Source organism: Varanus komodoensis, unplaced genomic scaffold, assembly GCF_004798865.1.
Source record: "Varanus komodoensis strain SLA01 unplaced genomic scaffold, ASM479886v1 scaffold4, whole genome shotgun sequence".
Lineage (NCBI taxonomy): Eukaryota > Metazoa > Chordata > Lepidosauria > Squamata > Varanidae > Varanus > Varanus komodoensis.
Window position 1 is genome coordinate 31,943,209 of NW_025335941.1, and position 144,179 is coordinate 32,087,387.

General features: G+C 39.9%; 1 protein-coding gene across 4 annotated transcripts; it reads right to left on the reverse strand.

Annotated features, from left to right (window-relative positions):
• Positions 1–10,938: 10,938 nt before the first annotated feature.
• On the reverse strand, positions 10,939–89,545 carry NECTIN3 (nectin cell adhesion molecule 3). 4 transcript variants are annotated; one of them, XR_006415835.1, is made up of 9 exons: positions 89,309–89,545; positions 67,351–67,689; positions 49,897–50,193; positions 36,443–36,560; positions 33,847–33,998; positions 16,677–16,815; positions 15,309–15,393; positions 12,475–12,862; positions 11,325–11,433 (listed from the first exon to the last, which is right to left on the reverse strand). XR_006415835.1 is itself a non-coding variant. In XM_044441588.1 (8 exons), the coding sequence occupies exons 1-8, from the start codon at positions 89,466–89,468 to the stop codon at positions 11,260–11,262; spliced, it is 1,464 nt and encodes a 487-aa protein (XP_044297523.1). In that variant the 5' UTR covers positions 89,469–89,545; the 3' UTR covers positions 10,939–11,259. The 4 variants fall into 4 exon arrangements, 3 of the variants coding, with proteins under 3 accessions (XP_044297523.1, XP_044297524.1, XP_044297522.1); XM_044441588.1 differs by lacking the exon at positions 12,475–12,862 and having other exon boundaries at positions 10,939–11,433; XM_044441589.1 differs by lacking the exon at positions 11,325–11,433 and having other exon boundaries at positions 11,450–12,862.
• Between the last annotated feature and the right edge of the window lie 54,634 nt (positions 89,546–144,179).

Consider the following 144,179-nt stretch of genomic DNA (forward strand, 5'->3'; position numbering starts at 1 on the left):
ACTCTGCACCTATCCTGAAATTTTGCAGGGTTTCTTATCTAGGGCCACCTCTGTGATACATTTTTGTCATTTTGTCCATAGAACACATAGTGGTTAAAAGTATCCTCTTTTGGAACTCTCCAAAAGGCAAAATACATTCTTGCATAAATCTCCCTTGCATAAATCTATTTACCTGTAACCTGGCAGCTTGCTCCTCTTAGAAGGGTCAATTCTAAGCAGATTTTGTCCAATTCTGTTAAGGTTTTGTCAGTTCCCTTAAAAGAAAATTAAATTTTTAAGATGCATCACACACACACACACACACACGTCACGTAATTGCCTGGAAATGGCCAGCATAATCCTCTCTTAAGAAAATCTCATCTAATTGCTACAACTGTTCCTTAATTTCTAATGATAGTTAATTGGAGCAGGAAGAGCTGGATTTCCATTCTTGGTGTTTGGACCCAAGTCAAAGCAGGTGGCCTTCGAATTGGTCTTAGCTAAATTAGTCCTTTTCTTGAATCAAAAAAGTGGGACTTAAACCAAATCTGGTACAGTGGGTATCCTTACTGTAGGTCTACTTAATTCTGTCTACTTACTGGCCTAGTTTTCTATAACTTTAAATCTGTAACTGTAAATCTAACAATGGAATGAATCTCTTGCTTTCGATGTTAGCAGCAGTACTTCAGTTTAACAAAACTAAAATGAACCAGCAGGTTTATTGCAATTTGATAAAAGCTTTGGAGGTGACCAAAGATTAAACAGACATCAATGAACTCAACTGAAGCTACAACTCCATTAATTATCAGATCTGCATATGATTTATTACACAGGCAGTGAAGGATGTACAGGACAACTGTACTATGATAGAACAGTCACTAATAGAACAACAAAATCTAACTCTGATTAAGAACCTGGAGTTCCAAGTTTATCATGGAATCAATTTAGGTTTAACACAAGGTCAGTTTTGGCATCACCAGCATCCAGTTAGCATCCATAATCCTATTGCCTTACCAGGCGTTCTACATGGGGTACTTCATATAAAGCAAATATATTCATATTTTTTCTAGAATGGGGAGGAATCTCTTCCTAACATTGTTTCTTGACTGTTACTGGATCAAAAAGCTTCAGAAACAAGCCAGAGAAATAGCTATATGAACAGCTACTGTAAGTTAATGAAGAGGAAGGCAAATAATATTAACTATCTTTGCATCTTTTTGTTTTAATATAGGTAGCTTCTCCACTGAGTTTAGTAATTAAATGAGCAGTAAGTGCCAAATATTCTTGAAATGCACAGCTCTATTAGATGTACATACTTTGATAATCATATGGATTCTTGAACCATTCCTGAACTGTCTACTGACAGAGTTCCAAATGCAAAAAATATTTCACTTTTTTGACAATCCTAAAAAGTCACAAAGTTAAACCATTTACATTATAATGCATCCATTATTCATCTTATTATATTCACACTAGCTTTCAAAGCTTAAGCTGACCAACATTCCAGCTAATTTCCTACTTGGTCTTCAGTATTGTTTGAGTTCCTATCCCAGAGAAATAGTAGGTGCCATGTTTTCATAAAATCTTGTTTTCTCTTCTATATAGTATACTCCAATTAGTCAGTTTCTCCGTCAATGGAAGATGGCCGTAATCTTGGTTGCCACCCAATGTGGAGTTCGCGACCCAAGTCAAAATTTTTATGAAATTTTTGTTCATGATCCGATTTGGTTGTGAACCATGGCATTCGTGAGCTAAGGCACCACTGTACTAATGTTTAAATTAATCTCCCAAACTTCCTTAATTCCCATATTACTACCATATTTTTTATCAATGTTTTTATAAACAGATGAAATTAATCATTTTTTCTTATCCTTTTCTATGCAATAGCTTTCTAATTCTGTTAATGGTCTATTTGGGCCTGATCCCTTATACAAATGAATTGCACAATTTCTTATCTGAAATAATTGGAGCCAATTAGTTGCTATTTGTAACATTTTTCCTTGTAGCTGTTCTACTGCAATTGGTTTCCCTTGTACAAAAAAGTCCCTTATTCTTATTCTGTAGATCCCTATTCCTTTCCAGTACTTAAAATTTATGTCTCTTGAGGTTTAAAATTCAGGGTGCTGTTATAGGGCATAAGGGGGATATAGGGGGAGTAAAGATTTTCATATGTCTACACCATATTCGTAGTGATTCCATGGTAAAAAGATCATGTACTCAAATCCTATTTCTTACCAGTACTTTTAAATTACAAAATAATTGGGTCTATTTTCCTCTCCATTTCCAGTGTCCTGTATAAATTTATTTGGAAAGCCTCATAATGTGTCAATAAATATGGTATTGCTAATTCATCCTTTATACTGGGTCCATATTTTACTACATTTATAAATCTTAAGGTTTTAGTCTTTCCTGCAATTTTTTTTTTTTGCGCCAGTTTTATCTTTTTCATTTCTGGTAGTAAAGGTCTATTTTGCAAAAATACATCACAAATTCTAATTTTAGAGCAGAATATACAGTAGCCATCATACATAAATTTAAATGGTTTAAAAATGCTACTGTGAAATGCAGCCACCATAGACTATTAAAGTCTCAGTTGGTGGGTTAAAACCACATTTCCCACTGGAAGTCAGGGATATGGGAATGGGGGAAGATAGAACTGAACTAAACTCTTAGACAATGTTTTTGTCTGGGGAAAATGAAGGAACTCTTTTCATTATAGAAGCAAACATTAAAACCTCTAAAGTGATAAAGTCTCTTTACCAAGCCAGTCAGTGAAGTTCTGAATGGTGTGGCACAGAAACAGCCCGTGTTGGCTGGCACTGCTCCACCACTGTGCAGAAACCAGTAGCAAATCCAATCCAGAGTCACATGGAGTAACCACCTGGCTTCCCTGCTCAGATAATGGCTCCTAGATGCAAAGCATGTGGCAATTAGTTGTTCAGTTACTCTAGAAAGTCAGGACAGCAGCAATGTTGAAAACTGTTTTGTTCTAGATTTGGGTATGGGAAGCCCACTGGTATGTTAGGGGGAACAAATCAATTTCTACTTGGCTTGAAGAAACTATGCTGGGATTGCAGTGTAGGATTTTTTTCTTCTCTGCTTAAGCTGGTAAGTAGTTTTCTAACTTAGCAAAATCAAATTACTCAGATTTTGGTAAATAGCATCTTTAACCAAGTCTCCACTTAAATCTATGGACATGAGTTGGTTATGAAATCATCTAGCATTTTAACAGCATGTTCTTCCAATTTTACAAGTAACGTACTAGTTCCCACATGCCTTTTAAGAAAATAGTTTGCTGTATTCTACTAGAATAAATTTGAGAGCTAGTGTAGTGAAGTGATTTGAGTACCAGACTGGGACCTAGGAGAGTTGGGCTTTGAGGAACCTCACTGGATGACTTTGAACTAGTCAGACTCTGGGCTTAACTTACCTCACAAGCTGGTTATGTGCATACAATGCAGAGGAGGCCAGTGTAAGCTGCCTTAGATTCTTTGCTAGTGGGAAGGTGGAGTGGGGGAGGGGAAGATAGATGGGATATAAATCTAGCAGCCACTGTAACAGGGATTTAGACTGATGAATGAACCATAGCTGTATGCACCTTTGAGTTGATCCTGAATTTACTGTTGCCAGAAATACTACATGTTAACTACATCTTTGGTAGGTGGTTCCACAGTCACAGCAGGTAGAGCTGAGGCAGAAGTCCACTGCATACAAATGAGAAATTCAGGCATTTTAACTTGGTCTCAGTACAAGCAGAAAGTAAGTAGTTACATCTCAATTGCAGAAGAGACAAGTAGCACAGCTTGTCCACAGCAGCTTGAGGATGATTATGCTGAAGTAACTGTTCTGTTACCTAATCTCAAATGAACAACACAAATGTTGTTTGACTTTAAATTGGTGAGAATGGGAAAAAGAAAAGCCTTGATACTCTTTTGAAAAGCTCCAAGTATATCATGATAAATTACAAAATAACAATCTTGGCTTTTAAAGTAGTCATAAGCCTCTAGACTTTGCTAATCCACTTTGGTGTAATAGTAAAGAATGCAGGGCTGAGATTCAGGCAATCTAGATATATGTCCCATTCATACACATGAAGCCCACCGGGTGACTCTGAGCCAGTTGCTGCCTCTCAGCCTAAACCATCTCACAGGGTTCTTATTGTGAGGATATAATGGAGGAGAATCTTGTAAACCACCTTGGGTTCCTTGCTAGAGGAAGAAAATGCAACATTAATGCAATGTAATAGTAATGTATTGCTTCAGCTGTGGTGTGGTATAAATAAATAATAAACCTCTAAACATAATACAAAATATTTTGCATAACTGCTAGATGTTTGCAAGTTCACTAAAATGTGTTGAACATCAAATTTTTTAGTTTGGTTTGTTTTTTTGGTAAGGCATGGTTGAAAGACAAGCTGTCTGCATTTTTATCTACTGTTTGTCAGCTTATCCTTTTACTAGCCACTGTGATGCAAGCTCTGAAATTTCTTCATATTAGCATGTTGCTAGACAACTCATCTGATAAGGTGTAAAACCAATCCAAAACCTGGAAGAAACAGGAGAAATGCCTAGTATTTAGAGACATAGCCTTGTTCATGTAAACATGCCACAGTCTATACTTCATTGCAAGGTAACCAATGGAATCCAAATAATCTGCTAGTGGGAGCAACTTCTTTATGATGAACGGCTAATTCAGTGCTTTTTGGTTTAAAAAGGAGGTAAGCATGCATAGGAGTGGATACAAGCTTTCTCCATCTCATAGTACTAGAAACTTGGAATCATCCAATGACATTTACAAGTAAAATATATTCCTTCATGTATCACACAATTTATTGAGTACATTGCCACATGAACAGATGGCCACTAATGTGATGGCTTTACAGAAGGAATTAGATTAATTCATTTAATCATTATTAGTAAAGATGGATAAATGAAACTTCAGTATTTAGAGAAGGTTTGTCACTGAATCATCTTTGATGGGCAGCATTAACAGAAAAAGGCTATTGCCTTCAAGCCCCACTTCAGCCTACCTGGAGTCATCTGGTTGGCTAATATGGAAAGCAAGATACTACACTAGGTGGACTTTTGGCTCGGATATATCTGAACATATCAGAAATCAAACCTTTCAGTAGCACAAAGAAAAATACCTATTTTTCCACAGAAGTAATCAGGTAACTGTAATGCATTATTCTCATGATGATTAGCAAGTGATATTATGGAAACATCAATGTACCATAGTATTTCCCACCTTCAAAACATGGTATGAGAGGCTTGTCAAGTAATGAGGAAGTTTTCATTCACCACATTAAATCAAGCCACAGAATCAAAAACGAGCCAAATGATCAGCAATGTATTCTGAATGATGCTCTTAATTAAATCCAGGGTGGTGTAGTGGTTAAGAGCATGGGACTGGGACTCTGATGACCTGGGTTCTAGTCCCCGCTCAGCCATGGAACCAACTGGGTGACTTTGGGCCAGTCACAGACTCTCAGCCCAACCTACCTCACAGGGTTGTTGTTGTGGGGATAAGATGGAGGAGAAGAATGATGTAAGCTGCCTTGAGCCCTTTGTAGGAAAAAGGCAGGCTATAAATCCAAAAATACATAAAAATACATAAATACATAAATATGCATTTTAAACATATCTGTTCAATTGCACAAGAGTTCTATCAACTGAAGTATCAGAAATCTAGTTTGCATATTAACAGAACTTTTATAAGAGCAGAAAGCTGAAACAAGTATTGGCAGGAGACTAACAACCTTTACTTTTCCAGTGGATAAATGTATTTTGAAATCACTTTTGAACTGGTAATAACAAATGGCCTTAGCTGAGTGTTATACTTTCAAACTTGCTGTGAAAAAAACATAACTCAAGAGCAGCCTTTCATTAATACTAAATATACTGAGTTAGGTCCAGACTTAAAGGAAATTAACTGAACCTATTGGAACAAAGGGGAGAATCCTATGGCCTTCCAACATTCGCTGGAAAGGGTGTAGGATTATTGGGAATTCCAGCTCCAAGGTCCTTTGACTGCGGAGCTGGGACTTTGAATGTGCACCCCCTCAACCACTCCAGCTGGCCTGCATCTCCAAGTTGGAAATCACCATATCTAAAGCCTCTCAGCCAGTTTCCTCCCGCTCTATGGCATTTAATCTAGATGTTGAAAATGTTCACCTAAATGAAATACAGGTTAAAAGGTGAGGACTGAACCCTGCAATAGATGTATATAAGCTTCCATACATCCAATGCAGGGTGTGCCACTGAGAACAGATGACATAGGATTATCCTCAGACTTAGTTATGACTAATTATGACTAAGTCTGAATCTAATCCACTGACTCCCAAGTTTACCCCAAATTCTGGTAAAACCAAGTTGAGGAGGTGATACTTTTTTCATTGCATTCCAACTGACCAGTCCTCAGTTTCATTTATAAATCTGCAAATTACAGTGCTGAGGCCAATGACTTTCTGCAAAACATTCCAAACAATGCATAATTCCTACGCAATCAACAATATGTAATGTTTCCCATTTTTGTATGATGTGGTTCATGAGGCAATGACATAGTTTTTAAAAATCCACTCTATCAATCTCTTTCCCCTAAAGAAATGAACCGTATATAAGATGCATTGAGTAATACAATGTAATTCACATAGTACGTAACACACTCCTACTGCTAGATACCAGCTGGGAGAATTATTTAGAAGATGCATATCCTTTCTTCATGCTTTGCAACAGGCTTTCAAGGTAGCTTGCAATAAAAGAAAATTAAATACAATAATTTATAAATAGAAAATTAAAAGGGAGTAATGACCAAAAAAGGTGGTGTTCCTCAATTGCTTTGATTCTTATCTCCTATAAAAATGGTGGCGGCACTTAATTTCAAACAAAAGGAAGCAAAACAAATTAGTTAAGTTTACCATCATGCTATGTTACCATGGCTAAGTGGGTTCAAAACAGAGGGGAAATTTAGGGATGGCAGAAAGCAGGCAGCAGTCATAATTACAAAGTTGATGAACAGATAAAATTTCACTGCAGGATCTTGTAAAATTTGAAAACAAACAAACAAAGCAATGATAATTTCTCCTAGGCCATACCCTTTTATTTCTTTTTCAGTGTTCATAATTAGTATAGGTTTTGAAATACACCTAATTTGAATACATTTTAAATGTGAATTTCTGTCAGAGGTATGATTGACTCGAGTGTATATTTAGAATTTTTCTCATTTGTAATATTCTTTGTACAGGTACAGAACAGTCATTTGTTAAGAGTTAACACAGAAATACATAATAAGGTGGAGGGGGGAACACCAAGGAAACCTTTGACATGTACAAGTCAAAGACAAGCAGTATTTTAAGTAGCATTTCTTACAAGTTAGATCTACACTGAAAAATAATCTTGCAACAAAGCTTTAAAATATAATTTCACATCCTTTTAAGAAATGCTGTTTCAGGGTGCCAGCCAGCCATTCCTTTCACTGGGAAACTATAGTGCTATAACAGCTCAGGCAAAACAACCTGTTCATTCCCTCCTACACTTTCCCAATATAACTGATACAACATTGTGCAGCTCTCATTATCCACCGAGGAGATGCAGTCCTATTTAAGGTGGACTTTGGTGGTGGGGGAAAGCTCTATCTTTTTGCACTTCTTCAAAACTTGAACATGCTGGTTTCTCAGTGACTCTGTCATTCACTATTAAAAGTATGGTGGGATATTAGAAGGCTTCCTAAACAAAAACAGAACATTTTGGGGGGGGGGGGGGGGGGGGGGGTCTTTACTGCCTCTGAAACAAGCAGGTATGATTAGTCTGACCATATTTTTTTTTAAGTTTCATGCCTTGAAGTATCTCAAACAACTTGAGAGTTCAAAGAGGGACACACAATTTCTATCTTGCATGATATATTATCTTGTTATGAAATAACAAATATGTAGCAACAACCATCACTTCTAAGAACAATTGACAAAAATTGTTAACTACAAATGAAGCAAGGTAATACAGAGATGCACACAACCGAATTAAAAACAATTAACTTCTCTCCAATGGAATTTGAGTTTGCCTCTGTGCAGACATACAGATGTGTGTTGAATATTGACTCTCCTTTGCCAAGAAATGTTCAGTAACATATGGCAAACAACTGATGATGAATCTTAGCTTTACATATGTACTAAAGGCAATTAAAATCAACATGCTGAACAGTGGTTATATCCATGAAAGTGTTGTTTTCCATTAGGAAAAGTACTTTAAAATACAGACTTTTAAACTGCTATATTTGACTTAGAAATTGGATGATAAAATATTCATTATATAAAAATGAGAATTATAACTTCAGATGTTGTCAATGTACCTCACTGCTTGCCACAAAATGATGGTTACGGAGTGTGAAAAATAGATCTGCTGTTACTGGAAATCTCATAATGAGCTGTGCAATCCTAATCTTTTGCTTAACCTTGGGACAACTACAGCTTTTTAGCAATATAATCCATAACTTGGACTCAGTAAGGGCTGGCCTAATACAGAGGTGCCATTTTTTCATTTTTCCAAACTTACCTAGTGAAAGCCAGGGCAAGTGGCAGTGACTGCTACACTCCATTCCAGAGGGATCTATGCCATATTTTAAGCTTATCAGTGTATGGAAGAAGCTTCTTGAAAAACCAGGCATGAACTCCTTCTTTCCTGTTTTGTGCCGTATTAGTTTTCAATACAATACATACATATGAAAGTAATAACAACTATTTAGAATAAAAATTACTACTTCAGTGTTACTTACACCTTTCTGTTTTGTACAGAATCCGTGACTATCCTCTTCATTAAAAGCTAGAGATTACACCTTAATTTGGTGTTCAAATTATTTGCAATTTACCTCTACTTACCTTGAGTGATATACTTGAAATGCTGTTCAAAGACCTATTTGCCTTTCTATAAACCCCATTTTAAGAGAGGCACACATATAATGAAAAAAAAAACACAATGAAATGTAGGCTTGTAGCTTGACAATTCTCCCACTTCCCCATTATTGGCAGCAGGAAAGAATTCTCTCTCATTTATGTTTGGCGATCTAAAAAAGAAAACTTACCAGGTGAAGTTAACTTTAAACTATACTCTAGAAGCAAAGACACACACACAATAACTGGTTGATACATCTTGCATGGATATATAAGCCCTGAATGTGGGAGCGCCTTATGGCTGTGGAGTCACATACAATTGGACTAAAGGAATTAACAAAAACCTGGTTTCAGGGGGAAAACCGAATCCAACAATGTTGCCCGTTACGTTTTCCATCCTCATTTGGACCTCAGAATATAAACAGAAACAGTTTAAATTACCATTATTCATTATTCTTGCTACTATGCTATTTTTATTCATTTTTTCTGTAGTACATGAAGTCATTCCATCCCTTTTCAATTGTCCAGTTATTATTTCTAGCATAACTAATTAAGCAAACAGCTGAGGAAATCTGATTTAAAGAATAACCATTCATATGACTATGAATCCCAAAAATTGTTGATTTGAATGTTCCTATTGCATTACTGAACCAATGAGAAGATGCTACCTACTGGCCAATATCAGTCCCAAACATCAAAGCAGTATACTTTGCCCATTTATGAAGTGGACAACACATTCAGTATTTTGCAAGAGGTAACAACAAACAAAGCAGTTGATGAGCACTTTTTTACACTGAAACTAGTCATTATGAGATGTATAGCTGCTACCAAAAGCAGAAACTCCTGAGTTCTACTCTTCTCACCCTCAGTAGCATTTACTATTACGTGAAGTATGTTTGCACATCACACCAACCTATGCTAGTAATAAGAGAAGGTGGGTTGGTTGTGGTGTGAACATCCAACACATAAGGCTCATCATGGATTCTTTGCCCTTCTTTCCTCCTTGGTCTGCCTGTGGGTATTTGTAAACAATAAAAAACATAGGAAAAGGTGCAATGAGGATACCTGTAGGGTACAAGCCCACCCTCCCAAAAAATGAGGATCTTGCCACAAAAGGGGTAAATGAGTCCCTACCGCAGTTATGTGAACTAACAGCACTTGCACTTTTGATTACATTGCTTGCCTTTGCACACCCTGCAGATGTAGCCCAAGGAAAAAATAAGCTCACTTGCAGCCTCAGTAGGGCATTGTCAAAGAGGGCACCTATTAGACTTTGCTAGTAGCTCCCCTACATGTTTCCTATATGAGATGCCCTGGTTCCCATACCCATGCAATCGTAGATGCCCTGTACAAGTGCAGGTCAACATCTAAAAAAATATATTTTTGCAAGCATTTCCAAATATTGGGGTGTATGGGGATACATTTGTTAACCACAAGCAGCTGTTCTTGCATGGCATTGGGGCACTTTGAAGAGACTACACAGCTGTCAACATGTGGACTGCAAAATCCAGCTTTAGCACTGAGTTATGCAATATACGGGGGGGGGGAGAGCAAAAAAGCTCTGGTGAGCCTGAAAAGCTTGCATTCATTTGGGGGAGAACAATGCAGACTGCCTCCAAATGCTGCTTCAACTTTTTGAGAGGCTGGCACTGGAATGTACAAGGGTGCACTTGGTAAGTGAGGCAAGGGGGTGCCACACTTACTAAGTGAATGACAGATCAAGTTTGGAGAGCATGACAACCTATCATGAATACAAAAGCTTCTATTAAAATTACTGGGTTTTCAGTGGCATACTGCTCTCAAATAAGCCACCTTGCAGAAATCAGTTCCGGTTTACATAACTTTTTGTAGGTAGCAACACATGGTGAGTTGACATTTGGAAGAACCTATTCATGATGTTAATATCATTACATTGCAACTTCCTCTATCCACTACAAGCAGTAGCCAATGAAGTTATGGAGACAGAGAGGAAAACTGGCAATAGTATACATTATAAGGGAAAAGGACGACATTTCCCCTAGTCATGCATTCTTATTAAGCACATTATGTTTCAGAAAGAAAGAATTAAGATGAACAACTACAGAAGCATTCACATTTCATTTTTATATGTACATGTGAACTGCAAATGAAATTATTAACTCACAGATCTTAAAATACATTAGCATACTGCAGCTGAAACATTTATAACAGTAACATAATAGTACTCAAGTATCAAGAAACACTGGTTTCTCAAATGTACTTTATTTTTGCTACTATTGCTACTTATTTTGCTCCTTGCAAGTGAAAAAGCAAAGCATTCACTGAGTCTATAAAACATATCTAGAAATGCATAGTATATAAAACAGTTATTATATGAAGTCATATTCTTTTCAACACCAATTCAGAAGTAAGAAGTCAAATCACACATAATGTTCCCTAGGATTGATATACACGCTTCCATTGCCTGGATGTGGATGTTTCTTGTTCCAGTCTTTGCAATTTGATTGTTTGAAAGCTGGATACATTTGCTGATGGCTGTGTTGAGCCAAGGGATTTTCATCTTCATAGCTAAATTGCCTGCAGTTTATCATCTTCTAAAAGAAATAATAATTGCATCATACATTAGTAATCTATTTGGCTTCTCGAGACTGCTTTCATCTTAAAAGATGTGTGCTCCTGCATTTTAATACTAACTAGAAGCCTAAATGATTTTAATATAATCACAGAAATATGGGCATATACAATATATATGCTGTTCCATGGATATATTTGTCAAAATGCCATTGAAGACATCATTAAAATACATCAATGCAATAAAACAAGTAGATGGCCTATTAATGTTTAGTATTCTTCGAAATTCAGTATTATGAATGATAGAAAAGCTGCCACCTTCCCTGAAAAGCAATTATTAAACAGAGAAGTTGCAACTAGAAAAAAGGTGAACACCTCATTCCTTCCAGTAGTATCTTCATTTCACATGACCTCCTCTTTCCTTGAAAACTTTTGTGGGAAAGGAACATCAACAGCAAGATACACATATTTATGTGTAACATCTTGTTTGCCTTTATGTCTTGTTTTTTTGCAGAGAATAAAGGTATTGTAAGATGACAGCTTCATGGCTCTTTGGGGGACTGTGCAGATGGCTTTCAGTGAGGATAACTCTATGAAGAATTCTGTTCCCATGAGAAGCCGGAGTAGAAGGGTCCTGAGAGTGGTGCAGGGGACCAGTAGGATCCTCAACCCATTTGGTGAGGGGACCTGGGCCTTTCCATTGACTCATGGGAAGCGCTGGATGACAGAGCTGATGAGATGGGTATGTACATTGGCACAGCAGCCAGGTACAGAGGCTCTTGATCGGTTTGGTGTGAAGAATTGCCTGATCCAAGTGATGGAGGCAGTGGGCTCACTTGGTCATGAGGTGATGTGTCCCATATCTCAGTGCCAGAAAATGAGTGGAACACTCATGAGTGGGACACCTGTACCATCGGGCCCATTGGAGATCTTGGAGTCAGGACATGCAGTGGTGATGGTGTCAAAATGGTTTGCAAGGACAGCACAGATGTGGTAGCCAGGGCTGTTGATGGAACAGATGATAAAACTTGCAACAACAGAGCCAATGGTGAACAATGTCTGACCTGTTTTGCGTGTTTTTCCTTGCCCATATTGGGTGCCATCTTGCAGTTGTCCATCATTTTGTGGGACTACTTAGGTTATTTCTTGACCTTCTCCTGCTTGCCTGAGTGCTTGGCTTTAGTGGAGGAAATGGCCGGTGGAGCCCCAGCAGCTGCAGATGTCTGAAGGTCAATGGGAGATCCTGGGACTTTGAAAAGGCTGACTGTACAGGCATGAGAGCGGACCACATCTTGCTCTTCAACCACCCTGCCCAATTTTTGAGGACTTGAGAAATGAAGGCCTGGCAGTGGAGAAAAAGTTCATGTGGTGGTCTTCCACAAGACAGAAGAGGCAAAGTGAATGCCTGTCTGTTGATGGCACTTGAGTGCCACAATGGATACACTTCAAAAACTTAGAGCACCATCAGAGGGAAAAAGGAAGAGAGAGAGAAAAAGTAGTGAGGGTGAGAGGTAATGAAAAAAAGGTCTTTTTTTATTTGTTGGAGGGGAATAAGGTTAAGTAGTGAAGATGAAAAGGCAAAAAATGGAAAACAGTAGGCAAAAATAGAAAGATTGGAAAATTCTAGGAGGTAATCAAGAGCTGAGGTAAACATGAAAGAAGTTAGCAACCCAAGGCACTCTAAATTGCTGGTTGGAAGGGAACTGGGAAACATGGCAAGAGCCCCACCTGTTTATACTAGAAGGGACGAGGCTCCTGTAAGAACTGAGCTTAACTAGGAAAATCTTCCTGACTACAGGCACCGCGCAGGTGCAGAGCCCATATGTGTGATGCACAAAGAACACGAAGAATGAGTTTATTAATTTCTAAAAACTGCAAGTCTAAGCGGTCTTGATCAGAAAAGCTCATCCTCTGTGGAAGAGGCAACTGAAATGTCTATTATGATGGTAGTTCCTTTGGAAAAAGTGTGGAGCTTCTCATTATTTTTTTAAGTAAAGAAAAATGCCTACCAAGATTAGATTCATCTTTTGGGGAGAGAGATTAGAAGGATTTTTGGTTTTGGAGTGGGTGCTGAGCTTACCATAAAGAAGAAATGGCCAAGGTTCTTTCCTCCTTTTTAATAACAGCAGCAGCAGGAGGAAAAACAAAAAAAACAACAACATCCTTTGCTGTCTGCTGTGTTTTCACAGAGAATCTTGGAAAGAAGACAGTTCTGTTCACCATTCCTTTTTCAGTTACTACTTCCAAGTATTTTAAAGGATCATGAATTCCAACTAGACAAGAGTCACATTGATTTTGCATTCTATTATCTGGCACTCCCGAAGGAGCTGTAGCCTACCACCTGAACCATGGTGGAGGTGAAGGTGGGACTTCCAGCCCAGATGCCATCCTGCAGCCTACTCAGAGGCCCCCTACGGGGTGTCTGTACTGCTCCTGCTTGGATGTTGCCACCTCATCACCACAGACCAACCAACAGACAGGACTGGGCAGGCCTGCCTGCCTCGGTCTGCTGTAACTTGCTCTTCCATACACCATTTTGCTGGCCCTTGCTGGTGGCAGCAGCAGGGGTCAAGCTCTCAGGAAGAGCTGCACTGCACCTGCAGTGCAGAGGAAACGGCAGTGGGGATGGGACATGTAGGCTGAGATGTCATCAGTATGCTGATGACACTCAGGTTTTTTTAATCTGAGGCAGGTGTCCCGAATCGGGCTTTGTCATTGATAATGGATTGGATGAGAGGCAATAAACTGAAACTTAATCCAGGCAAGACAGAGATATTGTTGGTAGGGGGAGCTTGTGTTCAGATGGGGTTGTAATCCCCCCAAAGAAAGGGTTTGTAGCTTGGGGATGCTCCTGGATCCTGAATTATTGCTGGAATTCCAGGTAGATTTGGTGGCCAGGATCATCTTTTATCAGCTAAATAAAGTTGATATATCAGCTGCAGCCCTACTGGACAGAGAGGTCCTAGCAACAGTTACTCGTGTACTGGTAATCTCTTCCCTGGATTGTAATGTGCTTTACAAGGGGCTTCCCTTGAAGACCGTCTGGAAATTTCAATTAGTCCAGACAGGGTGATTGCTGATGAAGACTGGCAGATATGACCCGTCTGCTACCATCTCCACTGGTTGCCAATTAAGATCCGGGCCCAATTCAAGGTGTTAACATTAATGTTTAAAGCCCTAAGTTTGGGGCCAGGGTATCTAAAGGAGCACGTCTTCACATATGAACATACCCGGTCCCTTAGATCAGCATCTGAAGTCCTTCTGAAGGAACCTCCTCAGGAAATAAGGAGGGCCTTTTTGGGAGTGACACCCTGACTTTGGAATAAGCTCTCCAGAGAAGTTTGTCTGGCACCCTCTCTGTGTTCTTTTTGGTGGGAGGTGAAGAGTTTTTTATTTTAGCAGTATAATTGTCAATCTGGTTTTAATGGTGTGTACTTAATATAGAATGTGATATGCCTTTTATGTAATCACAGGTTCTGTTGTGTTAGGGTGTGCTTTTTATTATTATTTGATCAAGTATTTGCATTGTGTTTTTAATATTTTATGTTGGTTTTTATATACTTTTATTGTCTGTGTGCCTAATGGGTGGGCTAGAAATCAAATAATAAATAAGTGAAGTCTGCACCTGAACACATAATACAAAATGAAGACTAGCCATTAAAATAGCTTGGGAAAAGCACATGTCAGGCTTTTTCAGGCTAGTTACAGGGAGCTGAAACATTGCGTGGTGCCTTAACAAAGACCAGTAATTTTACTGGTAGGAATATATTTAAATCAACTAAAGCGGTCAAATGACCACATAATGCCCATGTATATATATATAAAACGAAATCATTCCTTTCAGTGGACATTCTGAAGCTATATATCTTTGAAACAACAAGCTTGATCAATAACTTACTGGAAGAATTATTTCTTTCTGAGACAGTGAGTGAGTTCTTTCCTCAAATAAAGATGGAGGCTTGTGTGTTGGTGGAAGATCAATCCTGCATTAGAAAATTTACAGTTTAGTAACCACCAATAGTAAGATGAATGAATCAAATTTAGAATATTAGAGTCTGTAAAGATGTTTATTTGATATCTCCTCTGTTGTAGTAGTGCAATTTCACACTAACTTGTTTATAGAAACATCCCACTGTGCCAAAATTATTCTCAAATGGTATAACTAAAGAAAAAAAACTCAACAGATATGTCATATAAAAAAATCTGAAGAACATCAGACAACATGCATCATATAAATGGAACAATTCATGAAATCTGGGACACTTTTACTCCATTCACATCAGAGATAAAGTGAACAGGCTCAGTTTTTTAAGCTTTTAAACAACTCAAAATATAAACTTGATTGTATTAAATATTTCCCTAGTCCAACCAAGTCTGGACAGGAGTCCACATAGCAAGGTATTTCAGTAGTAGCCAGTGGTGCTTATAGTTGTTTTAACTGCACACTGAGATCCCCCTTTCATCTTTCTCAGTAATCATACTTTGGCTCAGTTGCTTATCTTCCTTAGTCTTTGTTCTATGAGATGATATGCTGCACAGCAGGAGTGAACCAACAGTAATGAATCCCATAATAGTTTCCTATAGGTGGTTGTACCAGCTGTTGGACTTGCTTACTGCTTATACACACCTGGAAGCTTCTCATTATGTGAAACCTTTGTCACAAGGTGACAAAGATATGGGTCTAGATATCATGTAATCTAGACCCATGATTATCAATCAATTAATCTTCTGCTTCGACTGCAGAAAAGTCATAATACAGTAAGACTGAGTAAAACTTTGACCCACACAGCATGTATAATCATCACTAGTTATGATGTGATAGTCAAGACAAAATGGTAGATTTAGAAAACTATTAGAGAATTAAGAGAAGTGCTATGGTTTGTTAAATTTACCCATCTGTTTATTGTACATGAATACTATCATGAGGTGAGAGTTTTTTCCAGTTGCAATCAACATTTGCACCAGACAATTAGTTTTTACTACTAGTGTTATAATTGCACTGCTTAGGGAGATATATATTCTTTGAATTCTGATGAAAGCAACATTCTTAGATATATATTTTATAATAACCTATGTTGACACATCTTATTACTAGTTCAGGAACTGTGTCTCGAAACACAGCAGAACAGCAGAAATTTAGGAGAAAATGAAAGGAAAATGAATACTAGAGTTGAGCTTTACAAAGCAAAGATTTCATTCAATTTAAGGCAAAAACAAAAAACAAACAAACAAACAAACAAACAAAAAACCCAAAAGCACAACTTACATTTTATCCAGGTAAGAAGACCTTTTCTTTCTGGGAGTTAGCAGTACTGTCACAAAGATGGTAATGATAAAGAGAGCAAGTACAGCTCCTATTACAGCTCCAGCTACAGCTACTGATGATGACTGTTTAAATGGAACATCTGCAATTTAATTCAGCATGCATTATAATTTCAAGCAATGTTATTAAAACTCTTTTCAGATTTTGGAAACAAAACTCTTGTTGACTCCTAATTGACTCCTAATAAGAATATATTTTGTGGAATCTACAGTTTAGTATCTCCTCTGTGCTTGTGTTGTTGACACCTACAAAACTCTAGAAATGATTATATGAGGTACTATTTGAATATGTAGTTGTACGCTTCTAGAAAGGAAGACAACATATGATGACAAGAAAATGCTTTTCGTTTCCTGATTCACAAGATACTGACAGTTTGAGATAATTGCTGTTAAACTTTTCTGGAAAAGTATTTTTTTAAAAAGCAAGAGTTTGTATTTTGATCTCTAACCAGAACAACTTTTAAGACTGCATAAGGAAAATGAATGCAAGTTTCACTGAAAGTTTTCTTTTAGAAGTTATCCAAAGTTTTAAGAAAGCAAGTTATTTAAGCGGTACTTACCAAAACACAATTTCTTTATTCAGCATCCCTGAGACATATCACTAGGTTATGTTTACTGAATATATCTAGTTATTTTAACATATATGCAAGCTGTATCTTTTATACCAAGTGCAGACATGTCTCTGTCCCACATCTGCCTGCCCTCTCTATATATATGAACTAAACTTCTGTATATCTTTGAAGAGCTGCTGAGAAAAGCTGGAAATTATATGGAGTTGCAACTTTCTTTGCTTCATTGTGGTACAACTAGTTGATGTGACAGGGAAGTAAGAGTTACCATTTTATAGGAAAACTATCCACATGATGATCTAAATTAGAATGACTTACACATTGCTTTCAGAACTCCTTTAGGGCACCTTTAGTATTCTTTAGTTTCCTTTTCCCTCTCTTACTATACCTCATAACATTCTGGTGGATGCAAAACTGTTTTACTGAAACAGAAAATTGCCAAATAAAAAGCTTTAGACCATACTGAGAGCAGCAAGGAACAACATCCAAGTACTTTGAAAGGGTAAGACTTTTGGGAGAATTTCTAAGGGCAGATATCCAAAGCTTTAGAAAATTTCAGACCAAGGTCCCAGTACAATTAAAAGGCTAGTCATGTATAAGGGCTAAACGAAACATAATAGCTGTGTTCCAGTTGTGTTCCTGAAATTCATCAACAAAATCTGACTGAGGCCTACATATTCATACAACTGAATTTCTCTGGAAAACCCCAAGTGGTTTCCATATTTATATTTATTTTATGTTTTATTAAACTTCTATACATTCTAGATTTATATAACGTTTATATAGGAATGTGAAATGACTTATATCATTCTCTTTCTGCTGCTCTCAATTTTGGCACAGCAAACATCCTGGCAGGTAGATTAGGCTGAGACTCTGCGACTGTCCCAAAGTCACCCAGTTGACTCCATGGGGCTAGAATCCAGATTGCCTGAGTCCCAGTCCAGTGCTCTTAATCACTATGCCACACTGGATTTCATATTATGAATTAAGTATGGCCTGCCCTTGTTGGTTATGTGGATGTCTTTTCCAATACATTTATCTACTGATCACTCAGCACATCATGCCTGATATAAGTATTGAAAAAAGACTGTACTTTATTATACTTTGGGTACAATTTGCCTCTTCCAAAATCGAGAATGCTATTCCTTAGCTGCTCAGTTTAGCAGCCTATAATATGAATGCATCAATGGTCCAAAAGGTACATGAAGCAAATATACCACTACAATAAACCCAACCAGCCCAGGAAACCGACTGAATGGTAGTCTGCTTGAATTATCATTTGCATGCTCAGTTCTTTTGAAGAAAAATGGGGAACAAATGTAGTCAAGCATTACTAATAAAGAATCATTGTCTGGAGTTTATGTCCGAATAACGGCATTCAAGCCATCAGTTGAACAAGATTTCCTATAAGCAGGTCCAGTTCCACGTAGGAGAATCAATGGTTATACCACAACACCCAAAAATATCTATCCATTTTGCTAAACTGGTAGAACAAATAAATACACTTTGATCATGAGTACACATATGATTCTTTAGACTATAGCTAGGTATTATTTTATCCCCAGTTACTGTAGTTCTGTGAGTTCTTAGCTTCACCCGGTAGTCTGGGGCAGGTGTTTTATGTTATGTTTACTATCTATTTTATTCATGTATGTGAATTAAACTAGTGTTAACTGACAAAGTCTTAAAGAATACATACTTCCAAGTAAGCTATTGATGCTACAGAGGAAATTTTAAACAATGTCTAACTGGTGATTAGACAAACAATGCTTCAAATGTAAACTAATGGATAATTTATACAATTCAACCCATGTATTTTCTTGCATTCCAATTGGTACATATTCAGTAGAATGAATTATCATTTCTCATTCTTCTAATGACAAGTTAATAGTAGGCTCTGATTGAAGTGTTCCAGAATTATGTCTACTAAAATATACAGTCAACAAACATATTTTGTGAACAGTTTACCTCCATACCTTTTACAAAGCAAGGTCAATACTGTTGCCCAAATTTCAAGAAATTTGATGATCAGAAGTAGCATCCTTAATGGTAAGACATACTGTTCAAGTATCCACTTCATTAACGCTAAAGATATACTGTGACAAAGGATTTACACAAGCATTTAGGAATGTCACTGTGAAAGTCTTGGAAGTGGTACTATCCATTTTTGCCCTACACCTGGATTCTATTTGTTGAAGAACTTTAACATCCTATTTGTAGGCCTAGTTATTTGAAAGTTAGACCAACGAACAGTATGCTTCCACAGGGTAACTCATGACTGCCAAATCAGATGTCTTTAAAATGAGTTTATATAAACTCACTGGCTATATCTCATGATGGCTATATATTAACTTGAGTATAGGAGGCTGTATCTCTCAATACCTTTGCTAGGAAAACATGAGAATGCTGTAGCAGTCATGGATTGCTTTTGGGTTTCTTAAGTTTGTGGCAACAAAATGTTGGACTAGAAAGGCCTTTCATTTGATCCAGTAGGGCTTTTCTTACGCTACTAATTTTTCTTGACTTGTAATTATACAATTTATTAATTTTTGTCTATGGCTTACAGACAAATATGGACACTTCAAGAAAGATGAAACAAAGCTTAGTATAGTGGTACCTTGGTTCACAAACGCCTCAGTTCACAACCAAATCGGTTCAAGAAAAAAATTCAGAAAAAATTTGCCTCTGTTCACGAACTCTGCATCAGCTGACGAGCACGATTGTGGCAATGTTCCCACATGAACATGATCGCGGCCATGTTCCCTGCACAAACACGATCGCAGCCATCTTCCCCACACGAGCACGATTGCGCCCATCTTCTCTGCTTGCGTTGCAGACAAACTTGTGGTCACTTGCTGTGAAGCTTTTTTGTGTGCTTTATAGCACATACAGTACTGTAAAGTATTATTCAATAATAATATTGAATAATGGCTCCAAAGAAAATGCAGACCAAGCATGGTGGCAAAAAGAATGTGCAGAGCGGTAGGGAAGGTGACCAGAATGTGGAGATTTTTCACCAAAATTGACCCTGCAGCTAAGAGACAACGAAGAGAGGAAACCCCTGAAAGAGATCTCCCCAGTGTCCTTATGCCCTTATGGAGGGGGACTCTCCCTCCAAACAATAACCTGCCCCACACCTAGGCCAGTGTTCCCTACTGTACTGTGTTACTTTGTTTCAAATTGTTGTGATTAAAAAAGTATTTACAGAACAGATTAACCTTATTTACATTGTACCTTATGGGCAAATCTGACTTGGTTCGTGGCCAAAATCAGTTCACAACCATGCTCGTAGGGGTCAGAACGGATTAACCTTATTTACATTGAACCTTATGGGGGAATTTGACTTGGTTCGCGACTAATTCAGGTCGCAACCAAAATCGTGGAATGAATTAAATTTGTGAGCCAAGGTACCACTGTATAGGAAAAAAGAAGTAACCTTACCACTGAATATCTAAGTTAATATCTAAGTTGTCTAGTTTAATGCACGGTCTTTCTTTAATGACTATCAGCCTTGTTGACCAGTAAGCCATTTGTTAAAAAATTCTGAATGCCCCAATTTAAACTCAGATACTGTACAGAAGTACTTTTTTCCATATTCAGCTGTCTTGTCTAGACTATAACTGTTAATTCAACATTAATGTAGTATTCCAATGTATATGCCTTTCAATCATTTATGCATATAACCTGCATTCAAGAAATTAATTGAACAAAAGATTTATTTCACACAACAGCTATTCATACTTACAACCAGTTCTCTATTTACACCAAGCATACATTATGTAAGAAACACTGCAACACTGAACATCTTAAACCTATTATGAACCTCTTCATATTTAACTGTAAAATCCTTGGTAAATTTAACAAACTTATAATAAGGAACACAGAATATTAGGTAACTGCTTCTAGATTTGAGTGTTACAAGAAAGTTTTTAGAGGGCTTACAGAAAGTATGCCAGTAGATTACAATGGAGATGTTCCTAAGACCACAAGCTTTTTTTTTTTTTTTAAACCTAACAAACAAACAAGGAGGGGGGAACCCAACACCACACAATTTAGTACCTGCTGTCAGCTTAGGGCCTGATCAAAAGTTAACTGAATTAAGCTCTTCAGCTAATGATGAGTCAGATCCATGAAGTAATTATAGAAACTCACTTGAGTTCACAGGCAAGCATGGTTTAATAATTTTACTTCCAAATGCCCTGAAGAGACACTTTGGTCAAGTAAAATGTTACCACCTGAATTATCAATGTGATAATGTATAGAAAATCAGTTTCATGTATTTATAAATACTAAACTGCAGTCACATTTTTGAAGACATAGCAACCAAGTCACAGTGTACCGTCAAAACTGCACCGTAATAAAGATACTGTACTCACTGAAAAGCTTTAAAATACTGTTGATCTTTTTGTAATGTGCTCATATTACTTCAAGATATATAATGGGACACAGCCAAACAGCATTACTCTTGTGTGTACTCATGCTGTCAAATTCATCTAATAGTTTATATGCATTAAACAGAAACAACCCTTCCAATTTGTTGAAACAAACACCTTCAGTTATGAACATGGAGAAAGCCTCCATGGACTTTAATAGGAAACACTTCTATGCAAGTATGCTTTAAACTACTGTTGGGGATCTTATCGGTATTCTCTGCACATGCAATCATATTCATTTTTTTAACCTAGCTATGTAATGTATTTTAAAACAGTACAGTTGCCCCATCTCTTATGTCAAGGGAATTGAAACCTTTTCTTACAATATTTTTAATCTATTCAGCTCTTTAGTATTAAGCTTTTCTGTACCACTACATTTCTTTTAAAGCAGCATACATCTCCCAAAATGCCTTAGAGGAGCTAAACCATTAGCTAGTATATTTTCAGTTTGAGTTGGTATCTACACCTGTCTTGTCACAGTTTTCAGCATTCTCTTTCAAAATAGGCATAGATTTTCAGAGTGACATAAGCTTACAAAACACAGGTTAGCATTACAAATAACGTTTATCTTGCATTTAAAGTTTCCTTCTTTCCTTGTACAGCCCACATACTACTTGATATACCACCATATTCTGTAAGAGGTCAAATATTTCTAAAAATGCATCTTTGACTCAAATATTTAAGTTGTATCTGGGTTTCAGCTCAATGCATTCCTAGCTATGTGCTTAACAAACATTCTGTAAAGTGCTTAGGGAAACCTAGCATTCTCTGAATGTTATTTTTTCCTTTTGGGTTGGGGTAAACCATATATACTGACTCAATATTTAGAAGGGACTCTTCTGAAAACCTAACTAAATCATTTGGAATCTGATATTCCAGTGCTTGGAAATAAAATGCAGTGTTAAAATATACTGTTCCTGTTACGTTGCAAGATTTGTTCATTGAAAAGTCCAATGCAGCAGGCTCAGTGCAACAAGTCACCTGTAGAAGGTACCACCCACTACAGTATCTAATTATGGCAAGGCTCAAAAATGTAGAGGTATCAAATTCTGTGCAGAATACCTAAAAATAAAGCTTTGAAAAAACTGTGCCTTCAGAATATTTCATATCACAAATATTACTTTTTGTAAACAAAATGTGCCTTAGATTAGCTCTGTTTCTGAATCAGCTTCATGTTATCTTTTAGTATAATTATAGGTCAAAAAATTTATCAAGATAATTTTTATCATAAATGTGTAGTCACAAGGAAAGACATTTGCTTAATTTCAAACTTTTTATAACAATTTCATGTTTTCCATTTAGCACTTTGTTCTTATCTTGTGCTATAGGCCATATAAAGCACTATATTAAAATTTGTATCTTGTGAAAGACAGTAGTACAGCATTGAAAAAATCATAAAGCAGCTTCAATACATTTAAATGAGGTTTTTACATTTCATTTGTCAAGTTAGAATATAAAAAGCTTGAAAATCAACTTCAAAAAGCTTATTCTTCAAGAAAAAGTATAAACAATCTGAAAGTGATCACCTAATGAAGGAGCTTTATGTATAGTCAAAACTTGAATGTGGTCATTACACATACCACTCCTTTCGGGATATTACAGAGCCATCTACATGTGAAACTAAGTCATCTTCATTTTCATCGTAACATTCCTCACCCAAGTATTTCATTCCCAGTGTTCCACCTTCATAGTAATCCATTGGTCTTTCATACCTGTCCTGGTACCTGTTAATAGTGTCTACTTTGTTCCAGTCTGTTTTTTCAGATTCTCCCAAGTAGTCTTTAGTTATGTGACTGTTCACAGGATGTTTTATTTCCTTTTTCACACTGTCAGGATAAGAATCCACATCCTCAACTTGGAGGGTATCTATTTGGGACTCCTTTTGCATATCTGATGGTGGAATGTAGTTCTTAGCGAAGTAGTCACCACGGAACGTCCTCCTTCTCCTATACCAGATAATTCCAATCAAGACACATACAAGTATCAGTAAAAGAGCCCCGCCCACTGCACTACCGATGATGGTGCCCCAATTGTCTTCCTGCATTGCTGGCCATGGTGAGGTTGGAAAAAGCCTTAGTTTTGGCTGAGTTGCTAAACCTGTGATGCCATCAGTTGAAGGAAGCCATGGAATCGTGGGTGGTGAGGTGGTAGTAGTAGGAGGATCTAATGAAAGAGCAAAGAGATACACAGACACAGAAAAGGCAGAAAATGTCAATGCAAACTAATTTAGTTAAAAGCTGATAAGAAAGCACAGTTGATGAGTAAGTAAGTGTACTTTAACATAGTTTTTCATTCTTCACTTATTTTCAAGATGATTCAGCTATTCTGGTAGAAAGAACAGACTTAACAGAAATGTACACCTTTTGGACCCCTTACTGAAGTAATAAAAAATAATTTAACAATACAACTCTTTCCATGATGTTTTAAAGCAAACATGGACTAATTCTATCAGCTGAGAAGTACAACCCTTATTTTCCAAGTTAGACTTTAGAAAAATTAAGTGAAATAAATAATGGATAATATAGTATTAGTGGCCTTGCCAAAGAATGAAAAACTATTTAATATATGCCAAAGTTAGCCAAACATGATTTAAACCTCTCCTCCCAAAATGAGGTGGTATGATTCACAGTTTTGTAGTTAAAAATAGGAGTTCATTGTACATTCACTGCTTTTGAAATTCTTCCTAATACTGGAGAAACATTTGACTCTAAAAGTTTAAAAAGACAGTGAAGCAAATCAAAGTGTGTATGTATGCATATGTGTGTGTGTAGATTCTTATTTCAAAACCTGCTTGGTTTTTGGAGATTTGTGAATAGAGCCTAGTGAGCTTTCTAATATTTGAAGCTGAAATTACAGTTCTGCCCTGTTATAGAGGATGTGTACTTTAAAAAATCAAGCAGCATATACACTCTCCTCTCAGAATCAACTCTGCCCAGGTTTGTGAGGAGCTAACCATGAGTAAAATTACACTTGAATTTTGGAAAGTAGTTGTATGTTAGAGGCATGCTACTTGTGACCCTTAAGATGTTTTGGTCTATAACATTCATTAGTCATCATCACTGGCTACACTGGCTGTGCATAGGAGCTGTAAGCAAAAACATCTGGAGTGCTACCAGCTGCTCATCCATGTCTATGTGGATGGTGCACCAGTACCCTAGATCCAAAGAACATGTACACTAGTTCTATGTACCTAGAAATAATTTTTTACTTTTACTTATCAAACTGCTCCCTTTCAGTGCCACATGACAGCTAGCCTGAAACCACGTTGAGTATCTTGTATATGATATGGCCCCGTGGGTCTGTCATTAGTCAGCCTGAAGTAGCTTTTTGCATCCTGGACATTATGAGTACATGGAAGAAATATCATGCATTATATGAAGTATCTCCAAGATTATACAAAAATGAAAAGGTTAGGAAATGCTCAGTTTAAAATAAAGAGTATCTATTTTAGTTAGCTACCGTATATACCGGCATATAAGATTCCCCTTACAACTGGAAAAGGGAGGAAAAATTGGACGGTCATCTTATATGCCAGGTGAATTTTTTCATCATATAGTAAGACTCCCATATCCATGGGGGGTAGGTTCTAAGTCCCTCAGCAGATGCCTGAAACCACAATGAAAAAACAACAAATATCTCTAGCGAAAAAACATAATTATCTGTTTGGGGACACTACACTCTTTATCTCTCTACACTAGCCAGCCTTACTCACATGTTTAGTCTCTCAGTGGAATTGAAGCCTCAAGAGATAGCTGCTTTTAAAGATTTTTTTTTCTAGAAATATATCTGTACATACAGGAGTATTAGAGGACCCTTTAAACTGGAACTAATGAAGCAAAAATGGGGAGGGGGTCATCTTATATGCCTGACATATGACAAACATCAGAAAAATGGCCCAAAAGATCAACCTCACGAGTGACCTTGTACACTGGTATATACGGTAGATTTCATCATATAGTACCTGCAATATAAAAAAACTGGAAGAAGTAGTTAATGAAAATTTAGTATAACATTTAGGCAATTCCTTCAAAGACATCATTAGCTGAGCAAGCAAGACAAAAATCTAAAACAAATTAGTTCAATTAATATGATTAAATTTGAGATGGCTACATTTTGAACATCAATTACATAGCAACTTCCATTTTATAATGGAAGATACAGAAAAATAAGGAGGAGGAGGAGGTGGCAGCAGCTGAAGAAGGGAATCTAGAAGTTTAAATTGCTTCAAAGCACTTGCAGACTACTCAAAAACACTATAATAGAGGCACAGATAATATGCATACCACAAGTGAAGAGATGTAGCACAAAGTCCAGGAAATCACCAGCAAGGTTAACACATACAGTCAAGGAAGCTATTAGGAAAAAGAAAACTTCCTTCAAAAAATGGAAGTCTTGCCCACATGGGGAAAAAAACCAGAACAAAACAACAACAGAAGGGACCACAAGCTTGGGCAACCAGATGCAAGCAGACAATCAGAAAAGCAATGAGATGGTTTGAGGGATGCATTGCTAACATCATCAGGGCCAACAATGAATTTTTTAAATATAACAGAAGAAAGCAGTTAAAGAAGCAGTTGGGCCATTGGATAATAATGAAATTAAAGGAGCATTGCGGTGGGGAGGAGGAGGAGAAGGAGGCTGCATAGAAGCTGAATGTAGATGCATAGCACCTGTTTCTATGCTTTTGTACTCTGGGGAATTATCACAGAAAGTAGTGACAAAAGATGAAGTTCTCTATCTTACCGACAAACTGAAAGGCAGCAAATCACCCAGTCCAGATAGCATCCATCCTAGAGTTCTCAAAGAACTCAAACATGAAATTGCTGACCTTTTAGTTCCTAAAATCAGCTGTTGTATCAAAGAATTGAAGAATAGCTGATGTGATTTCTTTAAAGTGATCTGGGGGGATCTAGGAAATTACAGGTCAGTTAGCTTAACATTTGTTATAGGTAAATTGCTTGAAAGCATTATTAAAGATAGAATCAGTAAGCTCATAGAGGGACAAGCCCTGTTGGAATAAAAATCAGCATAGTTTCCACAAGGGGAAAACTTGTTGCACTAACCTAGTGAAATTTGTTGAGAGTGTCAATAAGCCTTTAGACAGGGGCAATCAGGAAGGCATTGTTTACTTGGACTTCCAAAAGGCTTTTGACCAAGTTCTTAAGCAAAAGCTCCTGAACAAACTAAGTAGTCATGGAATAAAAGGTGCAGGAGAGTCCTCTTATGAATCACTAACTGGGAACAGAAGACAGATTGGGATTAAATGATAACTTCTTCCAATGGAGTGATGTCCAACAGGGTTCTGTGCTAGGACCAATGCTTTCCAATCTATTCATAAATGATCTTGCATTAAGAGTGAGTAGTGAAGTGACCAAGTTTGCTGATGACATCAAATTATTTAGGATGATTTAAACCAAAAGGGACTGTGAGGAGCTCCAAAGGAATCTTTCCAACTGGGAAAATGGGCATCAAAATGACAAATGCAGTTCAATTTAAGCAAGTGTAAAATATACATGTTGGGGCAAAAAAATCCAACTTTAAGTATATGCTGATGCGATCTGAGCTAGCAATGAATGAGCAAGAAAGGAATCTTGGGGAAGTAGTGGACAACTCGATGAAACTGTTGGCCCAGTGCACAGCTGCTGTGAAAAAGGCAAACTGCATGCTAAGCATAATTAAAAACAGAAAAGAATCTTCTAAACTTCTTACTTTCCTTATATAAATTCTTTGGTGTGACCACACTTGGAATATTATGTTCCATTCCGATTGCCTTACCGAAGAAAAGAAATTATTGAGTTGGAAGAAGTACAGAGAAAGGCAACAAAAATGGTCAGGGGGCTGGAGCAGTTCCCCTATGAGCAATGGCTACAACAACTGGGACTGTTTAGTTTAGAAAAAAGGCAAGCTAGAGAAGACATGAAAGAGTTGTTTAAAATAATGCATGGTGTGAAGAAAGTGGAGAAGGAGAAATCTCTCTCTCTCTCTTCCATAATACTAGAACCTGGGGTCATCCCATGAAACTGGTGGAAAGTTTAGGACAGATAAAAAGGATTACTTCTTCATATAATATAAGGTTATAGGATTTGCTACCATGAGAAGTGGCACTGCTGATCAATCTGGATGGCTTTAAAGGGGGATCAGACAGTTTCATGGGGTAGAAGTCCATCAGAGCTCTGATCCAGCATGGCTTTTCTTAATCTATACAGTTTTTTGTAATGTCTTGTTTGCCAATTTAAGGAATTCATTCAGTAGGTTTTACAGAACACCACTGTTAGGATTTTGTCACTTGCCATTACATGATACATTCATCCACTTCCAGGTTAAGTTCTTTATGTGTGTACTTGAGTACACTGAATGAATAAGAGAATACAGAGGAGCTTGTAAACAGAGCTACTACACAGATGTACATAGAGTACTGTTTAGTTAAAAAAAGAAATAAATGAAGCTCACTGATTCACATATAATCTTATAGTTGAAGAAGAGAATAAATCTTCTGCAATGGTTCCAAATAAAAGTATCACCGAGCAACAAAGAACCTGGGCTGTGTGCTGCTGTTGATGCCTTGAAAATTGTACCTTGTGATTAGTGTGTTTTATGTTGTCCAATTGGGAGGTCAGGCATTTTTTCCTCATAATTCACTTTGTTCTATGGGCTACCTGTCAAGACATACACCATGGGCCTTACAAGACAATTAATGGATCTTGTGCTCTAACACCTGAGAGATGTGCACTGCTGGGATAGTGGCTTTTGAGATTTTTCCCATTTCAGGCTGATATAGACAAGCTGGACTGTCTAGAGAAGTAGAAGGACTTAGCAGCTTCCTTTCCTTCCTTTACTCCCTTCTTTGATTCCTAGATCACATCAGAAAGTAGGGAAATTATGGCATCCAAACTTGGAGGGCTACTCTGCAGAAGCTCTATAAAAAGGCTGGCAATTTGAAGAGTGGAAGCTAAAACTAGCTAACACATTTCATCTTCCATCATGGCCCCAGCTTTTTTTTTTTTTCAGTGACCACGTCCAAGAAAAATTATCAGTGTTTGAAGGTACCACAATACTTTTGCTGCTAAGTTGCTGTCCTGGAAGTAGATGATGAAGTGGCTAGATGGAGTCACTGGGGCAGTGGCTGTAGGCTTGGGTGGATTGTGGGGGATGGCGGAGGACAGCAGAGCCTGGAGGAATGTTATCCATGCGGTCATGATGGGTCAGGCATGTCTTTGTGATTGACCAAAAAAACTGGACTATCACAACCCTCTGAAATTTTGTCATGGGTTTCCCTTTAAGTCTTCTTTTACTCTGTTTTCCTGTTTTTCAACAAGTTAACCCATTCCCTCACTTTGCTCCTTCAATCCCACCAATGCAAACATTTCCTTCTTCCCTGAATACTTCTAAGTCTCAACAAAATCAAATACTATGTTTTATACAGTAAGGACATATACACAATTTCGTGAACAAGCTAAAATCCCTTATAACTTTATGCTTTCCTAAATTAAACAGAAAATAACCTAATATTTCATGTAAATTTATGTTTACTGTATGAAGGATTCTGTGAGAATATACAAGGAAAAATGATAAATTTATATATATTTATATGAATATAAAAGAAATTCAGAGAAGATTAAAAGGATCCATTTCATATTGAACTGGGGTGAAGAAAGTGGAAAGAAAAAAGGCAAGGCATTCTGAGCACATCAGAAATATCTGAATTATATATATATCATATTTTGATTTATGCTTCACTTCATCCAAGAAGATAAAGGTGCCATACACATTTTTATTCTAACAATCCTGTAAGGTAGGGTAGGCAGACAATGTGGGAGTGATCCACACATCCCCATTCCCTTTCAACACTAAGCAATGTACAACTAACCAAATTTCTATACAAGTTTCAAGTTCTCTTTCTGTATCTTTATTCTTTGCCAGTACCCTCTTCAATTGCATTATGATTTGATAGTATTTATTATTTTATATTCTACTGTTCAATTCAGCAGAATTCTTCAAGCAGGTTGACCTTGCTTAACATAATATTTAATAATACATTAATGTTAGAAGATGCTTGCTACTCAGTCTAATAGATTGGTGATATAAGCAATTTAAATTGAACAGAAACTTTGATCCTAAGTTCAGAAAGTATTTTATTTCATAGTATGAATGTAATTATATAAGGATTAATAGAAATATTGTCATACGTTTATATATCTAATATAATTTTTGACGTATAAAAGACTTCTAGTCTCAATAACAGTCAGTGATTTATGATTTCACATATTAATTTATTTAGGTGGATATTTATTCCAACCTGTAAGTCAATTTTCATTACAGAAGTCAGAAACACATTATAAACAGATAATTTACTGTGAACAACAAATAAGAACAAGATTATAGTAAAAGGATTTGAGGAAAAGATTGCTGTCCAACACCTAAATAACATCAAGTTAGCGTGGCTTGTAAGCCTGTCCAGGGAGAGGATTCCAAAGTCAAAAAACCAGTACCAAAAAGGTCCTTTCTGAGTCACTATAAAAATCACAGAATCATATTACAGAAAATGAAAGAACAGAATTGGAAGGGGATGAGAAGGCCATCAGGTCTGACCCCCTGCTGTTGCAGGTCACCAAAAGTTGAAAACATGGAAGCTGAATTTAATGCTGAGCTCTGCTTTAACCTTCAGAAACAGTGAGAGGTCAAACATCTACTGTTTAATTCTCAAGTTTATTTGAAAGAATGATGACTGAATTTGCCGTTCCTACCATATAACCAATATAGCACTTTAACTATTGCCATTCACTTTCTTCCTTTATCACCAGACCTACAGTCCTAATTATGAATATAGGATCTTTCATGTTAGGAGTATGAGACTTAAGTCTATGCTTGTCACATGTTTTAAAGATGTAGCAAACATATAGCTGTGAGAAACATGATGAGGTAATTTGGCTCAGCAATATAAATGCTATCTTCTGACTTTCTAGCAAAATTTTTTTTTTAAAAAAATCATGTATTTCAGAGGCTCGCTGAAAACAAAACCCAAGAAGGTTCATCTATTTTGTGATATTTTATCTGCATTATTAAGTGATTTAGCACAGTTTCATTCAATCCACTGTAACCCTGAAATGACATTCTGGCAACTGAGAACATGCCAGGTATGACAAAAGCATATGGCACTCACCCACAGTGCCTTGGCTCAGGGTACTATTATGCCCTAGGTGCTGGCTTTCCATTTGTGGACCAACGAAAAACATGAGGAAGCATCCAGAGAAACAGAACACTATGCCTCTGAATACCAGCCACTGTGGAACAAGAGCAGGAGAGGCCTATTACCTTCATATCCTGCTTGTGGGCTTCACAGAAGCATCTAATTGACCATTTTGGGAAATAAGGTATTGGAATAGCTATGTCTTCAATATGAACCAACAGAGTTCCTCTCAGAGCTGAGAGGGTGAGAAGCTGCTATAAAAGAGCCACTATGTTAACATAGCTATTGGGAATTTTAAGAGTTGTCTCCCTGACAGAGCATTATTGTTGTTTCTGTCTCATATGCAAGGGAAGAATTCAGCATACAGTTTCTTCTTAACTATCCTTTATTATGCAGAATGATGCCAAAGGTGAAGTTACACAGGCTGGAAAACTGACGGAGGGAGCCAGGCTGTGCTGGCGGAGCATATCATCCACAGGCTTGGAACCAATATATTTACTCCTAAGAGTAAATGTTAGAATTTATATTCTATACTTTACCGTTCAATACACATTCTTTACATTGACTTGGTTCATATGACATGACAATTCAATATGGACAAAAACATTATGGGTGGTCACATTGTCCCAACCCAATGAATTTTCCACAGAATGGCTGAATTTTCTTGAATCAAACACCTTGAGAACCCACAACTTGTTGTAGCATTGTTCATACTCATAGAGGGTTGTTGTGTAACTAAACCTGGGATAGCAATTCCAATCTGGATTGTCTGAATCCACTACAGAGCATTTTGGCCAAATTGGCCAAAATCCCAGTGACATTCTTCACAACCTTATCACTGCTGCTTCCAGACTCCTTGACCAATAACTGCTCCCCTCACTAATGCCCAAATGGCACTTGGGGGGAATGTAACTTGTTGCTTCCTATTTTTTTTAAAAAAGCATTGGTGCCTTGAATTACATAAATAAAGTTTTTTATTATTTCTGTTTTGCTTTTCCTTTGCAATTGCACAAAAACACCAATTCACCTGTGTAGGTCAATTGTTTTAGCTGTCAAAGGAGCACCAAAGAAAAGTATGCAACATGCAAGGAAACTGACAAGATTGGGCTGCATATAGGGAACTTTGTGCAAAAGAATCTGGGCAGAAATAGTAGCATGAGGGAAGGAGTGACCCTGTGGTACAATTCAGAAGTTTGGATGAAAAGTGCACCAAAAAACCACTTTCACCTTTAAGGACTGAATGGACTCTGCACATTGTCTTCTCCCTGTCTCAATATTTTGCTCAATCTCCCAGGAGTTCAGAAATAGAAGCTTAACTCCCCTGCTTTTCATGGCTACTTTTCAAATGATTTACTGCTGTGCTTACTGCAATTCAGAAGATGTCTCTGACAGTTAAAACAAAAACTTCAACTCTGAGAAGCAGGTGCATGGGACAAAGTGAATGTGGCTCATGGGGTAGTGGTGTAAATAGTGCTGCCTTGACTCATTCAGTCATCCTCCAGTGTGTTTGCTTTTTGTTTTAATTTGTTGAGAATATCTGCAAAAATATAAAACCTACGGTTTAAATGGAGGGGAAATTTGCACATCTGCAGTATTTGAAAAAGGAGTTATAAAAGGGGAAAAAAAGCCAATATACTCCCCTTCATGGACTGACTGGAGGCTCAGGGAAGTGCTAAATAGGAGAACTCCCACAACTGTAAGCCCAAGCCTCAAAACCCAGTGTTAATTGGGAGATATTGTGACCCTCACATGTGGTGCACTTACTGCTCTCACATTCCCTATTTTGGTGCTTCTGGAATGCACTACTGGGACCTTATTTCTCTTATTATTATTTCTCCCCTGGTCCTTCACAATTGTGTAAAAATATGCAGTCTTTCCTTGCCAATTTCCTTTTATGTTACATTTTGGCATTCCTGTTGCCAGCTTCAACATACAAAAACATTAACCAGAGAAGGCTACACATATTGAACAGCTTAAGTGTCTCCTGCATACTTATGAAAGAATGATGGGAAAACAATAAAAATACAAACACATTTGTGTGCTCCCTAGGCATGGAGGGAAAAATGATGGTAAATGAAAAGGAGCAGTGACTGGGATGGAAAAGAGGTGGAGTGGGAAGACAAGGGAATACATGCCAAAGCCAGGAAAGGACTAAGCGGAAAAGCAGAGGGAGAACAAACTATGGCAAGTCCGATAGCCTGTTGGATAAACCATTCATTGTTTAGTCAACCCTCTGGGGCTTATTTGCAAGATGGCTTAGAGTAGCAAGCAAAATGACACTGTCGTTTATTCTTACATCAATTCTATTACAATCAAGCGCTGAAGACCTAAGGCTTACCAGTTGAATTCATGGCACAATGGATCCCTAATTCAATTCTTCAAATAGTATCTGTTTCTTAGCTATGCTACATCAGCTTCTTTACTTACTATAGAAAATTACCACAAATACCTTGAACGTTAACTATTTAGACATGGAATCACTCTTTCTCAAGGCTAAAATTAGTGTTCCAACTTCCGATTTCAATTGTAACAGTGAAATAATAACAAGTTTTAAATAACATACTAGAATCCGAGTAGGTCATACGAATCACCTACGTTTCCACATTTAGCGAGCAAATCACTGTGTTCTTAAGGGTGAACCAGTTTTATTGTATTGGCTACTACAAAATCAAAACTAGGTTTTTTTAAATCAGTTTATCAGTAAAGGCATATTGATGTAGTTTATTTTTGCTGATTCAAAGCAGATATCAGTAACAGGAAAATAGTTCCATTACACCGCGTGTATGAGAAACCTGGAACTTGATCTCTCAGGCTGATAAATTCAAAAGAAAACCATAAAGTCTATCATAGTAAAGAAGCTATCTCTAATATAATGCAATTTATAAGTTTTTCCTTTGATACTGAAAAATTAAAACCAAAACTTACCTAATATGTAGATAGTCTTTTGATCACTTCTTTGGCCAAGTGAATTGGCCACTTTGCAAACATAAGTTCCAGTATAATTGTAGGTTAATGGACTGCTGAAATGTAGAGTATTATTTAAAGGCTGCAGACCTTCAGGCCAACGTCCATCCAACCTAAATTACAAAGGTGTTAACAGATAGCTTGAATGTTTTAATACAATTTTATTTGAAATCCTAAGAGTTGTACCTCAATGGAGTGAAAATAAGGTCATTTCTACAATGTCTCAGTGGGACAAAAGTGAAATTTGCACTACTACTTTACATAAATGCTGCAGGAAATCAACAGCAATTTATCATGTAACACTGGTTAAATGCAGGATAGCAATTATTCTTTTAAAAAAGCTTCTCAATCTGTCTTGTCTCTCAGTTTCCAAAAAGAATGCTTCAGAATGGGCAACTGGTAAAGTCATAAAGATAGGGAAAGTTATAAAGGAATTCAATCCCAAATCATAACCTTTGGAAATCCTACCACATACTTCGTAAGTATAGGAGTTATAATCATAGCCAGAAGAGGTCATCATGTATTTTTAAATACAACTGGGATACACCACAAACTGAACACAGTCAAACCCCATTATAAGGAGGGATAATCACAATATGTCCCTAAATGTTTCTCAACTAGAGCAAGTTGCTAATTAAGTAAAAAAAAATTGTACTAAATCAGTCAGAATTCAATTCAGAATTCAACAGAAGTATACATGCAATTCTCCATCATGTTCAGCATGGAAATGTACATCTGTATTTGCTAGTCCAGCATACTGAGAAAATCAAGAGGGCAGAGAAAAGATGTGAAAAGTAAGTTCCATTTAACTAAGTGTACTTACCTCTGCCTGTATAGGCTTAGGACTGCATTATTACCATTTTCAATTAACAATATCCATTGCTACACTTGGCACTTGGCTTTTTATAATGTACATAAATGGAAAATAATCTTCAACACTTCCAGTAATGTAAATTATGATGCAGTAGCATGAGTGACCTCTAGTGAAACATCAGTTGTATTTGCTTGCACAGTGGGTTTTCCTGGAAATCCCAGCACACTATCAAATGTTATTGGTGTTGTGATGGACGTCAATAAAGATCATGTAACATGATTTAGGGTAGCAGTAAGTTGAACCCTAAAGCTTCAGTCTTATATCCATCTACCTGGATATAAGTCTCAGTGACTACTCAAGGGCAGTTACTTCTGAATAGCTATGTATAGGTTTGTGCTGTAAGTAATACATGTTTCAGAAAACATTTTACATTCTAATAAAAGTGCAAAGCAAGCCCACTTAGGATCAATAGATTGAGATACAGCTACATTTATTAATGGCAAATAAAATGACTTTTATATTTTAGAAGAGAATGTTAAGGTAGTTGTAACAGGCATAACAGGAAAAGAGGGTCCCCCCATTTAAAGGCTCTATTAAGCATTCTATGGTGCTATATATTTAAATAACCCACAATATTATATTATGGAAATATTATCAATTAATCAACAGCAGCATTGTGTTTAACACTTAACTTCACAATTTGCTACAGCCCCTCACTAAACTTTGAAAGCAGTGCAGATATTTAAGAGGTCATCTTTGAATCTGTTCTACAAAAACAAGATCAGTTGATCACTGTTTTTAAAAAAGCTATGATTTCTAACAAAGCTAGCTACATTTGTTGATAAATTCAGCTTGATAACTGAAAGATTCCTCATCAAAATCCATGTAATTATATTAACTTATTTATAAATTAAATTACTTATAAATCCAGGTGTTTCATTTCCAGTATCATCTTTCAGTTATGATAATAACTCTTTGTTTTTCTGGATCAGACCAAGGGAACATGTACTCCAGAATTCTTTACTGCACAGTGGCCAGCCATATATATACTGGGAGACTGAAATAGTGCTGCTTTGTTTATAATGTCTGTTTATATATATAAACACGAAGGTGACATTTTGTGTTTTTTATGCTTACTCAACCTGGTAACATTCAGGTGTTTTGGACTTCAATTTCTATCAGCTACAGTTGGCATAGCCAATAGTTAAAAATGCTAATAATGGTCATCCAGAGAACTTGGTAGACACCAGGTTGGGGATTATTGTATTCTCTTGAATTCGTCTAATCTTTTTTAAACAGACTGTATGAATTAATATCTACAGCCACATGTTTAGTTAACAAACTTCATACATTCACAAACGTTACTTAAAACAAAGCTAAGGAACCACTATCTCTCCATAACTTATTGAGTCCAACTACCATGGGCTGTAGGCTACATGATTAATGGTCATGGATGATGGAAGTGACAATTTATTTATTTATTTATTTATTAAAACATTTCTATGCCGCCCCATTTGCTGAAGCCTCGGGGCGGCTCACAACATAAATTAAAATACAAGAGATAACAATATAAAATTTAGCAACATTTGGAGGACTACAGGTACTTCCTTCCTGAATTTCATAGACTGACAGGTAAAGAATACATGAGCAGAGTTTTAAAAAGTGAGATTTTAAAAATATTTCAAGATATCTCTATAAATGAAGACCGCTTTTGAACAGCATCAAATTTCAGTAGAAACTTACCGACTCCATGTAAACTCCATTGGTAGTGGATTTGCATCAGCATTACACCTGAGTAAAACATGCTCCCTTCCAATATACCAATTTCCATCATATCCAGTTACTGTAACCTCAGGGGAATCTACAAATATACAAGTATTTAAGCTTACAATACAAGACATTATAAAAGACTACAGAGTTCTCAAACCAAGAATAAGATTTATTTATTTATTTTGATTGTGGCAGCATTAAACATGCTCCCATAAAAAGTTTCATAACTTCAAATTTTTTATACCTACTATCAGTAACTAAACCACCTAGATATAACTGTAAGGTGGAACGCATCTGGATACACTGGAGGCTGCACTGCCTCTGCTGATCCCACTGTGCTCCTGGAACTCACCACTTGTGCAACAAGGCTATAGCGCTTCTAAAAATAGTAAGAGCAGTGACCAGAAACACACAAATCAAAGGAAAACTTCTGTGAATTCTGCTGACCTGCCCTATTCCAGAAGTGTTTTTACCTGTTTGGGGTTAGTTTTGGAAGCACCAAAGTTCCACTGTACAAGCAGTGGTCTTGTGAACACAGACATCCTATTATTCAATACTATACTATTGCAGAGAAGCATAGTATAGTATATTATATAGTGTAACAGCACAGAAACAATGTTTGCTTTCACCAAGAATCAGTCTTAGAGAAATTTGTTAAATAGTGGACAGAGAAGCAAACCTTTGAGGATTCAAGCCATTTCACACTTATTAACTAAATCATTAGGTTCTCTTTATTTGCACATACGATCACATATACAAAAGAAGAATTTGTTAACATATTCCAGCAAGTAAGAATTTAGTGGGAACTATCATGTAGGTTATCAATTAAACTAATGAGCAGCTGGATCAGAACAGGGTTGCCATGCATCCCTTAAAATAGCTATATTATGCACATACAATATCCACAGAATACTTTCTATTCCAAAATAATGCACACTCCTTATTTCAGACTAAAGACATTATTCTGGAACTTTAACATACAAAAAATTAAGTTACACATAAACTTAAATGGTTATTAGCTTATTATGCATAGCATAGACCAGCCTTCCCCAACCTTGTGCCTTCCTGTCATGATTGAACTGCAACACCCAGAATTCCCATTCAATGGACCTGCTGGATAGGAATTTTGGGAGTTGTAGTCAAAATGCTTCTGAAGGCCAACAGGTTGAGGAAGGCTGGCATAGACCATGCATATAGCCAACAATGTTAAAAAGAGTTAGACATGAATAGCAGCCATTAAGTTATCTTGTGTAAGGGTCTTTAAACACTGTCACAGCTGAGTACAAGGTATTTCTAGAAAAAGCCATAATGTTACAGGATAAACACGACAAAACATTGACTCATAAGATGATTTAAGGAAGACCAGAGGCAAGTTCCTTTATGTCATTTCTGCCTTTTCAAAGGAAAGAGGACATGAGCAAAGAAAGTCCTATCAACCTTCCCACTTCTTCACAATTTTCAAGATACTGTTCTTTTTTTCAAATGGAGCTTAAGTATGCAAAACTCAGTGCTTCATCAAGCTTTTCAGTCGGGGGAAATATGCACAAATCACCAATTTCAATGTATTTCAAATTTAATTATTGATTCACATATGGAAGCCAGCTACTTTCTATCCCTTAACAAGGTTTTTTTTAAAAAAATGTTCTAGTGCATTTCAATCAGCTGTTAAGTTCTTACGAAGTGCTTTATACTAAACGGTCTTTAAAAGGTTATTTAAATAATACAAAATACACAAAAATTAGAAAACAAAAATAATATGGGAACAATAAAGCAGCCAACCTAAGAGATAAAAATGCAAGGTAATTATGTACTGCAACAATGCGTGCACTGTTTCCAAGTAATAAGCAACTGCTTTATGCCACAAAAGCAATATTAAAATAACTTAAGAGACTGCGATACCACAGTTTCATATGACTTAATAATGTGTTAAGAGATGGAGGAGACCACCAATTCCTCCATTATCTGGGCTTGAATTCTGACTTCCAGTCAGGAAACTGATCCAGGCCTACTTCTTTCCAGTGGGTTGCAGGCCAATCTGAAAATCTCCACTATGATGAGGAAATGTTTTATCTATTTCTCCTTGTTTTGGAACATGAACATTTTGTTTTTAAAAACATTTTTATAGGGGTCTGTTTCTTTGCACTGAGGTGTCTTTAAAATAAAAAGGTTAAAAAAAAGAAAAGATACACACATATGTCCTATATCTGAGGCCATGATATAAGATGGGGTAGCACTGCTAAGGAACCAAGTTAAACCCCCACCTTCATCTAAAACTTAGACTTAAGTAGATGGTAGTTTTAACTTTCAACCAAATGATCTAGTGGAGTAAAGAAACTACCCTCTGCCAGCTCCTCACTTCAGGTGCATTGGAAAGTCTCAGTCAACGTCCTGTCTAAATGCTATTTTTCTGCCTTTTTAAAAAAGGTTTTTTATGCAGCAGAAAGGGAATCCAGTACGGGGGAAGACTTTTTGCCTACATTTTTTGACTTTCAGATCTTCCAGCACATCTAGGGTTTACTAGAAGATATCACTGACACAAACAGTAGGATGGCTTTACAGTGAATTACAAAAGCCATTCTAAATTCAGTAATACACCTGAGTTTTGGACATATGTAATGGTAGTCTCAGATACAATCAGAATGAAGCCACAGTGATTATGTTCATCATTAATAATTAGGGCTTCAAGGCTGAATTGGCAGATACATTCATGGCTCCTTTAATTAGTGAAAGTCAATTTTAATCAATGAAACTAAGGGACTTTTTAAGTATATGGCTTTTAGCTTTAACAGTAAGTGGCAGTGGCTATTTCTGCTTACTACATTATTGTACATTCTTTAATATTGATATATGAGGCTTGATTTTTAAAGTATTTGTTAAAATCTTTAATTTAGTCAAAAATATTAATGTTCTTTCACTAGCTAATTATGCAACTTCTACACATACGTTACTAGTAGACATTACATATATTTTATTTATTTATTTAGAATATTTATATGTCATCCTGTCACGAAGGCCTCAGGACAGCTCACATAAATAACTAAGAATATAAAACATAATACAAATGAATTTCAGATCCACCCTGGCTGCAAATTAAAACATATATAAACCAATATTAAAAGTTATTAAAATATTGTTGGAATAAAAAGGTCTTAACCTGGCACAGAAAAACAAATAACAATGGCACCAGGCAGACCTCTCTGGGGAGCGCATTCCATAGGTGGGGCACCACCGCAGAGAAAGTCTTCCTCTGGGTACTTTGCCTCCTAATATCTTTCACGGAGGGTTCCCAGAGCATACAACCCTGCTTATAATAAGTAACAACTCTTCAGGATAAGCAAAAGCAGGTTTCTTACCTGTAACTGATGTTCTTCGAGTGGCCATCTGAGCATTCACGGGTGCTGCGCCTGCGCAGTGCCTAGGCCGGAAGATTAGAAAGCTAACGGTTTTGGCAGGAAAACTCTGCTCCCCTCTCCCGCAGTGGTATAAATAGAGCAGAGTGTCCTCCATTTTGCTCAGTCTTGAAGACCGAACGTGCACCCCCTTAAGGCTGGAATGATATTACAATAAGCATCATCACCATCGGTACCCTAAGAACTTAGACACAGTACCGATAAAGAATATTTATTTTATTTTTATTTATTAAAACATTTTTATGCCGCCCCATTCGCCGAAGCCTTGGGGTGGCTTACAACAATAAATAAAAGTAATTATAATATAAATTACAACAAATATAAACATTAAAAATCCAAAAAATACAATATAAAATAAGCCACCCTGGCCAGATAAGATCAAATAATGCTAACAGTTAAAATGCCGCTAAAATAAAAAGGTCTTCGGCTGGCGCCGAAAAGCAAATAACAACGGCGCCAGGCAGACCTCTCTGGGGAGCTCATTCCATAACTTAGGCGCCACCGCAGAGAAAGCCCTCCTCCGAGTACCCACCCTCCTAATTTCTTTTACGGAACCCTTTCACGGAGGGTTCCCGGAGAAGGGCCTCTCCCGCTCATCTCAAGGGGCGGCTGGGCATATATGGATGTAAGCACTCCTTGGATATTTCCACTCACCAACACCGAGAGGGGCTGGCGGGTGGGTTGTGTGAATGCACAGATGACCACTCGAAGAACATCAGTTACAGGTAAGCAACCTGCTTTTCTTCGTCATGGCCTCTGTGCATCACACATATGGGTGATTAGCAAGCTTACCAGACTCGGAAGAGGGAGATGTCGTCGGCGAAGAATAGACGAGAACTGCTTTGCCAAAAGAGCAGTCCTGTCTGGCATGGACATCCAGCTGATAATGCTTGGCAAAAGTACATGGAGCAGCCCATGTTGCCGCTCTGCAGTTACCTTGAAGCGGAACTCCAGCGGCAAAGGCAGATGAAGTCGCTACTACTCGCGTAGAATGACCTGTTGGAAATACAGGTAAGTCTATCTTTGCTAGCTGGTATGCCAAGACGAAAGTTTTGACGATCCATTTTGAAAGTCTCTGAGACGTGACTGGGGACCCTTTGTCATGCTATTAGAATGACAGAAGGATTCTGTACAGGATCTGTAAAAAGCCAAACAGTGTCTAATATCGAGAGTGTGCAGGGACCTCTCAATTGGATTCGAGGGTGATGGAAAAAATGCAGGCAAAACAATCTCTTGGCTCACATGGAACAGTGTAGCCACCTTAGGCAAAAACGAAGAATCCATCTGAAGAACAACCTTTTCTTTATGAAAATTTAGATATGGTTGGTCTATTTGAAGAGCACAAAGTTCACTGACTCTTCGAGCTGATGTGACTGCAATAAGGAGCGCTGTTTTCCAAGACAGTAGATGAAGGTCAACAGTGCCAAAGGTTCAAACGGGGTTTTTCTAAGTGCTTGAAGCACTACAGAAAGACTCCATGTTGGCATAACAGGATGCACAGAAGGATGCAAATTCTGTAATCCTCTAATGAAGCACCGAACCAAAGGTTGAGAAAAAACCGATGAGACTTGTACACTGCCACGATGATGTGCTATGGCAGCTGCATACACCTTAATGGATGATGGTTTAAGTCCCGAATGGTACAGTTGTAGAAGGAAACGCAATATATTCTCTATCAAAGCCATCTGAGGAGCGAATGAATGGCATTCAGCAAAGAAAGAGTATCTTTTCCATTTTGCTGCATAGGACCGACAGGTGGATGGTCTCAAAGCAGACTCAAGAATCGCCCGAATATCAGGATCTAAAGGTGTCAGGACCGAAGCAACTTCCGTCAAATTCGAAGGAGGAGTACTCTGTATTTGAGAAGACGTCGGTATCGAGTCAGCAGCAGGATTTAGGTGATGCGCCAGGCTGTCAGCTTCAACGGTCAGATCTCGATGTCGAATCAGACCGTTTTGTTGTGTTAGCCAGTGAGGAATTGCGGGAAGCCGAAGAAACATTCCTTTGGACAGTTGAAGGAGAGTGGTGAACCAAGGTTGTCTGGGCCACCACCGAGTTATTAATATTCCTGTGGCATTGTCTTGAACTATTTTCGATGCCACCCTCGTTAGTAGTGGTATTGGAGGAAAAGCGTAGAAGATCATATTGTCCCAAGGGATCGTGAGGGCATCCCCTCTCAATTCCGATCCGATACCCGCTCTTGAACAATACCGTTCGCATACCCTGTTGTTCCGGGTAGCGAACAAGTCCATGTCCGGGTATCCCCATAGGTGGAAGAGGTGTTCACAAAGTTGTCTGTCCAACTCCCACTCGTGGGTTGTTGACATCTGTCTGCTCAATGTGTCTGCTTCCATGTTGTCGGTTCCAGCCAAGTGAACCACTAGGAGTAGTATGTCCCTTGGGATGCACCAATCCCAAATTTCCTTGATAAATGCGCTAAAGCTGGTGAATTCGTCCCGCCTTGCTTGTTGATGTAGAAAACAGCAGCGATGTTGTCACAAGCAATTTGGACAACCTGATGGCATAGGACAGTCTCAAAGGATTTGAGAGCATTGAAAATCACCAGAAGCTCGAGGAAATTGATATGCTTCGTTGCTTCTAGTTGGTTCCAAGTCCCTTGAACCCAAAGTCCCACACATGCTGCACCCCATCCGACGAGGGATGCATTGGTGTACAGGGTTATCATCGGTTGAGGCGGCCGAAACAGAACGCCGGTAGCAGATTGTCCAGGATAGTCCACCAAGTCATGGTATATACAAGATATATAGCAAAAATTGTAAATGAACAGTAAGCATGAGGATCTAAGTGAGAGACAAAGAGGTACGAGGCACAGTGAATGGTGGTCGCAAAGGCTGAGCAAAATGGCAGACACTCTGCTCTATACCACTGGGGGGGAGGGGAGCAGAGTTTTCCCGCAAAAACCGTTAGCTTTCTAGTCTTCTGGCCTAGGCACTGCACAGGTGCAGCACCCATATGTGTGATGCACAGAGACCACGACGAAGAACTTTATTTTTTTAAAGTTGTTTATTTTTTGTTGCATATTCATAGTATAATATAAAACTGTTCACTTCTTTTTCCTTTGTTTAGTCTCTTATATATATTTGTTTTGCTCCTCTGTTCACTGATCTTTTGTGAGGGTTTTTCTCCTCAGTTTAAGAAAGCCAAATTCTATCAAAATTCTCTTTTGTGTCTGCTGGGGATATCTGCACGGTGTCACACAAACTTAAAATTAAAGAGATATGTCATGCTTATATGAAGCAACTAGCAGTCATATGGGGTGGGATGTAGAAAGGCAGGTTGCTTACGTGTAACTGATGTTCTTCGAGTGGCCATCTGTGCAGTCACACATATGGGGGTGCTGCACCTGCGCAGTGCCTAGGCTGGAAGATTAAAAAGCTAATGGTTTTGGCGGGAAAACTCCGCTCCCCTCCCCTGTCGTGGTATAAATAGAGCGGAGTGTCCGCCATTTTGTTCAGTCTTGAAGACCGAACGTTTGCCCTCTACAGGTTAAGAATAAAATTAGTTGCAAACAGCATTGAGCCCCAACAGTACCAATGCAAAGTATAGTACAGTACCGAGAACAATATCCACTCACCAGCATATACCATCGGTACCGATGCAAATTATAGCGTGGTACTGAGGCAGTATGTAATGATGGACACCGAGTGGGGCCGGTGGGTGGGTTGTGTGACTGCACAGATGGCCACTCGAAGAACATCAGTTACAGGTAAGCAACCTGCCTTTCCTCATCGTGGCCTCTGTGCATCACACATATGGGTGATTAGCAAGCTTACCCAACTCGGAGGAGGGAGGTGTCGTCAGCGAAGAACGGACGAAAGAACAGCTCTGCCGAAAGAGCAGTCCTGCCTGGCGCGCACATCAAGCCGATTGTGCTTGACGAAAGTGCATGGCCCTGACCACGTTGCAGCTTTACAGATATCTTGGAGCAGGACCCCAGCGGCAAAGGCGGACGAAGTCGCAACAGCTCATGTTGAGTGACCCCTGGGGGTAACAGGTAAGTCTATTTTTGATAGTTGATAGGCCAGGACAATAGTCTGGGTGATCCAGTGCGACAGCCTTTGAGGTGTGACTGGAACTCCTTTGTCATGTTCGGAGTACTTTACAAAGAGTCTGTTCGTACGATGGAGGGATTCCATACGGGAGTGATAGAAAGCCAGGCAGCGGCGAACATCAAGGGTATGTAGAGCCCGCTCTATTGGATTTGACGGCACTGGAAAGAAGGCTGGCAGAATGATATCTTGACTCAAGTGGAATGGTGTAGCCACTTTAGGAAGAAAGGAAGAATCCATATGAAGAACGACCTTTTCCTTATGGAAATTAAGATATGGAGGGTCTATGTGGAGAGCAGAAAGTTCGCTTGCTCTCCGAGCTGATGTCACCGCTATGAGGAAAGCTGTTTTCCAGGACACCAGGCGTAGGTTGACAGTCACCAGTGGCTCAAACGGAGATTTGGTAAGTGCTTGGAGTACGACCGAAAGGCTCCAGGTTGGCATAGGCGGGTGAATAGAAGGGTGTAGGTTCTGTAACGCCCGAAGGAAACGTCGAAGTAGAGGTTGAGAGAAAACTGAAATCCCTTGAAGCGCACCATGATAGTGTGAAATAGTGGCTACATAAACTTTAATGGATGACGGTTTCAGTCCCAAATGATAAATTTCCAAGAGAAATTGTAAAATATTGTCAATTGAGGCCATTCCAGGAGAAAAAGAATGGCGTTCTGCAAAGGAGGAAAATCTCTTCCATTTAGCCGCATAAGAGCGACGAGCGGATGGTCTTAGAGCAGATGTGAGAATCGCCTGAATTTCCTGGTCAACAGTCACCGGTAGCGAAGCAGTTGTCATCGAAACCGACCTAGGGGCCGTCGGTACAGTGGAGTGAATACATTCTGGTAGAGGTTCGGATGTCATCGGTACCGACGCAGCAGAATGACTCAAGTGATCCGCCATGCTGTCAACCTCAAGGCAGTCAGATCTGGATGTCGGATAGCTCCGTTTTGCTGCGTTAATAGCTGAGGAATAGATGGGAGGCGAAGAAACGTCTCGGCCACCATGGAGTTATTATTATTCCTGTGGCATTCTCTAGAGATATCTTCGCTATCACTTTCGTTAGAAGTGGAATTGGGAGAAACGCATAAAAGGCTATGTTGTCCCAGGGGATCATAAGGGCATCTCCCATTGATCCCGATTCTATGCCTGCCCTGGAACAGTATAGGGCACACACTCTGTTGTCGCAAGTGGCAAACAAGTCCAAGTCTGGACAGCCCCACAGATGGAAGAGGTCGTGGCATATTTGTCTGTCCATCTCCCATTCGTGCGTTGTTGACATATGTCTGCTCAACATGTGTGCTTCGGTGTTGTCGGTCCCTGCAAGGTGAACTGCTAGAAGCATAATGTCCCTCGGTATGCACCAGTCCCAAATGGCCATCGAGAGATGTGCTAAAGGTGGCGATTTTGTGCCACCCTGTTTGTTGATGTAGAAGACAGCCAGTATGTTGTCCGATGCAATCTGGACAACTTGTTGGCACAGGACAGTCTCGAAAGCCCTTAGGGTGTTGAAAATTGCCTGTAGTTCGAGGACGTTGATGTGCTTCCTTGCTTCCCGTTGGTTCCAAGTTCCCTGAACCCGAAGGTCCGCACATGTTGCGCCCCATCCCAGTAGCGACGCGTCTGTATACAGGGTCTTCGTTGGATGAGGTGTTCGGAATGGGACACTGACAGACAGGTTGCTTGGAATGGTCCACCAAATTAGAGTGTGGAGTATCACAGACGGAATTCGGATCAATTTGTTGGGAGAATCTCGCTGTGGGCAAAACGACGTGTTGAAAAACAGCTGCATGGTCTGCATCCGTAGTCTGGCATACAGGACAATGGCAACTGTAGCACCCATGTACCTCAATAGTCTCTGAATGGATATAGCCAGAACCGTTCCTAGCATTCGGATTCGATGGATGTGGGCACATAAGGTAGCGCGATGGTCCGGAGGGAGGAAAGCTCTTTCCCGTGTGGAGTTGAGATGTGCCCCGAGAAAGTCGATGACCTGTGTGGGAATAAGGGACAATTTTTCGTGGTTAATACATAGTCCAAGATCATCGAGCAAGGCGCAGGTCATGTGTATTGCAGACAGAAGCCCTTGTTTAGTTTGGGAGACAATTAGCCAGTTGTCCTAATATGGGTATATTTGCACTCCCCTTGTCCGTAAGTGCACACATACTGGTGCCATACACTTCGTAAAAACTCGAGGTGTGGTGGCCAGGCCAAAGGGTAGCACAGCATATTTGAACAAGTCGAGCCCAACAGTGAAACGCAGTGAAACAGTGAAACGCATGTGAAGGATGGATAGCAATATGAAAATAAGCATCCTTCAAATCTAAGGAGGCGAACCAATCCTCTCTCTTCAGTAACTGAAAAATACTCTGTAAAGCGGTCATCCAAAACTTTTTTGTTTTGATGTATTTGTTAAGATTCTGTAAGTCCAAAATCGGACGAAGACCACCGTCTCTTTTCGGGACCATGAAGTATCTGGAGTAGAATCCGTGCAATCCCTCCGAGCGGGATAGTTGTCGAATCACGCCCTTGCGAAGCAACTGAGAGACTTCTTCGCACAGTACTGATGAAGAAGATGTAAATCGAATCGGACACGGTGGAGGGACGACATCGAATTCTATCCTATATCCGAAATGAATGATAGACAACACCCACCTATCAGATGTAATGGACTCCCAAATGGGGAGTCGGCCCCCAAAAGGGAGAGGGAAGGTGGTGTGGGGAGAGAGAGAATGGTTTGCCCGGACCATCAACATGGACGTTTGTCAACGCTGAAGCGCCGCCGGCCCTGGGGGAAACGTTGCTGTGGCTGTTGTCTTCGCCGTTGCTGTCTTTGTTGGTAGTGTTTCTGAGGGTGGAATTGTGGACGGTAAGAGGAACGAGGCCCTTGACACTTACGCCTCTGTTGAGGAAGCTCCATGCGGCGTGTGGTCATACACGATTCGTATATCGCTTTTAACTTGCGGTTGGTTTTCTGATGGAATAACCTGGAACCGTCGAATGGCATTCCCTCAATCCTCCATTTCATCTCATCAGGGAAATTGCAATTATGAAGTCATGCATGTCAGCGCGAGATGACATTCACGAGAGCTCTCGAATTGGAATGAGAGCTCTCGAATTGCATAGTAAGTTGCAGGGCCAGTCCTGAAGGGGTCGGTACCGTGCCGGCGGACGGTACCGAAAAAACAGACGAACTCGAGCCCCGGTGTTTGGGGCGATCGGGTTTCTTGGTCTTGTGAGCAGGTTTATCTGCCTTCTCCTTCCTTGGAACTTTACGAGCGGAAGGCTTATCCGAACCCATGTGCTTGCGCTTCTCCTGTTTTTTGGCTGGGGAAGAAGGCGGCACCTGGGTCTCCACTGGAGTAGTGCCTTCAGCCAAAGGATGCTGAGGAGGAGCGGTGGAAGCGGGACGCTTCGGAGGAGCGCTCACAGTTGGGGTGGAGCGTGAGGAGGCGGTGCGGCTGAAGAGGAACCAGGCTGTAAGAGCAGTTGGTCCGACTGCATCAAGGCCTGGTCCCAGAGGAGCTTGGGGAGACGGTTCTCCCTGTTCTTCCATGCTTGCTTGGTAAAGGCCAAGCAATGGCAGCACTTGTCGGTTCTATGCCCCTCGCCGAGGCAGAGGAGGTATAGATCATGCGGATCCGCAGGTGACATTTTGGATATGCATGTGGTGCATTTGCAAAAGGCCGCTCGCTGCGCCATTGCGGAAAAAGAAGAAAAGATGACAGGATAGAGGGTAAGATAATATTTTTGGGTTTTTTGTTTTTTGAGAAGAAAAAGAGAGGGATAAAGGCAAAAGGAACAGTAAGGACTCAAGATCTTAGCGAGGACGTTAACAGGCACGAAGCATTGCGAACGGCAGTCGCAAAGACTGAACAAAATGGCGGACATTCTGCTCTATTTATACCACGAAGGGGGAGGGGAGCGGAGTTTTCCCGCCAAAAACCGTTAGCTTTTTCATCTTCCGGCCTAGGCACTGCACAGGTGCAGCACCCCCATATGTGTGATGCACAGAGGCCACGACGAAGAAGAGACTGAAAGCTGCAAGAGGAATTGGTCTCTGGTACAAAATTTTCATAATGTTTATAAGCGGAATGCTTGATGCAGTTGCCTCAAACATTGAACAAATCAGACAGGATCAGAGTTATGTTGTTTCCTTGCAGAAATAAATTTTAAAGTACAGGTACTCAGCATGATAAACCTTATAGTGACAAAATCAAAGGAAGGTCAAACAGTCAGGCAGCTGTGTTGTTGGGTAAGTCAGTTTCAGCAATTTTCATCTTCACCAGGAGCAGGTCTTTTGTAAAGCTAGTGGGTCTTAACTGCTCATTCAAGACCAAACCATCTCACAATATCCCCTTCATTACAACAGGGGATACTATGTTGTTAGGAAAATTCATTTCCAGTTTCTTTGAGAATTATGGCTAAACTCAGAGGGAACACGAAACAATGATGAGGGCGCTGTAGTCTGGCAAGTCCTGGCTTTGGTACACTATACCACTGCTTACTTAGAACAAGCTGGTATTTGAAAGATACAAATCAAGCTAATAGTATTCAAAACATTTGGAATGTTATTTTGAATTTACGCTCTCAAAAATCAGTCTCCATTTATAATGTTATCTGCTCAAAACAGTTCAGTATCAGTAACAGATAAAATATAAAAATACTAATTCTCACCAACAAATTGGAAAATGATTTCTCTTTATGTTGATTCAATTAAGGATGGATAAATCAGACTATTTTTAGTCTCTGACAATTTTACATATGATCATTTATAAGTCCATTCCACACTGTTTTCAAATTAATCTGTACATACACAAATTTTCTCAAAAACATTTTTCCATCTTAGAATGTATTTGTCTATGGATTTTCAAATCCTAAAACTCCAAACTGTAGCCTAAAATTCAGGGAAGTGCAGAACCAGAAGAACAGCTGTGTTCTGATCTGCACATCAGTTTGAGAGCTGTGAATCAAGTTAGTTTGCTTCTGAATGAAGAGCAACTGAAATCCTCAAACACCTCTAGCTTCAACAGAACAGCTCTAAATGACAAAGGCCTTAAACACAACATTTGTTAACTTCAGAGTTATGAGAAGAATAGTCACAGTTCCTATCACACGCCAAGCACACTTTGGAAGAAGTGGAGAGATTTACATGAAATTTGGTTGTCTGAAAGTGGGAGAGAAACCATGTCTATCTCACTGGTTTCTATGCATTCTATGGCTTTAGTAAGTTGAGTTAGTTCAGTTGTTCCATTCCTTCATGTAATAAGAATGCTGAAGAGCACATTATATGCTACATCCCTCCATATTTTTGCCTCACTGTCTGAATGTTCATGCTTAGATTTCAGATAGTTCATCCCAAGGAAAGAGGTAGTGTCATGTACCACATTGACCTCCCTGCCAAGTATTCAAAAAACTTACTTCATGTGATCTAATAATTGGAACAAGACTTTCATTTCATGAAATATTATTGATTCTATTCCACCTTTTCTAATACAGCACAAATTACTACATATATGGTCACATGTGTAAGGAAGCAAAACTGATGACTATGTATCCTCATGCTAACACTTTAGGACATAACAAGAAACATCTTATTGCCTAGCAAGGTTATTAAATTTTACAAAATATAATTTCACATAGCCAAATCCAAATGAATGCATAAAAAACCTTTACCTAAAGGTGAAGAATAGAATACCTATAGTGGAAGTATTATAAATGATATCCTTCAATGTGTAAAATACTATGAAATTACAAAGAATAACCTACCCTTTGTAATCTGAAATGTTATCTAGAGGGGAGAATTATGAGAACATAGAGCAGAAGTAGGTAATATGGTGCCCTTCCTAAAGTATCTGACCACTGGCCAAGTTGACCAGGCTATGAATACTGCCGCCCAAAACATCAAGAGGAAACCAGGTTTTCTACATTTAATATAAAGAATAAAGCAACTTACACTGAATATCAAGCACATAAAGCATCCTTATCTCCTTCTCCAAAGCTGGATGTTTCACAACACAAGTTATATGTCTTCCTCTAGCAAACCTGGTAGGAACAAGCTTATACTGGCTCTCCACTGTTACAGTTTCATTTGGATATGAAGTTGAAGTGGATTCCATTTCACCAAGGTCACCTTCCCAGAGAACCTCTGCTGCTGGTTTTCCAGTGGCGGCTGTGCAAATTGCTGCAACTGTCTGATTGGCACCATCTATTAAAGCATTTGGTCCCTTTGTTAAGCTCACAATTGGTTCAACTATAAAAAAATAAAAATATCATTAATAATTATAACATATCAATCTAAATAGCATATCCAGAAGGGCCTTTGAAGATATCAGAAGATAAACTTTTTTAATGTCAAGATAAAAGATTTTCTGAGTAATTGAAATAGTGAGGTAGGGTTATAGTTTCATAGAGTAAGACAGTCCAATGTGTAGGTAACACATCTCATTAAATTAAAGCTAAACATTATTTTTGAACAATCAACTGTATGCCTCCAGAACCAAAAATAGTTGTCAGGCAACAAGCTAGCCTGTAGTTTTGTTTTTGTTCAATTATCACACTTAATAAAAACTATCCCTGAAAGAACAAAATATGCTTGACAAGACTAATCTAGTAGACAATGGCACAGTAAGATCATAAGAATAATGATAATAATTGCTGGACCAAACCAAAAGCTCCTCATGACCAATAAACAGTTTTCAACAGCTGCCAAATATCTGATCACTATCAGATACAGTGGTACTTTGGCTCACGAACGCCTTGGTTCACAACCAAATCGGGTCACAAACAAAAATTTCATGAAAATTTTGACGTGGGTCATGAACTCCACATTGGGTAGCGACCAAGATCGCAGCCATCTCCCCACCCCCAAACCCAAGTGGGGAGATGGCCACAATCACAGTTGCATTCGTGCAGGGAAGACGTATGTGATCACGGCCCGAGTGGGGAGATGGCCGTGATCGGGCTGGGGGCGGGGGATGGCCGAGATTGCACCTGTCTCTCCCTCCCCCAGCACACCCCGTTTGCACCCATCTCTCTCTCCCCCAGTGCACCCGTGATTATGCCCGTCTCCCTCCCCCCCATGGGCGCGTACAGGGATGACAGGTGTGATCTTGGTCGTGCTGGGGGGGGGGCAGGGAGATGGCTGCGCTTGTGCTTGGGGTGGGGGGGAAGATGGCCATGATCTTTGTTGCTCTTTGTCACTTTGCTTCACATTTTTCTGATTAAAAAAAAGTTGCAGAATGGATTAACCTTATTTACATTGAACCTTATGGGGAAATTTAACTTGGCTCATGGCCATTTTGGGTCACGGCCAAGAGTCCTGGAATGGATTAAGTTTGTGAGCCAAGGTACCACTGTATTTGCCTCTGACTCTGAAAGTTCTGATTTTATTTTAGACAAGTGAGAGGCACCAAATAAACCTATCCATTCTGAATTTTGTCTGATTCTCTATGTTAGAAAGGAGTATTATTGTCAACATCACAAACTGTCATTATTGAACGTCAACAGCCTTTCAAATAAAGTGGTCATCATTACACTTTCTAGAAGGGAATTCCATAGCGTAAACTATGGAATTGGGCCAGTGTGGCACAGTCATAAGTGTGCTGGACTGGGATTCAGGACATCCGGGTTCTATTCTCTACTTACAGGGTGACTGTGGGCCAGCTGCTGACTCTCAGGCTAACCAAACCACTGGATTGTTTTGAGGATAAGATGTAGAGGTAGAAGGTTATTTAATGGCATGTCACTACCATTTTCCAGTCCCCTATAGCCCAGTTATTGATCTTAGGATACCATTACACTGTATTTGTTACAGTATAATTAATTTCATATTTAAATCATCTAAGGAGTCTTTGGTGAATACCACATGGACCTGATGTCTTGCTTTTAATTCTAAATGTTATCTTGTCAATTCCTTAACATCCCTTCCTGAAGATATCAGTTCAGGCACAGGTTTTGCCTTACATATTTATGAAGCAAACACAAAAAGTTCCTTCAAAATCTCCAGTCACCTCAACCCGTTTTAATTCTGCTAATGGTTTAACCAGCTACCTAGCTAGTTTCTTGATTCTGATGTAATCAAACAGTTTTACATTGCTTGTCTTGATGTTATTGGCAATAGTTATGTGCTGTTAAGTTGCCTCCAACCTATGATGACCCAATGGATGAAAGCCCTCCAAAATGTCTGAGTGATCACTCCATCCTTTGCCTTGAGATCAGAGGAATGGGGACGAGCAGCAGGTTGAGTACAAGAAGCTGCGATTTCATTAGGGCAACTTTGGTCAATTAAAGGCAAGACTGGGGAAAGTCTCCTAGGAAAGGGTACCGCAAGGCAAGGAAGTTCAGGAGAGGTGGATGGCACTCAAAAGGCAGTGCCTTGGAGGCACAGGCCTTGATAATACCACTAGTTAGCAAGGTCGGAGGTGAAGGAAAGCACCAGCTGTGGATGCAAAAAGAGGTGGTAAGAGTGATTAGATGTTAGAGAAACCTCTGAAGGAAAAGGGCACTGGGGCAAATAGACAAAAGGGTATACCAGGAGGAGGAGGAGGCGGCTCATTGCAGAAGGATTCTTCGCAAGGTTACGGCTGATTATGAGTGGAGACTTGCAAAGAATATCAAGAGCAACAAAAAGGGCTTCTATCAACATGTAAATAGCAAGAGGAAGGGGAGACAGGGGGTGGGACTGCTTAATAAGAAAGAAGGATATTTGATGACTGATATGAGGGAACAGGCACAGATGCCAAATGATTGTTTTGCCTCTTTGTTCTCTCCAAAGCAGGGCAGGGGATATCTACATGGGGACCGGATGAGGTCAGGGATTTAGGGGCACAGATTAGTCACCCCCAAAGAAGTCAGAAGCACCTCAGGGCACTCCAAAGGTACCAGACCCTGATGGGTTACACCGAAGGGCACTTCTGAAGTTGGTGGGTACTCTTGCACCCATTGGCCTCCATTTTTGAGGCCTATGGAGAACGGGTGAAGTTCCAGAGGACTGGATGGTAGCGTCAGTGGTCCCAATTTTCAAAAAGGGTAGTAGAAGGGACATGGGGAATTACAGACCAGTTAGCCTTATGCCCATTGTAGGAAAAACAATGCAAAGGCTCATAATAGTGAGAGATCTTGTGATGCTAGATAGGGAAGGGAGGCTGGTGACCACACAACACAGCTTCTACAAAAACAGGTCCTGCCAGATGAAACTTGTGGAATTCTATGACAAGGTTTTGAGGTGGCTAGATGGAGGGGATGCGGCAGGTATGGTTTACCTGGATTTCAGCAAGGCCTTTGACAAAGTACTTGGTTGACAAATTGAGGAGTTTTGGGATAGACTGATGTACTGTCCGATAGATAGGGCATGGCTGACAAACCAAAGGTAGAAGATGAGTATTAGTGGGGAATCATCAGATTGGAGTCCAGTGATGGGCGGGGTCCCCCCAGGGCGCTGTCATGGGACTGATCCTGTACAATCTTTTCATCAATGTCTTAGAAGAGGAGGTGACCAGTCTGCTGATCAAATTCACAGACGATACTAAAATGGGGAAGATGACCACAACTGAGAAGAAGGCATTCAGGATCCAGAGGGATCTGGACAGACTATTGAAGTGGGCCAGTGACAACAGGATGGCATTCAATGCAGATAAGTGCAATGTCTTGCACATGGAGCACAGGAATGGGTGTCATAAGTCCAGGTTAGGGGACAAGTGGCTGGAGAGCAGCACTTGTGAAAGGGATCTTGGGGAACTAGTTGACTGCAGGCTAAACATGAGTCAGGAGTGTGACGCGGTAGTCAAGAGGACAAATGCCACCCTGGGATGTATAGCCAAAACTGTGGCTTCCAGATCAAGAGAGGTACTACTGCCACTCTATACGACTCTGGTGCGCCTGCAACTGGAGTATTGTGTTCTGTTTTGGGCTCCATATTAGAGGAAAGATATAGCCAGGTTGGAATCGGTGCAGTGTTGGGGCACAAGGATGGTGCCAGATTGCAGGAAAAGCCATATGAGGTGAGACTGAGGGAGCTGGGTCTTTTCAGCCTAGAGGAGACTCCAAAGGGATCTGTTGGTGACATATAGGTAGGTAAGGGGGTGCCACATAGAGGTGGGTAGAGACCTGTTTTCCCCTACAGAGGAGGGCAGGCTCACATTTCAACAGAGCAAAACTCAGGGAATGAAGGTTCAATTTGGATGCCAAGAAGTTCTGACAGTTAGGACCCCAAGGTTATGGAATGGGCTCTCACAGGCGGCTGAAGCCCCATTGCTGAGGGTGTTGAAGGATAGGCTGGCCATGCACATGGTAAGCATATTATGAGCAGAGCTGGCTGGAGCCGGGGGTCAGACTAGATAAGGGTCAGGTACTTTCTGACTCACTCTGTTTCTATGTCCTATCTAATGACCTGCTCAGTTCTTCTAAACTCAGAATTGATCCAACACTATTTGGTCTTTCTTTGCCTTTTCAAGCTTTCAGTTTTCCTTAGCATGATGGTTTTCTCCACTGAATACTGCCTTCTCATAATGTCTCCTAAGTATGACAAGCCAATTTTTTCATTTTTCTTCTTAGACTTTATCTAAGATCCACTAGTTTGTCTCACTGTTTGTCCAAGGTATTTGCACAGTTCTCCCCACCAACTTATTTCCAACACACCCAAAGGATTTGATTGTACCAGCCATGGCTTGCTGTGACGACTTTGTCCAGCACTTTAAGGATAAAATTGCTCAAATTCGCCACAAGCTGGATTCCACAATTATTGAGACTCTAGAACAGGAAGTGTCCAGAGCACCATCTGGTCCATCTCTGTTGGATGAGTTTCAATTGTTGCGGCCTGAGGATATGGACAAGGTGCTTGGACTAGTCTGGCCTACCACTTGTTTACTCAACTCTTGTTCTCATGACTGCTTATCAGAACCAAGGATGGGATCTGTACTTGGGTCCAGGAGGTTACCAACACTTCTCTCAGGGAGGGTCGGGTCTGTGCCCCTTTGAAGGAGGCAGTGATCAGGCCTGTCCTGAAGAGTGTCCCTGGATCTAGAGATAGCAGCCAATTATAGAATGGTGGCTAGTATCCAGTTCTTCGGAAAGGTGCTCGAGTGGGTGGTAGCTAGACAGCTCCAGGCACTCCTGGAGGAACGGTTCATCTCGACCCATTTCAATCTGGCTTCAGGTCCGGCTATGGATCAAAAACTTCCTTGGCTGCCCTGTATGATGACCTGTACAAGGAGAGGGACAGGGGGAGTGCATCCCCATTGGTTCTCCTGGACATCTCAGCAGCTTTCAAGACCATCAACCACGGTATCCTTCTAAATAGGCTGGGCATGTTAGGAGTTGGAGGCACTGCTCTGGCTGATTCCAGAATATGGTGCTGGGGGATTATGGCTCTGTGCCATGGCAACTTTGCCATGGAGTTCCACAGGGTTCCACTTCATTCCCCATGCTTTTTAACATCTACATGAAACCGCTGGGAGAGGTCATCTGGAGGTTTGGGCTGCAGAGTCATCAGTACACTAATGACACCAAGCTCTACTCCCTTTTACATCTAGTCCAGGTGAGGCAGTGGCCATCCTTAACTGGTGCCTGGGCAAGGTAATGGGTTGGATAAGGGCCAATAAATTGAGGCCCAATCCAAATAAGACAGAGGTCCTGCCAGTAGGCAGTTCAGTCCTACAGGTAACTGACATCTGCCCTGTTCTGGATGGGGTTGCACTTCCCCTAAAGGACAGAGTATGCAGTTTGGGAGTGCTCCTCGATCTGGAGCTGTCCCTGGAATCCCAGGTGGCAGAGGTGGCAAGGAGTGCCTTTCTCCAGCTTCGGCTAGTCTACCAACTATGTCCTTACCTGGATGAGTGATGCCTTGCAACAATGACTCATGCTATGTAACTTCCCGACTGGATTATTGTAATGTGTTCTATGTGGGGCTGTCCTTGAAGACGGACTGGATATTTCAATTGGTTCAGAGCTGCCAGGATACTAATGGGGACTGACAGGTATTCACATATAACGCCAGTCCTCTATAACCTACACTGGCTACCAATTGAAGACCAGACACAATTTAAGGTGCTGGTGATGACCTATAAAGCCCTAAACAGCTTGGATCCTGTATACCTGAAGAAGTGCTCTCCCCAATGTGTTTTCCCGCCCCTTGAGATCTGAGTCAGATACCCTCCTCTGGGAGCCATCCTTGAAAGAGATCAAGAGAGTAACTACCCTAAGGAGGGCCTTCTCTGCAGTGACACCCCAACTGTGGAACACACTCTGCAGAGGTTCACTTGGTACCAATGCTTCTTTCCTTTCGGCATCAGGCAATAACCTTTTTATTCTTCCAGTATTTTAACTGTTAGCCTGTTTTATTTAGTGGCTTTATATTTTAGCAGATGCTGTGCAACTGTTACTCTTATTTCTATTTTTATTTTATTGTATTAATCTGTTGTAAACCATCCCGAGACGTCTGTGATTGGACAGTATAGAAAAGGTTTAAATAAATGTTTCTAGTCTGTGGGTTGTTGTTTTGCTTTCCATATTTGTTGGCAATTCATGTTAGAATATGGACCAATTCCATCTCTGCAGCTTGGAATACTTGGTATCCTGACTATTCCTGGTACTTTATTCCTTCCAAGTGATTTCTGAGGAGTTTTCACTTCACTTTCTAATACTGAAGGCTCTTTAAATGATTCCAGTTCAAGGTAGTCTGTCATCCTTTAATCTCTTCTGTATAGTTCTTCTGCATATTGTTTACATATTATCTCTATTTTCTTCTGGTCAGAACTAAAGAGCTTCTTGATGCGGGTGAAAGAGGAGAGTGCAAAAGAAAACTAAGATCATGGCATCCAGTCCTATCACTTCCTGGCAAATACATGGGGAAGAAATGAAGGCAGTAGCAGATTCTATTTTCTTGGACTCCAAGATCACCGCAGACAGTGACTGCAGCCAAGAAACTAAAAAATGCTTGCTTCTTGGGAGGAAAGCTATGGCAAATCTAGACAGCATACTAAAAAGCACAGATATCACCCTGCCAACAAAAGTGCATAAAGTCAAGGCTACAGTTTTCCCAGTTGCAATGTATGGCTGTGAAAGCTGGACCATAGGGAAGGCTGAGCGCCGAAGAATTGAGGCCTCTGAACTGTGGTCTTTGAGAAGACTCCTGCAAGTCCCTTGAACTGCAAGGAGATCAAACCAGTCAGTCCTAGAGGAGATCAACTCTTACTGCTCTTTAGAAGACTAAATACTGAAGATGAAACTCAAATACTTTGGCCACCTAATGAGAAGGAAGGACTCACTGGAGAAGACCCGAATGCTGGGAACAATTGACAGCAAAAGAAGAAGGGGACAGCAGGGAATGAGGTGGCTAGATGGAGTCACTGAAGCAGTTGGTGGGATGGTGGAGGACAGGAAGGCCTGGTGGAATGTTGTCCATGGGGTTGTGATGGGCTGGATGAACCTTTGCAACTAATAACAACATGTTAGACAAAAGCCAGCAGAAGAGGTAGTGGGAGAACCCTGGGCTTATCAGACTATTCATTCAGGGGTTCCTGGAGAGAAGATCCATTCTGTGTTTTATACAGTCAAACAAATAGTTGCTTGTGAAGAAATGTTCCCATTTTTGGTGAAATTTAAATGGACTCTTGGTGACCCTAACTAAGAAAGCCTTCAATAAAATCAATTCAAACTTTTGAATGAGGTCCCACTGACAGAAGCAATGGAATGGGGGGGGGGGGTTCCACATTCCCCTACCTCCAGACCCATTATCAAAAATATGAAAAAAATATGAAAAAACAGACTAGATGTAAAAGAATAATATTAATAAAAGAACTGAATAAAATTAAAGATAGATTAAGAATACGATCAAAAAATACTGAAAAGTTATAACATATGAAAACACAGTAGAGGTTCAAATCTTATCTTCAGTTTTAAACTGACAAATGAGAAAGAAATGCCACCAAAAGATACAGAAGAATTAAACTGGATGAGATAGAGGGAAAAACTAAAGATATACATGTTGGAATTATTTATGAAACTTTAGAGAACAAGGAAGAAATAAAGTAAGAAAGCCTAGTATAAAAAGAAAGAAAGAAAGGGATTCCCTGAAGACTGGTGCTGATTCTGAGGAAAATCTGGTCTTTGACAAGGAAAATTATTTGCTTTCTAAAAAAAAAAAAAAAAAAAATCTCGAACGTAAAAGTTTTCTGAGTTCAAAGAAATTTCAAGTTATTGTACAGAATGATAGGTAGAGTATGAACTATGTGAAAATACATGTTATAACTAGCCCATAGCAAAGCAAAGCAAAACAGAATGTTAAGTTATTTCTGGGGATACTTTCCTCTGTTAATTTGGGAGCAAAGAGACGTTGTAAATGTAAAGTAATGGTTTACAAATGTAACTGAATAAATACAAAACCAGAATGAGCTACAGTGGTTCCCAACTTTGGGAGTCTGTAATTTCAAAGTAGTGTAAAACGACACTATTACAAAATTATTGGAACATAGGCATGCCCAGTCAAAAAGTGTGTTCTCTTTCAACAGGCAACTTGTCTTCCTGCTCTACCTACCAGTCCACTATGCACAGGGAGAAAGAGGAAACAAAAAAAACCTAGATCCAGATAGGAAAGTGGGGGTGGGGTGGTGGAGATGGAAACGGGAAGGAAGAAAAGTACAATCTAGCTCTCTGACCTTTCAAAATCTGAGACTGCTACCTTTCCATTTCTAAAGCGGGGCAGACAGTGAGTGGGGAAAGAGAGCTCAAAGGTTTTGTGGGCACTGGCAGAACACACACACACACACACACACACAGTTCCCGCAGCCCATTGCTTTCAGAACTGTTTACAGATGGCCAAACATTAAAACAGCATCATTACAATAACCAAAAACATATACAAAGATACAAGCAAAACAAGTTGAACAAGTATAATAGAATAAATAACACACAGAACCAATGCAACCAAACATTATAATAAAAACACTTTTCAATCAACAATTAAAATGATTGAAGAATTAAAAGGTTTTAACCTAGTGCATCCCCAATAATTGATTCTATAAATGAGGCACCACTACCAAAAAGGACCTTCCCCTCGTACACCTTCCTTGCTTCCCTTAAGGTGGCTCTTGGAGAAAGACCCCTGTTGAAGAAGTTAGGATCCAGGTAAATATATAAGGAAATATTTCCATAAAATATCCAGGTCCTAAGCTGTTTAGTGCTTTATACATTAATAGGAGCCAGTGCAATCAATACAAATTGAAGTTTATCCAATAAAAAAGAACCAGTCAGGGCTCTGGACACCTCTATTATAGGAACTGCATCAAATGTGGAGTCCAATTCATGCTGAATCTAAGCAACTTTATCCTTCAAGTCACAGTGGGATGCCTAGGGTTCACCTTGATCGTCTTTGGTGTCAACATGTAAAAGGCCACAGACCACTCAGCACAGCTCTACTGGGGAGCACTAAGAGGATGTGATGCTGCTGGAAAAGACAGCTTTCTTTGCCACCTTCACCACCACAGAGTAAGCTCAATAGTGCACTATTACCTGTGTTCAGTCAGATTCAGCCCACGTTTTCCTCCACCTGCACCCAAGCTGCCTTCCCAGGTGCTTTATTGCCTGCAATTTTCTTGTGTACCATGATGCTGTATGGTCTCTGCCCATAGGAAGAAGTTGCTTAGGATCTACTGCGTCTACCGCCCAACACATTGTGTTCACCTCTGAATTCCATAGGGCAATCTGGATTTTGGTGGGAGCACCAGCCATCTCAGCTAGAAAGACTCCCAGGGCCCTCTGGAAATCAACTGAATCCATCAGTCTCTGGAGGTAGACCATTTGAATAGGCCCCCTACCCTTGCAGAAGGAAATAGCAGTCATAAGTCTAAATCTCACGATATAGTGATCTGACCATGACAAACATACATGTAAATATATGTTTATTTATAAAACAGATGATGACATCCAGATCACCATCTTTTTGTCCAGTCAAGAAGGCCAAATCTAGAATGTGACCCTTTCCATGTGTTGGGCCAGTGACATGGTGAGACAGCACCATGATTGTCATGGTCGCCATGAAGTCCTGCACTGCCCTTGACACAGCTGCCTCTGCATGGAAATTGAGGTCCCAGCACCACCATCCTAGGGGTCCTCAATACCAGGACTAAGACTACTTTCATCAGCTCTGGTAGGAAATCTTATGTGCAGCTGGAAGCAGTACGACAGAATCCTCAATCTGTCTTGACTGCCCAATACCAGGTAAAGACACTCAACACCTGTCCTCCATCAGACAGGGAGTCTTGAGAGAGAGATTCCTATAGATTATGGCTACTTTCCCCACCTGATGCCCAGGTGGATGTTGGTGAACTGCATACCTGGGTGGGCAAGACTGGGAGTTAATTACATCTCCTGTCTCCTCCACACAAGTTTCCACATTACATGCCAGGTTGGCACCCTCATTCAAAAAATGAGATCATGGTTCTGGGAGATTTTTATTTCAAGCTGACCTGGAATTTAGCAGCAACACCACCAAGCCTGAGGGTGTGCCACTGCACCTAGATACTCAAGAAACCCAGGGAAAATTCTGATAAGAACTATGGGAAGACTAAATGAGATGAAATGGAATGTTTAGGACAGCAGTTCCCAAACCTTTTTGGTCGTAGAACTCTCTCCCTGATTTTTTATTAAGTACTGTGAACCCCCAATTTTCTTCTTTCTTTTATCTGCTTGTATTGCCAGTCTGCTTTGCATAACATAGGTTTGGAAATAAAGAGAAAACATTTTAAATATAACAAATGAATAAGGTGATTATATGGTAATATCACAAATGAATTCTTCCAATTATTCCCAACACTATGCAATGAAGTCCTAGGAACCAAATGACATGATGCAGTTCCTTGTTTGCTGCTTGGATGCCAACTGACAATCAAATAGTTGGTCTGGTGTGGTTTCATTTTAAAATCCATTTTAAATTTGAGTTGAGATTTTTTGCAGAACGCTTACGAGGCTTTTGCAGAACCCTAGGGTTTCACAGAACAGTTTGGGAACCATGGATCTAGGAAACTGGAATTTTCTATAATTAAGAAAATTAGTCAGGGAGCAACTTTGTTTCAAATTTTTCTGTTTAATAATTAAATGTTTCCCTTTTTTGACAATTTTAAAAGATTTGTATTTTTCTCTACTAAAAGTATTTGTAAGGATTGCAACTTTTATGAAAAGTAAAAAGATGGACAGCTCTGAAAGTAGAGACAAAAATATGTGAACAGACAGGAAGGCATTGCAAGGATTCAAGAAAGTGCTGTCATATGACCACATATTGCTTCTTATCCTTGGCTAAAACTCTGGTCCATTCCCTAGCAATCCCTTGCTTAGGTTACTGCAGTGCTTTAACAACGAAGCATGACTTGGTGGTGGAGCAAATGTAGGAAATACAGGAGCAAGCAATTAGTCAAAGTCATTGTTACATGATTAGATAGTAATATTATAAATAGACATGGGAAATAGATGCAGGGAGAAGGGTTTAACAGAAAAAGTAAGAATACTAGCATTAGATATGAGTTTATATTATGTTTCAGGGTTAAGCAAGTAACATAGATTTTGGGGGGGAAATGAGTCCTGAATCTAAGGATGTGCTAATACTAAGCCCAGTTTCTTTGAACTTTAGACTTCCCACCTGCTTCTGTTCCAGTGTGTGGAAAAGAGATGAGCTAGTGGGGTTTCTCTGGACTTTGGCCCTTACTATGGGCTTCAGTTTGCACATTTCTTTTAAATGCTAAAGGGGATTCATAGAAATTGAACCATTTGAGTAAGCTGCATAAATCATGGTATTCCACATGTTATGTACAACAAGGACTTGAAAAGCATATGGTCTAAATCATATAGCACACATGCATGCATGCATGCATAAATAAATAAATAAATAAATGGTGATATGTATAAATGAAGCCAGATCTATGTGCATTTTGGGTGTTTTTGTATAAAACATGTAACATATATTGATCTACACAAATCATGTAAAATTATGCCAATTCCATAAATTGACAAAAAATAGCAAATTGTGCTATTTGTGTACATAATTTTTTACCGAACAAATTGTGACCCATGTTAAAGATGGAAGTAGACAAGATAGTTCAAGTTGTGTCAGAAGAAATCACAGGCCTGCAAACTAGTATCTAGTATGTGTGAGTGTGAGTGTGTGAGAGAGAGAGAGAGAGAGAGAGAGAGCGCACGCGCGCGCAACAAACTGTGAAAATCCAGATTCCGCCGCACGCAATCCTGTTAGGATCTTTTAAAGTGTACTGAGACAACGATGGTGTAAGGTAACATACTGTTATAAAACTGGCAATTAAAGGTTATCCATGAAAAATAAGATGTAATTTACTCTTCATGCAGCTCCCACCTAATTTGTTACATATGCTACAGATTTTAGTTTAGAGATTATCACAGAAATCCAAAAAAAAAAAAAAAAAAGGCAAAAGGACGTATTTAACCAACATGATTGACGGACTGCAAAGTAAGGCTTTATATATTTAACAAGTTATAAGTTCTGTTTTGCCTGTTTTCAGAAAGAGTCCTTAAAATTGCCTGAAAAATGCTAATTGCACTTAGATCTGTATGACAGTTAGTGATGTCTCCTGCTTCAGATACTAGATGTAGCACTTCTTTGTAATCCAATTCTCAGGAGATCATATCAATGTAGGATCAGACAGAAAGTAGGCTTAAGTAATTGTACACAGCAAATATTCTTCCTTGGAAATGGCTATTAATAATTGACATACCTAAACTTTGTGAGCTTTTTCCTTGGAAAGTAAGAACCCCTAAATCAAGGATGGACAACTTGTGGTTCTTCAGACAGTTTGGCCTACAACTCCTATCATCCCCCAACATTAAGGGATTAAGACAGACTCTAGTCAACTAAATAACTGAAAAAAACATTAAAATATCTAAGTTTCTTGTACAGAGTACTTTAAGCCTTAATACTTCTTTAAAGATTTTTATATAGTAGAGATGGATTTCAGTTTGGACAAAATCTTGAATTAAATTGGGCTCATTTGGCCAGATTCAAGAAATGTCTGAATCAAAGTGGGCCTCCTTCAAAGTGGAAAAAAATCTTAATACTTCTGCAAATACAAGATTTGGTAGACAAATACACAGCATATCATCAAAAGTTTATATACTTCTGCCTAAGCTCTTCATGTACAAAAGACACCAGTTTGTGTGTGAAGGGAAGTGCAATGGTGCAAATACTAATGCAGCTGGGCACAAAAACCTTACAATTGAATTATGCACATGATTTTTTACATGATACACTTAGACTTACAACACACATATGGTTAGACTTGAGGAATCACAGTACTTTTCTTAGTTCTCTAATAATTTCATACATGTTCTTTTCAATCTATACAGAATGCAACCACCACAGACTAACAAAGTCTCAAATATTAGTTTAAAAGTGTGTCTTTGAGATCCAAATGGGAGGAGATTATGCTATGAAAATGGGAAGAGATTATGCTATGTTAGGATATGCTGTTTTAGAAATTATTTTCTTGTTTGAGCAGAAAAAGGCACTCTTTCCCTCATAAAAGCAAACTTTAAAACCTTGAAACTGAATGAACAAAGCCTGTTGACCAAATCAAATATGAAAAGTTTGTGACACAGAAACCCCGTGCTGGCTAGCACTGTTCCACTTCCCGCATAGACAGAAGCAGAGAAGAGAATTCAGGATCACAATAGGTGACCATCTGTTTTGACACTGCAAAGCATGTATCAATCAATCCATTTTATAACTGTTAATGCAAAGAGTCAAGGAAGCAAGAATAGAGGGAAAAATCACATTTCATTTTGCTTTGAGGAAAATTGCATGCAAGCAACTTAGTCTCTCTCTTAAGTAGTAAGTACCTTTCTAACTTAGTAAAAATCAAAGCTTTGCTAGTGTTTTAACTAAAATATCAGTTTCCTCCTCTAAAAGAAGCATTTTGGGGGCTTGGAGGCTTTTTTTACAAACCAGTAACAGGAACCAGTTGCATATTAATTAATGACCTAATGTACATAATGACATACCTTTTACTTCAAGACAAAAAGACACTGCAGATACAAAGGTACACTTCTTAGTTTAACCAACAAGAAAAAAGCAGTTAAAAGCTGTCTACAGTGAACAACATTAATAGATACAGAAAGGTGATTACGAAGTTGTTTGCTAATTCGTTTTGGGGATGATGGATCTGGGAGGTTGAAAGTGAGTTATTACATAGCATAGGTACAGAAAACAGATCATGCAGCAAGAGAACTACCCCCCAAAGTAAATAAGTGAAGCAAGAATATGGACATTAGTGTACCTGCTAAAGGTAAGTGATACATGGGGGGTGGGGTGGCAATTAATCTTTTTCCTAAGGCTTCTTGAAAACATGCCACAAAATACATAATTATTTATCATCATTCATTTCTATTCTGCCTATAAATTAGGTGATTTGTAACAGTTCATAAACAGCGCTTTTTTCTCTCATCACATCTTAGTAAACCAAGCTACTGTGCTAATGCTATGGCCTCACAGACATTCAGTAATTCACAGTACAGTCAAACTGAATATTTCATTTCTAGACAAATCATGAAAATCTAACTAAATGATATAATTGAAATAAGTTATGATACAATGTTTGAAAATAAGTATTTTAGATACTATATCATCTCTATTCATTCCCTGGCAATCTTGCATTTTTCCAAGATGTCAACAAGTCATGGCAACTATGGGAAGCTCAGTGCCACTTCAAAATACAGAAGTTCACAACTCCACCACAAATAGTAATTTGTCATCAGCAAATCAGTGATTGATGGTGCCATGTTTCCATGGCGCTATAAGTTACCGATTGTTTAGTATGTTATTCAAACCTAACCTCCCCAACAGGGTGGCTTCTTTGTGAATCTGAAGTCATGGTTTGCTGTAGGATTTTGTAGTCACATCTGGGCTTGCCATTTCATTAAGTACTGAACAACCTAACAAACCCAGGGGAAGCAGGAAGGTTTGCTGCTCTTGCCATATGTCTCCAATGACCAGACACCCAAAGTGCCCAAGCAGCACCTAGGGGAGTTCTTATTCACTTCCCCAGTCTTCACTACACACAGCTGCAACAAGCACCATTAACAGCCCAGGAGACTGTCATCAGCCATTTCCTCACTTGCTGTTTTAGACCAGTAAGGGAGATGAGGGAGCTATAGCAAACTGGCTGAAGCATGTTCTTTTCCCAGCCTTCCCAAAAAAGAAGAAGTGGAGTTTAGCCAGCTAGCTGAAGCTCACTTTTTCCCACCACCATCAGCTGCACCAATGATAGCTGTTCGGGCCAGCACATAAAAGGAACTTCAGCTAGCTAGCTGAAACTCCCTCCACCCCATGTCCCTGAAATGGCAGACAGAGCGAGAGCAGGACCTAGGTTCTCTTCCCTGCCAACTGTGGGATATCACTAAGAAGAGTGAAGGGGAAGGAAGCAGAAGCCTGGGAGAAGAGTATCAATACCCCTGCTGTTCCCATCCATCTGTTAGGTACATCATAGGCCCCGAGGCAAGAAAGCAACACTGCACGGCTTTCTTCGCAGTGTGAGGTTTGAACCTCGGCAATGCCATGATTGTTTCATGTTCTCCATATCAGATGGAAATATTTATTTATGAAACTGCAAGATGATCATGAGAATCTGGCCAAATTCATCTTATTTAAAGCAGGCTGGAATTCAACCATTATCCATCACTGTGCCATGTTAACCTATAAAGACTGACAAGAACAACAGCTGCGAAATTCCTCTTGAACCTGAAAAGTGAACATCCTGGAGTAAAATAAAGAATTGTGAGATGGATGATCTGTCATCCCAACAAGTTTAACTTGACAATTAAGCAAGTTTTTTAAAAGAAAAAAGAAAAACTTGACTTTTTTTCAAATCAATTGGGAGAATTAGAAAAGTTATGCCCTCTTCTCTCAAACACACACACATTGACATCAGGAAAAGCTGCCAGGGAAAAAAAACATAGGTGGTTTTCCCTGCCTCAGATTTTGTACCAAACCTCTTTATTTCTATTATATTTAATTCCTACCTTTCTCTCTCTTAAAGAGAATTCAAGGCAGCTCACATGATCCTCCACCTCTGCATTTTATCCTCCCAATGAACCCGTAAAGAAAGATGGGCTAAGAGTCAGTGAGTGGCCTGGAGTAACCTAGTGAGCATCTGGACTGAGTAGGAACTAAAACTTTCATCCCTTATGTCAAAGTCCAACATTCTAACAATTACATCACACTGACTCTCTTTATGCCAGCCTTATTCAACAATGCAGAGTGGTCACTCCATGGGGCCAAATAAATGGGCTATAAGGAGGAGCTTTGGCAGTGAAAGATTCAGATCACTGAAGTCCACCTATGTCCATTTATATAGGTGCTAAATGAACTTATTTATTTAAAACATTTTTACCCCGTCCTTCCCGATAAAACATCTCAGGATGGCTTACAGCTTCCTTGTCTTTCATCAAGAAGGATCCCAAGGAACTTTGTAATTGGAACTGGGATTCCATGAATGGATGGGCTCCTTTTGTTAATGGACAAAATGAGATCCAGGAAAACAAGAAGACAATCTCAGCTAATTTTCCTTTCTCCCTGAAGCCCATTCCTCATTCTAGAGGGTCCTTCTGCAGCCCTCTGGAACAGATTTTCAGGATATACACTGTTACATGGTGAAGGGGAAACTTTGGAATTCACTTTCATTTATTTGTTTCATTTTTATACCACCCAATAGCTTAGGTCACTCACTCGACTCTTCCTGTCCTTCCATTAGTGGAAGATTCCCATGGGCAGAAATCTACTCAGGAGGAGATATTTCTATCAAAGGAAGAGAATTCTGGAATCCAGTGAGGGGGCATAATAACTGCAGCACAATGACTAAAACATATAAAAAACCAAGGAAATCAAGAAGTTGTTGCCATTTGAAACACACTGCGAAAGTTAACTGGTTTTATAATAAAGTGAAAAGAACTTTCTAGACACACAGTCACTAAAGTAGAACGAACTGCTATACTTGTTCTAAGAGCACACACACATTGGGCTGCATCTACAGCAGCATGGAGCAGAATTCTATGAACTAAATGCTTAAGGCAATTTTTATCAACTTTCCTCCCACTAATGCCCACAGATACCCATAAGCTGGTGAAAATCTGTTCTGGATCAAGAAACACCCTGAAAGCTGAAAGATGGTGCAAACACTAAAGGGGAAGAATTAATTGGGGAAAATCATCATTCTCTTCGTTCAGCAGGGAGGTTCCCCTTGAATGGTTTCCTCAGTGAATCTCTCAATGAATGGAAGGAGCCCCTTCATTCATGGATGGGGAAGCTTGGATCTAGCACACTGGATAACCATATTAAAACTGACAACTTTACAAACATTTAGGGTGAAATGTTAGCAAAACAAACATAAAACAAGCATACCCAATACAGCTACAGTTGTTGATGACTGTGCATTTCCTAGAGGGAATGTAGCTGCTTTGCATACATATTCTCCAGAATCCGAGAAGGTAACATTGGTTAGGATGATAGACGCATCAGTAAGAGAGGTGTTTTTGAGTGAAACTCTTCCTTGATATTCTCCTTGAACAGAAAATCCATAGTCAGGGTGATGAACAGCAACAGTGTGTGCACTCTTCCCATGTATTTTCTCCCATGTAATTTGTGTTAATGTTTCATTTATATCGATTATGCATTTCAGTGTAACGTTCTTCCCCCATACTGCTCTCACGTGTGGATCAACGATTGGTCCAGCTAAGGCAGCTGAAAAAGGGGAAAAAACAGAAAGAAAAAAATAATTACACAATATCACAAAAGTATAGTTCCTAAAGGAAAAAAAGCTTATCATTGTACAAATTTAATTTCTATTAAAACACTTCTTAGTGAACAGACTTAAGCTTATTTGCAATTTTGGTAACTATTTGTTAGAACTCTTGCAATACAAAAGTATGGAAATTTGGACATGTAACAATACTTGGTGTGTCTCCATGCATCTCTACAGGCTACCTTTTCAGGTTCAGATAAGAACCCATTCTAGATCACAAATGACTGCTGGGTGCAGGGAGGGCAAAAACAAGGCCACAGCTTTCCAGAAATTGAAATTTTATAAGAAACTATGAAGAGGTAGTTATTATTTTTTCTTTTGAGTTTCAAAATCAAAACCAAAACATAAAACAAAGGTTAAAAGGTAATAAAATATGTATTTCCTTACATAAAATTTCAGTAAATATTGAAATAGATAAACATATAAGGTTTATTCCTAGTATTTTGTTTAAAGCAAAATATACTATTAATATACGATTAACCCACTTTGTTACTGCACATAGCTGTGTGTTCTTCCATTACTGCAAAATAATTTTTTCAAGTTGTCAAAAGGACACAGTTCCAAAAAAACAGATAACTCAAGAAGATATGCATGTCCTTAAGTACTAAAGAACTTAAAGAACTTTGTTTTACCTTCTCAAAGGAGACAGTCACTGGTCATTGCCAAAACATCTGAGTAAGTGAAGTGTTATTCCAATATGCTCAAACATTCAGTTTTTCTGAATTAAATGTAAATGTAACCTAAAATGCATTGCCCCTTCTGAGACTGATGCCAATGAAGTAACCCACTGAATGGGCAAAACAGGATACTTCAATTCATTCTTCCATTCTTGCTTAATATTTTGTGCATGGTATTTATTCACAAAAAGATGGTCATAAGCATGGATTGCAGGTTGGTATATCAATAATTCCAACAACAAAGAGGGCTATGAAGTTGTAAAAACAGCACAACCAAATATAGATATTAACAAATATTTGAATTGCACATAATACCATGTGGCTGTAGTTGGCAAGTCCTATTTTGCACAAAATGCACAGAATAGTGGAAAGTTATCATTGTAGTCTACAAGCTAATCCAAACTTTAAAAAAATAGCAATAGCCTATTTGTCCAAGTCCACCAAACATTTCTTTCCAATCTTTAAACCTGCTTTTCCACAATGAGTTCATTTTACATGCATAAATAAATCAAACAATAATTGTTGTGAAACTGTGCATCACACCTTTCTTACTGCCGTTTGGAAAGAGGATCCAAGCATTAAGATTTCAAAACTGATGAGGAGAAAAGTGTAATTATGTGCAGAAACGACCAAATTTAGTAAGTCAGCAGATATGTCGAATGATACAAAGAGTGATCAGGGAAGTCAAATATACCCTCTTCAACACCATGTGGCATCCTTTTCAATCAACAGGCATCCTCGTAAACCAATTGCACAAGCTCTTAAACCAATTGCACTTAATAACTATATAGTTATTATATAGTTAAGCCTGCCTAAAAATAATAATCTTCTCTGAGCTTCATTCATTCCTGCCTTGCCTCTACAACTGCATCATAGTCAGAAACTACCAGGAAGTTCATTCTCCAGCAGGAGACTGAACAGAGTGACAACAGCTCCTGTTCTTATCCTCAAGGTTCAGAAAATTCTTAGGTGAAAACTGAATTGCCATGCAAATGTCTTTGCTGCTCTCCTTGTTTCCATAAATTTGTCAGTAGCAGCTTCCCTGAGGGCAATGGCCATGCTGATTGGAGTTACATTCCAAAATACCTAAAGGGCACAACTTTGGTAAAAGATGGCCAGTTATGTCAGAGTGCTTCTGAGTAGATTCACATCATGAACAGGAACAGAAACAGAAACCTCTCATACAGATTCTCATAATCTTTGCAGTTCATTGGGAAGTACCAGAGCATAAACAAAGCTTGCCTTTTTTGCGCTAAATATGAAATATCTAAAGGAACAGTCTAGATATATAAAGGAAGGTCTCCTTCTGTATGAACCTGCCCAGATTCTGAAAGCCCTTCTTGAAAGATGTGTGGAGGGTTGTTAGGAGAAAGGCTTTTTCTGCTATACTGCATGGATTAGAGAATTTAGTGATACAGAAATGCAAGTGGAAAGGTATGCAAAAAAATAAAGAATAATTTTGAGAATAACTATGATGAGTAGCTATAGAGAAAAAGGTATAAAGAATGTATAGGAAAAGGAAAATAAACCATGAAAAGTAGAAGAAGCTTAAAAAGAAAAAAGAAAGACTCTATTGAAGAGAACAATGTAGAGGAACCAGATGCATGACTGGAGTAAGGAAAAAACTCCACTTTAACTGATTTAAATTAAGTTTGCATTTTTATAGTTCTTCATGCACTTCTTAAACAATGGTACAAATTGGATCATTAAAGCATGATAATTTACAACTCATTTTACAAGATCAAGATAGGGTCTCCCTTATATCAAAAACCATGACAGTTTTTCTGTGAAAAAATGTAAGGATTTATAGAAACTAGAAGCTGAATCTGTATATAATGTCTGATCTTTTAACCTTCTGGTTCACTCCACTGTTACTTTCCAGTCTGCCCCCCCTTTACTGTATATCTTTCTTGCTTTGCATGACCCAACTCCTCCTCCACCACCACCCTATCTACTTTATGCCTTTGCTTATGTCACTTGAGTAGGCAAAACATACCTACATACCTTGTTGTGAGCCTCCCCGAGGCTTTGTTGCGATGGGGGCAGCATAGAAATGTTTTAAACAAACAAACAAATGGAAAAGTCATATGGTCCAGGATGACTGACACTGACTAACAATGGGTCTTAAGGCTTGATCCTTGCATAGTCCTACCTGGAGATGCTCCTTGAGACTGAGCCTGGGGCATTCTGCATGCAAAAAATTCTGCATAAAATAAGTTATGGCAAAGCCCAGAATATTTAGAAATCAAGAACTAGTAGTTAGGCTCAAAAAGGAAAAGATGACATAAAGGTCCATGTTTGACTGGAAGGTAACCCAATGAGTATGACATACCTGTACATTCTTTTCATTAAACTGTAGGTTTAGCATGCATATAGATTTAATTGTAACTATTATTTTAAAATGAGACTAAGTTATTTTTCATATAGTCCATGTTTAATTTGCAAGTTTTTTATCCACCATGCAAGGAAGTAATATGAATGTGAATGATGAACAGAAACCATTTGCATCATTTGTAGGGTTTGAGGCACAAGAGTAGGAAAAAAGACCAAGAAGAATGTTATAATTATCAGAATAGGAAATAAAGACAATGAATTAAAAGATCTGAGAGTATCTGCAGAAAAAGTGAATTTTAGATATATAAAGGGTAGGTGGGGTGAAACCATTGCTTTCAGACTTGGCAAAAGTTTTGACCTCAGGAAAATAAATGAAATTACAGCAGTATTACAAGAAATCAGCATAAAGGTCTTACCAAAGACCTTTATGCATGCAAAATATGGAGTATAGTAAGGGAGAAGGAACTAATACAAATTTCTGGGGAATGAAAAAAAATAAACAGAACCACTTTTAAAAAAACATAAAGGCATAGTAAGCAGCATGACTGAAAGCATGTTTTAATACAACAAAGATAACTAACAGAAGCAAGAAAAAGTGACACAGATCCAAAAAAGGTACAGTAAATAAATCCTTATTTTGCTCCAAGGTTACTGAAATACAAACTAGAGCACTTCCAGTTGAGTTAAAGAGTAAACATAGATTAGGAAAGGATTAAGAATTAACCTGAGAAAGAGGAAAGTATGACACAGAGCACAGATCAATAAATTTTAAAAGGTAAGATAGGAAGTAGGTTAGGTAAGAATATACAATTAAAAATCTTTTTAACTGAAGCACATTTAAAAGGTGAAAAACTGGAAGACAGAAAATAATTGTAAATGTGAAATGAAAATGGAGCAGTGAATTTTAAGGAGATGAGAAGACTAGATCTTAATACAAACAAAACCTTTTTTTTCCACATTTGCTGGATAACATGTTTCAGTTTTGTTTTTCAAGATGAAACTTAGATTTTAAATGTTCTTTTCATAGTTTTAGTTGTGAGGGATGGGCAACTGGTTGAACAGCAGGATATAATTTTCTTCTGTTGTTTAGAAAAAGAGCAACTTCCTCCCTTTCAAAAGCCACTGTTTCTCAGCATATAATTGCAGAAACTTAACTGACTGGAAGAGGAGGGACTTATGAGAAGAGCATACAAATATTCTATTTGCAACTTGAACTACTAGTCTGCATGGATTCCATTTTATGAGAGTATGATTAGAGATATGAATGGCAAACAAGTATGAAAAATGTGGAGCTACTGAATAAGATAATTTTTCTGCTTTATAAAACTATTCAGAAGATTACAAAAAAGTTTAAAAGTAAAAATGTTTAAAAGATGGAAATATACAATCCACTAAACCTCTCTATCCTTAACTGAACTAATGAGATGTCACAGAATGTCAAAACTGCCTGAGTCTTGGCTTCAGTTTACGAAAGCAAAAACATGTGAAGTCTAAAGAGTGCTTTGGAAATCCAAGGGTCAAGCTCCAAGTGACATTAAATATATGCAGGTTTTCAAAAAGGCATGCAGATATTATTGCACATGAGGGTGTTGATAATCAATTAGCTACTAAGTCATCTTCAAGTTGCTATTGCTGGTTTGTAAGGCAGTAAACAGCTTCAGGCCAGATTATTTGAGAGACTACTCTCTCCCACATAGAATAAAAAAGCTGGAACAGAAAGTACCTAGGTTTTGCCATGATGAAGAGTAGGAAATTCTCAATTGTGGCATACACCATGCAGAATGATCTCCCCACTGACATCAGGTGGGCTCCTAGGGTGGAGTGCTTCTGCATTAACTGAAAATAAACTTGTTTTGCTCAGGAGTTTCTCTGACCTCCAGCACTGTGAGCTACCTTAGTTATTTCAATAATATTTTATTGTTTTTACTATTTTTTAATATTTTCTTGTATTTTAACATATTTTATAAACTGCTTTGGTAATATTATGCATTCTTGTTACCCAGAAAACGTCAACTAAAAAGGTTAAATAATTTTGAAACTACCCAGTTTAGCAGTTATAACATCAATTTGATATGTCACTAGTTATTTATTGTTCAATGCATCCTTAGAAATGAACAATTCCAACAGAATTGCCCAAACACTTTTTCTACTATATACACTGCCTCGCACACACTTGTCCACTGACAACTGCTACTTAGACCAGGCAAACAATTAAATTGAACACTTGCCTTAGGCTGCAATTTTATATCCCCCTTATTCTTTACTGCATGGTCTGAGGAAACTGGAAGCTCCCAATCACATGAAGTGTGACTGTTTGTTTGTTTGTTTTGCAGTAACTGTTCTCACTCCCATCAGGGGCCCTCCAGCTTAGTTTACTTATTATTTCACATATTTTAATACATTAAAGTACTTGAAACTATTTTAAACAAGGCTCTGCTTTTCTTGCTTTAGATATAGGCCACTGAATGTGCAGAAAAGAAAGATGAACATGGGCCTGCCCTGGGTGTAGAGAAGACAGTCCAAATGATGATGAAAAGATCCACTGGAGTTTGTCTGCTTGGTGACTGAATCCTTGTAGAAAGGAAGCAAGTTCTGTTAGCCTCATAGACACTGTGGCCAGTTGCATGAAGAGAAAAGAAGCCCTCATGGTTTCACAAAGCCCTGAAGCGATATTGGCATTTTTGCCTTGAGACAATGTTGTTCATGCTTGAAAAAACAGTGATGATTACTTCAATATCAAATTTCTTGCGAGTAAGACCTACATAATGCAAAAGGACTTGCTTCTGAGTAGAAGTGCCCAAGAATTTGCATTATGTTCACTCTCAAAAAGTCTTCCTTATTAAATGCCCACAATTTGAAATAAGTACTAAAAATTCCATGTCATTTAACACCAAAAAGAAACCTTGCCTAAAAACAAGAAAACATGGCTAGTACAAGAATGCATGGCTTGAATAAAGGCACTTATAATTAATGTTCTAAGTTAGTTCAGCTAGCAGTTTAGATTAGCTCTTTAAAAAACCTGTGACCCATCAAGCCAAATGTAGCTTGATATTTGGTGAATCTCATGTCTTTGCTTTTAAGGGACTTCAACAATCCTGCTAGCATGCTATTTCATTGCCCAGAACTGTCCCACAATTTTTCAGAAGGTAGACATTTTTAAAATGCATCCCTTCTTCTATGACTTAATAATGTAACATTAAAATAAACTAACTTGAGATCAATTTCTTGGCCTTAATTCTTCACTGAGTTTAAATGTACAAAGCTTTCTGATCAAGCCAACACCGGTCCTGAAACAGTTCAGAGAAGTAAGCTGCATTCATGTTTAACAACATGTAACTGCCTGTGTGAACAAAGAAATAAGAAATAATAGGGCTTGAGAATGAACTATAAGCATTATGTACTAGAACCTTTTGGTTTCATCTCAATGGAAGCATCATTTTGCCTTCTTAAATATGCAACTTACGTGACTAGTTGTAAAATTAAGGAATTAGATGTAAAATATAAACTTGAGTAAATCCAATATCAGATACCACAGAATCTGGAACTAGAAAATCATCACAGAGACTAAAAACTGAAAACTTGGTATCCAAGTTGCGACTATCGGCTTACTTAATTCCTTGCATTTAACTTTTTATTAATTTATTAAACTAACATTTTATTAATTTTATCAAAATATTATTTTATTAATTTATTAAATTAATGAGTAATTTGCATATACTTGTGTTGTTTCCTTTAATAAAATGAAGTAAAACTTCATGTTAAAAGCATCTTTACCTTAGAACTAAACCTATTTTTAAAAAAATTATGACTATGCAAAACTTAATCACCATTTCCGTTTTGAAAAAGTCTCAAACATTTGTACCGATGCCTATTGTTTTCAATAAATTCATTTCTATTAATTTTCATCAAACAACAAAAAGTAAATCAAAGTAACAAACAATAACATAAGGCTCATCAGTTGAATACATCCATATGGCAGAGAGAGCTAGAAATGAACTGAAGCAAAAATGCCAAATCTGTCATACTTTGGATACATCATGAGAAGACAAGACTCAGTGGAGAATACAATAATGCTAAGCAAAGTTGAAGAAGAGGAAAATGAAGAAGAGGAATATCAACTGAAATGGATAAATTTCATAGCGAAAGCCACAGTTTTGAGTTTACAAGAGTTGAACACTGTTGTTGAGGACAGAATATTTTGAAGAGCATTAATTAATAAAGCCATTCTAACTCAGAGATGACCTGACAGCATGTAACAACAGAAGATGAATCACAGGAGTTTTTAGTCATCTAAAATTATTTTTCCATAATGAGCCATGGAAGTTTAGTAATTGCAAGGAACTGTCATATTAGATTCCATCATGAAAAAGTTATATTGTAAATAAAATCTTGTTTGGGGAACCTTTTGTTGCCTTCACTTTTTCTGTTAGGACAATGGTCCATAACTGACTGCAACAGAACATTGTTCATCGCTGACAGTACCAAATTGAAATGCTGATCTGTCTTCCAGATTTTGACTATGGCTTGTCAAGTAGATAAAACCAGAAAAATTAATGATTCCTAACATATGAGTGAAAAAGTGTAGCCTACACTAGCTTATTACCGGGACTGCCCAGTAGGTGGTGACTGTCTCTCAGGGAGGAAACCATCAGTCTGGACATAGAGGTAACAATGATTAGAGATTAAGATCAAGATTAGGTCAAGATCTCTTCTTGCTGATGCCAGAGTGTAGGATATGGAATAATCAAGTCAAGCTGTGACAACTCAGATTGAAGCTGGACATCAGGAAAAGTTTCCTCACTGTCAGAGCATTACAACAATGGAAGAGAGAGGTGCCTAGAGAGGTGGTGGGCTCTCCCACACTAGAGACATTAAAAAGAAACTGGACAGCCATCTGAGTGGGATGGTGTAATGTGGTGTCCTGCAGCAGCAGCCAGTTGGACTCAATGGCCTTCATAGCCCCTTCCAACTCTACCATTCTATGAAAAACAAACAATGAACAGATGAAAACATTAGGCAGACATCCTGAAACAAACGAAAGGCCTAACTTTTACTTATTGTTTTATAAATATCTATGCAAACCCCACAACAGGACATGAATGCACTAGCACCCTCCTCCTTATGTTCCCAGGAGAACTGGTATTTAGAGGCATACCCCATCCAGCACTGGCATCCATATATAGCCATAATGACTTGTAAGTGGTAATAGTCTCATCCTTTAAGAAATCCCCACTTTCACTGTAAAGCCATCCAAGTTGGTAATCAATCCCACATTTTGCGGTAGTGAGCTCCATAGCTTTAACTACACATTGTGTGAAATAGTTAAGTACAGGCAGTCCACAGGTTAGGGATGAATTTCATTCTTGAGCAATGAAAATCTGTCTTTAACTCGAACTTGTATGTAAGTCAGAGCACATATAGTTGCCTCTCCATATTTGTGGGTGTAAGAGTACAGGATCCCCACTGAAGTGGAAAAACCGCAACCATCTCCCCCTCCCCCGAAACTCATCAGCACCTCCTCTTTGCAGAAAGGAAATGTTAAAGAGGTTTCTTTGGATGGATGGGTGGGACAGGAAAGCATGCTTTGGAGACCCCCTCTCTACCCTTTTGTTTTCTCTCTATGGTGATGCTTTGGAGGCCTCCCTTCTCTCACCCTCCACTTCCTCTCTCCCTATGAGAAAGACAATTTCCTGCACTATTTTTTTAATTAATAGGCTTCATAGCAGTTCATTCATAAGTACAAGTAGTTTTTAACTCAGACATCTGTGACTTGGTGACTGCCTGTACTTGCTTTTATCTGTCCACCACTGCATGATATCCTAGATCACCTACTTGGGATCAGACTGAAAGGTACTGCTTTATAGTAGATCTGGGCATTTCTAGAAGGTTGGTCCCAACTGGGTGTTAGAAAACTCTTACTCCATTCTATAACCTACATCTTATGAAGTGTTGAAGAGATCCAGCACGTCTCCTTTGCCTTTCAATATCTGCATGAATTCACTGAGATAGGTTATATGAAAGTGCAGGCTGAAGTTGGCCAGGGCGACTTATTTTATACAGTTATGTGTATTTTATATTGTTATTTATGTATTTTAATTTATTTATTTGTAAGCCGCCCCAAGGCTTCGGCGAATGGGGCGGCCTAGAAATTTTCTAAATAAAATAAATAAATAAATAAATATCATTACTATAGTTACCCATTTATATATTTTGCTATTTGCATATTCTAGATAATTGCTGGATAACAAGTGTGTACCTGGAAAGCCTTTTTGGTACATGTGAGAGCAAGTGTAAGATTGTCATCATGTGGCCACATTTAAAGTGTAGGCTCAAATCCTTTAACTATCAGAGGTGGACTACAGTCCCTTTAAATTTTTCATTTCTCAAAAAGGACAGGAAATTTGTTTCATCACTTTTGTTTCTTTTTGTATTTAATTTGTCTCTTGGTATCGTTAATAAACCCCAAAACTATTTATTTTATTTGCTAGACTAGAATGCCCCCTTGTGGTCACAGCTGCTTGTCATCAATGTGTCTCCTCTTTCAATAGGTTCTTTCCTTGTATGCCTACTTTGAATGCTCTACGCCTTATCACTGGGCTGGGGAAAAAGAAAAATGCCAGCTCTCTCATCAGACTCCACCACCACTGTAGTTTATGTAGCAATGTAGGCTGGGTAGAAATATTGGTACAGCTGCACCATCTACCATATTTGCATGCAGCCAAGTGAAAAACAATCACCTGACTTTGCCCAGCCTGATTCCCCATACTAAGGGAACTGAATTTTAATTCAGACAGAACTGCTGTTGGTTCCACTGATCTCCGTAGTTATGAAAGAACTGTCCAAGATGGGGCTACAATCCTCATGTAGGATCAAATGCAGTTTTCTCTAGATCTAACACAGAGGTACACTGCCAATCTCTGTGGATATTCAGGTGACATGGGTGGCTCGAAGCTCTTTTTATCATCTTTGGCTGGTTTATAAGCAGTAACCCTACCTAAAGAAGGCGGAAGTATTATTGGACATGCACTACTTAAATAAAGAATTGGACTGTTGTTAATATCTCTAAATAAAGCTGCACTTTACAAACTAAAGTATAAAATGTGAAGAGAGAATGCTGTATGGGCACCACAGTCAACGCATATCACACAAATGAAACAATTAAATTGGAAGCAAATCTGTAACCAGATTCTTGTACCAACCTTCAAAGTACTAAATGGCCAGGAATAAATTATCTAAAGAACTACCTGAACCCATGAAGTCCTGCCTTAGCTTCAAGAATTGCATGTCAAGTCCTGCTCTATGGGCTGTCTTCTTCATACATTCAATTGATGCACACTGGGAATTGTTATGTGCTGGAGACTCTCCACTTATGGAACTCTCTCCCCTTGAAATAGAACAGTTCCTCTCTTTCCTTTTTTAGATAGGTGCTTAAAAAAGATTCCAGAAGGCTTTTTATAATTGATCATTATTTTAATTGGGCCATCTGTTTCATGTGGATTTTAATGGTGAATTCACATTTGATATGCATTTTTGTGTATTGCTAGTATATATACAATATTATTCACTGATTAAATTATTTCTATAATCTATTAAAATAAATAAATACAATAAACAAACAGAATATCATATTTTTCGCTCTATAAGACGCACCTGACCATAAGGCGCACCTAGTTTTTAGAGGAGGGATCCATGGAAAGCTTCCTGATAATCACAGGCACATTCGCCATCACTTCCCCATGGGCTTCATTAAAAGACAGGTTGACATTTGAAAACACACACCGACCTGTGATTACCTGTGCTGGAGGAGGGGGGTGAAGCAGAGCGCGCCGAGTGCGTGCCGGCCAGGTGTGGTGCAGCCGGGCCGGCAGCGTGCCGGCAGTGGTCTTCCGGGCGGCGTGGCGGCGGCAGGTCTTCCCGGGCGGTGGGGGTGAGCAGTCCGTCTTTCCATGTGGTCGGCAGGTTAAAGCCTGAGGCTCCTCCTCCGCACCGCTCCCCCTGAGCGGCACAGCTCTCACCTGCGCTGGACAGGGGGGTGGAGCAGTGCACGCCCAGTGCGTGCCGGCCAGGTGATGCCACGTGGTGCAGGCGGGCCAGCAGCATCCCAGGCACTGGGCACACACACATTTGCTCTATAAGACGCACAAACATTTCCCCTTACTTTTGAGGGGGGGGGGAATGCGTCTTATAGAACGAAAAATACGGCATATTATCTTTTAGCAGCTTATGTTAACAGCCCAAATCCCCAAATTTACAAAATTCACACATACTTTTATTTATTGCTTATATTGCAAATCAAGTCATAAATAAAAATGTCACAGAACAAAAATTACAAAGAAAAAACTAATCCCATAGGAACATCTGATAACAAGTCACAAAAAAACTGGATCATTAGTCAAAAGCTTTCTGAAATGGGCGAGTTCTAGAACCAAGACTACACAAGGTTTATGTCACTGCCAACAAGATTGTGTTCCTAGGTAGATGCATGCCAGACTATTTGGCACCAGAAGAGGAAAAAAACATCAAATGTCAAATAGATCATATAGGATTGCACTTTAAAGATGGTGATTCTTAAGATACACAGATCCAAAAGTAATTTAGAGTTTTTTTTTAAAAAATAAGCATTTAAACTTAAGCCCAAATCAACCAGGATTGGAGTAATATAGTCTGATCACACAATCTGAGATAGTCACCTGGGGGTAGCATTTTTAACTACCTGAAGTTTCCAGAACATTTTTAAGGGAAGCTCTTTGTACTGTGCTTTGCAGTAGCATGACTGAGCTTACCAGGGCATTACTATAATGTAGGGTTGATTTTGACAGGAAGGGTCATTGTTAAGGCAGATAAAATGCTTGTCATGGGTGCATGTCCTGTCAAATTTCAGGTGTGCTCATAGAGATTCCCATGCCAGTTGTAATGATGATTTAGATTCTGCTTTTGAGGATAAGACTGTTTTTGAAACAGTGCAGCTTCAAGCTATTATTCAGGGTTCTGGAACCCAGCAGGAGGTGGTGGTGAGAGAGGTTAGCTCAAGGGCAGATGGAGAGTCAGATCAACTTGACCCTGAGAATGTGGAAAGGTTACAGACCACAGGAGTGCACATTAACATGGGAAGTTTCTCCAATGAGGACCCTTTTGGAAGTGGGCTCAATGGTTCACCGTCAACACTGAGGGGAAGCCCAATTAATGGCACAATGGGAAAGCATGCCTGTTTCCACTGTGTGTCTCCTCTTGAGCTGAGACACAGAGGGGCTTGTAAGGAGATTCTTAGGAAATGAACACTGGATTGAGTTCAACACTCCACTTTTTGTATGCTCAGGGACTTATGTGTAAGAATGAAGAACATTAAAGAAACGCTGGTGAGACTGATATTTCTCAGATAGAGAAACACAGATTGCAACAGTATTGATGCCATGTGAGCCTTCAGAATTGGTGTTGGATCAAGGAATACATCCAAATCATGAATCTGATCCTGCAGAATTAATGTAATCCTGTCAAAAACAAGTTCTTCACCTAAATCTAAACAAAAAGAATTTCATATCCAAAAGTGGTTCTCTCTTAGCACAATTTTAGTTTGTTTCATGTTTCCTCATAAACAATGAAAAATGGTTTCAATGCTTCTACAGAATTTCTTAAAGGAGAGAAAACGCATAACTTCTTTGAGGGAAGCTCCTTGTACTGTGCTTTACAGTAGCATGACATAGCATGTAAATACTGAACAATATGAGGAGCAAAATGGAACCCTGCAATACCACATAGACAGAGAGTAATCTCACAAGCCTCATCTACTCAGTCCACCCTTTTTTGGCAGAAAGATGAATCAAAATAAGTGAATGGAAACATTTTAAATGCCCTGTATATTCATCCTAAGAGATAGCCTAGAAGAATGTCATGGTCAATGGTACAATATGCTGCTGAGAAGTCCAGAAAAATCAAACCAATCACACACTCCTTTCTTCTCCTTCCCGTGAAATTTGCCTACTATAGTGATCAAGACAGCTTGTATCCCAAATGCAAAGCAAAAACTTGACTGAAAGGCATCTAGATAAGCAGTATTATCCAGAAAAACCAGGAAGTAATAAAGCTAGTTGAAAATATTATTTGAGAAATATCTGAAGGAATATAAGCTGTCTTGAGTGCCACTTTGGTAGAAAAGTAAATGAATACTATATTCTACTGAGGCAGAAATGGAAGACTTCTTTCAGCCTGAGAACTGCATTCAACTGCATTTGGGAGACATTCTCAGGGATTGCACTGTAATGATGGGTGAAGCCAAAGGCAAAATGGACAAGGACAAAATACCAACAATACCAGCATATCACAGCCAGTATGTAAGCCTCAAGAGACAACTCAACCTTTCAGAATGGGGGGAACTGGCACAAAAACTGAGAACTGGCACAAAACTGACCAGTAGTCAGAGGAAAGAGGGTAGGAACAGGGGAAAGGTTTGTCTCCCAGACCTGTGGTTCTTCACTCTGAAATGAAAAGCCTTCATAAATATGAATTTAGCTCCCCTGATTCTTCATAGTCAAATGTCTCATAGCTCATAGATCATAGTTCAGAACAGTGATCACATGTTCTCTTCTTAAGTTACAGTCTTTTACAGACTCAGAAGTTATTTTCCAAGGAACTTTGCACAAAATGTACAAATAATGTTATTAGTATGCTTTGCATACATTATTTCCAAAAGCAGTTACAGAACCATTGCAAGGTAGTCTAGTTTCATGATACCCGTAACACAGAAGAGAACAAGGTAGCTTCTTTCCTAAAGTCACCCTCTGCGTTTATGACAAAAGTCAGATCTAAACTACAAATCTGCTGATTCACAGCACAGCTATAGTACCCTCCATGTATCCAAGCCTCTTCCCCTAGTGCCAAACTCTCTAAAAGCCCTCACTCATTAGCACTCAAAGTCTATGCTTGGATTTATTACTTGCACCCTCAGTTTCTATGCATAAAAGCCTGCAGTTCTAGCAGTTAATAGAAGCTTCTCTCTGAAAAGGATATAGTTCCAAAGCTTTCATGGGGAAATGCTCAAAAATGGGGTCTTATCCGTACACGACTTCCTGTACTACAGCTATGCTTCACTCTCAACTGTGCTAGTGATGAACTATAAGGAAGATTCTTGACTTCATGATATTTCATTGACAGTATTTGACCAGCATCCCAACCTGCCATTGAATTGAGAATAACCACAAAATTGTGTGTGTGTGTGTGGGGGGGGGGGGGTTCTCCAAATAAACTAGGCAAGCAAACCTTAAATCTTTAAGGTTTAGGGGCAAACTGTTTTACTGAACTGAAAAAGTTAATATTGATTTTCTTTTTAAGTTTGATATCTATTTTATATTTTAGCTACTTGTTTCCAGCATTCTGTTCTAGCATCTAGAGTAATTCCCTATTAACAGTCAACTAAAATGACAGGTGTGTTATTCACTAAAATCATGAATAAATTAACAAAATCACATGTAAACTTCACATATGATGTTGATAACTATTGACAAATTTCTCTTTTCTATATAAATGTGTTTGCCCATATACTTCCAGATTCTTCCCAGACATCTCTATGGGGTCAAATGTATGCAGAGTCAAAAATTAATTAATTTTGGCTGGCAAGCTACATGTGTACATTTTATGTCCATGGAAGTCAAACTAAAGGCAAAGATGAAGACACATTAATCTGAAGAAACAAACAGAAATAACAACACTATAGATGCTGCAGTTACATCAGAAGATGAAATACTGGGATATATTTCTACAATATTAATGATGGACTTTTAATGATGGATATAAATGTTTACTATTTCCTTCAGTACTTTTTGAATTCTACAGTTATCTAAGGCAGGTATAAAGCATAACCGACTGTATCTGTCTCTACAGATTAATTACAATCTGTTTGACAGTTTTGATAACATGCCTATTTGTTATCTGACCTCATACATGAGATTTTACACCATGTTCACCAAATATGCCACATTTCAGGGGAAAAAAGGAGCTTCAAAATGCACTGCAATACAGTTGGGTTGCAACCTGAATGCACTGTGAGAATTTTTGGCAAAGCCAAAGCAGGGAAGGTGAGTTATCTGTCAAAGGCTCTCCCTTCACTGAAATTCCTGTAAAAAAAAAATTCATCGTATAATGCAATGAATCTCTAGCCTAATACTACTCTCAGAATGTTGCTGGAATGCTTCTATGTTACTTTCTCCCAAGAAAGCAGTTTTGAATCAAACAGCTAGTCACACCTTGGTGCATGAATCCATCTTTTGTTCTGGAAAGAATAGCCTTAAGAGTTCTGGAGATGTTATTAATGAGGCTTGGACTAGACTGCACATAAGAACATAAGAAAAGCCATGCTGGATCCGACCAAAGGTCTATCTAGTCCAGCATTCCATATTCACAGTGGCAAACCAGCTGCCCACAGGATCTCTCCAACAGGAGGGGTGCAAGACCTCCTCCTGCCCAAACTCCTCAGCAACTGGTGTATCCAGGTATGCAACTTCTTGTAAAGGAGATAGCACTTAATGAATCTGTCCAATCCCTTTTTAAAGCCATCCAGATTGGTAGACATCACCATTTCCCATGACAGTGAATTCCATACACTGTGCGAAGCAGTACTTCTTTTTATCAGTCCTAAAATCAGTTTCATGGGAAGACACTGGGTTTCTATGTTATGCGAGAGGGAGGGAAAAAAACTCTCTTTTTCTTTCTCCACACCATGCACTACTTTAAACACTATCATGTCTCCCTTTACTTGTCTTTTTTCTACACAGGCACAAGAATCATAGTATAAGTTTCATTCTTAATTAGATTAAATGTAAAGGGGTTCCTGTGACTATAAAAACATAAAACCCTCTTGAAAATACCTTTAAAACTACCTTGAACTGGGCAATCAAAATAGCCTGATCCTGAAGAATCCTCATCTTCCAAACTGGTCAGCAAAATTAAGCACTACCTGAGAATCCCAATTACACTGTTTAGTCTGAACACTGTTGAATGTTATTTGTATAGCTTATGATATATAGATTAGTAAAGGAATAAGAAAAAAAACCTTAGGTTTTTTTTAATTCCCCAAACTTAAGCTACGGTTCCCTTTGTTTTTATTCATTCTCTGAGCCCCCATGTTCTTTACATGATGAATCCTGTAGCTATTTTGAAGTTTGCACATTCTTTTTGCTTGACCATCTCTCATGTTGGGGTACCTCTGAGAATAACCAGTTAGCTTTAGTAAGATTTCTCATGGCTCTCAGTATACTGATTAACTGTATTCTGATGCCTATCACATGTTTCTAGTCATATAGTCGTCCTTTGAACTCCAACTGGTTATCCTAGAGAACCTCTTTTCTGCCCGGAGGGCGGGGGGAGCTTTTCCAACCCAGATATGGTGGTCATTGAGTTCCAAAGTCAAGTTGTATAAATATATAAACATGGTTTAACCTGCAAAGACTCTAGCCTTTGAGTCATTAGTTTTGAGTCTAAGAGAAGAGCTGAAGTAGCAGCCCCAGGTGAGGCAGTGGCTGTACTGAACCAGTGCCTGGCTGAGGTAATGGGCTGGATGAGAGCCAATAAACTGAAACTCAATCCAGACAAGACGGAGGTCCTGTTGGTGAGTGGATCGAGCTCCTGCGTAGGTGACTTGGACCTTGCCCTGAATGGGGTTGCACTCCCTCTAAAGGACAGGGTCCGCAGCTTGGGAGTGCTCCTCGACCCAGAGCTGTCCCTGGAAGCTTAGGTGACTGCGGTGGTGAGGAGTGCTTTCCTTCAGCTTCGGTTAATCCATCAGCTGTGTCCCTACCTGGAGGACGATTGCCTAGCGACAGCGACACATGCATTGGTTACTTCCCAGTTGGATTTCTGTAACGCGCTCTACGTGGGGCTGCCCTTGAGGACAGTCCAGATACTTCAGATGGTGCAAAATAGAGCAGCCAGGTTGCTGACGGGGACTGGGCATTATTCTCATATAACCCCAGTCCTCTACCAGCTTCACTGGCTTCCCATCGAAGTCCGGACTCAATTCAAAGTGCTGGTTATTACCTATAAAGCCCTTAATGGCTTGGGACGTGGATACCTAAAGGAACACCTTCTTCCATATTTGCCCTCCCACCCTCTGAGATAGGCAGCAGAGGCCCTCCTCTGGGAACCCTCCGTGAAAGATATTAGGAGGCAAAGTTCCCGGAGGAGGGCTTTCTCTGTGGTGGTGCCCTGCCTATGGAATGTGCTCCCCAGAGCGGTCTGCCTGGCGTCATCATTATTTGTTTTTCAGCGCCAGGTTAAGACCTTTTTATTCCAACAATATTTTAATAACTTTTAATATGGTTTATATATACTTTTAATCTGCAGCCAGGGTGGATCTGAAATTCATTTGTATTATGTTTTATATTATTTTATTTATGTAAGCCGTCCTAAGGCCTTCGCGACAGGACAGCATATAAATATTCTAAATAAATTAAATACATACATACATACATACTGAGAAGCAGCTACACAAAAAGGACTCAATCTGAACACAATTTCTTAATCTTATAGGAAACTATAAGAGGATGCCACATTAGCAAAATTCTTGATCAGAATCAACTTTCTATAATTAAGGTATCATAGTTCCAGGTACCCAACAATGGTTAGACTTCCATTTGATTTCCTATTACCCATCTTTCCTTTTGAACACCTGTGTTCAACAAGACCAAACAGCTTGTTACCTCTGATGCATTTCTGAATTTTAAACTAACACAGAATCATAGTAGAGTTGGACCTGATGGCCTTCATGGCCTGCTGTTACAGGACACCAGTTTACACCAACACACTCAAATGGCTGTCCAGTTTCCACAGCTAATAAGTCCAAGGTTAGTCTTCACCCACAGCATTTTTCTAATCACTCTCTGTCTTTTTTTTCTTCCTCCTAAAACTATTAATTTCTGCCCCCATGGTCAGGCTTGTCACTACTATCCAAGTTCCTCAGGTCATATAACCTTTCAATTACCTGCTCTGCTATTTCTGTAAGACACCACCTTCGCTTCCTTATTTGGAAGGCATTTCTACATTCCCCTGGTTAATTGGTGAACATGAATTTCCCCGAAGTATGTTATTTAATTAAGCCTACTGAAATTAGTATATGGATCAATGTTCCAGGAGTGGTTATACAAACCAAGCCATTTTTTTCTCTTCTACAACTACTGCGCAGGTGCACATTTTTTTAAAAAGCTAAAGGCTATGCTTTGAACACTAGCCTCAGCACTTATCAAATTTCCCCATTTTAGAAGCAGTGCATTTTTAACAGCACAGTGCAAGAATCTTCTGAGTGTACCTCAGACTTCTGATTAAAGACCCATACCAGTTTTAGACCTGGAAGTTACATCTATATAAATTAGGACATGTCATAACAAGCCCCCAACAATATTATGTATGCATAAGTTAGCATCTGAAATATGAAGGATCATGTGTAGTATACTGCATTTGATGTTCAATGTGCCCAAATTCACAGACTGTACACATATCAACCCCATACCGTTCTTAAGTGATTCCATGTAGTCACCAGAAAGGTCTTACTCCTCCATGTGAATGCCAAATGTTACTTAACTCCTCAGGTCCCATTAACTGCTACATGTATACAAAAGATGCCACAATAGATCTGTTTTTTCAGGTATCTTTCTCAAAACAGAGACAGAAAATAACACCAACATGAGTGCACAAAAAGAAAGAAACCTAAGAAAAAGAGATAAAAAGTTCTTGTGTATAATAAAGCTGTACTGTGCATCAACAGAACTAAAAGTTAATTCAAGGAAGTGACTTATACTGGAACCAAGAAAAGCTTTTTCAAGACTTACAAATCAATTACAAGTTTGTGCACAGACAATGATAATGCTTTAGAAGTTTATTTTATGTATTCCATTTATTTATTCATTCCATTTATATGCTACCGCACTAGCAATAGGCTCTATGGGCAGGTCATATTTACATTTTAAAGTTGCATTTTAACTTAATCCTATCCTGGTCTCAGCTGTTTTTCTACCACTAGGTCATGAGCTGTCATATTTGCTTCCTATGGTCATTCCTACCCAAAGAAATCTAACTCTAGAAAGACTCAAGAGCAACCTCAGAGATGGAAGTTGAGTTGCTGTCCTCTGACCATGTTAGCCTTCTATCATGCTGATGATAACTTATTAATCCTTCCCTTCAAAATCTGTACCTCCAGATCACAAATCACAATCATTAATATTAAGAAAGGAGATATGAAAACCGTAAAAGCAACACATCCTCTATTCTTGTCTCATGAACAAGAATCATACTGCTATAGCTCAACTCCTATTAGCAGTAGTTTTATTTTCCTTTAAATCTAACTTCACATCTCAGATCAACTTAACAGTTTATAAGAAAGGCTTTCTTACCTCCCCTTAAAACTGGCCAAAGGGAGAGGGAAGCACCTACGTAGGACACACATGTAGACATATTTGGGAGTAAGCTCATCTATCCCTTTGGCATTATTTCTTTAATTTAAAACATTTATGTCATTCACTACTGGTAGAAATTTTGAAAAGGTGTTTTACTGAAACTATATATGTGTGTGTGTGTGTGTGTGTGATAATTTGATTAGTTGGATTGTATTGTTTTTATGCTGTAAGCTGCCTCAGGAAGACTTTGGTCTTGAAAGGCAGCTAGAAAACAGAATGGACAGTGCTGGACAGGAATTCAGGAGATCTGGATTCTAGCCAGTGCTCAACCACAAAGATCACTGGATAACTGCAGAGAAGTCATTGAACTCAGCCTAGCCTACCTCACAGGGTTTGAGGGTAAAATGGAAGAAATGCCAACTTGAGCTCCTTCCAGGAAAAAAAAGGTGAAATATCAGTATAATAAATTAATTCAACACTTATTCCTATGTAAGCATACATAGGAACAAATTAGATTAAAAAGTACTAAACAGATAAGTAGAAGCCAATAATTCAAAGGTGGTATTTGCAGTAATCACTCTTTACCCAGCTTCAGTCTGTTCAAAGCAGAATTACAGCATTCAGATCTGTTCCTCAAATTTCCACCAGTTCATTTTTCCTCTTCTTTCTTTTAATTTTTATTCACTAATGTGGTATTTATCCCTTTTCTATAAATGCCACATGCATCAATCAACATGATTCTTTGCTTTACAGCGGAAGAAAAACGAAAAGAAAGGTACAGCTAATCAGTACGACTAAGCAGACCCTGAAACTAAGAGTGCAAAGATTGCCATACACATATTAGCATTTGCTTCAGCACCTGCTGCTCCAGATCAAACTGGCTAATTGCCAATTCTAACCAGTTGTTTTTAGAGTCAGGGGCTTCTACCCCTCCCAGCCCGAAAAGGGTGTGGAAGACTAGGATATAATGCATTTAAAAGGGCGGCGGCCAGCTACATAATGACATCCGCCTGTCCTCCCCACAAATCACGGCTGCCCCGTCATCAACCTAGACAGAGCGGAGACAGCAAACGCAGCCTCCAGCCAGCCCTGCCCATCACAGCCTCCAGAATGCTGGACGTAACGGTCTCGGCGGCGGCTCCAAGTGACAAGTGGAATCCCAACAGCTTCCCAACTCCCAGCAACAGCGCCGGCAACAAACCAACAACAAGGCGGCGGGACACACACACCTCGCCGCCTCCCGCCCTGCACGCCGGGAGGAGGAGCGCTTCTCAGAGAGATGCACGACGGAGGCGCAGCCACCGGCCCCGAGAAGGGTCTGCATGCCTCGAGACTCGTGCTCGCCTCAGCCTAACAAGAGCCTCCGTAAAAAACACTCATCACGCCACTCGGTGACAATAAATGTTAACATAATGATAATATACTCGGAGATCAGAAAGGATCTGCTATAGAACTGCAGCCTCGAAACTGCTGCAGTGTACTTCTTCATATTTGCCTTTCGGCTGCTCTCCCCCAGTAACCAAGTTTGGTGGTATGATGCGAGACAGACGGACGCGAAGAGAAACACTAAACACGCAAGTGATCCCCCCACGCACCACACACACGCCCCTTCCAGGCGCCTCCCCGCTTCACAACTCACCTCCTCCTCCTCCTGTTTGTCCAGCCATGTCCCACCCCTCACAAGAAGCCCCCTCAAGAATGCCACAGCTGGCCTGGCCAACCCCAACGCAGCCGCCGCCAGCCCCTCACCTCAGCGTAGTCGGGTGTACGAGCGGGTAAAATATTAACACAAGTAAAAAATGAGCCCTTCAGTGTCCAAAAATAGGAAGGGAGGGGAAGCGAGCGGCCCTCCCTCTCTCCGCTCGCGCTTTCCTTTCGGCCCCTCGTGAGGAAATGGGAGGCATTCTCTTTTCTCCTGCGGTCCCCGCCGCCCGGCCACTCTCGCCTTCGGCGGGCCCACCCCCGCCCCCTTTCCAGACACGAACTTCTCCCGACGAGCAGCCGCGAAAAAGTTTCCTCCGAAGTCCCGCCCGCCGCTGCTTCTTCGCCCGCTCTGCCTCAGTGGCGACCCCTTCACGCGCCGCGCTCGGACAGCGAGGAAACTGGTTTGGTCCGGAGAGGAGCCGCCGCCCCCTTCGCGAAGAGAAAAAGAAAGTTTCTCTGCTACTCACCGCAGCAGACACGGGAGAGGAGCAAGCCCAGCGACAGCAACCCGGGCAGGGCGGGCATCCCTGGGCGGCGGTGGCAGCAGCGACGCCGGGTCGACGCGAAAGAGAACTGGCGGCCGGGAGGAGCGTGTGGCGGAACGGCCGCCTCAAGGGACCCGGCCATGCTGGAGGCTGGGCTCCGCTCCCAGCCGCCGCTACGACTCCCGAGCGTTCCTTCCACAACCTCCTCCTTCTCTCCCCAGCGCCGGGTCCGTGTGTCACTGAGTGGGGAGGTGCCGCGCCCGCCGCCCCTCCCTCCAAGGAATGGAGCACACCATCCCACCTGAGGGAAGGGGTGCCATGGCAGTCTCCCCAAACACGCGCACATTGGCCCACCGCCCGAAGCTTCTTTCTCCTGAAAGCACTTCCCCCAAAGAACTGTTCTTAGTCTGGGTAAATTGACACCGCCGAAGAGGCTGAACAACTTGGAGAAAGAGAGGGAGGGAGAGGAATGCCACAAGCTTTCCCCCATCTTTTAAGCTTCGTTGGTACGTTCCGCTCCTCCCCCGCCCCTTCCCCACTTGCGACAACCCAGAGAGGAGGGCTATAGGAAAACCTCTGCGCTACTCTCCTTTTCTCTGCATTTCTTACACTTTAATTTGGTGCGTGCTTCCTTTTTGTGTTTGTCTTTTCCCGTCCCTTTGTTTCTCGGTGTGATTGAGCTTTCCATAATTCCTCTGTCTTTCTTTAAATTTCCTTTCTACTGCTCTCCCTTTCCATCTCAGCCCTTCTGCCTTAATTTACTCCTGGGGTTCTTAAGCCTCCCCTGCCTGGGGGAAAGTAAGGCTTGACTTGCTGCAACACACCTTCGCTTGCTCCGTTCTTTCACACTAGGACCTTCAAGGTTCCGTGCGTTCTCCGACAAGCTAAAAGAAGCGCGTGCAGAGTACTACAAACACAGCAAGAGGGAGAAAGAAAACACGCGTTCCATACCAACCATCAGCGGCAAACAAAAAGCTAAACAAACGAGCTCTTCTTCAGAATGACTTAGTCTTGAAACGGCTTCAAATACTAACCTGAAGTCAGGAACCCTTGACGCAGCTGGCGACTATTAACACCAATAGAATCAATCACTCTCTCCCCCTCTCCCTCCCCCTCTCTCCTCCTTGGAAATTGTTGCTAGCAGAAACTGACAAGGAATTTTATTTTTTATTTTAGTTTGGAATGACACTGTTCTGGGTTTTGACAAAAAGAAACAGAAGAAGCAAACTACTTGGAACGAAAGGGCAAAAGTCAACTGATAAAGTTAGATGAGGCAACCAATTACTGGATCATTAAATATGTGTTTATTTGCATATGTAATTGCTAGTAAAAGATACAGGGCTGGTAACTGCAGTAGTAGCATGTTCTATATCTGCTTATTATGAGTGGGGGTTGCGCTGCACAGAGAATAATAGGTAGCAGTGACGGGCACATGCTTCCCTATCCTTCTGTTGTAACCTTCACCTATGAAGAGAGAAAAGGTAATTCTTTCCCTTGCAGAGGTGGCTCCACCTCCTAAGGATGTGTTTTAAATAAGGTGGGCATTCTACCCTTTGCCAATAAGAACACAACAAAATTCAGTTTGCATTGACTATTAAAGATATGGGATAGAAGCAAGCTTCGTTCCTTCTTGCAGCCGTGGAAAGAGAATAGAACTGGAATCAATGAAAAATCAGCATATTATGTTTCAGTCCTCTTGGCCAATCAGATCTCTTTAGCAAATAAAATGTTTGGAGATGAAGAGATGATGGAAGGATGTTTATGAGCAAATCTTGCATGTGGGACTGTGGTGGTAGTGTATATGAAAGCCCAGTTCTCCAACACTGATTCCATCCAGGGAAGTCTTTTCCACTCCAAAGAACCAGTTAAGCCCCTTTTCAGCCTCTTTGAAGAAAACTGCCAAAGTAACAGGACTGTTGACCTTCTGATGACCTTCTTTCTTTGGACCTTCTGTTGCCCTTCTGATGACCTTCTTACTTTGGACCTTCTGTTGACCTGATGACCTTCTGTTGACCTTCTGTTGACCTTCTTACCTCTGTTGACCTTACTTCGGATGTGGATACAGAGACTCTGAAGGCAGATTGAAGAGTCTGATAATGGCACTTTTTATTGTTGGGGGGTGGTTTTGTAGTTGTAGTGGGTAAAGTAGGTAGTAGGTAGGAGCATGCATCCAACATGTGAAGGATAGAGTGGACCATCTTGTTCACTCCGGGGGTCACCAGCCGCTTCTGGTGATCCATGTGGGGACAAATGACATAGCCAGGCAGGGTGTGGGTGGGATCACCAGGGACTTCGAGGCCTTGGAGAAGAAACTCAGGGACCTAAAGGCCCAAGTGGCCTTCTCATCTTTCTTACCATTCCAGGGATTTTGACCAGGCAGGGAAAGGAGGGTCGCCGAGGTGAACGACTGGCTTAGGGTGTGGTGCCAAAGGAACCCTTTGGGTTTCTCGACCACGGCACCTGGGTTCTTGCCAATGAACTTATGGCAAGGGACAGGATGCACCTCACAAGGATGGGGAAAAGGTCCTTCAGAAATGCTCTAGTGACCTTTGTCCAGAAGACTTAAACTGAGCCGGGGGGGGGGGCGGTTAGGCCCACCAGATACTTGTCTACACTGGATAAGTGAGGGGAAAGGATCAGGGCTGTGGGACCAGGGTGTTAGAGGTACTGCAGGGGCTGAAAGGACTCCTACAAAGAGGGGTCTGGTGTCAAGGAAGATGGGAGGAAGGAGGAGGCTGGGAATTCCAAAGAAAGGAAGTGGTGGGAAGGAGTTGAGGTGCATGTACACCAATGCTAGGAGCATGGGTAATAAGCAGGAAGAGCTTGAGCTTTCCTGGGAATAGGAGGGTATGACCTGGTTGGGATCACGGAAACTTGGTGGGATGAAACGCAAGACTGGAATGTGAACATAGAGGGGTATCACCTGTATAAAGGATAGGAAGGGAAAGAGGGGCAGGGGTGTAGCTTTATATGTCAGGGATAGGATAGGATACAGTGAGATAGAATGCAGCGCAGAGGGGGATCTGGTAGAGGCAGTCTGGGTGGAACTAAGGGGTTTTGTCAGGGAGAGGGACCTGACAATGCGGGGTATGTTATCACCCTCCAGGTCAACTTGAGACCCTGGATGATGTCCTGACAGAGGATATCTTGGGAGAGAGACACAGTAATTATGGGAGATTTCAATCTTCCGGATATTAGTTGGGAGACTCACTCAGCGGTGACAGCCAGGTCACGTTGCTTCCTTGACGCTATAGAGGGAAGGTTTTTCATGCAGAGGGCCCAAGAGGCAACGAGGGGAGGTAAAGGAAGTAACTCAGTGATTGGGAAACAGTGAGGCAAACAACCAAGCCATGACTACCTTTGGAACATAAGAAAGATGAAACTCCATCTGAGTGGCTGCGGGGACTGAAAGAACAGGTACAGGAAAATGGGCAACTGGATTCAGGAAATCCAGTCTATCAGATATTGCTGAAGCATGACTTTGCAGGGAAGGCATGGGAAGATATTAGGAAACTAAATTGCCTTGGACTAAGGTCTTGCTTATAGCCTTATTCCGAATTTGGACCCAGCTTAGGTCAGATATTGGAAAGTCACCCATTGAGTTGTTGTAAGCAATGCCCTTGCCAGGACCTAGGAAACTATTAGCAGTCCCTGAGATCACTGACATGTATCTTAGGTGGTATGTCGAAAAGGTACTGTGATCTTTATCATCTCTCCACAGAATGTACTTCTTGCCCAGACGCCTCCTTTGGAGTTTCCAGTGCACAAAGTCCAGCCAGGACAATGGGTGTTGATCAAAGCCTAGAAGGAGGGGCCACTGAAACCACAGTGGGAAGTCCCTTTCCAAGTGCTCCTAACACTGAGACTGGAGCCAACCTCTCAGTCTGGGTGGCTGAGAGATTGGACCCAGCACACCAGAGTGAAAAGAGTCCTCCCTAAATGCATGGAGGGAAAGGGAGAAGGGGGCGGGGGAGTTTCTTGAAGCTGCTACTCTGGCTGTATCTGTGTAATCCTGTTAATTTTGTTACTCCCTCCTACACCACATGTCCTTGTAGAAAGAAAACAGTGGGATGCCCCATTTCTGAGCTTTTCAGTTTTAGAATACTGGCTCAGTGCGCTATAGAATGCTTTTGCTTCAGTAGCACTGGTAAAACCCAGCATGGATTTCTTACACCTGGAAAATGTTGTATGTCTGAATTCCAGCCAAGGACCAGGTACAACTGACATGCAGATTACAGAAGGGTGGGCACATGTTGTCCCAGATCAGGCAAAGGAGAGTAAAAGGAAAGAATTCATTTTTGGCTTAAACATGATTCTGTAGTTCCCTAGGAAAAAACAGTCTTCCATGTGGGGAACTGCAGGCAGGGACCACTGAGGCAGATTACTAGTTTGGGGGTGGGGACAGTTGATGGTGGACTGACAGTATCTCTACAGCACCCAAGAGAGCAACAGCCAATCCGCACAAGCTGGATTAGGCCCCTGTGTGAGAGTGTTTGGAGAAGCTTGATTTATAGCTGTGCAACAGCTGACATGCGGTAGCAGCCTTGCTAAGCTGGAAAGGCCTTGGCCTGCAGCTGGATGGGCAACTGCATGTGGATGCTGACTTCTGTGCATTATTCACACAGACAGGGCTAGTGAGTGCCACTTGGTACAACCTGGAATGTACACTACATGTGCAGGAGGATTTAGTGCTGAGTAAAGAGGTGGAAGTCAGCAAATATGTTAGCTCAATGGCCCACATTGGGAATAGTTGGCAAACACAAAATTCCACAGGAAAAATCCTCTACGGGAGATCTCTGAACACAGTTTCACAACAAGTAAAAAGATGGATTGGATGGTCTTGGGAATAGTTAGCTAATTGGCCTCCAAACCTGGGATAGCTAAGATAGTCCTATATACTTATTTTAGGGATAGTAGTAATAGAGATTACTTGTGTCTATATGCAATGGTTACCAGTTTGTTTGCAATGCTGCAAAGCTACGCTTCCCACACCTAATAATGAGAAAAGGGTAAGATTCATATTAGTTAGGTTGGAGCGCAAGAGAAATAGTGGAATAGTGTTTCTCAAATCATGGTTCTAAAGAAAAGAAAAGGGAGGACTTGAAGGAAGTAATGCAGTGATTGAGAAACAGTGAGGCAAACAACCAAGCCATGAAGCCTGTCTGAAGGAATGTGGAGAGGGAAAAATGATAATTGGCTTGAAAGAAAGCTTGCTACTTCCTATCTCATCCTCCCAGTAGTTTTATGAGATGGGGTAATAGGGCAAGGTGAAGTGAGAGGGGGGTGAACTAGTGAACTTGTAGTTATAAGCACACAGGTGTAATAGGTTGATCAATATTAACTCACACACCTTGAAAAGACAATGGGATAATTATAATGCACATGTGATGTATGTAGATGTATGTAATGGGATGAGATGGGAGATATGAAGTAGGCAGACAGAAAGTCTATAACCTTCTAGTACCTTTTCCAATGAGGGAAGGGGGGGACTGTGGTGGACGGGTTGAGGGGTAAAAGGAGCTGCATTGTGTATTTGCACTTTGGAGAAGGTCTGATAGAGCGGGCTCTCCCCATCTATTGCAATAAATGAAAGAATCGCCTCACTCTGTTGGTAGTCTTGGTTGTTTAACTTGAGGAGAAGTATCTTCAAAGCTTTTTGCGTAACAGGGGGAACATCCTTGACTTGGTTTTGACCAACAGGGAGGAGCTGATAGATGTGGTACAAATTAGGGGAGTTCTGGATGTGAGTGATCACTCTATTCTTTGCTTTGAAATCAAGGGAATGGGGACATGCAGCAGGTCGAGCACTAGAAGCTGGGATTTCAAGAGGACTAACTGAAGGCCAGTCTGGGGAAAGTCTCCTGGGATAGGTTACTGGAAGGCAAGGGAGTTGAGGAGGGGTGGATGGCACTCAAAAGGAGGTTTTGGAGGCACAAACCTTGATGATACCTCTAGTTGATTAGGTGGGGAGGCAAAGGAAAGTGTCACCATGAATGCAAAAGGAGGTGGTTAGAGGGATTAGATGCAAGAGGATCCTCCGTAGGAAATGGATACTGGGGCAAATAGACAAAAGGGTATACTGGGACAAGGAGGCCCGTTGCGGAAGGATTCTTCACAAAGTTAAGGCTGATTATGAGCTGAGAGTTGCAAAGAATATCAAGAGCAACAAAAAGGGCTTCTATCAACATGTAAATAGCAAAAGGAAGGGGAGACAGGTAGTGGGACCGCTAAATAAAGGAGGAAGGGGATCCAGTGACTGATGTGAGGGAACAGGCACAGTTGCTAAAAGACTATTTTGCCTCTGTGTTCTCCCCAAAGCAGGACAGGGGATATCCGCATAGGGGATTAGATAAGGCTGGGGACTTAGGGGCACAGATTAGAGTGGAGGGGCTCCTCAGGGCATTGAACATTACAAAGGCGCCAGGCCCTGACGGGTTACACCCGAGAGTACTTAGAGAGTTGGCAGGTGTTCTCTCATATCCATTGGCCTCCATTTTTGAGGCCTCATAGAGAATGGGTGAAGTTCCAGAGGACTGGAGGGTGGTGTCAGTGGTCCCAATTTACAAAAGGGTAGTAGAAGGGAGATGGGGAATTACAGACCAGTTAGCCTTATGTCCATTGTAGGAAAAACAGTGGAAAGGCTCATAATAGCTAGAGATCTAGTGATGCTAAATAAGGAAGGGAGACTGGCGGCCACACAACACGGCTTCCACAAAAATGGGTCCTGCCAGACAAAACTTGTCGAATTCTATGACAAGGTTTCAAGGGGCTAGATGGAGGGGGTGCAGTGGATGTGGTTTACCTGTATTTCAGTAAGGCCTTTGACAAAGTGCCCCATGATATCCTCGTTGAGAAACTGAGGAGTTTTGGGATAGACTAGTGCACTGTCTGATGGATTAGGGCATGGTTGACTGACCGAAAGCAGAGGGTAACCATTAGTGGGGAATCATTGGGATGGCAGCCAGTGACAAGTGGGGAGATCCTGTTTAATCTTTTCATCAATGACATGGAAGAAGGGGTGAACAGTCTGCTGATCAAATTCACAGATGATACTAAAACCAGGGCAGTGGCCACAACTGAGGAGCAGGTACTCCAGATCCAAAAGGATCTGGACAGACTGTGGAAGTGGGCAGGAGACAACAGGATGGTGTTCAATGTGGATAAGTGCAAGATCTTGCACTTGGGACACAGGAATAGGTGTCATAAGTACAGGTTAGGGGACAAGTGGCTGGAGAGCAGCACTTGTGAAAGGGACCTCGGGGTACTGGTTGACTGCAGGCTAAACATGAGTTAGCAGTGTTATGCAGTGGTCAAGAGGGTGAACACCACCCTTGGTTGCATAGCCAGCAGTGTGGCTTCTAGATCAAGAGAGGTATTACTACCACTCTATACAACTCTGGTGTACCCGCAACTGGAGTATTGTGTTCAGTTTTTCGCCCCTCGTTACAGGAAGGATACAGCAAGGTTAGAGTCAGTGCAGCATAGGGCCACAAGGTTGGTGGCTGGTTTGCAGGGAAAGCTGTATGAGGGAACTGGGTCTTTTCAGCCTGGAGAAGACTCCAAGGGAATCTGTTGGTGACATACAGTTATGTGAGGGGGTGTCACATGGAGGTGGGTAGAGACCTGTTCTACCCCGCAAAGGAGAGCAGGTCACGCTCCAACAGAGCAAAGCTCAGGGAACCAAGATTCAATTTGGATGCCAGGAAGTCGTTCCTGGCAGTTAGGACCTCGAGGTTATGGAATGGACTTCCATGGGAGGTGTTTGAGGCCCCATCAGTGATGGGTGTTCAAGTATAGGCTAGACATGCACATGGTGGGCATGTTGTGAGTGGGACCATCTGGAGCCAGGGGGTCAGACTAGATGGCCCGGGAGGCCTCTTCTGACTCACTCTGTTTCTGTGTATCTATGATCAAGTTCCTACCTGATGGCTACTAGTTGTTAAGCCTAAACAAACTTCCAAGCCAGAGGCAGTATTTCTTTAAATAGTCAGTGATGCCCAGGACAGATTACAGCAGATAAATGTTGCTTTCATGCCCTGCTTGTAAGCTTCCCAGTGGGAAGTCTCATGGTACAGGCCTCTTTATCTTAAATATGCCAGATCCTGCAACTCCAAGCAATTTTGTCAACATTCTGATTTGGATTGGGGCCAAGAACATAAAGGAGATGTATGTGGTCAAAGAAAAAAGGGCCTCCTACCAGGAGCTGCTTAGAGCCAAACAGCCTCATTTCTTTCTGCCTGTTTGGAACATGCTGTGCTTAAAGGGCAAAAGGTGGAGTGTTAACAGCTAGGAGAGGAGTCTATGGTGTGAAGTGCTAGGGAGATTCCTAGTGATTTCAGACTGTAACATAAGTTTGAGCCATGGAGCAGCTGTAAATTGAAATTACTCTGCACAAGTTCCCTGTGTCAGAACTTTTCCTTCCCACCCAGTAACTCCTGTGAAAGTTAGAGCTGAAAGTACACATCCCACTGATGCAGGTGTGGATTTTTAATTCACTTTGGATGAAATGTGTTTCAGAGCTATCGTAGAATCATAAAATCTATGAGTTGGAAGGGGCCAGGAAGACCATCGAGTCCAACCACCTGCTGTTGTAGGACACCAATTTAAACCATCCCACTCAGATGGCTGTCCAGTTTCTTTTTGAATGTCTCTAGTGTGGGAGAGCCCACAACCTCTCTAGGCAGCTGGTTCCACTGTTGCATTGCTCTGACAGTGAGAAAGCTTTTCCTGATGTCCAGCCTGAATCTGGGTTGTCACAACTTGACTTGATTATTCCATATCCTACACTCTGGCATCAGCAAGAAGAGATCTTGACCTTCCTCTTTGTGACAGCCTTTGAGGTACTTACAGAGGGATATCATGTCCCCCCCCCACCCCCCAGTCTTCTTTTCCTCAAGGCTGAACATGTCCAGAAGTTCTCTCAGTCTATCCTCACAGGGCAGTGTTTCCAAACCCTGGATCATTTTTGTCACCTTCTGCTGGACCCTTTCTTAAGCTGCATCTTTCTTAAATCTTGGAGCCCAGAATTCCAGGTGAGGTCTGACTAGTGAGGAGTACAGAGGAACTACTATTTCTTATGATTTGGAAGTAATACTTCTGTTAATGGATCCCAAAATAGTATTTACCATTTTGACAGCTGCATCACATTGTTGACTCATGTTTAGCCTATTGTCTCCAATTACTCTCAAGATCTTTTTCTTGTTCAGTCCTGCTGAGTCATGTATTCCCCATCTTGTATTGATGCATTTGGTTTCTTTTTCCTAGGTGGAGGTCTTGGCACTTGTCCTTACTGAATCTCATTCTTTTGCTTTCAGCCCAGTGTTCAAGTTTATCAAGATCGCACTGGATCTTCACTCTGTCTTTTAGGGTGTTTGCTATTCCACCAAGTTATGGTCTAATTTCTTAGTTGCTCATTGCTGTTTTTCCCCTTTCTCTTCAGTCAATGATTAATGGAAGAACTGCTGTACACATTCTGGATAATAAAAAAATATTTTATTTTACACAGATTAACACAACTGAAAATGAAGTAGGGATAAGCTATGTCAGAGGTTGGGGCCAGCTGCCTAGGTGTCATAAAAAGGAAGCCATTTTTATTAATTTACATTGTTATTTTTATTAGTAGTAGTAGTAGTATTTACTGCCAGCAAAGGAAATAAGGCACTTGTTTTGATTTTCTACCTCATGTGCCTTAATAACTTGGCTGGTCTTGGGTATTATACATACTTTAATTTGTGAGTGTGTGCATGTTTAAGCTAGGGTGGGGAAGTGCTGCATTTTCTGCTTTGCTTCAGGCAGCAAAATGCCTTTGGCAAAATTGTCTCCAGCTGGCTGTACACCACAGGAATAGAAGTGTGGTGGTTAGAGAGTTGGACTGGGACTTATATCAGGGTTCAAGTCCCAATGTGGCCATGAAGACCCACTGGGGACTTTGGGCCAATCACTGGCTTTCAGCCTAACTATACCACATTGTTGCAAAGATAAAATATAGAGAAGGAGGGTCATGTAAGCTACTCGGGGTCCTTGTAAGAGGTGAAAAGATGGAATATAGGCTGTAATTATAAGCATAGTTACCAACTGGCCTCAAATATCCTTCTGATGTTTGCCTGCTCCTAGTTACCTATAATTAAGTGGAAAACTTTACTCCTTCTATGAGTTCTCTATGCTTTATGTATAATATCCTTATGCTACTTAATATACTAAAATCCCTAAGTAGTTCACATTAAATAATAAAGTAGAATGAAATAAGAACATGAAATAAAACATAACAGTAATATAAAATGAGCATTGTTCCTCTTCTGAGATTTTTTGCATGTGTAGGGGACTTTGAAGAAGAGGGACTTCAATTTCCTGTTTTGTGGTCAGTTTTGGAGATGCTCAAAAGCACCCATAAAGATTCTTACTGCTTCCGAGTGCTTTCCTGCATAGCTGGGGATCCCAGTACGTCCACAACCATCTTTCCCTGTACAAATCTACTCTGGACACTGCAGTAGGTATCTGAGTGCTTTCTCTGAGAGATGTCTGGGGAGTGACAATGAGAGATTGAACCTTTTGCGGGGTAGCCCTCATCTACATAGAATGTTTCCCAGAAGACAGCTCGCCTTGCACCAGCTAATTTGGCACAAGTCAAAGTTATTTCTCTTCTCTGAGGCATTCTAAGTATTCAGTTTTGGTGATTATTCCAATTCTGGAACAATGGGGCATAGTTTCAGATCTGATACACATTTTTGTTTTTAGTAAATTTTAATGGATTTAATACATATTCTGTATTGTAATTTTTATTATTGTACTTCAAATTTATACTTTCTTGTAAATCACCTTTTTGTGGCTTTAGGTTATACGAAGCAATATATAAATTTAATAAAGCCCAAAAATTTAAGCAAAGCCCAGCATGAAGTGAGAAACTGACCATTTATTTATTTAAATTTAATTTATTATATTTATAGCCCACCTTTTTTCCTTCCAAGGAACTCAAGGCAGTTTACAGAATTCTCCTCCTCCCCTCAATCTTATCCACACAACCTGTGAGTTAGGTTGAGAGTCAGTGACTGCCCCAAGTGGTCAAGCAGGGACTAAAGCCCAGATCTCCTGGCTGCCGGTACAACACTTGAACCAATATATCACACTGGCTTTCTTTGACATTTCTGTGTGGAAAAAAAGAATATGGGAGAGAGCTAGCATAAATTAAAATACCTTCAAGGAGAAGTGAAGACAAGAGCATCCATAGATATAGATAATTAAGCCTATTACAGAAAGCCAGTGTGGTGTAGCGGTCAGAGTGCTAGATGGGGAATTGGGACATCCAGGTTCCGGTTTCCCCCTGCCATGAAGCCCACTAGGTAACTTTGGTCCAGTCACTGACTATCAACCCAACCCACCAGACAGGGTTGTTGTGGGGATAAAAGGCAGAGGAGGACAACTAAGTTATCTCTGGCTTCTTTGAAGCAGCAAAAAGGATACTAGGAATATTAAACATCAGTACAAGGCAAAGGCATCTTTCCTGGTCTGGGGAAATGGGAAGGAGCATGCAGAGCTGGACCAGTCACAACCTGCCACCAAACAACCCACTTGTCCACTTCTGTGTGCAGCAGTCTCACCTGTTTTAGGAAACTGAGTCATGTAAAGTGAGTTCTCAGGCTTCCTAGTGGAAACTTCCATCCATCCTCTGCTCCCCCATTTTCTAATGATGCATATAAATGGGGTGGTGCATTCTTGTTCTTGGGTGCATCCAATGCTTTGATCATTTCAGTAACTTCTCATTGCTTTCAGATGGGGTTTTGCCCTTGCAAATGTTTTGGGAATCTTCTCCTTAATTATTTATTTCATTGAAATCTTTTGTTGTTTGTTAATTTCCATTTGAGCAAGTAAATGTTACATCTTCTGGGATCAACATAGAAGTAGTTGTTGTGTAATAGTGTAGATAATTTTAATTCCATATATTCCCCACCCCTAAGCATCTGCTGTTTATTCTCTTTCATTGTGAATTCAAGTTAGAGGATCAGCTTTAACTGATTTTCTACTTTGATGGCTTTGGAGTGATGGTTAAATATTGCTTCAAAATGACTTTGGTGCTTGCTTCACTTTTGTAATATAAGTGACATATTAAAAAGAAAAAGAACTTATAACTTCCTTTTGCCTCTGGCATACTCTCCCTCCCTCTCTCCCTCCCTGTGTGTGTGTGTGTGTAAGAGAAAGTATGTGCAAAGAGAAAAGACTCTGAAAGAAGTAGATTATAACACAATAAGTCATACTTCATACATGAAAGCAAGGTCATATTCAGGTAGAGAAGAAAAAATCAGAACAAGGGGAGGAATACTATGCACTGACCAAGCAGAAGCATGTGTGTGTGTGTGGGGGGGGGGGGGGGGGAGATCAAGCACTATGTGAGTGCTTGATTTACCATGCAATGCAATTCAAAACTTCATAGAAACATTCAACAGTTAACTAGTATAGCAATCCATAATGATTTAAAACTGTGATTTAACATTCCACTTCAAATGCCTTCCCAGCAAATTCATCTTTGAGTAGTTGAAAGTTGCACCTGTAAAGATTAGAACAAAAGCAACGTGGAGGGCCGCTACAAGGACAAATAGTATTCATGAAGCAGCAGCTTGGGGGGCGGGGATTCTCTGCAAATAAACCCACCTATGAACATGCACTCTAGCCCAATTATATTTTGCCACTTAAGAGGAACATGTTGAAAGACGGTACACTAAGGGCAGCACAGGAATCATCGAACCAATGATGCTGCCATTTCAGATGGGGGTTTCATGATCTTCTGCCCAACCTGTACTGGGCTCTGTTCAGCTGGAATCTCTCTCTTGTGGCTATGATCCAGCTTTCTTCAACCTCCACAGTTTTAGACTAAAATTCCTATCTTTCCTGATCATCTGCAATATTGGCTGAGGATGATGGAGCTGATATCCAAAATATCCAGACAGTACCAGCTTGAGGAAACCTGGAGAAACCTAAAATTTGTTCTGAGCACAGATTGCACAGCCAAAACTCCTAGTTCCTGGTTTGACAGTTGTGCTACCTTTTTGTTCTTCCTACAAGATTTTCTTTCCATGGCTGGTCAGGGGAGATTGTGAAGTACATTATAATTTCCAAGCAAGACTCATATATGGAACACTCCTACTGAATTTGTTCAATGTGATTGTATTGCAGCTTGAGCATCACTGCATGTATGTGACCCAATCCTAAATGTATCAATGAATAAGGTCTGGCATAGTTTTAGCTGATGTGCTGATGTGATTATGATGATTGAAACAACAAATAAATAATGAATAATGCTCTGTACCGATCTGCTTTTTGTAGGGAAATTAATTTAGTGCATTTTTATCAGAATTTGCCAAGTCTGCAGTTCCTTAGCCATAGAATATGCAATAAACCAGATATTATGTTCTTTCTTCTGCTTAGATTAATAAGAAAAGCAAATAGTTTTTTGGAGTCAACTTCATGACACTTGCTCATCCCTATACCTTGCAGTTGTTGAAGCTGTGCATCCAGTTACAAAGGGAAACAGTCAATGCAAACAACATGGTACTTCCGCTTTCTGCTGCCAAATGGTCTGTCTGCTGGGTCTCAACAAAACCATTTCCTTCAAATATGCGTGAAGTATATACAAGGATTTATAAATGATGTACAGAGTGACTGATTCATACATGAAAATGCCATAGGCATAAATTTCAGCTAATGGCATGCAGCTATTTATACAAAAGTATTAAATATGTAGATATCTTCCTTTTGTGCATATGCAAATCTGTGCAGATTAAGAGCAACAACATAAAGGGAGGACACAAGTTCTGGAGTGCAACATTATGAGACAGTTATACCTCTGTATGGAATTGGAAAAAGTATAACTATAACTTAACAATGACTCTTAAAGTGACTAGAACCCATCTTGTGTTCTTAAACTATATTCCCAGCAGGTGTTAAGCATCAGTGATACTGCAGAAACAATGAAAAGTCTTGTAGCACCTTAAAGACTAATACATTTACTATGGCATACGTCTTTGTGGTCTACGGTCCACTTGAATGAGATGCTCAAAATGTCCTGAGTTACTGGGCCGAGAAAGACTATAATCAATAAGATCAGTAGGAAATGAAATGTAGAAAGTACAGGCAGTGACAAACATATTATTAACAGATATTGCCATGCTATGAGGATTTAGATCTTTCAGCCTGAAGTTTTAGTTTCAGAGAAACTCTCCAGGACCACATTTCAGCTGTGGGAAGGGCCAAAGGCAAAAAAAGTCAGGAGTCAAAGGGGGTGGAGCTGAAAATACAGAAAATCATGGCATATTGTAGAGTAGAACTCTTACTGCTGATAACTGAGGTGTGAGAGACACATTTCAGCCCTTTAGGATGGAGAAAAACTGCACAAAACCCAGGAAACCACAAAATGATTGGTGGCTGGAGCAAGGGGTGTCATAATCTGGGGACCCCAGAGGGCCAGATTAGGCTCCTGGGACTAAGATTCCCTGCCCATGACTTACAATGTCCTTTATTTGTGAACTCTGACCCAGAACAGGTTTTTGCTACTCTGGAAAGGTAGCAAAAAGTTGTGCACCCAGAGGCCAACTGCATTCCATTATATTTTATTAAGAAAAGTGTAATACTTTAGCATGCCCAGAACTCTCTGAACTTGGAGAATTATGGTATCTAATGGAGGGTGGGAGGAGCATGGAGACAGGGATTTCCTTGCTCCCCAAGGCTTATTTCAGCTAAGTGTTTTACATGGGCGAGGAAAGGAACCAGAGGCAACACTGGGTTGACTTGTAGGGCAGCCGTGCTGTGCCGTGCCCCTCCTCCCCTCCCCAGCACCAGCTATGAAGTTGGAAGGAACCACACCAGCTATGGAGAGCATTCTGAAATCAGAGTCCTAAGTCTGACTTCAGAGTATTTTGCTGATGTTGAATCTGGGACTCCAACTTTTCTTTCAGCTGTCTAGAGGGCGTCTGGAAGTGATAGATTTGCTCCCTTAATGATATTACAGACTTGAGCCCAGTTTCCATCTGAAAACTCAACTATAATTCAAATATCCCCATATTCTCAAGACTCAGAATTGGTCTGAAAAGCCCTTCAACTGAACCCATGATCATGTGAACATAAATGTAGAGCTATCAGAAAAGTTATGATGTGATCAAGCAAAGTCATTGCAAAAGGAACAAGAGTGTTAATGTCCATAAAAATCATGGAGATTTAGGAATGAACTAGCACTGAATTTCTATATTTTATATCTGATACTAATTTAAGCTCTAATTATAAATGCATAATTTATGTGGAAGAGCTTGGAAGAAACAATACAGCAACTCATACATTCTTTAAAGCATGTGCATAATTGTGTTAATAATAGGATAGCTACTCATATCAGCAATATTAACAAAAATGACCTATGTTAAAAACTCTATGTAATTAATATACATAAAAATATAAATCACCCCATATTTGAAATGGAAAAGGAAATCTATTTTTGTAAGCCTTCTTATAAAGTCACCTTTAAGACCATTCTGATACAATATGAAGACTACATCCTTAATAATTCTAACCGCCCTCTTGGTTATTTGAGCCATGAACAGTCTATAATTTTATGCTGTTATCATCATGCTGTTACACCACAACTATGTCTTATAGTACATTTCTTGGGGTGCCCTCTGGGCACACACAAAATGCAGAATGAAAAACATATTGCTTTCCCCTGTCATCCAGACTCAATAAAGAGTGAATTGCAGGAAAATTGCCAGTACTCACAAAAGAAAGGGGCTCCTGATTCATAGCATGGCAGTGTAAAAGTAGTCTTCAACGCTCTGTCTCTCACTCTCTCATTCTTGACTTCAGATCCACTCCTCCACACACACACACACACACACACACACACACACACACACACGTATGTATGTATGTATGCATGCATATACGTATATAGCTTTTGTATTCTGCCTACCTGCCAACAATGGCTCTCAGGGTGACTAACAATAGACTACAGATTAGAAACAAATTTTGAATCAAAACATAACCAGAAGTTAAAACTCAATTAAAATACAATTGAATATTAAAAAGTACTGAGTATTAAAAACCCGAGAATTTAAAAATTAAAGAAATACAAAGCACTAAACCAATTAAAACTCCTTCAATCACTAAGCCAGTTTGCATACCAAAGGCCTGCCTGAATAATAACTTTATTTGCCAGCAGAACAACAGAGAGGAGGGCACTTTGCCTGCCTTAACAGGAACTTCTAGAGTCTGGTAGAAGGCATTGAGGAGCCTTTCTTGCATACCTGCCAATGGTACTTATGATGGTAGTGGGGCAGTGAGAAGGCTCTTAACCAAAAATCTTAAAAACCAGGCTGCTGCTGCTGCTGATGATTTATTTGCATACCACTCATAGTCAAAGCTCTCTGGGTGGTTAGTTCAGAAGACTAAGCTTTTTAGGTTGCATGATCTCGAGTTGTATACTTTGAATTGTGCCGGAAGAAGACAGTAGTCAGAGAAGCTGTGGTAACAAAGGAGTCACATGTTCCTTGTAACCATCCCTGGTTAACATTGTCAACCAGCTGCAGTTTTTTACTTTGTTCAAAGGTAGGCCCATATAGAGCAAATCTTATATATGTGATGTGATTAAGGCATGTGTGACCATGGTCAGATTAGACAACTCTAAGAGGAAGTAAAGTTGGTGAACAGCCTCCATGTGCCAGGTTTAATCTTGAAGTATACTTAAAGAGTGAGCCAGAGCCTTCAAGGAAGTGGAATCTCATCCTACACTAACTGCATCCCTCTTTTCTGATTTGCCTTTCAACTAATCAGGGGCACTTCTATCTTTTCTGGATTGAGTTTCAGTTTGTTTACACTCACCCAGTCCATTACTGATGTCAGATACAGAATTAGAACCAGAACTACTTCCTTGGATTTTAAAAGAAGGGAGAGGAAAAAAATGGAATTATCAGTTTACTGGTAGCATGAAATTTCCAACCTCTGGAAATCTTTCAGAACTTTCGTGTGTATTTTATGAAACACGGGACAAGATTGGATCCAGTTTTATTTACTCACCTTGTGTGCCAATGATTTTTTTCTCTCTATTTTTTCTCCACTTTCTTCCCCACTCTCTCCATTTCTGATTTCTCCATTCCTGCTGTCTTTCTTTAAAATGCCATTTAAAAAAAGAAAGAAAAGAAAATGGTGAGAGTGCTACTGGCACAATCAAGTTTAGATTATGATGGGACTTAAGTCCTATTCAGACATCCTGTCCTTGAGTAAATCAATGCATACAAGGAGAAATACACTAGCACACCCCCTCCTCATGTGTTTCCATCACTTCCTATTTCTGGAGGATAACTTTCTATGGAAGTTCTTTGCATTACTTGGAACCCTTATTTTCAAGCGTTCCAGGTCTCCTGCAGAGTCTCCATGAATAAAGAAAAATCTCTCCTTTAGAAAGTTGCCCTCCATGAGTAGAGAGTGACTAGACACATGAGGAAGGGGTTGGATTAGTCTGCTTCTCCTCCATTCATTTATTCTACTCTTATACCAAATGCTTAATAGGGCTACTTATGGTCCAAATAATTCCATTGAAATAGACATGTTCCATCATTGACAACATATTATATATATTTGGTGTGAAAACAAACTGAACTGTTGTTAATATGGTCAGAGGGGATAGAATTTTAAAGTGACAAAAGGAACAAAAGTGAACAAATAGGAATGCCTATTTGGAATATCAGTGTTGCAGCTTATACTGAAAGGAAGGCTATTTGAATTGTCTTGAGTTTCCAGACACACTTTACTTCGAAGTCTAAGGTTTTTTACACAACGTTCAGTTGTGTGAGAGAGGTATTATAGCTGTTTTCATTTTTCTCTTCATGAGGATTACATCTGGTCTATTATTGCAAGATATTATTTAATCTGCTAGAAGAGAAGACATAATTATTACTCTCAAGAACTGGAGCAGAACTGCATAACAACAGGGATGGTTCTGAACCATGGTTCTGGTCTGTTTCATTTTGCTTTCCAAGTTGGCAGCCTATGATTTTTGCAGTCTCACTGCAATTGGCAAGATAGTATATACTAAGATGAATATGTCAGCTTTTATAAGTTCTACCTTTTCTAATTTCCCTGTATTTTCTAAAATGTCTGAACTTTCTTATATATGTTTGGCAGCAATCCTATAACCTACTTATCTGGGAATAATCTCTGTTGAACCCAAAGGGACTTCTGCATAGGATCACTCTGATAGTTATTAGTAGCAATTACATGCAATGTTGAATAGCCTTGTGTTTGTACTTAGTTTCTGTTGTTTAGTTCGTGATCTTAGGTAGTAATGAGATTAAAATTCTTTATATAACTATAATTTCATTGGAGGCTCCTCTCATGTATTAGGGACCATAATAAGAATAAAAATGGTGTATTCCTGATGTTTAAGTTTTCATTTATGTAAGGAGCACAACTTAAGACTAGAGTGTGTATTCTTATGGGAATAATTTTGACATTTGCTTTGACTTGAGCTTGCTTTTTAATAAATTTTGCACCGACTGCCACAAATATCTCCAGAAAACTATTTCATATAGGTGAAATATATGATTAAAACTCAAGAGAGTTTTGTCAATACTTGGCCTATGCCAAAATGGCTGTAATAAGATGCTCTAAAAATGCAATTCTCACAATCCCTACATGTGTGGGCACTCACACATAGGGATTATGAAGGTTTTTTTGTTTGTTTTATTGCAAGTGTGAGCTGTTAAACACCCTAAATATTGTGATCACAAACACATATGTATAGAAAATGTTTGCAAATTGCCAGACATGGGCTTAAGTTCAATTTGTGCAACTTCCCCAGTTTGATTTAGCACAAAACATCCTAATTTGTGCAAATTTCCCCTCTAGATTAAATTTACCCTCTTCTCATTTTAGTCAGTGGAGGAAAGCTGTGCACCCTTCATGATCAATCATTGCTCAATTTGTGAAATTTTCTCATTTGCCCAGAACAAATCATAGCAGTCATGGTGAGCTAGGGATGACATTTCAGCTATATATGAAGAAGAGAATGCTTTGCCAGAGGCTTTGATGGCACAATAATGGCAGAATTGTCACCATTCCTTCCATTTCATTTTAGCAGTTTACCCAAATTCAGTCAAACCTGAAAGCAAAATGCAAGGTGACATTCCCTTGAACCTATCTATTCCTACTCAGATTTACCATTGTATTCAGTTTAGGGGAAAACACAGAAGTCAGCAAGCTGGTATCCTTCTTTTGGACCACAGTTCTTATTCTCTCTTACTATTGCCCATGCTGGCTAGGCTTCATGAAAGCTCCAGTCCAGAATATCTGGAGAGCACCTGGGTACTAAACCCTGATGTGGCATATAAATGAAAATGTATGATGATCGTGTGATGTCTGTTCCCATTGGTTCTTGTTAGTAAAAATAAAGGTGCATTGTGTACATTTCTGTAGTTTGTATGCACCCCACACTTCATTCTGTGTTTATTCTATTTGCCCTACAATGCAAACTGCAATAATTCTGCAGCACTGAACTGCAGATGTTGCAATTTAGGCCACTTTTTTCAAAGAATCAGCTCTAGCTCTCATGTTCAGGAGCCATGCAAAGTTGATAGTATGTTTTTAGCTAGATAATGTTATAAAGTTTACAAAAGTAAATTGTTCTTTTTTTCTGCTGCACTAAGGACAACACTTGCCAAGATGACGTTCTCCCCATAACATGAAGAAACATATAACATGACAACCCTTTACAGTCATTCCCAATCATGTGGAATGAGGGAGTGCAGCAGCCCCGCCATATCCACAATCATGTTTCTTGTCCTTTACGCATAGAGGGTGACTTTGTGAAGATGATGGAATCCTCTGTCCATTGGATCTCTCCGTGTAATCCAGAATGGTCATTTTTTATCATTCTGACATGCAGGGACAGCCCACACAGAAGGAGTGACTACTCATGAGGGCTCTTCGTGGACTCTCGGGTACTGAAAAAGCAGCAACCTGAATTGCATAGAATGGTCCAATGGATAGAGGAGACCCATGCTCCACATGCAAACCCATGCTCCACATGCAAGGAACAACAACAAACTATGACGCAGCAGGCTCCATCTCTCCACATGCTTGCCCCACACAGCTGGGAATATTTAAATAGGGTTGCTGTCACCAGATCATGTAAGGAATATGAGTCCATGCATATTGGGTCCACTTCCAATGTCCCTCTGCACTTTGGTCCCTCCACCACAAGGCCCAGCTGTCCCATATTGAGAAGGAACCTTGACTGAGCAGGGACTCCAGTCACATGGAGAGTTCTATTTGTGCACAAGAAAATGTAAGTAGAGCACCTCTTCGGCTGGATGGGCATCCATCACTTTTTTAACAGAAAACAGTTCTCTGTTTGTTATTTGTTGTTATTTGTTTTTCGGCGCCAGGCTAAGACCTTTTTATTTAAAACTTATTTTAATTGTTAAATTATTGAATTAATTAGGATTTTAAAATTTTTTGCTGAGAATGCACCGGGGGTTTTTAAACCATTTTTTAATTGTTATATTATCATTATTTAAGTATGTATTTATGTATTCTTTGTGAGCCGCCCCGAGGCTTTGTTGCGATGGGGGCGGCAAAGAAATGTTTCAAATAAATAAATAAACAAAGAAATAATATTTGAAGGGCTGCCAGAAAACTGTTTTCTCTTTGAAGGTGTCTCCTGTTTGACCAGCTGTCGTGCCCAATCCCAGTTTAAAGTTAAAGAACAGTAAGAACACTTGCCAGTCAACGCTTACTGTCTGCACAGGAGACTGTAGAGACAGGCATACTGCTTACTTGTTCCACAGTGTGGGGAGATGTGTTGTATTTCTACTTATATTCATAATTATTTCGAGAGTAGCATTAATGCATGTAAATTCGCATAGGCAGATTTCAAGCATGTTGTGGCCTTCTTTTGTAGTGATGTTTAATTCTTTGTTAGTGATAAGAAGTAGGCCTGTTTTTTGGACCATGTTGCTGAGTCTGACAAAGCCAGGAACAGGGGGCTGGGGTGTGATGGGTAGGTCAGCATGTACAGCCCTCTGCCCTTTGCCCATATTTGCATACCCTCTTCATGCATAGCACTTGAGCAAGGCTTACTTTTGTCTGAAATAATCAGATAAGTGCCTTGGAAGCTCAGCTGTTACTTTGCAAAGCAATGGCCCCACACAACTAATGTTTTGGGAAGGAGAAATTAGAACTCTGCTGCCTGCCTCACCAGTTCCCCCATTCTGTGGGGGCCATGCACAGAACTCTGCTCCCGTTCTTTATCCATGTGAAGTGTCTGTAGCCCTCCAAAGGACTGCTCCTGCTATTGTGGACCAAAGCAAGGAATGGCTATTATCACATGACACTCCCCCTTCCCTGCTGTCACTGATTATGGAGTAGGTACAGCTCCTCTTACCAATTACTATAGGCTTCTCCCTGCATGTTTTAAAGTTTTCTTAAAGGGACACAAGCACCTTGGTGAGCAGTCTTTAAGACACAGAAATATCAAATAAAGCAAATATAAAAGTAATTGGCCTTTTTCAGAAGCAGCTGCTTCACAGAGATTAGCTCAGTATGGGCTCCTTTTACATTAGATACTGATATTATATTATGGCAGTGAAAAGAACGTGTATAAACTGGAAATGTGCTATTTCTTGAAAAAAGAGAGAATGATTGGATTCATCACATTACATTGCATGCTCATGGAATGTGTGTTGAGATCTCACCTGTTGGCTCTTCCCCCCCTCTGTCAGCATTAAACAGAAGGCAAGCATGAGAAGAGTCATGCTGGATCAGGCAAGAAGCCCGTCTAGAACCGAATTCTGTTCACACGGCGAACCAGATGCTTTTTGGAACCCCACAGCAGGCAAGAGTGCAGCAGTACCCTCCCGCTCATGATCCCCAAGCACTATCATGCAGAAACAGGCTACCTCATGTAATATATAGAGCCATTCTCTGCCACATATATAACCATGGTAGCCTTCTTCTCCATGGCTTTGTCCAGCCCCGTTCAAAGCCAACTAAGTGCGTGGACATCTTGTGGTAATAAATCCTGAAGTTTCACTACACACTGTGTGAAGATGTACTTCTTTTAATCTGTCTTGAATCTCCCACCATTCAGCTTCATAGTGTGATCCTGGGTCTAGTATTATGAAAGAAATGTGATCTCCATCTACTTTCTGCACATCATGGAACCTTCCCAAATTTTTGGACTCTGCATGGGGCACTGAGCAGTGCTTCTTAAGACTCAGATGAAAATGAGAACTGGAGTGTGAGGCAAATGTAGTTAGAATCCTTTAGGAGAAAGGTTTAGACCATGAGTCCTCAAACCATGGCCTGTGGGATGGATCTGGCCTGCCATGCCCATTTAGCCAGCCCGTGTTGCCGCCCGCTGCTGCCCTCACTGCGCGGGAGGTGAGGGCTTGCTCACTTGGAGATGGTCTGGGACTCACTGCGACATCTCTGAGCAAGCGAGCCGCCACCACGTGCGCCTGAGGCCGCCTCATGCGTGCCTGACGCCACCTCACCGGCCCAGGCACCCCCGCTTCACTGACCCGCACCGGTCACCACTGCCTTTCAACTGTCCCCCTATTGAAAAAGTTTGAGGACCCCTGGTTTAGACTAAGTGCTTTTCTGTTGCGTATCTAGTCTATAATGGTAGCACCATGCAATTAATATTAAAGTTCACTCTTTCTATAAGGCCCTTCTTGATTGCACACGTTAATGTGTTTAGGGGAACTTAGCATGTCAGAGAAGCTAAGAACAATGCTGCCAGGAGGCCAGGCTCTTTCTTAGTAGGGTCATGCAAAGCAGAATGCTCAGATGTAATGCTCCCATCAATAGACTATATGGACCAATTCATTCTCTGCCACATGAAAGAATCCTCCCAGTACCCTATCTACTCGTGGTGTTTTATTCCTTCCAAGTGCTTTCAGAATAGCTTTTTCTTCACTTTCTAATACTGAAGGCTCCCACCACCATCACCATTAGGAGCAACCAAATCCTAACAAAAATATGCCAATGAATAAAAAGCAGAACAACAAGACATTGTTCCACAGATTGGAAACATTCAATATACATTCAAATCTGCAAGAAAGGAGATGCTAAGGAGTGCAGCTAATGTATGCAAGTTAAATATTGCTCAAGGTACTGCGAGAATTTTATGCCACATGGAGTAAGAAATGACTGATGTTCAAGCTGGATTTGAAAAGGAAGAAGCACTCAAGTTTATGTCACAAAATATAGGTTGGCTACTGGAGTACACAAGAGAATTTCGAAAGAAGGTCAGGCTGTGCTTTATACACTACAGCAAAGACTTTGTGAGGATCTTGAGAAAAAATAGATGGTACTGCAATAAATTATTTGATTGATTATCCCAGTGCATAACCTGTATCATGAAAAAGAAGCTACTGTTCAGACAGAACATGGAGAAACCAAATAGATTCCAATAGTCAATGGTGTCAGGCAAGGGTGTATTTTACCTCCCTATCTCTTCAATCTGCATGCAAAACAACATAAGGAAATCTGGATTAAGAGCAAAGGAAGTAGAAGTGAGACTTTTTGGAAGATGCCTCAGTAATTTAAGGTATGTAGATGACAACATACTACTGGTAGAAAGCTGCAATGAACTGAGACGATTCCTAACGAAAGTGAAAGAAGAAAGTGCAAAAGCAGTACTGCAGCTGATTGTTAAAAAAAACAGACATCTTGACTACAGAATTACAGTTATTCAAGGTCAACAAGGAAGGGACTGAAATTGTGAAAGATTTTACATACCTTGGCTCAGTAATAAATGCAAAAGGAGGAAACTGCAACAAAGTAATTACATGTAGACCAAGACTAGGAAGGGCAGCAATGAAGGAACTAGAAAAGGTCACCCAGTGTAAAGACATTTTACTGGAGACCAAGGCCAAGCAAGTCCACACTATTGTATTTCTGAGCTCTGTGTATGGGTGAAAGCTGGGAAATGAAGAAAGCTTTCAAAATTTATGTTTGAAACATGGTGCTGGAGGCAAATACTCTGGACTAACTGAAATATGAACCAATTGGTCCTTGATAAAATCAAGCTATAGAATGCCCTGGAAGCAAAAATGACAAAACTGAGGCTGTCACACTTGTGACACATCATGAAAAGGGAAGACTCATTGAATGAGGTGATAATACTAGGGAAACTCAAAGGCAGAACAAGAAGGGAAAGACCAACTAATAAATGGATGGATACCATAAATGAAGCCACTGCCTTGAGCAGGGTTGTGAAGATCCTCTCAGGATCTGTTATCAGACTTTTTCTCATGCTTGGACCTGACTTAGGAAGAGAGCCAAGTTGAGAGGGAGACTGTGAATGCTCAAAGAACTTTGGTTGTGCAACCAGCAACCTTCTTCCACAGCACATGCAGCATGAACAAAAGCCACATCTCACATGCATGGAAGAAGGAAGCTGCTTCCACAACCTTCATGCAGGCTCAGTTCCTGGTGGGAATCTGTATGAATGCTCAGCCCACTCAACACTGAGTTGAACTTATGGCCACAAGAAAGCAGGCTGGAGTCCACACAACTGAGCTGAGGGTATCTGTGGATTCCCAGCCACAAAGCAGATTACTTACACATCCCTAGCCTTGAGCTTACTGGAGCTGAGCAGGCCAGTCAAGAAAAGGACATGTTGAGGAAGAAGTGGCATTCATTCATTCATTCATTCATTCATTCATTCATTGTTGCTATGTGCCATCAAGTTAACTCTAATTTATGCTGAGCCCATTAATGAAAGCCCTCTAAAATGTCCTATCCCTGACAACCCCACTCATCTCTTCAAAGTTCAATTCTGTGGCTTCCTTTATGGATTTAATCCACCTTATATTTGACCTCCTTTCTTTTCTGTCTCCAACTTACCCTAGCATGATTGGCTTCTTCAGTGAATCTTGAGTTCTCATGATGTGTCCAAAGTATGACAACCTCAGATTGCTCATTTTTGCTTCTAGGGAAAATTGTTTGCTTGATTTGATCTAGAACCCACTTGTTTGTATTTCTGTTGGCACAGAATGCTCACAAAGCTGTTCTCCAGCACCATGTTTCAGATTCATTTATTTCCGTCCTGTCAGCTTTCTTCAGTGTTCAGCTTTCACATTCACACATTGTGAATGGGAATGCAATAGTTCAGATGCTGTTGATCTGAATGGTTTTAGCAAAAAGTTTTTAGCAAAATATTTTTTTGCTAAAAAAAAAAAAAAGGTTTTTAGCAAAACGTCCTTACATCTGATGATCTTTTCTAGTTCTACTTCCTTCATCACTGCCTTCCAAGTCTTCTTCAAATTTCTTCATCACGGTCTCTCTTTGAATTGATGACTGAGCTGAGGTATGAAAATCATTCACAACTTTGATTTTTTCAGTGTTAACAATAAAGTTCTGTAATTCTTCTGTGGTCATGATTTTTGCTTTCTTGATATTCAGCTCTAGTCCTGCACTTTCTTCTTTCATTTTCTTCAGGATCTAGGGCAATTTGTTAACAATGGGGAGAGGATTACATAGGCTGAGAAGCTGGAGTAGTAGGGATGTAGTCCTTACTCACTGACAAAAAAGAGAACAAAAGAAGGTATTAATTTTCCATCACATTTTGCATATGCAAATTTATATGTATATTTGCAAACTTTGAAATAACTTTAAGTTAGAAATAATTCAGAGATGAGAAGATAGGAAGCAGGTGACTTTGCCCACTCAGTTTGCTGTCTGAGTGCTGACTTTTGATGGGCAGCTTCAAGACCCTGGCTCTTTTTTGTTAGGGTTTTTTAAAAAACCTTTTCATCAGATACATAGCCCACCATCAAATACAAGTTACTTTTAAATAAAAACAGGCCTTCTGCTTTCAAAACTGATAACTGTCTTTATAAAGTAGGACACTTGGCCACACTTTAATGTCAGAACTATAATTTGGTAATGAATTGTTTGGTTCAGCTGTTATAAAGTATAACTGAGATGTGTATGATTCCAGGGCTGATGTACAAAAGCCTGGTCTTGGATGATCAATACAGAAAGCTTTCTGCAAACCCTGCATCTACCTACCCTGAGATCGCTTTTAGTAGCCTTTCTCTGAGTACCCCATGAAAATAAGTCACCTGGCATCTATTCCCTTGCCTAGCACTTTTCTATTTTCTCAGGCCTTTAATAGTGCATTCTGCTCAGAAGCCAGTCCCATGAAATCCCACAGGGATTACAGATAAGTGACACAGAACAGAGACATAAATTCTTAAAATGTAAATCTAGGAACATTTTTTCCTTGATGGTATTTTATTGTTTCAGCATTATTTCAACCTGCTTTGACATTAACAACCCAAACTAACCATATAAATATTGTAAATAATAAAAAAATAAAGAATCAGTCTTTCAGCCATATTCCTCAATTCCTCATTTGTTCAGCTTCCCTCCAGTATCATAGTAAGTACTCTGCCTATTACCATGTAATGGAATGACCACTAAAACTGAAACTGAAATTCCTGCAGGAATTGATTTTGTATCCTCATTAGCTTTGTGTCAGTGCAACCTCTTACTTATCTGAATTGTAAATTGTATGATAGTCTTAGATGCTCCTTTCATCTATTTGCATGAAAGAAGTGTACTATAATTCTTTAATAATGCATGTGGTACAATAGCATCCCTAATCATCTTAAAAGCATCAAGTGAGCACAAATGGCTTCAGGAGACATTGACGGACATTGCATTTTATTCTTATGGCAGAATAGGTGGAAAATTTTGTAAAGGTTCTGTTGGGGAACATTCCATTTTACTGCCCCTTTTAAACATGAATTACTGCAATATCTCAAATGGCTGAAACAAAATGCTGAAAATATAATGCCTGAAGTGTTTCATTTGTACAAGGCTAGCATGATTTATAAGATAATGAACATGAAAACATGATTTGGCAGGTAAAAATTATGTGTGTTTTTGAATGACTTTAATTGTTATCATTTTTCACTTTGTAAAATGTTTATTTTTATTTATTTTTATTTTTTTATTTTTACTTTTTCTGTGGCTGATGATGTGCCACTGAACTGAAGGTTTGGACAGAGTGTTTTCCAAAGTTGACATTTTTTTTCTCTGTAATTGAATGGATGGTATCATAAGCAATGGGGTTTAGAAGCAAGACTCTGAGGGCATAGTAGAGAAAATGAGAGAAGGGGAGAGTTATTGATAGCACAGTTGGGAATGTGAAGATGTCATATAATCCAAGAGACTTTCACCTTGGAAGAGACCTTGGCACAGAGACATCCACGAATGTAGAGTTGGGAGGCAAAGCCCTTTCCCTCTGTGGAAGGACTGAGATAGCAGCTCAGACCCTAATCTAGTTCCCGAACACAAGAACTCTTCATAAAATGTCCTGAAGGAAATGAAGAGCACTGAGCACACAGTCTCAGAAGAGGGCATCTCATATCTTGTAACTCCAAGCAAACAAAGCACAAGCTTTGAAGAAGGGCTATCCATCAAAGCTGAGTACAGCTGACTTGTCTGGAGAAGTCACTTGGGAACAAAGGTGCAGATGATGCCAGTGAGCTGTCAGCTTGTCAAAACTGCAATGATGAACATGTCCTTCACTCTTAAGATCCCCCTTTAAGTATTAAGTACCATAGGAAAGAGTTATATTATTTAGTCAAAGGGTATAGTAATTTATACAGAGATCACCTATTATGCTGCCATGGTTACAACAGTGTACATGCTTTCAAATATATACTTCTGGGATTAGATTATGTATAATTAGGCAAGACTACTGCCTGCAAGAATGGTAATTTGAATGCGGTTCAAAGGTCATGAAATTCCACATCAGCCTAAAGTAAATTCCCTGTAGAGGTGATCTGAAATGGTTGTTCACGCTGGACATAGTTTCAGGAAATGTCCAGGGCTCACACTACCATAGGCAGAGTGAGGCGGCTGTCCTAGATGGCAGATGGGAAAGGGCTGGGAACAGAGGTGAAGTCTGCGGGATAGAAGTGTGTGTCATGCGGTCTGCTAGCTTCATGTTTTCAGGATAGCCTCATGCTCTTAGATGAAATCAAGGGTGCTGCTCTGTTGCCTGGCAAGGCAGTGTCTACAACAGCACAAATTTTCCTTGCATTCAAGCATGTACAAGTAGGAACGCTATTTCTGACCTTACCTGCCCAATACGTCATGCATGTGGCGAAAGGGTTGGCTGCTGCAACCAGAGACATGGGGGCAAGGCCAGGATGCACAGCATCATCTGAATGCACACATTCAGCCTTCGTGCATTCAGACAAACACCTGAGCAGAGGGTTTCTTATACTAATGGGGAAATGCATTGCAATTCTCATTAAAAAGATGTTTCAATACTGTGTAGCAAACAACTTCCCCAAATTTTACTTGGTATGTTTCATTTCAAAGGATTCCTATATGCAACTTCATTTGCAATTTTAAAATTATTTCAGCACATGCCTTGGAGTATCATACAGCAATTGTATGAACAAGGATAGGAATTTCATATATGGGAAATTTAGAGCTGTTCTGAATGTCCCAGTGAAACAGCAAGAGAAGAAAAGTGGGTTATGCTTCCCATCCCCATCATTCTAAGATTCACTTGGAAGAAAAGAGCTAAGCCCTTGTGCACGATTATTATTTTTGCACTGCTGATGTTAAGATTTTGCATTTTAATTGACACTTTCTGGGTTATTTCAAATGTTTTCTCAAATGCCTAGTTAGATGGGCAAGGAGTGGCTACCACAGGACTATATAAATAAAATGTAATTTCATCAAGCAAATTCAATTTCCTTTTTCACTTCCTTCTATTCATCTTTAACTTTTTTGTCTCTTTTCAATATAGCAGCTGATTATCAATCGCAGCTTATGTGTTTGTGTAATCATGCAATATGTTTAGGCTGAGAGGTATTGAAAGAGAGAAAGATCCCCTTTCATCTAGTGCAGACCTATAGAACCTCAAATTTGAAGGCCAAACCCTCCTGGGTCCAGCTCTGGGTTTTTGGGACTCCTTTTACCAACCGCCCGTTTTACCTAAAGTACATCACTGATTACTGTCCTTGTTTTCTGCTGTCTTCATTCTGCACTGGTTAAAAAAAAAAAACTAAGTAATTTTTAAAAAGCAGCAGCAGCAACAACAACAGGATAGAATGAATCATTGTCATGACTTCATGGTATTTTGTTCACGAGTTTTTCCCTTTGCAATGTAGCCACAATTATGATATATTCTTAATAATTTAAAACACAGGTTTCATGCCACACTTTCACAACATTTGGGAAGTGTCCCTCCTAGTCCAAAGCCAATAACACCTCCCCAACACAATATGTAGGATTTTTTTAAACAAAAAGAAGCACACACCTGTCAAATAAGATTTCTGTCAATCTCACTCTACAGAATACAAATCACTGAGTCAGAAATACCAGGAGGTAAAGAAAACAAGAGAGCTGCTAGTGATCTTCAGCTATGCGGAGGGGACAAATCCTGTCCCAGCAGGCACTCTAGACACTCACTGCAACAAAGGCTCATTATGCACGCTAGTCCCAACTTCTTTCAAAGTGTCAGTTGCAGTCATGTATGATTGACTTCTGCTCCTTATTCAGGAACTCAGAGTCCTGGAAGCCTTTTAGGGCCCTCAGATACAGGCCAGAATAACCTGACATGTCATGCATCAGTAACTTCTATAGGGCATTGCATAGATGCAGACCAGTTGTCAAGTACCTGACTATTCCAGTCACACCTCTGTACAAACTGTCTGCATACAAAGGAAATAGTGGACAATTACACTGCAGCAGAGATGCCCCCAGTCCAAGTTTGATTCTTATTTGGTTACATTCTGGGCATAATGGATAACTGAGCAGGAATTACAGAGGTTTGCCAAATGCTGAGATTCTTCATAACGTAAAAGAAATAGTATAAGTCCATTTGTACCACTGACATGAAATGAAATCATTTTGTTGGAAGAGTCAACCTTTATAGCCAAATGCTTCCTCTGATGTTAGAACTGTATTGTGAGCTAAGTTCAAGAAATTATTACTCAAACCCCATCTCAGTCTTCTTCAGTCTTTAAAGCTGGGGAGTGAGCATCTTTCAGCCCAATCACTGAATTTAATTTCATAGACTCCCATAGGGACTGAAGACAAAAAGGGCCAGGGTTGAATACTGGCATATTTTAGCTTCAAATTCCTACATGCTGGCATCTAAACTTGAGGAGAAGCATGTCAACCTTCTAAATTATGGGAAGCTGCAAAATCCAGGAAACCACCAGATAGTTGGTGATTGGGGGAAAGATATTGGGGCTATGGGAAGCACATAAGGCTATATGGCAATCCCAGGTGGGCCAAATTTGGCCTGCTTTAGACGAACAATTCAACTGCAGATTGTACGAATTGTACATCAGGAACCTAAGAATACAAAATCAGGATGCTGTCCCTTGTTTTGATAATGTGAAAAGAAACCATGTTGCCTGTTGAACCACTGACTTATACAATTGTATTTTTGAAGCAATTGCTGTTCTGCTATCTTACACTTCTTATATCCACCAGAAATAATCTTCATGTGAATGATTCATTTTAAGATAGGCTGTCAGTCCTTTAGGATGAACTGAAGTACTTTCTATTGAGAGTTGTAGGTTATTATTAGGAGTATTCTTTCCCTGGTGTTGTAATAGTTACAACTTTGGTATGAATCTTGCTTTTTCTCTCTAGCTATTTTCTGTCTTGGAAATGTATCATATTTTCATTTCAGTTATTACATTTCCATATCACCCAATAACTGAAGCTTTCTGGGCAGTTTACAAATATAAAAAACTATAAAAATAAAACAGTTTAAAATACATCTTAAATTAAATGATTTTAAAATAAAACCATATATAACATTTACACAGAGACAGCACATACATATCTAAAACTGCTTTAAACAATCTTAGATTTAGGAAGACTTGAATAAAATGTATCAGATAGTGGCATTATTTCAAACTGTTGTAGATCAGAACTGGATTTATGGCTTAGCTGTTCATTAAAGAACCTTTTATGTGTTATGGGATGATAAGTACATGCATCATGTTAGTTATTATGACTGCTCCTGTTTGGTAATGAAGACTAACATGTTTACTCTCAAAATGCAGAAGAAACTGATTCTTTCAACTTAAATGTGTTATCAGTCTTTCATCAAGCAAGTGTTTTCAATTATTCCTGTCCAAAACATTGGAAAAGGAGGGACAACGTTATCTATTATTGCTCACTACATTTCTACATTCTGCATTTCATTATCTATGTCTTGCTCAGCTGTCAGTAATAACAACCATACATTTCCTCCGGTATGAAGGTCCACTTCAGTAGTAATACAATTAAAGGTATCATTTCATGCTGTGTGTGGGAAGAGGCATGTAGAGGAAGAAAAAGATTCACAGAGATCTATTATTTGATATATTTGAGAATGCACACATAAACGTGTGTGCAGATGGTTTCCGCATCTCTTCTTGGTCTAGATAAGATGGTTCACTGTATTTGAATGTGCATCTGATTGCTGGGTGTGAGTGGGGATGACAAAGGAAACCCATTCCACCTATTTTAAAAGTTAGAGACTCTCCACAAATCAGCAAACCTGAAGCAGTGGCCCAGCTATAACTATAATTGCCTTCTAGTGTTCTCTAAATCCAATAGGGGTTTCAATCCACAGCTTTAAAGCCTGAGATTTAGACTCACGCAGAGGTGGGGTGGCATGTAGTACACGAGTTTTGCTTCTAGCAGGACTAGACTAGTGGGACCTGCAATAGAACGTTGCATACAGAATGATTCTGTGAACAGTTACAGCCAGCTAGCCAAGCAGGCATTCTTCTTTGATACTCTGTTCTATTCCCCTGCCTACTTTGTTTTCCATTTGTCCATACAACAGTGATCTAGCATTCCACACCTCCTGGGCAAGCTGAGACCAAAACTGGTCCGAAAAACTCTATTAGAGTTTTTTCTGCTACATTTATTTTGGTATTTCTGGAAAATCTTGGGGTTCCTCCAAGCACTTTCTGAAACCTCCTCATTGTTCACAGGTTGTGTGGTTTTGGCTACATGAGCAAGCAATGTTATTCAAAGTCCATACATTGAGAATAGAGACAATGGTTGCATGGAGATAGACCTGAGAAATCTTTCTATCTTGGTTTTAATGTAGTCATTGTTATCATTCCTCTATGTACTATATATCAAGAAAGCACTGATCTTGTCATCTGTACTTGTAAGTTAACATTTGCATTTGGGATCATAGTTTAAATGCCAGTGTTAAGGGAATCAGTTTATTCACTGAAACTTTCTTCTGATCTACCTCTTGTCTGGTTCACCTCTGGTCATTTTGCTGCTTATTGAATTTATTTATTTATTTATTAGATTTTTATTCCACCTCATTAGCAGAAGGCTCCCTGAGCACAGATCTGCTTCTTTATCATGTTAGAATTTATCACTGCACTCAGAAAGGGAAACTTATGATTGGGTGTGGGCTGGTGAGGGAAGTACAGCTGAGGCAGTGTCCCTCCCTTACTGGGGGGGGGGGGTTTCAAAGCTGTGGAGCACACTTCCTGGTGGGAAGAAAGGGAGTGGCTTGAGTGCCCGACTGCTTGGCCATGGCACTGCCACTCCAGTAGCACCAGGGCATCCAAGAGCCATTTAGGACACTGATTGCCTTGGCAGAGTAGAGCTCCAGGGTGAATTGGAGAATTTGATCCCATGGCCTCTAAATATAGGCCAATTGAAATAATACACACAGAGATCTAAAGCTGTACCACCCTTGTGACTATTAAGTCCAGGGTCTAAAATTGCCTAACTGCCCTATTGCAATTAGAAAATTAATGAATTCATGAGAAAACCACAATGGCATTGCATGTTTTGGCCATTTATTTCAATGGAATGCTTGATTCCTCTCTAGATTAGGTAGCATCTGATCGAGCTTGGCAATTCTTATGTGAATTGCACTTATGGTTTGCAGTGGCTTTCACCCATTTTGCAACGCAGGTATTCTGTCTTCCTTCCTTCCTTCCTTCCTTCCTTCCTTCCTTCCTTCCTTCCTTCCTTCCAAGCTTTTCTATCCCGTCCCCTACAGAACGTCTCAGGGCAGCGTATAAGTATGTTCCCCTTATAAACTATAGAACTGCCTTCACCAAATGGATTCCAAAAATGTTGTAAGGGCTTTTGGGTTAGGGTGATTTTAATTGGCAAGGTTAAGCAAACATGGGGTGATTTTCATTCTAGATAATACTATAGTGTTTTGAAGAAATATTCCCCCTGTTTAGTTGTTTTACTGTTTTATTTTAGCCTTGTCAATCATTCTGAGCTCTCAGGATGGGCTGGTGTGAGAATGGGGAGTAGAAATATTAATTAAATAAATATGTCCCTTATACCAATTTGTTATCTTTTCTGACAGTTTTGTCAGAGGCTCTAACAATGAAATAAACATGGAAAATGAATGATACCATCTCCCTTGAAAAAAGCCTTTGCAGGTCATGATTCAGTCACACTGGTAGGTTGTGTGAGAGAAAATTGATCTGCTATTATATGTGCTGTGCTTGATCTGTGATTATATAGGGGTGATTAATTGGTGGGGCTTTAGATCTGACAGCTTTGCCGCCATTTATTTCTGACTCCCACTTGTGCCTGCACATATGCCAGCACACCAACGCATCAGCAAAAGCTATACAGAGACAGGAAAGGACGTGGCAATTCAGAAAGAATGAAAACACAACAAAGCAAGCAAACAAAATATACTTTGGAAGTATATTGTCCTTTCTGAAAACCTAGGACCCTTCTGCCAGGGTTGATCATTACTGAATTATCTGAGTGACGCAATCATGAAGAGATAGTAGAGCAGAGATGGACAAAGGAAGAGCCAGGTTAAAATTTGCACAGGAGGACCAATCATATAGTGGAGCCAAGCCTCACAGAAACAAAAAGCCAGAATTACTTATTCCTCTTCCTCTCAGGGATGCTGGCATTAGTTTGGTTTCTTTTAACCTCAGTTGCTTTTCTCACAATGGCTGAGAAAAATTAATTTCTCCAGAAAAATATATCATTTTCTACTATTTGATGGTGGGTTGGTATTAAATGGGTAATTAAGACCCATTTGCTTTACAAAAATTCTTAACAGAGATGACAAATACTAGAACTAGTTTGCTGATATAAGTCAACACAGCTGCCCCAGTGTTTGGACTGTCCTTGGGGGTGTGGCTGTGCTGACTGTCATGATGACTGCCTCAACTCCAGCAATGACACTACACTGCCGAGGAGGATGGCGGGTTACCCAAAAGAACAAACACCCCCAAACAAAGGGGAATTTGTGGCTTTGTACCTCCCACATCCTCATAGCATGTGTTGTCCTGCATCCTGGCATTGTGATATACAAATGCAACAATGATGTGGCGAGAAGCATGACATGAGGTAGAACACTCCATAATTAACTCCTATGTGTATATGTGTTTAATTTTGATTTCTGGGGAAGAGTTGGAAGCAGTTAGAGACTAAAACAAGTGTCTTTTCCACCTGAACTGTCACTTCCCACACTCTGCCAACTGCCCTATTGAAAGAGTAACAGCAGAAATAGTGAGGCAGGCGAAGGAGACGGGCACCTGCTTTTGCTAGGCTTTCGTCCTCCACACCACATTACCAGCTTGCCTGTGGGAAGTAACAGGAGTGTGTGGAACAACAGCAAAGGCATTGCCATTCACCTGGTCCATCTGGGAGCTTTGGTTTTGTTTCATTGCATTTCAAAAAGCATGTTTTTTGCAGATGGTTTTTTGGTACTTTTTGTTTTAATGACATTGTGGGTGCGTGAGATGAGGATGAGGTTATTCCTTATCATCTCTTCAATTCTTCAAGGATATTGTTGGACTATAAGACTGTAAAAGAAATGCCTTGTTAACTTGCTCCAAGAAATAGAACAAACTGGTCAGTTTCCAGAAAATAACAAAAGATGGATTCTTCTATTCTTTAAGGAGAACATAAAGATTTTGAGAATAGTTGCTATGTTTTTAATGATACTTGCTTAGATTCACAACAGATTTTATATGGCAGGATGGAATGTTTGCACTGGAGGGATTAGATTACTTCTCTTTCAAGTTATAGCCTAGCATGTTTTATTTGAAATCAGCTTTAATTTTAATCATTAAATTAAATTCGTTAGTGTTGAGTTTATCACTTTTTAATCTCTTCACTTGTAGCTTTGTATTGCCTTCATGATTTTCTGTGTTATATTATGAAGACCTATGTCATAAATAAGAAACTGAAAAAATTGATTGGAAGCCTTTCTCTCTCTCCCCCAACCTTTTTTGTAAGCCTCTTCAAGGATTCCAACTGAAAAGTAGGATATAGGTCTATTAAATAATAGAAAGGCAAGCTGTAACACTACACCACTGTGGTGTAATGGATATTGTACTGAATTTGGACGTGGGAAATCCACGTTGCAGTTTTCATCTCACATGAAACTCACTGGATGACATGAGGCCAATCATAGATACTTGGCCTAGCCTACCTCACAGGGCTATTGGAAGGATAAAATGGAGAGGAAGGAGATCATATAAAGCACCCTGGATTCTTTGCAAGAGGAAAAAAGGAAGGATAGAAATGTAATGTAATGAAGATGATGATGCACACACTTAGGAGTAAGTTCCATTGAAGTCAGAGGGACTTACTTCTGAGTAGACATGCATAATATTGAACTGTTACATGTTTATAGTGCTCCTCTTGTATCAATCACTTTTTCTCAGCAAATTGCACAAGCCAATGAAGAGATCAAACTGAATAGAACTTCCCCTTTGTTATAATTAGTCATAAAAGGGCTGTAAAATATGCTGTAAATTTGTACAACATCCCTCCTTGCATTTTCTGTAGAGAAACATACCAAACAACATGTTCATCAAACCAGAAAATAACTAGTGTTGTTAACATAGAATGTTTTAGATATGTAATATCAAGGCTATCACTCGGGAACTTAGAAGGGAAATAAAGGCTATTAACTTGCAGCCAACCCATGAAATTATTACTGCAAACATTCATTATTTTATGAAGCAGCTTATTGACAGTCTTTTTGCCTGAAACAAGGGCTATGTAGGTGGCAAGGCAGGAACCCCCAGTGAAGCTTCGGAGTTGGGTTTTTGGTTTTGTTTGTGAAATAAAACAAGTCTATTTTTCATCAAATAATAAGGTAGTGTTAAAAAAACTGAACTGTAAAAAAATCTCCATCAAAGAGGAGTGCTATGGCCACTGGATGGTTGTCCCTAGGTCTACAAGAAGCAAAGAAGAGTCATGCTGCTTCATCCCAAGGGTCATTCAGGCCAACATTCTGTTCACACAATAGCCAAGCCTCTCTTCCATGGAAACCCACAAGTAGAACACATCTCCCCACCCATTTTCCCAGCAACTGGAGCTGTTAAATGGGCATCAGGACTAGTTGCCATTGATACCATTGTCTTCCATAAACTATGGGATACGATGTCTTTATCTGAGGTTAGAAAAAGAGGCCTACCCTTATAGGGGCAGAGTCCCACCCTCAGAGAGGCACTTCCTGGGGTTCGCTCTCAGCCACTGGAGAAACCTCTGTGAGAGCTTTCTCCCCAAGGTTAGTCCTGTAACCTCAGCAGAAGAGAGTCATATCCAAAGTATGTCAATGAATAGGGAGAGGGCACAGCCTTCCCAGCCCACAACCACCACCACTTTCAGGAACATTAGGAACATTCTTTGCAATGGGAGGAAATACTTTTTCATGTGGAAAACCCCAGGGATGTGAGTGAGAGTTTAAAAAAACAAACACACTTCCTGCTCTCTTACACCTCACCAGCATGAGCCTGGCTGAGCTAAAGATGTACAAAAAGGTCCAGTATCAGAACCCTCCAGTGGAGAGCTTATGTGGTTCTCTTTTCAAGTTCCTTTGTTCCAAGTACAAAATGAGGTTTATGATCTAAGGACCAAAACAGCAGTTTCACTGTTTAAGCAAGTTTGGTTTGGAGCCAGATGTCAAGAGATTCCTATGTTTATCATCTGAAGATTCCTCATATTGAAGCTTGATCTTTGGTCCTTCGAACACACTATAGTGTACTTTAAGTGGCAGTGGCTCCTGAGGGATTCAAAGGTCCTTCTTGCTACCTGAGACATGTTTGAATAAAGATGTCAGGGATTGAACCTGGAACCCTTTGCATGTAAGGCATGTATCACAAATTAAGTCCTGATCCCCTCCTCCTGACCCAAGATTAAAGCAGCTGCTTATGTTGCATTCACTGTGCAGGGACCCAAGGGAAATGGGGAAATTTGTTCAGTTCATCTTTTAATGCAAACCTACGTAATATGTACTTCTCAAGTGGAGCTGTGGAATGAAATGCCATTATCCTTTCATATTCACACTTTTCCAAATTTTGCAAAGCATTTCTGCAACAACACAAACAAATGAGTATATTTGAGGAAAGTGTGCAGAAAACTGTATACGTTTGAGAAAATAATGTGAAAAATGCATTGTAGTAAGGGAATTGCTTGCAAACAAACATATGTACAACAGGCAAACTCACATACAAGACTGACATATGTTAGAAGAAAGGCATGCAAAGAAGTGTATGAATTTTCATGCAGACTTTTAAAAAATTACAAACTGCTGGGGAAATGGGATGAAGCAAGCTTAATACTGGAAAAAATGAGAAATGGTGAGAAACCAAAATTGATAATTTTATCCATGCTCTGTTTTCTGTAGCTGAAGATTTTCTTCAGAACATTTGCCATTGAGGTAAAAACAGCAAATGTGTGGTGAATTTTAGCACTGAATCGTTGTTTCCAGTGGAGGAGGATCAGAGAATGTAAGAAAGCATATGGTTTAGGACTTCTAGAATTGTTGCCATCTCTGCAGTAGCCCAGTGGAAACCTGGCAAAATAGTGAAGTGGGAACATAGCCCAAGAATTTCCCTCATAGGCATATGGCTAGTATAGTTCACATGACAATACAGGAAAATTTGTGTTTGCTTCTGCTGATAAAATGAGCTCTCATTAAAATAAGGAATAGCTCATGAAATGTTACAGTGTTCTTCCTAAAATGTTGTTCTCATAACACTTCAAGATACTATTAGAGAAAGCAATGGTGTTAGAATACTGTAATAAATAACATTTCCCCCTGATTTAAAAAACTCATCGGTCTGAATGGCTAATCTCTTTGGACATGTAACAAACAGATGGTTCATTTCTGACATCCGATAGCTGTTAAAGAAAAAAAAAATCTGGTGAGGTGATTTTGTTGTACAGGATATATTTTTGTGTTTTAAGATGACAACAACTGTACTGTACTAAAGTCTGCATCTGACTTCCTGAAGTGAACTGATAAATCACTTGTAATTAGAACAAAGTGATCTTAAGCCTAAACAGAGATATCCACTTATGTGTGATTTCCATTTGTCAGTAAACTCGGGCAAATGCACTTTACAAGTTAGCCCAAGTAGAGAATGGAGTTTGACACTTCCTACAAGATCATAACCATAAATGGGTTTTAGATTTGTATTTTATACTTACTGGGTCAATACAAACCATGCAATTTCTTTTGTCTGTGCCTAGGATGGTCATTTATATTGTATTCTAAAGGGTGTCATTCATATAAAACTGAAAAACTTATAGGCAGAGTGCAAAGCTGGTACTAAAATGTTTCATGTACGAATGAAAAGTCAAACCTATGAATTAACCTCTGTAACAAAACAAAACAAAAATGTAGCAGGGACTTCCTCTTTTCAGGATTCTGGCCTTTCAGTTCCATTTTCCATCTTCCTTGTTTTCTGTCCTTCTCTTGCCAAGGCAGCCAATCAGAATTATATTCCCACTGAAGATGTTCCACCCTTATTGAGCTGTTTGAAAGGTTTACAATGTGAAGGGAACGGATAGACTGGAGCCCACTACCAGCTTCAGTAACATTCTGGATTTCAGTAACGTTCAGTAACATTCTCCATTGATGACTATGGGAAGTTCTCCATTTTTATTTATTTCATTAATCAAATACAAAAGGTACAACAAAATGCAAATGCAAGAAAACCCAGTATAAAATTCCAGTGTGGAAATGTAAAACACCTAAAAATCCCCATATACAAAAATATAAAAGAGCTTAACATCTAAAATATTTCCATTAAAGACTAGAACTGTCTGGGAACAGAGGGCAGTTTGAAATGATGCCAGAAAGATGACATTATGGGCAACAAGCAGGCCTCAGTGGGAAGAATGTTTTACAATTGTGGGAGGGGGGCTGAAAAGGACCTCCTCCTTGTTGCCTCTTGCTGATCCTCCTTTGGAGGTGACAATCAGAGGAAGGTTCCAAATGTAGACTGTAGAGTCCAGGTAGGTTGAGTTTGGGAGAGGCATTCTATCAGTTATTAAGGTCCCAAGCCATGTAGGTTTTACATGTTAAAACCAGTGCCTTGAATTGTGCTCAGAAGCATATAGGCAGCCAATGAAAGCAGGTCAGAATTGGTGTTATATGTTTGGAACTTTTGGTCCCATTTATTAATCTGGCTGCCAAATTTTGCACATGCTGAAGTTTCTGAACAGGCTTCAGAGGCAGGTCCTCGTAGACAGCATTGCAATAATGTAACTTGGAGTTTAGCGGAGCATAGTTAACTAAAATGAGGGGATCCCTGTCCAGATAGGACATAGTTGGGCCACCAGCCAAAGCTGGTAGAAGGCAATCTATGCCGCTGAGGCTGACCCTCAGCGGACAAAGATGGCTCAAGTAGGACTTGCAAACTATGAACCTACACCTTTAGTGGAGGTACAACCCTATCCAGAACAGGCTGAACACTTATCACCGGGTCAGAGGGAGCACCCACCAACAGCGTATCAGTCTTATCTGGAATGAGCTTCAGTTGGTAGCCCTCATATGGCCCAGTATCACAGCTGGACTCTGGTTTAGCATATCTACATCACCTGATAAGAATGTAAAGGATAGATAGAACTGCTTGTCACAAGTGTACTGAGGTAATTTTTCCTTTCCCTCTCTGGAGACATTCAGACATAGTCTATATATGTGAACTGAGAGTTAATCTAGTCAGAGACTGAGAATATTTTCCCTTTCCTTTCAATATCTGTGGTTCATCTTAAATATCATGGTAAGCCATAAACCATTGTGGATTGCTTTCATGCTTGCAAATCTACATTATTCCTTGACAGATGGTCACTTGACTTGTTTTCTCTCAGTGCCCCAGTTCATTCCTTGCACACATCCCAGTTTCCATTTTAGCACACCCCCTATCATATCCTCAACCCTATGCTAGGCTCCTTCCCTGTTGTGATCCCTACTCCTTTCAGGAACATTTACTCTGTTTGCCACCTATTATTTGTATTGCTATTTGGTGCAACAGTTTAAAACATTACTACAATAAAAACAAGAATATTAAAAACAGTAAAGATAGATCAATCAAAGTTGCATGTTTTAACCCTGATTGTAACTCTTTTGTTTCGTCCTCCCAACCAATGTTAATTTTTTCCCTTTCAAAAAGTCAGTCAGTATTGCTTACTGTCATCATTGGACTGTTTTTGATTCCTCTCCCAGGGGTGTTTTTTTCCCTAAAGATTGTTTTCCTTTCTGCACATTATTGCCTTTAATAGCTGAGCTGGATGGTTAAGTGCTTATTAGTCTGGAAGTGAAATGAGACCTCCAAAATAAAGTAATGGTTTCTACATACTTGAAGGATTCCTCTACCCCATAGTCATGAACGTTAAAAGAATTAAAACACACATGAACACTCACACACACATACCCTGACAAGATCTATATTCCTGGCATATAGAATATGAAGCTCTGAGCTGAAGGTGAGGATAGGAGCATGGGAGAAAGAGAAGATGGAATTGGCCTGAACAAGTTGCCCCCCCCCCTCAACTCATAACAAGCTTTTTGGAAGGGGTGGGGGATGAAGACTGACCAAATAATAATTGTTAGTATCCTAAAATCTACTGTGCAGCAGTGTATTCTGAAGTAGGTGGCAATACTCTACCACATTTTATTCTGGATCCCACCTGAAAACCTCGGAGCATGAGCACCTTTTGGAAGTGCTAAAGGATCTATTTGTTTGTCTTGCCTTGAGAAGGGGTTTCCTAATGCACAGTGGTGCATTTCTAGGATAAATAAATTATTAGAACAGTTCGTAGGAGATGGTCAATAACATTTTGACTAGCCATCTGGCATCCTAAGCTGTGTAACCTTGACTGTAACCTGATATATGTTTACAACCGTTTGGACTAATGCCTTTGAGCCTGTTCACCCATTATATTTCTTGGGGTACACTGAAGACAGTAGCAATGTTAAGTGTGAATGAAACAAACATCTGTCAGGAAACATGTGTGCCGTACAGGTACGCAGTCACTGAACAGCTTGCATTTGCAGTGGATCACTGTTGAGTATAATTATCTCTAGTTAGTTGTTATTCATATTTTAATATATAAGCCACAACTTCATCTGAAAATTGATCTCAGGGGAGTGTACATTTAAACTAGAAAATGGACAATGCAATGTAAGAACAACACAAAACATTAACAACAACCGAGAGACAAACCCATTAGATAGCAAAGTGGCCCTATGTGAGGTGGGCAAGGTCCTGTTTGTGTATGCAGAATTCTGTGTGTGGCTTTTTGGATCTCAACTGGTGTGTCTCAAAAATGTGTTCCTTAATTACAAAGCTATTTATCATAGATTCGAAGTGCAAGAGGTCAGAAGGTTCCATTGTGGTGATTTGATCTGGCCTCCTATGCACAGGGCACCTATGTGTCATGTTTGAACTGAAACATAATCTTAATTTAAAACTCTAAATAATGGTAATGTGATTACCTCTAAGAAGATTAAGTGTTTAGTTAACTTCCCTGCCAGGGAGTTTTGCCATATTTGAAGTTGGCTTTGTCTCCTATATTTCCTTCAGCTTTGTATCCTGTTAACCATTTAAAACTTATTTGGAGTGAGTAAATAAATATAGACTTTTTAAAAATAACTACTTCAACCAAATGGATACAATGAAAACACAAGTGACTGAAACTTATCCCTGCCCCTAATTTTCATTAACTCTTCCTCAAAGCCAGCTCAGCTTTGTGGCAGCCAAAACTTTCTCTTTGTATCATAACAGCTGCCCCCCCACTCCTCTTTCACAAGGAATGGAGAGAAGTAGCACTAGGTATACATTTATGGAGACAGTTTATCATAGAGGGGTCCTCAAGAGAGAATGGGCAGTTATTAAATGGAACCACAGCTGGCTGAGAGTGAAAGGGTTGGAAGCCCAGAGTCTGCTGGTGGGAATATAAAGAGAAACAAGGGCCCTAAAGGTTGGGAGATGGTATGAATATTAAAGGATCATATTTGCTTTAACAAAACCATTATTCATTGTTGGCTCAGAATTACTTTGAATAATCACAAATTTCCCTAGCTGCAAATATCAAAAGATAAGATTGGGAGAAAGACAGGGAACTGTAGATGGGTTCTGCTCATATGGGAAAATTGTGACAGCCAGACTGAGACCACCAGTTGGCTACATTTGGACCACAGGTCCAAGGTGCAGCATTCAAGTTTTAGATTTTAGGGGAAACAATGGACTTTTTAACAAGAGGCATTTATCATATGCACAATATCATCTGTTCATGGTTGTTTATTGGTTATTTGATGATGTTGTGACCCTCCCACTTTCAGCTAGTTCTTTTTAGTGGAGTGAATTTGTGGTATTGAATTGTAAAAGCAAAAGAAACTGCTTGCTAAGATTTGCATTTGCATCATTCCACTATATCACAGTGCCATCTAGAGGTCATATGACAGAAAAGCAAGAAAGGAAATAATGTAGCACTTGGATCTTAATTCTGTGGCAAAACTAAAAGTAGATGCAGCAGAATAGCAGATGATAAACACTCTCATGTAGAAAAGTTCTAAAGTCCTTTTCATAAGTTCAAAGTTAGTAGGGTGCATTGCTCATTATCAGGTTGAAACTTCTATCTGTGAGCATTCACTGAAAATGCGAAGGTGTCTGAAGTTCCTTTCCTTGCCAATGGGGATACCAGCCCACACAACCCTTTTCTGGCATCCATTTTAGGATGTGTAGAACTTTAAGCTTGAAATCTGGGAAGTTATATGCATAAGGTGGGCGGCAAAATGAAGGGAAAGGCTGTAAAACTGTTTTTCGTGGGGAGACATTTACTATGATGGTGGCAGTGCTTTAAAATTGCCTCCCTTATTTTAAATTTAGAAGACAGATTACAGATAAGGAAGCAAACAATTGATAGTCTTCTTATTGGAGTTTCTCTGATACCCTTTATTTTATCCACTGTGTTTTCATCCTGTTTTTCAGACTATCCTCATCTCCCAATGCAATTCTCATCACTAAAAATGATATAGGAGCCCTGCCAACCAGGCTTACAAACTGAAAAATACAAGAGATATAAGAAAAGAGGAATGGAGGAAAAAAATAGAGATGGAAAATCAGGTCTTCAAGGCTAGAACTAAGTATTTAAATGCACTTCAGACTGATCCTCCCTTGCTGGTGTTCTTGCTCCTTTGGCCAATGAATGGGGTCTGAATGCTCTTGCTCACTACTTCAGCACTCCCTGAGCTACAGGCAGCTGGATTCAAATGTTCTTTCTAGCAGAGCATGCTGCAGGGAGGTCACTGTAGAAGTGTAGCTGTTTTTTCTTTGACCTTTGGATGGAGCCTCCCTCTTGATTTGATGATATTCCTGGGAATACATTGTTTTCCCTGCAAGGAAGTCCAAGGTGGCTTACATAATCCAATAATAATAATTACATAATTATTGTTGTGAGCCACCCCGAGGCTTTGGCGAATGGGGCAGCATAGAAGCTTCCTAAATAAATAAATAAATAAATAAAATAAATAATCCCCCTTCTCTTTATTTTAGCCTTGCAACAGCCCTGTAAGGTAGGCTAGGTTGAGAGTCCATTATTGTCCCAAAGTCATCCAATGAGTCTCATGACCAGCTAGGGACTAGAACATGGGTCTCCTGAGTCCCAGTTGAACACTCTAACCACTATACCACCTCGGCTTTCAGTGAACATGCAGAGGTTGGCAGTAGTGAGTGCAAGCTCATCTCCTCCAGTTGCATCCTTTGGCAATTGCCTGTCAAAGCTCCAGGTTTTTCAGTCCCGATATGACTAAGTCCACAAATGTAGTTGGAAGAGAGAACTTGTTTCAGAGGCAACCTGGGGCTGAGACCGTGTAACTAATAGTAGGCACAGCCCCACTGAAGATCAAAATTTCAGAAGGCAAAAGTGATTATGAGCTTCCCCGCCTAATGTTTTGGTTAGAAAGTAGGCAACCTGTTCTGACAATGCCTGGGTCTTGAACATTTATATACACTTTCTGACAGACAGCCCTTCCCAGTCTCCATGCCTTTTCTGAGGAGGAAACTGTCTTAAAGGGGCAGTTGTTTGGCCTGGAATGTAGCACTCTGCTGCTTTTCTTCTTGCTGAACTGGTGAATGGGCCTCATGCAACAAAAGGCTCCAGGGATTGGAGATGTCAAGACCCTTGGTGGATTCTCTCCTGATTGAGAACTGCAGTCTCTGGAGGTCTCTTAATCCAGGCGACCCTACCTATTAACCTTGGGCTTAGATCGAATGTATCTCTTCTGTTTATTGGCCCTCCTGGCCTAGTTGGCTTTTCTCTCTGTCTGTTGCAGTCAAAGTATCACTCATCGTGACACCACAACAGAGCCTGAAGACCACAATTTTAGAACACAAAATCAGGGTTTTCATTATTTTAGATGTATTTTAACAGCATCAAGTATGTTTATTTGAGACTTGTACAGGACTTTTTGTTTAGATTTCTGCTTGCTAAAAATAAATGAAATTAGTGTGGCAGTACATATAGTAACGGGTGAATTTTATACTGTAGTCTTTATAAATTGAGTGTAAAAAAATTCTGAATATTAAACCAGCATTCATGGTCATAGTCGTGACTATTTTGGGGACACAAATGTCTGTGAATACAAGAAAAGTCACAATATCCTATAATATATCTTACTCCTAATGCATTTAAAATACCTCCTTATCTAGTGTAAAATCTCCTCTGAGAACAGCAGTGTGATTGCAAAGAGATCTTTTTGTGCTGGAAGGCATTTTTCAAATAGCACAAGATTTATCCTTTGATAGTTACAGACAGTGTGAACTGTGACTATTTGGAATTATTCTGAGATGACAAAAGTCATGCCTTCTGCTATAGCCCTGTCACAAGGTCGGAAGAAATAGGATCCTTTTCAGGTTTGCACCCAGTAGCAGATGTGGTTGGGCAGAACAACCAAGAGGTAAGCCAAGTAGGGATGGCTTAGGCTGGTTTTTTAGGCACTTTAACAACTTATTATACAATGAAGTTGGGAGCGAAAAGAAAAAGTACACAAAACATTCATACTAGAGTATTCACACTAAGTCTGGTGCCTGCTTTATACTTCAGTTCCCATCAGCCCCTTCAAACATGGCTAATGGTCAGGAATACTATGAGTTGTTCAAAGAACCAGGAGGACACCAGGTTGGACAAAGGGTTAGACCAAGCAAATTTGTGTCTATACTGATTTGGTAGCCTTAGAAAAGATGAATTCCATTTTGTATAGAAAACAGTGAAATTCAGAAACAGTGAACTTGATTTTTGTTAAATTGGGAGTAAAAGTGATGTGAACTTGATCTTTCAGTTATTAGACTTGACTTTTGGCATACTGTTTCAGTGTAGAACCTTTTTCACTCTAAGATTGTTTTCCCAAATGTCCAGATGCACTTAGTTCTATTAGATTCCAACTCCTGTTATCCTATGGAAGATCCATTCAGGCACCTAAAGTTCTATTCCACAGTGAAGGAAGAAGGGTCATGAAGCATGGACAACTTGTTTAGCTAAACGGAAACCCTAAGCCACCTCCCATTATGTTCAATGATATACTATGGGGAGTATCCAAGTACGCCATTCTGTTAGAGCAAATGACATTGTCCGAGTGCAAGTTAGGTTGAAAGAGCAATTCCAAGGAAAGTTACATTTGTGCAAGTTTGGTTGCAGAACCACTTGCTCAACAGAAAGATTCCAGTGAGCTCTGCCCGCACTATTACATTTCTAAAATGACATCATTGGATATTACCATGAGGAACTAGTCCCATAATTCAGTGTAACTTAAGAACAAATCTCTCGTCATACAGACAACACAGGACTCTGGCTTGTGTAGGGACCAGAGACCAGACAGCTGTCTGTGCACAAAGCTCACCCTCCAAACATTTCTGCACATTTGGATGCTTGAGCAGAGGTATGTTATGAAAGCTACACAGCGTAGCTCCATTTACACATTTAAATATTTTCTTGAGGTGGGGAAAATCTGCAGGATTACATTTGTCTTGATATGTTTGTTTAATTTTTACAGAAGAATTTCCACTAAGGTTCTATCCTAAGAATTTTGACAGTATTGTAACTCTTTGACTAGGTACTATGGCAAATTCTGCAGTTATATTTCATATATAAGCAAGTGCTTTGGACAAAGAGAACAAAAAAGTAAAGCTGTTACAGACAAAATTTAAAAGACCATTTTCTTTCATAGTTTTAATCTGCATGCTAATGAAAAAAGGCAAACCAGGAATTGCTTATCTGTGCTCTACTGATATAACTTCACAAAGTAAAAATAAAAACCACAGTCATAATCATAGATGAATGTATCTAGCACAACCTCACTCCCTCAAAGAACCTATGTTTCGGTAGCAAGATAACCAGAAGTTTGAGCTTAGGAAGCCAAAATTTAACAATATGAATTTATTTATGCAAACTAAGTTGGCAGCTGGGTGTTTTCTGACTTTGGTGGTCTTACTAATATATGTTTATCTTACTGCCCTGGGACTAGAAGCATGTCTAATATCAAATAAAATTGGAGATTCGACATGTTCAGGCAAGGTTTTTCTCAGATCATGTAGAAATATTGCTGAATTGTAAGACATATATGGCTCTGAACATCCTTTTTGAAGAAATTTAAGGATTATACTGGCTTGCATCCTAAGAACAACAGGGATTCCTTCCATCTCTTTTGTACTGAACATTTCTGAAAGCTATTCCTGAAGGCCAGGACACGTTCTGGAGTAGCACATAATGCTGCATGGAAAGGCTGGTGACTCCGATGTTAGGACTTCTTATCCATTTTTATTTTGAGCTTTAGAGGAGCTATCCAGAGTGCTGAGCTCCATCCCAATAGGTTCACCACCATGGAGCACCACTGGTAGCTCCTCAAATAAATGTTCATCCATAAAGAGTTCCAGGAGTCACCAATCTTCTCTGGGGGAGGGGATATTATTCCCCCCAGGGTGGACAAATCAGAAGCAAATGGAGACATCTCCTTACATGATGGGAAGCATCTACGTCACATATCTGCTGAATATTGTCTCTCTCTACCTATTATTATACTATGGTTTTATCATTGCATCATCATTATAAGCACTCCTAGGCAAAACGTAAATAATCATAAATAAATAAAGGCCCTCTGTATCCAAGCAAGTATGTCTCTTGAAGGATAGCTTGGGACAAGTGAATAGATATGAAGCTTAGTTTAAGACAAAGAAGAAACTACAACAGGTAGCAATGCATGTACCCAGAAACAAGCTAATTTTCAAATGGTTCTGGTGTGGCAGAGGAGCTCTGACTGTGTGAAAATGAAAAAAGATGTGGAGACAGCAAAATCTTCCCAAGCCTAGAGAAAAATCCAACTAAATAGTCTAGAGAGATCAAACCTGGATGTGGTTCACAGGAAGCCATTAAAATCTGAGAAATCATGCAAAAGCATCCATCAGAGCCTTCACAGCATGTTCACATTTGCAAAAAGAAGGAATGTAGGAAGCGATACTGTATGACAGGGCTCATGGTCATCTGTCAAATTTCTGAATGTTGGCTCAGAGGTGAGACACTAAAACTGGATGGGAAGTTGAAGGAAGCTGTCAGCATTTTCTGCTTCTAGTCCTGAATGAAAAGGAGCATGTAGGTAAGCTGTGTGTTCAATTCTCTCTTCTTCTTCCAGCTGGCCAAAACAATTGTAGTTTGCAGGGCTTTATTTATTTCAAGTGTTTTTGATCATAGATACAGAACTCAGGCCTAGGGGCCAAATCCAGCCTCCAAGTTTCCTTGGAAAGCCATGCTGTCTACTCCTGACTCCAAGCACTTCCTTCCAGCTCCAATAATGCAGTAATTTACCTCAACTTCGGCGAATGGGGCGGCATAGAAATGTTTTAATAAATAAATAATAAATAAATAAATCAAAAACTTTTGTGCATGTTTTCCCATTCTAAAATGTTATAACACATCTCCTAAGACATGGCAGCAAGAACTTATAGCTATAACACTTTCATATTTTGGTTCCGCCCCTTTTTCTTTGGCCCCACCCACCAGTCCGCAAGGCCTTCTCTGAAATGAAATTTGGCTGTCATGTTGAGGAAGGTTCTGCAGCTTGAAATATATCCTTCCTTCGATTGCAGAATGCAGATGCTTTTTTTACATTTTTTTCCTCTCTCTGAACATATTCAAATGTGAATCTGGAAAGAGTCTATGTTACAGGAATGAATACTTGTGAATGTGTTAATTTGGAAAAGTACTTCTTATTGATATTAGTTTAACTCATTGCTGAATGTACATGTAAAAATTGTTTGTGCAACTAATAATTCTGTTGTGCCATGTAAACCCCAAACTCACAAGGCCTGACACATATAAAAACAGAGTGCCAACAGATACTTTGTTTACTACTACAGGGAAAATAATATTGTCCTTGTTAAACTTTGGGGTCTGATTCACCAAGCTGGTTCTTGTGTTCTTATGCTAAGAAATTAGGGCAGTAAGCTTAACTTCCAAAGATTTACTCCTGTCCTATCTTGAACATTCATGTTTACACATACAAAGTTTACACTCCTTCAAATCTGCATTTCTTTTCTTTTTAGTGCGATAACGTTTTCAGAATTTCATAGTATAGACTAGCACAGTTGTTAGATCTCTAACCAAAAGGAGAAAAAAAACTACTTTCTGTCAAGATGGTAAACAGAAAATATATTACCCAAATAGCTTTCTTCACTTTTGCACTGGGTAGAATTGTGCCAATGTCAAGGATTTTATCAGGTTCATTCAGTCCCAGATAGTCAGCATTCAATTGGAATTTATCTTTACAGATTTCATTTCTGATGAGACTTTTAAATTTCATTCTGCCTTAATTATCCCTACATTTTCAGTTTCCGACAGTTGCTGTTGACATCTCCCCACCAGGACAAGCAGCCAGGGAGGTCATGCCTGGCTTCTTGCAAAACAGATGCATGGTGGGTCTCGTGTTGCTAGCAGGTTTAACCTGAAGCAAATGCCCATACCATGCTCATAACTCATATAGACAGAATAGATTCCAGCTGGGATTCAAAGTTCATGGCAAGGTTATAGCTACAAACCACTTAACCAACTATTTGGTTGGAGAACAAAAGGGATCTTCAAAGATTTATTCATTGCAACCTAAAGTGGGACCTTATCCTAAGCCTAACAGCTTTGCAGATCCTAAACTAGTAGTATGGACTGTTTATCTAGTGGAAGCCTATTGTAGATAGGAAGAGCTCTTCCCTAGGAGAACACTTAGCTAAAAGTTCTTACAGGAGCACTGTCCCTCCTGACACAGGTTTCTCCAAACTTTCTATAGAGTACAAAATTCACCATCACAGAAGATGCTATCTTGTTGGGGGGGGGGGCAGTTCATCATTAGTAATAGCAATTGGGGTCTTCCTTTTTTCCCTTTCCCTTGGTTACCGTTGAAGGTGGGAGCAACACCAGATTCATTGTTTCAGTGGCCCATCTAACATTTGGTTTACCCCATAAAGCCCTTGTTCCAGTGGGGAATGGCAGCTGCCACAAAGAGAAAGTAAAAAAGGAGACACTTCCCAATCCTAGCAGTTGGGGCCAAACTGAACCTTCTGTTAAAGGTTTTTTTTTTTACATGTTCCTGTATCTTTATTTCTTTGTGTTGCCCCCATCACCAATGTGCTTTGGTAGTCAGCCAGCAGTTCTTCCTGCATCTTACCTACTGAACATCTAGTTACCTTTCTCCTGAAACAACCTCCAAGTTCATAGATAGATTCCCATCACCTTTTGAAAGCAATGTGAAGTTACAGTTACAACAACTTCATGGGAAATAAGGCTTTTTAAGGCTCCAAAAATGAAGTTTAGTCTCAATAAACCCCCTGGGCTCTGCTCTGCAAAGTTATTGAAATCTGAAAGGCAAGTAGGATCACTCTGTAAGATTGCCAGTTTCACAAAGATGCTCAGCCAAAGATTAACAAGAAAACTCAAAGGAAATCACATGATTGTTGTTGTTGTTGTGTGCCATCAAGTTCTCTCTCAAGTTCTTTCATGGGGCAACCCCATGAATGAAAACCTTCCAGGGTGTCCTGTCCACAACAGCCCCACTAACTTCCTTTATGGATTTGATCCATCTCATTTTTGGTCTTCCTTTTCTTATTTTCTGACTTTTTCTGGCATGATCATCTTCTCCCATGAGTCTTGCCTTCTCATGATGGGTCTGAAGTATGTTAGCATCAGTTTTGTCATTTTGCCAGGGAAAACTCTGACTTGATTTGATCTAAGACATACTTGTCTTTCTGTATTTTCAAAGCTCTCCTCCAGCACCATGTTCTGAACACATCAGATTCCTTCTTGTCAGCTTTCTTCACTGTCCAGCTTTCACACTCATACATTGGGATTGGGAATACAATAGTATGGATGATCTTGGCCTGGGTCTCCAGTGAAACATTTGTACTGTTGGGAGTGAAAAAGGTCATTCTTGGTTCATTTTCCAGGATCAGCCCTTTGGACTGAGGACATTGATGGAAAGTATTGGGGACTATGGGAATTCAGGTGATGGGGTGGGGGCCGTATTTCAAGGCCTCTGTCTCCAAGTGTTCATGCAGACCATGGGAACAGACAGGGTTTAGTAGTGAAGGGAGGGGACACAGTGAAGAAGGGGGATGAGCCAGGTCTGGTACCTGATCCCATGATGTGACATTGGGCTCAAAGGTCTATTCAGTTAGAGGGTTTGCATAGATCTAGGATGCTATTCTTGCTTTCTTTTTCCAGAAAACAGACTAAGGCGGCAGCAGGAGAGGGGTTACTGAAAAGGAGGGGTTTTGAAAGCAGTTTCTAGTTTGCTTTCTTACAACTCACTTTGTTCATGCACACCTCTTGTATCTATAGTTTGTTCACTGTGCATAAAAAGCTATGAGACTGTTGCTTGAGACTGAAGGGGAATTCCAGCTCCCAACACTTATACTGGATGATCTTTTCTAGTTCCTTCATTGCTCAGTCTTCCAAGTCTCAGTCTTTGAATTTCTTGACTGCAGTCTCCCTTCAAATTGATGACTAAACAGAGGTATGTAAAATCTTTCACAATGTCCATTTCTTCATTGTTAACAGTATTTGTAATTTTTCTGTGGTCATGATTTTTGTTTTCTTAACAATCAGCTCCATTCCTACTTAACTACTTCCTTTGATTCTAATCAAGTTTTCCTTTAATATGTTCTTCTTATGTTCTTTCCTCATGATATGTGCAGATTGAAAAGACAGAGGGATAATAACACCTTGTCTGACTTCTTTGCCTATGGAAAACCATTCTGTTTCTCCATAGCCTGTTCTAACATTAGCTTCTTGTCCATGATATTACAGGTTACATCAGGACAATCAAGTGCTGAGACCCATTTCTTTCAGGACCATCCGTAGTTTTCCATGATCCACAGAGTCAAGCCTTTGCTATGGTCTATAAAGCATGGATTGATCTTCTGAAATTCTTTGGTGTGCTCCAGTTGCCAACATATACATGCAATATGATCTCTAGTGTCCCCCTTGCTATTTAACATCTACATGAAACCGCTGGGAGAGGCAGGGCATGGGGGGTGGGGCCCAGCGGCCTACAAAGACCGCTGGGAGAGGTCATTAGGAGGTGTGGGCTGCAGAATCATCAGTACGCTGATGATACCCAGCTCTACCTCTCATTTTCCACCAATCCAGGTGAGGCAGTGGCTGCGCTGAACCAGTGCCTGGCTGAGGTAATGGGCTGGATGAGGGCCAGTAAACTGAAGCTCAATCCAGACAAGACAGAGGTCCTGTTGGTGGGTGGTTTGGGCTTCGGGATGGGGAACATGGGCCTTGTCCTAAATGGAGTTGCACTCCCTCTGAGGGACAGAGTTCGCAGCTTGGGAGTGCTCCTCAACCCTGAACTATCATTAGAAGCTCAGGTGACGGTGGTGGCGAGGAGCGCCTTCCTTCAGCTTCGGCTGATCCATCAGCTGCATCCCTTCCTGGAGAATGACTGCCTGGCAACAGTGACACACACGTTGGTAACTTCCCGATTAGATTTCTGTAACGCGCTCTACGTTACAGAGCTACCCTTGAAGACGGTCCGGATACTTCAATTGGTGCAGAATAGAGCTGCCAGGTTGCTGACGGGGACTGGGGGTTGTTCTCATATAACCCCAGTTCTCCGTCAGCTCCACTGGCTCCCGATAGAAGTCCGGGCCCAATTCAAGGTGTTGGTTATGACCTATAAAGCCCTCAACGGCTTGGGACCTGGGTATCTAAAGGAACGCTTGCATCCATATACGCCCTCCTGGCCCTTGAGATTGGCAGCAGATGCCCTTCTCTGGGAACCCTCTGTGAATGATATTAGGAGGGTGAGTACCCGGAGGAGGGCTTTCTCTGCGGTGGCGCCCCATCTATGGAATGTGCTCCCCAGAGAGGTCTGCCTGGCACCATCGCTATTTGTTTTTCAGTGCCAGGCTAAGACCTTTTTATTTAAAACTTATTTTAATTGTTAATTTATTGTATTTATAGGATTTTAAAATTTTTAAGCCGAGATGTCACCAGGGTTTTTAATTTAATTGTATAATTGTTATATTTATATGTTTTATTTATGTTGTGAACCGCCCTGAGGCTTTGTTGTGATGGGGCGGCATAGAAGTGATTTAAATAAATAAAATAAATAAATAGTGCATCTTCCTTGTTGGCATTTAGCTTGAACATATCTCATTTCCTATATGGTAGTATTCTTTAATGCAACACTTTGACCATCCATCTACTTGCATGGGAAATTAATGCAATGGTCCTATGGTTGCTGCAACCTTTTGCATCTCCTTTCTTGGGGATTGGAATGTATATCAAACATGATTCTGTTTATTTCCTTGTTTGTCATGTAGCATTTCAAATCTATGTTTGAATTTGTGTTTGATTTCTTGGATCTTCTGGAAGAGCTCTCTCATTTCTCCTCTTACGTTGTTATTTTGTATTTCTTTGCACTGGCAATTGTAATTGTTCTTGTTGTCTATATTGCCTCTCTGTGATAACTGCTAAAATTTTTCTTTCAGGGTTCTGACTTTATTTCTGTCACATTTTGCTTTTGCTTCCTGCCTCTCCTTGGCAATGGTGAGCATTTCTTCTGTCATCGATCTAGGCTGTTTCCTTCTTTTGGCTACAGGAATTGTCTTTTGGCATACTTCCTTCACAATGTCTCTGGTTTCACTCCACAGTTCTGGCTTACAGTCAATTAAGTTGAGTAACACAAATCTGTTCTTAAGGCAGACTTTAAATTCTTCAGAGATTGAAGAATTATTGAAGTTGTGTTTTGGCACTATGTTTCTGTTAGTGATCTTTCTCGCTTTACTCTGATTTTTGATTTTAAGAGTTCATGGTCACTACTGCAATCTGTTCCCATCCTAGTTTTGACAGCAATAATACAGCTTCTCCATCTATTGCTTCCAATTACATAGTCTATTTGATTGCTATATTGGCCATCTGGTGATGTCCATGTATATAGCTGTCCAACTGGTTGCTTGAAGTATGTATTTGTGATAAACATATCCTTGGCTTACATATTAATTAACCAGGAGAAATAACTAAAACATGAAATATAACAGTCAGATATAGCTAGAATGCTGAGGGAATAGTTCAGTGAAAATAATCCTAAGGTATCATTTAATTTCTAAGTTGACCTACTCAGAACTCTCATTTTGAAATTAGTGAGATTTGCTGCTGAATAAAGGTAAAGACGGGTGTATATAGATTTGTAATGTAGTAAATTTCTTAACACCTCACATCACCAGTTATTTACGAATATGAGTAGTAAACAAAAAATCTGGTGTCAGAATTTCAATAACATTGTTTGGTGTTACAGCGAATTTCAGGAGACCCCACAGAATAAAGTGAGCTGTGGTGCTGGTGGTCCCCCTCCAACAGGACACAGGTATCCTATGTTGGTAGATCCCTGACCTCCATGCAAGGTGGGCCAAGCCAAACCCATGGAATAATTTGGTGATCCAAGCACTATACTTGCTGCAAACATTTTTTCACCCAAAACTCTACTTTGTGGCTCTACTTCAGACATGTTTGCCAGACGCACACACATGGGAAGTTCTGGGTATATGCAAGTAGTCTAAAAGGCCTAATCTAAATAGGAAAATCTATACTAAGTACATCTATTTAATGGTAGTAAAGAACCATGAAGCAGCATGCTACATTAGCAGCAGTCAGCCAAACAGTGATTTCACAGATGGAAGGCTAAGTTCCTGCCAGATGATTTCAATGCATAACGAACAGACATTAATGGACATAAAAAGCATTAAATGTGTCTTCCACCACAAAGACAGTGGTTCATTGTTCACAATCAAAAGGGAAAATAAACAAGAGACTGAGCTTGTATCTCACTGGCAGTCCTCCATGGGCTGCGAGATAAGTATGGTACAGCCAAAGTGTTCCAACTAATCTGTCAGTACGAAAATAGCCACTGGCAACCCAGGACCCTAATTTAAAAAGTTTCTTTACTATAAAGTTCTTCCTCACCCTACCTTCTCCTCACTTCCATGTCTGCACTTCTATGCCTGGCTGACCTTGGTTCATGAACAAACCA

Bases quoted from the DNA above. Each gene is read 5' to 3' on its own strand.
- NECTIN3 (XM_044441587.1), bottom strand. From the start codon at position 89,468: ATGGCCGGGTCCCTTGAGGCGGCCGTTCCGCCACACGCTCCTCCCGGC. The intron at 50,194-67,350 runs GTATGCTTGTTT...ATTTTTTTATAG, and splicing joins AACAACTGTAGCTGTATTGG to TTGAACCAATTGTGAGCTTA. The intron at 33,999-36,442 runs GTAAGTTTCTAC...TTTGTAATTTAG, and splicing joins ATGGAGTTTACATGGAGTCG to GTTGGATGGACGTTGGCCTG.